This window comes from Salmo trutta, chromosome 1 (genome assembly GCF_901001165.1).
Source record: "Salmo trutta chromosome 1, fSalTru1.1, whole genome shotgun sequence".
Classification (NCBI taxonomy): Eukaryota; Metazoa; Chordata; class Actinopteri; order Salmoniformes; family Salmonidae; genus Salmo; species Salmo trutta.
This window is the reverse complement of record NC_042957.1, coordinates 76,928,063-77,054,606: the sequence shown is the minus strand read 5'-3', so window position 1 is coordinate 77,054,606 and position 126,544 is coordinate 76,928,063. Positions and strand designations below refer to the sequence as shown.

At 43.3% G+C, this 126,544-nt stretch overlaps 4 protein-coding genes, 2 long non-coding RNA genes and 1 pseudogene across 11 annotated transcripts; 3 read left to right on the top strand and 4 right to left on the bottom strand.

The window, feature by feature from the left end:
- Positions 1 to 8,978: 8,978 nt before the first annotated feature.
- LOC115205771 (uncharacterized) lies at positions 8,979 to 12,828 on the bottom strand. Its single transcript, XR_003880681.1, has 3 exons — positions 12,486 to 12,828; positions 9,783 to 9,881; positions 8,979 to 9,018 (listed from the first exon to the last, which is right to left on the bottom strand). It is a non-coding gene; the product is annotated as an uncharacterized LOC115205771 (long non-coding RNA).
- A 19,545-nt stretch (positions 12,829 to 32,373) lies between these two features.
- Positions 32,374 to 49,515, top strand: LOC115208123 (monocarboxylate transporter 6-like). 2 transcript variants are annotated; one of them, XM_029775935.1, is made up of 6 exons: positions 32,374 to 32,607; positions 34,235 to 34,937; positions 39,084 to 39,224; positions 39,437 to 40,052; positions 40,231 to 40,487; positions 44,854 to 49,515. In XM_029775935.1, the coding sequence occupies exons 1-6, from the start codon at positions 32,539 to 32,541 to the stop codon at positions 45,366 to 45,368; spliced, it is 2,301 nt and encodes a 766-aa protein (XP_029631795.1). In that variant the 5' UTR covers positions 32,374 to 32,538; the 3' UTR covers positions 45,369 to 49,515. The 2 variants fall into 2 exon arrangements, with proteins under 2 accessions (XP_029631795.1, XP_029631804.1); XM_029775944.1 differs by lacking the exon at positions 32,374 to 32,607 and adding an exon at positions 32,726 to 33,042.
- Positions 49,516 to 52,356: 2,841 nt separating this feature from the next.
- Positions 52,357 to 55,038, top strand: LOC115199054 (acyl-CoA synthetase family member 2, mitochondrial-like). The gene is made up of 2 exons (XM_029761612.1): positions 52,357 to 52,636; positions 54,813 to 55,038. Exons 1-2 carry the CDS (start codon positions 52,509 to 52,511, stop codon positions 55,036 to 55,038), a joined length of 354 nt encoding a protein of 117 aa, XP_029617472.1. The 5' UTR covers positions 52,357 to 52,508.
- A 1,904-nt stretch (positions 55,039 to 56,942) lies between these two features.
- On the top strand, positions 56,943 to 72,770 carry LOC115198987 (acyl-CoA synthetase family member 2, mitochondrial-like; annotated as a pseudogene).
- Positions 72,771 to 74,477: 1,707 nt separating this feature from the next.
- On the bottom strand, positions 74,478 to 100,406 carry LOC115208128 (acyl-CoA synthetase family member 2, mitochondrial). Of its 5 annotated transcripts, none has more exons than XM_029775994.1 (17): positions 100,248 to 100,406; positions 98,533 to 98,710; positions 96,442 to 96,637; positions 93,908 to 94,036; positions 93,757 to 93,810; positions 92,990 to 93,108; positions 85,888 to 86,050; positions 84,761 to 84,856; positions 83,918 to 84,066; positions 82,538 to 82,629; positions 78,543 to 78,619; positions 78,345 to 78,452; positions 77,991 to 78,142; positions 77,721 to 77,862; positions 76,956 to 77,066; positions 74,757 to 74,825; positions 74,478 to 74,648 (listed from the first exon to the last, which is right to left on the bottom strand). In XM_029775994.1, exons 2-17 carry the CDS (start codon positions 98,694 to 98,696, stop codon positions 74,598 to 74,600), a joined length of 1,872 nt encoding a protein of 623 aa, XP_029631854.1. In that variant the 5' UTR covers positions 98,697 to 98,710; positions 100,248 to 100,406; the 3' UTR covers positions 74,478 to 74,597. The 5 variants fall into 5 exon arrangements, with proteins under 5 accessions (XP_029631854.1, XP_029631837.1, XP_029631829.1 ...); XM_029775977.1 differs by lacking the exon at positions 100,248 to 100,406 and adding an exon at positions 99,837 to 99,939; XM_029775969.1 differs by lacking the exon at positions 100,248 to 100,406 and adding an exon at positions 99,752 to 99,840.
- On the bottom strand, positions 82,713 to 82,991 carry LOC115208184 (uncharacterized). The gene is made up of 2 exons (XR_003881107.1): positions 82,910 to 82,991; positions 82,713 to 82,813 (listed from the first exon to the last, which is right to left on the bottom strand). It is a non-coding gene; the product is annotated as an uncharacterized LOC115208184 (long non-coding RNA).
- A 1,603-nt stretch (positions 100,407 to 102,009) lies between the features above and the next one.
- Positions 102,010 to 121,461, bottom strand: LOC115208161 (nuclear distribution protein nudE-like 1-B). The gene is made up of 9 exons (XM_029776018.1): positions 121,353 to 121,461; positions 116,347 to 116,443; positions 110,754 to 110,907; positions 107,465 to 107,613; positions 107,051 to 107,187; positions 106,388 to 106,561; positions 105,994 to 106,091; positions 105,580 to 105,746; positions 102,010 to 105,325 (listed from the first exon to the last, which is right to left on the bottom strand). The coding sequence occupies exons 2-9, from the start codon at positions 116,430 to 116,432 to the stop codon at positions 105,235 to 105,237; spliced, it is 1,056 nt and encodes a 351-aa protein (XP_029631878.1). The 5' UTR covers positions 116,433 to 116,443; positions 121,353 to 121,461; the 3' UTR covers positions 102,010 to 105,234.
- Positions 121,462 to 126,544: the final 5,083 nt, after the last annotated feature.

Sequence of the window (126,544 nt, the reverse complement as noted above, 5' to 3'; positions counted from 1 at the left end):
GTTGTCCTCTGAGTCATTCAGATGTTCATTGGCAAACTTCAGACGGGCATGTATATGTGTTCTTGAGCAGGGGGACCTTGCGGGTGCTGCAGGATTTCAGTCCTTCACGGCGTAGTGTGTTACCAATTGTTTTCTTGGTGACTATGGTCCCAGCTGCCTTGAGATCATTGACAAGATCCTCCTGTGTAGCTCTGGGCCGATTCCTCACCATTGTCATGATCATTGCAACTCCACGAGGTGAGATCTTGCATGGAGCCCCAGGCCGAGGGATATTGACTGTTCTTTTGTGTTTCTTCCATTTGCGAATAATCGCACCAAATGTTGTCACCTTCTCACCAAGCTGCTTGGCGATGGTCTTGTAGCCCATTCCAGCCTTGTGTAGGTCTACAATCTTGTCCCTGACATCCTTGGAGAGCTCTTTGGTCTTGGCCATGGTGGAGAGTTTGGAATCTGATTGATTGATTGCTTCTGTGGACAGGTGTCTTTTTTACAGGTAACAAGCTGCAGTTAGGAGCACTCCCTTTAAGAGTGTGCTCCTAATCTCAGCTCGTTACCTGTATAAAAGACACCTGGGAGCCAGAAATCTTTCTGATTGAGAGGGGGTCAAATACTTATTTCCCTCATTAAAATGCAAATCAATTTATAACATTTTTTACATGCGTTTTTCTGGATTTTTTTGTTGTTATTCTGTCTCTCACTGTTCAAATAAACCTACCATTAAAATTATAGACTGATCCTTTCTTTGTCAGTGGGCAAACGTACAAAATCAGCAGGGGATCAAATACTTTTTTCCCTCACTGTATAATGTTTTACAATATAATGATGCATTCTCTTAACTACCTGTATAAATGTGTAAATGTTTTCATAATGCATTACACACTGGTGTGACTGATTTATATCATTGTTGGTATTATTGATGGTATTATTAATGTTGTCTCTCTCCTCTCTCTCTGTGTGTCTATCCTCTTTTCTCTATCTCTCTTTCTTCTCTTCTCTAAGTCTAATTTAAATCAACACAACACATCCCTTTTGCTTCTTGATGAGGTCACTGGGTGTTGTGTTAAGGCTTCTACAATATCATTGAGTTGCACAGTTACTTTATCTGTACTTTAGCTAGAGCTTTTAAACGTTTGTGTAAAACAGCATTCAACATGAGGCAGACAGCTCTTACTTTTCTCCAGTGTGTCAGCAAGCTCCTGGTTAATTTTCCTCACCGACCCTGATCTCCTCTGTTGGTTTCTGTGGACAAAACATCCAGGGATGCAACATACACAGGGAGGGAATGTTGTGTTTGTTTAAAACTTTTAAGGTATAGGGGGCAGTATTTTCATTTTCGGATGAAAAGCATGCCCAGAGTAAACTGCCTAATACTCGGGCCCAGAGTCAAATATTTGCATATTATTAGTAGATTTGGATAGAAAACACTCTGAAGTTTCTAAAACTGTTTGAATGATGTCTGTGAGTATAACAGAACTCATATGGCAGGCAAAACCCTGAGAAGATTCCAACCAGGAAGTGGGAAATCTGATGCTTGTAGTCTTTCAAGTCAAATGCCTATCTAACACACAGTGACTTAGGGTTCATTTTGCACTTCCTAAGGCTTCCACTAGATGTCAGCAGTCTTTAGAACCTTGTTTCAGGCTTTTGCAGTGAACAGAGAGCGAACAAGAAGGCCGGGAAGTTGGTGACTCAGAAAATGACATGAGTTCAGTGGCGCGCATTCACGTGATGAGGTAGCTGTGTTCCATAACATTATTCAAGACATTGGAATTGTCCGGTTGGAATATTATTGAAGTTTTATGTTAAAAAGGCCCTAAAGATTGATGCTATACAACGTTTGACATGTTTCAACGAACGTAAATATAACTTTTTTGGGACTTTTCGTTGTGAAATTTTGGGTGCGCTTCCTACATTTGGAGTAGCTTACTGAACGCGCTAACAACAAGGAGGTATTTGGACATAAATGATGGACTTTATCGAACAAAACAACATTTATTGTGGACCTGGGAATACTGGAAGTGCCTTCTGATGAAGATCATCAAAGGTAAGTGAATATTTCTAATGCTATTTATGATTTTAGATGACTCCAAAATGGCGGGTATCTGTATTGCTGGTTTGGTTTTCTGAGCGCTGTACTCAGATTATTGCTAAGTGTGCTTTCCCCGTGAAGCTTTTTTGAAATATGTCACATCGGTTGCATTAAGGAGATGTTCATCTATAATTCTTTGAATAACAGTTTAATATTTTATCAACGTTTATGATGAGTATTTTTGTAAATTGTTGTGCTCATTCACCGGCGGTTTTGGAGGCAAAATATTTTCTGAACATCACGCGCCAATGTAAAATGGGGTTTTTGGATATAAATATGAACTTTATCGAACAAAACATACATGTATTGGGTAACATTGAGTCCTAGGAGTGTCATCTGATGAAGATCGTCCAAGGCTAGTGCTTAATTTTAGCTGTATTTCTGGTTTTTGTGACGCCTCTCCTGCTTGGAAAATGGCTGTGTGGTTTTTCTTGTTGACGCTCTGTCCTAACATAATCTATCTTTATGCTTTCACCATAAAGCCTTTTTGAAATCGGACAATGTGGTTGGATTACGGAGAAGTGTATCTTTAAAATGGTGTAAAATAGTTATGTTTGAGAAATTTGAATTATGAGATTTTGTTGTTTTGAATTTGCCACCCTGATATTTCACTGGCTGTTGATAGTGTGCTAGCGTCCCACGTAGCCCATAGAAGTTAATATTGTTTTTAGGACTATGAAAATTGAAAAAAGGATTAGCCTATGGATTATGAAAACAACCTAAATAAATTACAAAATGGGAGAAGAGAAATTACTAGAGACAGTGTTGTTTAACTCTTGAAGTTGAAAGATATTGGTGTGTTTTCTCACTATCTATCACTTCATGGTTTAATTTCAGTGAGTATTCGGAAAGTATTCAGACCCCTTGACTTTTTCCACATTCTGTTACTTTACAGACTTATCCTAAAATGATTAAATTGTTTTTTTTCCCTCATCAATCTACACACAATACCACATGAAGACAAAGCAAAAACAGGTGTTTTGAAATGTTTGCAAATGTATTAAGTATTCAGACCCTTTGTTATGAGACTAGAAATTGAGCTCAGGTGCATCCTGTTTCCATTGGTCATTCTTGAGATGTTTCTACAACTTGATTGGAGTCCACCTGTGGTAAATTAAATTGATTGGACATGATTTGGAAAGACACACCTGTGTATATAAGGTCCCACAGTTGACAGTGCATTTCAGAGCAACAAAACAAGCCATGAGGTAGATGGAATTGTCCGTAGAGCTCCGAGACAGGATTGTGTCGAGGCACAGATCAGGGGAAGGGTACCAAAAAATATCTTCAGCATTGAAGCTCCCCAAGAACACAGTGACTTACATCATTCTTAAACAAAGACTCTTCCAAGAGCTGGCCGCCCGGCCAAACTGAGCAGGGCCTTGGTCAGGTAGGTAATCAAGAACCCAATGGTCACTCTGATGGAGCTCCAGAGTATGTTATATGTTTTCCATTTACTTGAAATACTTAACAAATGCAACTTATTTCTATGTGAAAACTGAAATTGTCTATTAATTCCTTTTACATGCTATATAGCTACATCGCTAGCTGCTAGAAGGATGTCATGCCATTGGGTGAGTGACTGACTTTACCCCCTTCATATCGTTTTTCGGTGGCTGTACACAGCTAGAGATGCAGGTGTCATTTGGTTAGCTAGCAAGAACTTGAACGATCGTTAGTCAGTTTGAATATCTATTGCGTTCGAAAATGTATTCTGGCTATGTACTCTGATTTCAGAGCACTCTCGTCTGAGTATGGCAGAGCGCAGGACAACTGATGAATTAACAAACGTGCAACACCCGCTGAATATGACCGGTGTCAGTAAACGTAGGCAACAAAATGTTATAGTTAGTCAAGAACGCTCTAGATAACATGTAAACAGCCTGACCAAATCTGCTATGGTGAGTAAAATGGTCAGAGTGAGGTGTTCTCTCATTTGTGTCTGGAAGTAGCTAGCTAGCAAGCTAGCCAACTTTAGCCAGTTTGCTTGGTTGGGACAAGCATGCATTGGCAGGCAAGCTGCAGAAGGATGAGGAGGCAAAAATTCCCCCTTGTTTATCAGTGCAATTTTGACGGCCAACTAGCTGAAAAAGTTTGAGAGGGTTTATCTAATGTTCCTTCGTTAGATTTGAGCTAATCTTGCTTTGGCTAGCATTGTTGTTAATATTGTTGTTGATGTACATAACTGAGGGAGAGAGAGACTCCCTTTTCAAGGTTGTTTGAACAATAGGACTGTAAATTTCCGAAATATAAGAGGACTCCTATGGTGTTTAGATATTTACAGAAATCCATTCAGGTCTATTTTGTGGCTTTTGGTGAATGCTTTCTAATGATCTAAAGTCGTTCTGTTGCAATTGCCTGTAAACACACAGTCCAGTTCAAAGTGAATGATGGCAGGCCTGTGTGGCAAATGGCGTATATGTATAAAGGCCTACCGTAGCTCTGATTGGCTATTACGTACCGGTCTGTGTAGACTCGGATTTGGTTTTATTGGCTGCATTGTCTATTAATTGTCCAAACGCACGGCCACTTTACCACTCTATATTGATGTAGAATTTTCACAAATGCCTTACTCTACGTAATTCCCAAACATTCTAAGAATTTATGAAAACCTGAAAATGACCACATCTAAGTGGTCTCTTGTCAGATATTATTATTCATTTTTTTAAAGTGTCATATTCTTCCTGGGGGTGTATATGAACAGTTGTTATTAGATTTCATGTTGCTAAAAATGCAACAATGTTTCACACACATATAAGATATTTTCAAAAAGGTGGCTAACAACTGCAAGTGCGCTGCAATAAAAAACTCCAGATGATGATCATTTGAAACTTCTTGTTTAAAGTTATTCTTGAGAATGGAGAAGCTAACAAATTAGCAACAACATCCTCTTTGATAACACCTGCTGCAGCCGCTGCAAACTAGCCAACAACAAAAGCTAGCTAGCTAGACCGTGGGAAAACTACTGCTCGCTATTGCACTATGACCTGTTGGCCTTCAAGAAGGTAGATGTTTCCATAAGTTTTTGTAAATATGGTCCCACATTAAGTCAAAATGTGATTCCACTGTCACTTCAAAATCTTGCCCTAATTCAGATGCCTTTATCTAGTTTCTGATGGCTTAGCCAATGGCTGACTTAGCTAGCTAGATTAATCTCCCCATAGACCAGCAAAGAAAAATCCTGATTGGATTTATTTTTCTCTTCAGTGTTAACCCCTTCCTTTCGAAAAAAAAAATCTGAAGAGATTAAATTAGAACATCTTTGAAAATAAAACTATAAGATTATTATAATCATTATTTAATAAATCCTTAGCCCTTCACAGAAGGCATTTAAGGCCTATTGTTCCCCACTGTGTTTGGGTTAGTGTTATTTTGTAGAGTGGCTCTATTTTCCCTCAGCATGCATTTTTTCACTTTTCTGAATGTCTAAAGAATCCATATGTTCTTTTGAATTATGAACACAGAAATACTGGACATTTTGAACTCTTATTATGGTGATGATTTGACAAAATTGCAATCATGGTCTTGAATTGGACTCGCATTCATCAATACGTGCTAACCCGCACAGCTGATTTAATTTGCAACCATTATTGGTCACCTCATTACTGCCCCCTAAAAGATGCTTGCAACCAAGAAAGTATTGCAAAATATGTTTGCCCTCTGGTTAATGTCATCACAATAACCTAGTCCTTTTTTGACAGACTAAGGGTGATTTATCTGTTTGACAAGCATTCCGCACAATAGAAATAAAGTATTTCCTTGTTACCACGATAAATGTACTGTGGCAATTTACCCAACACGTTGTATGAATGGAAACTAATGTTGGTGTAGCCAACTGACTGCTATTATTTATATCCAAAAGTGTCTGGTATGGTCAATTATTTTTACGATACGTAGAGGGTAAACTAACCTTAGGCTGTCCATTTTTTATATGTGTACCTACATCAAATCAATTAGGGGATTGACTTATTTGTGCCAGAAGAGTGTGGGCCGGAATCTGAAGGCAGCTGCTCTAACCACTAGAACACCCCAGGCCACGACTGAACTCAACTTTGAGTTTATTCGTAACCATAGGATAGACTAGACACGTGTATGTAGTAACCTAGCGGAGACCCATATCTGTCTTGTGTTATTAAGCTATATAAGACGACGGTTCTTAATGTTTATGGATGCATTTCAGATACATTTTTGTACATTTGAATGTTGCAGTTACAGGAACTAGGCCTAGTGTTTGAGTGAGTAAAAGAGAACATAATAATAATAATCCCGATGACTGGACTGCATGGAGAGAAAGAGAAGTGCTCGTTTTCCGCCACTCACAAGGCTTTTTGGAATTTCTGATGCATTTTTCCCTGACAAAAGAGTGATCAAATTAAGATCCGACATCTGTAGCTTTCACCTGGTCAGTACATGTGATGGAAAGAGCAGGTATTCCTAATGTTTTGTACACTCTGTGTACAGCGTTTCGCAAAAAAAATGTCAAACACATCTAAAATCTATTAATTAAACATCTGAGAACAGTAATATTGAAGGTACCCATAAGCAATCATTTCTGATTAAAAGCAAAACAAAAATGTGATTTTTTTTTTTTTTAGATATGGCTTTTTGGAAATAAACTTAATTAATTCTTATACAAAACTGTCATTGAATCTCTTAAATGTTATTTCTTTTTATTTCTAAATTGAACCTTTATTTAAGTAGGCAAGTCAGTTAAGAACAAATTCTTATTTACAATGATAGCCTACCCCTGCCAAACCCAACCGACACTGGGCCAATTGTGCGATGCCCTATGGGACACCCAATCACGGCCGGGTGTGATGCAGCCTGGAGCTTTGGTGTCATGTTCCCCAGAGAGACTCGTTTTAGAGGCAGGTTGCACATCCTCACTCTCCCCTGAGAAACTCATTTTAGAGCAATGACCCATAAACAGAGATCCAGCATGTTGGTTGTGGTTAACATAGTGACAACTAAACAGAGATCCAACATGTTGGTTGTGGTTAACACAGTGACAACTAAACAGAGATCCAGCATGTTGGTTGTGGTTAACATAGTGACAACTAAACAGAGATCCAACATGTTGGTTGTGGTTAACACAGTGACAACTAAACAGAGATCCAGCATGTTGGTTGTGGTTAACACAGTGACAACTAAACAGAGATCCAGCATGTTGGTTGTGGTTAACACAGTGACAACTAAACAGAGATCCAGCATGTTGGTTGTGGTTAACATAGTGACAACTAAACAGAGATCCAACATGTTGGTTGTGGTTAACACAGTGACAACTAAACAGAGATCCAGCATGTTGGTTGTGGTTAACATAGTGACAACTAAACAGAGATCCAACATGTTGGTTGTGGTTAACACAGTGACAACTAAACAGAGATCCAGCATGTTGGTTGTGGTTAACACAGTGACAACTAAACAGAGATCCAGCATGTTGGTTGTGGTTAACACAGTGACAACTAAACAGAGATCCAGCATGTTGGTTGTGGTTAACACAGTGACATCTAAACAGAGATCCAGCATGTTGGTTGTGGTTAACACAGTGACAACTAAACAGAGATCCAGCATGTTGGTTGTGGTTAACACAGTGACAACTAAACAGAGATCCAGCATGTTGGTTGTGGTTAACAAAGTGATAACTAAACAGTGATCCAGCATGTTGGTTGTGGTTAACACAGTGACCCCTAAACAGAGATCCAGCATGTTGGTTGTGGTTAACACAGTGACCCCTAAACAGAGATCCAGCATGTTGGTTGTGGTTAACACAGTGACCCCTAAACAGAGATCCAGCATGTTGGTTGTGGTTAACATAGTGACAACTAAACAGAGATCCAGCATATTGGTTGTGGTTAACAAAGTGATAACTAAACAGAGATCCAGCATGTTGGTTGTGGTTAACACAGTGACCCCTAAACAGAGATCCAGCATGTTGGTTGTGGTTAACACAGTGACCCCTAAACAGAGATCCAGCATGTTGGTTGTGGTTAACACAGTGACCCCTAAACAGAGATCCAGCATGTTGGTTGTGGTTAACATAGTGACAACTAAACAGAGATCCAACATGTTGGTTGTGGTTAACACAGTGACAACTAAACAGAGATCCAGCATGTTGGTTGTGGTTAACACAGTGACAACTAAACAGAGATCCAGCATGTTGGTTGTGGTTAACACAGTGACAACTAAACAGAGATCCAGCATGTTGGTTGTGGTTAACACAGTGACAACTAAACAGAGATCCAGCATGTTGGTTGTGGTTAACACAGTGACAACTAAACAGAGATCCAGCATGTTGGTTGTGGTTAACATAGTGACAACTAATTATTGAATGTAAGTTGTTCCATTTTATTCATTATCACTTAGAAATTAAACATTTACTAACAGACACATACAAACAGTCAGGTGATTTAATGCATCACATGAACATGTAGCCATGACTGATATTTTTCACCTCTTCTAACCCTAACCCTTCAACCCCAAACCCTAACCCTAATTGTAACCCTAACCTTAATTGTAACCCTAACCCCTAAGCCAAAAATAGTATTTTTCCTTGTGGGGACCGGCAAAATGTACACACTTATGCGAATTGTCCTTGTTTTACTATCCTTGTGAGGACTTCTGGTCCCCACAAGGATAGTAAAATCTCCCAACAATATGTTTGTCTAATATTGTTTTAGGACTATGAACATTTAAAAAGGATTAGCCTATGTATTATATGAAGACAACCAAAGGAAATGGGAAAATGGGAGAGGAGAATTGACTAGAGACAGTGTTGTTTAACTCACTGACCATGACCCATGAGTTCTTCTTACCTTTGTTCAGTAGAAAAGTCTCCCTCTCTAAACCATATAGGTTCACCCATAGACCGGTCACTCTTCATGGACACACAGCTGGGTACAGGGGAGGCTGGTCTCTCCTGCTTGATTGGGCTTCAACACAACAGAGACAAACATTACGTCTCTCATCTACTCTGAGCTCAGATGGGGAAACATACTGTAAGAAGAGTTGTATTTGAAAACGCTATATATCCATTTGCAGGAATGTTGGTCAATTAGCTTTTATTGTTTGAAGAAATTCCGAAACAGATTGCTGTGTTTTTTCACTATCTAATCATGGCATGTGGTTGTTCAATAACAGACATGTGTTTGTTTCAAATCTATCCCTTGATGGTTTCATTTCAGAGATACAAATAATAGGTTGAAGTTGAACACAGTCCAATGTAACTAATAACTACATTTGTTATGAGGAACTGTACAAATTATACATTTGTCATCAAAATGTAAAAAATGAAAAATAAAAATCTATATAGTAATATGAGCTCTGTAGTTAAATCTTTTACATTTGACATATTAGTAATTTAGCCAACGTACTTATCCAGAGCGATTTACAGTAAGTGCATTCATCTTTAGATAGCTGCAGTAAGTGCATTCATCTTAAGATAGCTACAGTAAGTGAGACAACCACATATCACAGTCAAATATTAAGGATACAAACATTCCATTCAAGCAAAAAAATTGGTATATAGCGTTTTGCCCCAAAATAAACATTTTAAATCTCTGAAATCTGAGAAGAGTAATATTTCACACAATCGAAGGTACCCATAAGCAATCATTTCTGATGAAAAAACAACGGTGAATTTAAGCGTTATCGAAATAAACTCTTCATAAATTATTTAACAAAATTGTCATCTCACCTCTTAGCTTTCGTGTCCAGTTCACCAGAGAGACACACTTTAGAGGCAGGGCCCTCCTCCTCTCTTTCCCCAGAGAGACTCATTTTATAGCACTGACCCCTAAACAGAGATACAGCATGTTGGTTGTGGTTAACATAGTGACAACTAAACAGAGATCCAGCATGTTGGTTGTGGTTAACACAGTGACAACTAAACAGAGATCCAGCATGTTGGTTGTGGTCAACACAGTGACAACTAAACAGAGATCCAGCATGTTGGTTGTGGTTAACACACTGACAACTAAACAGAGAACCACAACCAACATGTTGGATCTCTGTTTAGTTGTCAGTGTGTTAACCACAACCAACATGTTGGATAACACAGTGACAACTAAACAGAGATCCAACATGTTGGTTGTGGTTAACAGTGACAACTAAACAGAGATCCAGCATGTTGGTTGTGGTTAACACAGTGACAACTAAACAGAGATCCAACATGTTGGTTGTGGTTAACACAGTGACAACTAAACAGAGATCCAGCATGTTGGTTGTGGTTAACACAGTGACAACTAAACAGAGATCCTAAGTTTTCTCCCATCACAACCATTAAACTCCGTAAATGTTTTAAAGTCACCATTGGTCTCCTAGTGAAGTCCCTGAGCAGTTTCCTTCCTCTCTGGCAAATTAGTTAGGAAGGATGCCTGTATCTTTGTATTGGCTGGGTGTATTGATACACCATCCAAAGTGTAATTAATAACTTCACCATGCTCAAATGAATATTCAAAGTGTGGTTTATGTTTTATTTTTACCCATTTATTTCTACCAATAGGAGCCCTTCTTTGCGAGGCATTGGGAAACCTCCCTGGTATTTGTGGTTGAATCTGTGTTTGAAATTCACTGCTGGACTGAGGGACCTTACAGATAATTGTATGTGTGGGGTACAGAGATGGGGTAGTCAATCAAAAATTATGTTAAACATTAATGCACACAGAGTGAGTCCATGCAACTTATTATGCCACTTGTTAAGCAAGTTTATTGCTGAACTTTATGCTTGCCATAAAGGGCTTGAATACTTATTGACTCAAGACATGTCAGCTTTTCATTTTTTATTAATTATTATTATTTGTAAACATTTCTAAAAACATAATTCCACTTTAACATTATGGGGTATTGTGTGTAAGCCAGTGACAACAAAATCTCAATTTCATCAATTTTAAATTCAGGCTGTAACATGACAAAATGTGGAAAAAGTCAAGGGGTGTGTGAATACTTTCAGAAGGCACTGTATCTTAAGCCGTCCCTTTAAATATGGTGTCATTTTCAGTTAGAATTTTGTCTACAGACCTCTAAGCATCCTTTTTTTTAAAATATATATCATTAACTGTTACAAATTTTCCTCAGCAACAACCACATGGCCGCGACATTGTTTACAGATGAAGCAAAAGAATGTAAACGAAATCATGTAATTTAAAGGAATAATGATGTTGGCTATACCACCTAAAGGGAACTAACAGTAAATTGGCATTAAATGTGTGGTGTTATTAGGCCTACTGACGGTCGATACTGATAGTGGTTAATATTTAACATGATAGAATTTGGAAACAGAGAAAGTCGAGGTAGCTTATAATTAAGACATTTGAGAGTGCCCATCCCTGCAAGTTAAAAGGCCACACAATTTAAATTCTGCATAATGACACAGCATTTCATAAACTTTATTGTGGGAAAGTTGATATGCACCTATATTAATGGTTTCCTATTGGTATTCAGCGATTATAGGGTAAAATATATCGAAAAATGTGTAATTACATCTGTCTTATCCAAATAGATTACTAATTTAGATCTTATCAAGTTGTAAATGACAGTGCATTGAGAATGGTGTTATTTCTATTAGAGATAAATTAAGTAGATGCTTTTTTCCCTTTTTTTAATTTATTTATTTATTTCACCTTAATTTAACCAGGTAGGCCAGTTGAGAACAAGTTCTCATTTACAACTGCGACCTGACCAAGATAAAGCAAAGCAGTGCGACAAAAACAACAACACAGAGTTACACATGGAATAAACATGGAACCGGCAGGTTCGCTGCACCTTATTCATACTTTTCTCGCACATAAGTGGTGGCATTATTAGAGAATTAAGCAACACAACAAGTCAAGGTCAGAATACAGTGTATCTGTAGACACACCTCAAGCCACACCTTAATTTATTCAAGCTCCACCACAAATGATTAGGGTGAATAGCTTTTCTCATGCTTATGCTCAAGGTCAGAATACGCATAGAGAAAAGTTCATACAAAAGGAAGTACATTCCATTTACACGGCTTTACTCGGATCGGAATCAGGGCCTTGCTGAATTAAATTCATAATGGCAATGTTAAGAAAAGTATGTTCTGCGGTTTCATACCAAATTACACAGGAAGGAGAGGGGCTCATTGTAATTTTGAAAACAACAAACGTTCTGATATTCTGTTAGATGATTTAGAACTATGATACATTAACATTTTTACACATTATAAAATAACTAGATATAGAAATATATGAACAACTTTTTTTTTATTTTACTTGCCAATTTTTGCGCCATTTTGTATGATTGAACTGTCACGTACATGTCCCAGGTGAAATTAACTGTTAGGTTTGAGTGTTTTACTGTCATTCACTATACTAAAATAACACCACAAATATAATTTTCCTACACACTTTACAATAATCCCTGGGAAGATTCTTACCTTGTAGCCTGAATTCACAAGCAGAACATGTCAAGTCATTGAGATAGTGTCCGTTGTGCTGAGGGAGCAGCTTCCTGATGACAAGTGGCTCTGTATCTATGTTCTAGGTACAGTTGATCTTTAGATGCAATAATATCTGGTCAAAGTCTAGTGACACAACACCATAGTATATCATAAACATAACAGTAGGTTAACCTTTGGCCAGTAGAGGCCATGGCAGATTATAACATGTAGAATCATTAAAACACCATAGTATATCATAAACATAACAGTAGGTTAACCTTTGGCCAGTAGAGGCCATGGCAGATTATAACATGTAGAATCATTATGATGGATCCAGTTTCAACACATCTCTAATTTTGAAGTATACAGTGGGGCACCACATTATTGATAGCCTTTATAAAGATGAGCAAGATGACTGTATTAAATAAATAATTCAAATACTGAGCTATATTGTATGCAAAAAAAAATGGGAAATTAAATGACTTGATAATAATAGAATTGCTCAGAGAAAGAGGTTTTGTTTAATAACAAGTCATATTGTTTTCTAAAAAAGGTCAAAATTGGCATCCTTGTTTTTCAAACCTTTCAACACCTCACCTTGTGAGTATAATGGCACTTGCAGGAACCTAACTGCCCAACTGAAACATTTGGATTTGAAAGGACAGCAGATGCAGGTACTTAAATTACAAATGTAAAGATCTCCTCAATTTAAGGTAAGGTTTGTCCCTTGTATGATTTAAATTGATATTGTTTTATGATGTTACCATCTATCTTTTCATATTTATGCAAATTATTCTAAAACAGAAAATGGACACAATTCAATGGATATATATCAACAAAGAGATAAGAATGTGTCGGCTCTAAGAATATGTTGAAGGCTAGCTGTATTAGGTGCAGATGACTGAACTGCAAACTTTGTGTCTGTACACTCAAAAAAAATTGAACCAGGAAGTTGTTTGTATTAAAAAATATTTATTACGAAATAAACACACTTTTGACATTATAATTAAACCAGTTGCATTAGACTTAGATAATATAGTCGCATGTCAGAATTACATCCATGACCTTACTAGAATCGATGTAATTTCATTATTTAAATTGAGAAAGACAAATTAAAAGTGTCCAAGACACTTTCCGTACCTATCTTACACATGTTCAGTCTGGAGCACGGATGGTGTAAAAAAGTGTTGGACGGGAACAAGCTCTCAACAAAAGTGCAAGTGTTGAAAAACAAACTAATGCAATGAAAATTACATCATATGTGGATAAAGGTACTTTGGACTTTCATAAGTAACAAGCAATGGTGGACCTTCTTTTGCAGCACTACGTCGAACATTCATGCACCAAACAGGACTGACTGAGTTCAACTGTATATTGCATTTTTGGAATAGAGAGAAAAAATGACATATTTTTGGGGATTAGAGTGCAAGGCTTGACTTGAATTAATATAAATTACTTTATTTTCAAGACACAAATTTGAAGGAAACTAAACAGTTTTAAATTAGGTGTCAGTGCACAATGCCGTTTCACAAATTTGTTTTCATTATTGTGCATGATTAATTAACATTATTTCCGAGACAAATGTCAAGCTAAACTTTACTGTTGGTGTCAATGGACTACCTGCCATTTCAGAAGTCAATCAAACCTGTCTCTTGAGTTGAACTAACATTGATCCAAATGTTTTGCTCTTTCAACATTTTGTTGATATTGTCATAAATACATTGAATTCAGACATGTTAACTGGCCCTTTAATTTTTAAGGCAGTACATCTGTTCAATCAAAGTAAACAAGGTTTTTACAGAGTATGCAATACAACATGTCATGTTTCCAAATCTAAATGATTAGGATTTATTCACTTTGATGCCAGTGTGATTGCCACTGTTTGGTTTCATGTTTGGTTTCATGTGAAGCTGATGACTTATTTTTCATTGCCTAATAACTCGAAATTAGGTCAATAAAGTCAGCTAAACCAAAGTGACTTGTGTTGTATTTATGTGACTCAGTTCAGCTAGTAAAACACTATGGAACTGAAGTTGAATTTAATCATGCTAGTTAAATTGAACATAAGTAGAGGATTTAGAAGCGAGCTAATAAATACTACATCTACAGCATTTTATCAATACAACCGTGTTAGATGTACCTAACTCTATTTAGTAGTAATCTATATTCAATCATTAATATTTACATTTACATTTACGTCATTTAGCAGACGCTCTTTTCCAGAGCGACTTACAAATTGGTGCATTCACCTTATGATATCCAGTGGAACAACCACTTTACAATAGTGCATCTAAATCTTTTTTTTTGGGGGGGGGGGGGGGGGGGGATAGAAGGATTACTTTATCCTATCCCAGGTATTCCTTAAAGAGTTGGGGTTTCAGGTGTCTCCGGAAGGTGGTGATTGACTCCGCTGTCCTGGCGTCGTGAGGGAGCTTGTTCCACCATTGGGGTGCCAGAGCAGCGAACAGTTTTGACTGGGCTGAGCGGGAACTGTGCTTCCGCAGAGGTAGAGGGGCCAGCAGGCCAGTTTCGTGGAACCGGTTGACATAACTGGGTCAAGTAAATCCAACACTTCATTTTTTTGAGTGTAGGTATACAGACGAGGAGGCATACAAAGGTATGTCAATTGGTATTGGTATGTTATGCAGATCACATATGCCATCCTCCTCCTTTACATCTTCAGTGAATATCCCATAGGCCTCTACATGATGGAGAAGGTATGTGTATGAAAACCATTATCAAAACAGTTTTTTTCATTCACATTTACCACAAAAACCAAGGTATGAATACTGTCATGTGCATGTTTTGTTTAACATCTGTTTAATAAAAAAAATGTGGATTCACAGATGTCATCCTCCCTACACCTCTGAATATAACAGTAAATCTGTTTGATCACCATGCACTGCAAAATCATTCTGTCTATTTCTGTCTAGATATTTCGCTAGCGGAACGCCTCGCCAAATATCCAATGGAAGAACGTGGCACGAAATACAAATACCTCAAAAATGCAATAATTTCAATTTTTCAACCATACGACTATTTTACACCATTTGAAAGATAAGACTCTCGTTAATCCAACCACATTGTCCGATTTCAAAAAGGCTTTACAGCGAAAGCAAAACATTAGATTATGTTAGGAGAGTACCCTGCCAAAAATAATCACACAGCCATTTTCAAAGCAAGCATATATGTCCCAAAAAAACAAAACCACAGCTAAATGCAGCACTAACCTTTGATGATCTTCATCAGATGACACTCCTAGGACATTATGTTATACAATACATGCATGTTTTCTTCAATCAAGTTCATATTTATATAAAAAAAACTGCTTTTTACATTAGCATGTGATGTTCAGAACTAGCATTCCCACCCAAAACTTCCGGTGAATTTATCAATTATTTTAATCAATTACTTTTCGGCGAAAGCACATTTTGCAATATTCTGAGTACATAGCTCAGCCATCACAGGCTAGCTATTCAGACACCCGCCAACTTTGGGGCTCAGTAACTCAGAATTACTATTAGAAAATGTTTATTACCTTTGCTGTTCTTCGTCAGAATGCACTCCCAGGACTGCTACTTCCACAACAAATGTTGTTTTTGTTCCAAATAATCCATAGTTATGTCCAAATACCCTCGTTTTGTTTGTGCGTTCAGGTCACTATCCAAAGGGTATTTCCAGACAAAAAAATTAAAAATGTTCCATTACCGTACTTAGAAGCATGTCAAACGCATGTCAAACGCTGTTTAAAATCAATTTTTATGCTATTTTTCTCATAAAATAGCGATAATATTCCAACCGGACAATGCTGTATTCATTCAAAGAGGAAAGAAAAAATGGCGTGATCTCGTGAACGCCCCACTCCAATCTCGTTGTCACCAGGCAGTCCACTGACAAACTGAGCTGCTATTATCTGCCCAGAGACAGGAGACGCCTCAATCCAGTTTCTGAAGGCTTTAGAGAGCCAATGGAAGCCTTAGAAACTGTGATGTAAGAGCTCAGATACTGTAGTTTCGATAGAGAAGCAACAGAAGGACTACAAATTCGCAGACAGGCCACTTCCTGCTTGGAATTGTCTCAGGTTTTTGCCTGCCATATGAGTTCTGTTATACTCACAGACACCATTCAAACAGTTTTAGAAACTTTAGAGTTTTCTATCCAAATCTGGGCAAGAGTAGTAACCAGTTTAAATTGGGTACGTTTTTTATCCAGCCGTGAAAATACTGCCCCCTATCCCAGACAGGGTAACCATTTAAACAATACGGTATGAACAACTTGCAGTCTCCAGGACCAGTGATTCAAGTCTGAGCCTCCCTCCCATATGGCACCCTATTCCCTACATAGTGCACTACTTTTGACCAGGACCCATAGGGCTGTGTAGTGCACTATAGGGAATTGGGTGCCATTTGAGGATGCAGGCTGAGTGTTATCCGGTCTTCTCTCTCTATGCCAGTGATGTCACAATGATGCAGTCAAGCTTCATTCCAAAATACAACTGAACCCTACAACACATCCTCTCATGGCAGACTCAATAGACTCCTGAACACCACAGCACATCCTCTCACGGCAGACTCAATAGACTCCTGAACACCACAGCACATCCTCTCATGGCAGACTCAATAGACTCCTGAAAGACACAGGACATCAGGGTTTCTATTACGTTCGTTTTGTTACAATGAATGTAAATGACAAGCTAAGAAAACTGCGTATTAGTCGCCCTCTAGTGGTAGTTGGTGATAATGTCTCCAGTCTCTCTCTCTCTGTCTCCCCCTCTAGTCTCCACACTCCACTCTCTCTCACAAACATAGACTCTGACCTGTCCAATGAGTCAAACTGATTAAAGAATCCCACAGTACCCGAAACACACTCACTCTTTCTCTCTCTCTCATTGGAAGTGTAGGCCAGCCAGGCTGAGAGTGGACCATGGAAGCCTACTGAGAATCTGCCATACAGAATCTGCAACAAATTAACATGATTAAAATGTTTTAGTAAATATAAATAAGAACAAAATACATTAAACACATGAAATATGTTGAACACATTTCCATGTATGTTGTTCAGTCTCTGTTTGCAGGACTAGAAATAGGGTTCAATCAGGTCAATTCAACCAGAGAATGAATTATACATCCTCAAACCTTAGACTCATGTCCACCCACATGCTGGCTCAAACCTAACCCTAGCAAACTACCTGCCTTCCAGGACACCTACAGCACCTGATGTAACAGGAAGGCTTCAACCCAACTCTATCCCTAAGCCTAACCCAACCCTAACCCTAGCTCCAAGCAATAGCACTGTGGTAAGGATTTGATGAATAGTGATCTGCATGATTTTTAACAAGCTACTCCACTCTACTACAAAGTTCATATTCAATGTGATAAAAACAACTTGTTCATTACTTTATATTTTCTAGAAACCACTATTCAGGCCGTGTTTTACCTTTACCATATTTAAATATACCCCTTGCCTTCTGTTGAAACATTTAGTGTTTGTGTGTATCTTCTTGCCAAGTTTCCAGCAGAAGGGGATCCAGCTGGGTATCTGAAGTTACATTTTAACATGATTGTTTACAGGTTTGGTGCCAGGAACAACTAGTGAAGATACCGACACGCAGGAGCTTTCAGCGGTTCTATGGTTGGTTCAGCTAGATATGTATTCTGTATCTCATTATAGACCCATCTGTGGTTGGTTCAGCTAGATATGTATTCTGTATCTCATTATAGACCCATCTGTGGTTGGTTCAGATAGATATGTATTCTGTATCTCATTATAGATCCATCTGTGGTTGGTTCAGCTAGATATGTATTCTGTATCTCATTATAGATCCATCTGTGGTTGGTTCAGCTAGATATGTATTCTGTATCTCATTATAGATCCATCTGTGGTTGGTTCAGCTAGATATGTATTCTGCATCTCATTATAGATCCATCTGTGGTTGGTTCAGCTAGATATGTATTCTGTATCTCTTTATAGATCCATCTGTGGTTGGTTCAGCTAGATATGTATTCTGCACCTCTTTATAGACCCATCTGTCAGCGTTGTAAACAATGTCAAGTCTAGAGTGTAACACACACAAATGTGTAGGAATGTCACACTCACACACAGTTTGTGATACCACAACTGTCTCACAACAGTTATTCTGCATTACAGCGTCACCCTGTGGTTAAGATCAGTATTGCAGCTGTGTCAATCAGGCCAGTTTGGAGTGGATGAAGGAAATATTCTTTCAAGGATTTTATTTATGAGAATTTAGACAAAAAAAAGCTTGACGGAAAACAAACACTATTTGAACCCTGGTCGGGTATGTGGTCCTATTAGTTTCCTGATTCAGATCTGTTTAAACCAACTCTTATTTTCCTGATTCAGATCTGTGTGGTTCAAACCAACTCTTAGTGTCCTGATTCAGAGCTGTTCAAACCAACTCTTAGTGTCCTGATTCAGATCTGTTCAAACCAACTCTTAGTGTCCTGATTCAGATCTGTTTAAACCAACTCTTAGTGTCCTGATTCAGAGCTGTTCAAACCAACTCTTAGTGTCCTGATTCAGATCTGTTCAAACCAACTCTTAGTGTCCTGATTCAGATCTGTTCAAACCAACTCTTAGTGTCCTGATTCAGAGCTGTTCAAACCAACTCTTAGTGTCCTGATTCAGATCTGTTCAAACCATCTCTTAGTTTCCTGATTCAGATCTGTGTGGTTCAAACCGACTCTTAGTGTCCTGATTCAGATCTGTGTGGTTCAAACCGACTCTTAGTGTCCTGATTCAGATCTGTTCAAACCATCTCTTCTGACGGTCATTGTCATGCCATGTATATTTCAAGGAGTTGGCTAAAGCACGTACAGATCTGGGACCAGACTAATGTATCCGTGGGTTGCCAGTTAGACTTTTTGTCTGGTTTCTGGTCTGTGGTCAGCAGTGGTGGCTGGTGCAATGGAGGACAGGCTTATAATAATGGCTGTAATAAAATGAATAGAATTGTATCAAACACAGTACATACAATTCCATTCACTTCATTCCAGACCTTATTTTGAGCTGTTCATCCTCCACTTACCAGCCTCCTCTGGTGGTCAGTGGGCACAGCATGGTTGGGGTCAATTCCATTTCAATTTCAATCAATTCACAAGGTTAACCTCATTAAGAAGCAATAAAGAGAATTGGAATTTATTTTTATTTATTTATTTATTTCACCTTTATTTAACCAGGTAGGCAAGTTGAGAACAAGTTCTCATTTACAATTGCGACCTGGCCAAGATAAAGCAAAGCAGTTCGACAACATACAAAAACACAGAGTTACACATGGAGTAAAACAACATACAATCAATGATGCAGTAGAAAAAAAATAAGACTATATACAATGTGAGCAAATGATGTGAGATAATGGAGGTAAAGGCAAAAAAATGCCATGGTGGCAAAGTAAATAAAGTATGGCAAGAAAAAAACACTGGAATGGTAGATTTGTAGTTTGAAGAAAGTTAAAAGTTAAAATATAAATAATATGGTGCAAAGGAGCAAAATAAATAAAATAAATAAATACAGTAGGGGAAAAGGTAGTAGTTTGGGCTCAATTAAAGATGGGCTATGTACAGGTGCAGAGATCTGTGAGCTGCTCTGACAGCAGGTGCTTAAAGCTAGTGAGGGAGATAAGTGTTTCCAGTTTTAGAGATTTTTGTAGTTCGTTCCAATCATTGGCAGCTGAGAACTGGAAGGAGAGACGACCAAAGGAGGAGTTGGCTTTAGGGGTGACCAGAGAGATATACCTGCTGGAGCGCGTGCTACAGGTGGGTGCTGCTATGGTGACCAGTGAGCGGAGATAAGGGGGGACTTTACCTAGCAGGGTCTTGTAGATGACCTGGAGCCAATGTGTTTGGCGACGATGATGAAGTGAAGGCCAGCCAACGAGAGCATACAGGTCGCAGTGGTGGGTTGTATATGGGGCTTTGGTGACAAAACGGATGGCACTGTGATAGACTGCATCCAGCTTGTTGAGTAGGGTATTGGAGGCTATTTTGTAAATGACATCGCCGAAGTCGAGGATTGGTAGGATGGTCAGTTTTACGAGGGTATGTTTGGCAGCATGAGTGAAGGATGCTTTGTTGCGAAATAGGAAGCCAATTCTAGATTTCACTTTGGATTGGAGATGATTGATGTGAGTCTGGAAGGAGAGTTTACAGTCTAACCAGACACCTAGGTATTTGTAGTTGTCCACAAATTCTAAGTTAGAACCGTCCAGAGAAGTGATGCTGGATGGGCGGGCAGGTGCAGGCAGCGATCGGTTGAAGAGCATACATTTAGTTTTACTTGTGTTTAGGAGCAGTTGGAGACCACGGAAGGAGAGTTGAATGGCATTGAAGCTCGTCTGGAGGGTTGTTAACACAGTGTCCAAAGAAGGGCCAGAAGTATACAGAATGGTGTCGTCTGCGTAGAGGTGGATCAGAGATTCACCAGCAGCAAGAGCGACATCATTTATGTATACAGAGAAAAGAGTTGGCCCAAGAATTGAACCCTGTGGTACCCCCATAGAGACTGCCAGAGGTCCAGACAGTAGGCCCTCCGATTTGACACACTGAACTCTGTCAGAGAAGTAGTTGGTGAACCAGGCGACGCAATCGTTTGAGAAACCAAGGCTACTAAGTCTGCCGATGAGGATGTGGTGATTAACAGAGTCAAAAGCTTTGGCCAGGTCAATGAATACGGCAGCACAGTAATGTTTCTTATCGATGGCGGTTACGATGTCGTTTAGGACCTTGAGCGTGGCTGAGGTGCACCCATGACCAGCTCTGAAACCAGATTGCATAGCGGAGAGGGTGCGGTGGGATTCAAAATAGTCGGTAATCTGTTTGTTGACTTGGCTTTCGAAGACCTTAGAAAGGCAGGGTAGGATGGATATAGGTCTGTAGCAACTTGGGTCAAGAGTGTCACCTCCTTTGAAGAGGGGGATGACAGCAGCTGCTTTCCAATCTATGGGAATCTCAGACGACACGAAAGAGAGGTTGAACAGGCTAGTAATAGGGGTTGCAATAATTTCGGCAGATAATTTTAGAAAGAAAGGGTCCAGATTGTCAAGCCCAGCTGATTTGTAGGGGTCCAGATTTTGCAGCTCTTTCAGAACATCAGCTGAATGGATTTGGGAGAAGGAGAAATGGGGGAGGCTTGGGCGAGTAGCTGTGGGGGGTGCAGTGCTGTTGAATGCAGTAGGGGTAGTTAGGTGGAAAGCATGGCCAGCCGTAGAAAAATGCTTATTGAAATTCTCAATTATAGTGGGCTTATCGGTGGTGACAGAGTTTCCTATCCTCAGTGCAGTGGGCAGTTGGGAGGAGGTGTTCTTATTCTCCATGGACTTTACAATGTCCCAGAACTTTTTAGAGTTGGAGTTGCACGAAGCAAATTTCTGTTTGAAAAAGCTAGCCTTGGCGTTTCTAACTGCCTGTGTGTATTGGTTTCTAACTTCCCTAAAAAGTTGCATATCGCGGGGGCAGTTCGATGCTAATGCAGAACGCCACAGGATATTTTTGTGTTGGTTAAGGGCAGTCAGGTCTGGGGAGAACCAAGGGCTATATCTGTTCCTGGTTCTAAATTTCTTGAAAGGGGCATGCTTATTTAAGATGGAGAGGAAGGCATTTTTAAAAAATAACCAGGCATCCTCTACTGACGGGATGAGGTCAATATCCTTCCAGGATACCAGGGCCAGGTCGATTAGAAAGGCTTGCTCGTTGAAATGTTTCAGGGAGCGTTTGACAGTGATGAGTGGAGGTCGTTTGACCGCTGACCCATTACGGGTGCAGGCAATGAGGCAGTGATCGCTGAGATCTTGGTTGAAAACAGCAGAGGTGTAATTAGAGGGCACATTGGTTAGGATGATATCTATGAGGGTGCCAGTGTTTGCGGATATGGGGTTGTACCTGGTGGGTTCATTAATAATTTGTGTGAGATTGAGGGAATGTTAGTGTACTTCCTGAATTGACTGGTATTCTAATGGAATTGACTCCAACCCTGGGGCACAATGCTGTGTTCTGCTGGTGGTGGTGGTGTGAGGTCTTCAGCCTCCCTCCCCTTCTCATTCCCTCTTCCTCAGTACGATGTAGATGAGACCACTGACCAGACACAGAGGGAAGGACACCCAGGCCAGGACGTAGGCAAAGCCGAACGCAGCATCCTCTTCCCCATCCGGACTCATTACAGTGTAGATTATAGCTCCACACATCACAAACAGACCTGGAGAGAGGGGGAGAGAGAGGAGGGGAGGTAAGGAGAGAGAGAGAGAAGAGAAAACAGCATAAGTAGTTTTAGACAGCTGTTGAGGATCATTCATTTTTTCCAAGTTGACACACCTAAACTTTTGTGACAGACTTGGTTATGTTCTGTATATTTGGGAGGGGCTGAATCTGCTAGTTTCCACAAGTTAACCCCCTTTATCCAGCCTCCTCCGCCCACGGGCTCAAATTGAGTTAGCTAGCTCAGACACGGTATCTAGCATGAAATTTGGTTGGGTTCCAACTCAGAGATTATGACACACCTAACATTAAGACATTAAACCAAGGCTTGTATTAAGGGAGCTAACATTGAGGCAGTAAACCAACTGTCGTAGTAAGTGACCCCGGGGCACGTGCCCTGATTGCCTGTTTGGTAAAATATACATAAACATTACTGGGCCTGTTGTGACCTTTCTGAGAAATCGTATGAAACTTCTCTGAATCATACTAGACACCTTAATAATGCAGAATATATTACTTACAGTTGAAGGCGGAAGTTTACATACACCTTAGCCAAATACATTTAAACTCAGTTTTCACAATTCCTGACATTTAATCCAAGAAAAAATTCCCTGTCTTAGGTCAGTAAGGATCACCACTTTATTTTAAGAATGTGAAATGTCAGAATAATAGTAGAGAGAATAATTTATTTCAGCTTTTATTTCTTTCATCACATTCCCAGTGGGTCAGAAGTTTACATACACTCAATTAGTATTTGGTAGCTTTGCCTTTAAATTGTTTAAGTTGGGTCAAACATTTCAGGTAGCCTTCCACAAGCTTCCCACAATAATTTGGGTGAATTTTGGCCCATTCCTCCTGACAGAGCAGGTGTAACTGAGTCAGGTTTGTAGGCCTCCTTGCTTGCACACTCCTTCTCAGTTCTGAGGCTTGTAAGCCTCCCCTTTTTCCTCCAAACATAACGATGGTCATTATGTCCAAACAGTTCAAGTTTTGTTTCATAAGACCGGAAGACATTTCTCCAAAAAGTACGATCTTTGTCCCCATGTGCAGTTGCAAACCATAGTCTGGCTTTTTTTATGGCGGTTTTGGAGCAGTGGCTTCTTCCTTGCTGAGCAGCCTTTCAGGTTATGTCAATGTAAGACTCGTTTTACTGTGGCTATAGATACCTTTGTACCCGTTTCCTCCAGCATCTTCACAAGGTCCTTTGCTGCTGTTCTGGGATTGATTCGCACTTTTCGCACCAAAGTACGTTAATCTCTAGGAGACAGAACACGTCTCTTAAATAATTATGAATAGATCCACCATTGAGCACAAAAACAACACTTGTTACAGAATATTTTACTTCCTGAGCGGTGTGACAGCTGCATAGTCCCATGGTGTTTATACTTGCGTACTGTTTGTACAGATGAACGGTGTACCTTCAGGCGTTTGGAAATTGCTCCCAAGGATGAACCAGACTTGTGGAGGTCTACAATTTATTTTCTGAAGTCTTGGCTGAGTTCTTTTGATTTTCCCATGATGTGAAGCAGAGGCACTGAGTTTGAAGGTAGGCCTTGAAATACATCCACAGGTACACCTCCAATTGACTCAAATTATGTCAATTAGCCTATCAGAAGCTTCTAATGCCATGACATCATTTTCTGGAATTTTCCAAGCTGTTTAAAGGCACAGTCAACTTAGTGTATGTAAACTTCTGACCCACTGGAATTGTGATACAGTGAATTATAAGTGAAATAATCTGTCTGTAAACAATTGTTGGAAAAATGACTTGTGTCATGCACAAAGTAGATGTCCTAACCGACTTGCCAAAACTATAGTTTGTTAACAAGAAATTTGTGGAGTGGTTGAAAAACGAGTTTTAATGACTCCAACCTAAGTGTATGTAATCTTCTGACTTCAACTATATGTGTACAACTTTAACTTCTCTAGAGCGTGTAAAGTATAAACTTTTTTCTCTCAATATTGTGACTGGTGGGATTAAATGTGTTAAGGCTTCTACAATATCATTGAGTTACACAGTTACTTTATCTGTACTTTAGCTAGAGCTTTTAAATGTTTGTTATAAAACAACATTCAACATGAGGCAGACAGCTCTTACTTTTCTCCAGTGGGTCAGTAAGCTCCTTCTGGTTCATTTTCCTCAGGACGTGCAGTGTGATCTTCAGAGCCCCCTCTCTGGCACTGCTCTCCTGCTTCTCATCTTCAGCATCCACCACTTCCTTATCCTGTTTCTGACTCTCAAAGCCTTGTGGAGATCTGAACTCAGAATCGTCTTCAACATCTTTAGCTCGTTATTCATGTCTTAATAATTCTCTACAAGCAACTGAAATAAAGTAAATAAGTGAATGAATGATTGACATATCAACTTTACTTGAGGTAAACAAGTGGCTAAACTCCCAGATACTAAAGGCCACTAAAGTAAACACCTAAATACAGGTATATATATATATATTTGTATTGTTTATATTTTTTATTTAACCATTATTTAACTAGGCAAGTCAGTTAAGAACTAATTCTTATTTAAAATGACAGCTTACCCCAGCCAAACCCGGACGACGCTGGGCCAATTGTGCACCGCCCTATGTGACTCCCAATCACGGTCGGATGTGAAATAGCCCGGATATGGTTCCTTACATGTTTCCATAGATGAAAGGAGAATTTCTGTCGCAGTTCAAATTTATTTATTACTCACAAGTTAATTGTCCATTGTTTGTCACACAGATTCCAGGTTGGTAAAAGAAAGCATTGTAATCCAGATGAGGTTAAACAGGTTCCAAGTAATATGAATGGCAAAAGGTCAAATCCCAAAGTACAAAATGATAGTAGCAATAGGATAATTAAATCCCAAAGAAATGGTAGCAACCTGTATCTCTACTAGGTGTCTTCCATCAGGTCAATCACCTGTCCTAATGAGTTACTGACGCCATCTTTCCCCATAACCCTCCATTCTCTAGACTTACAGATGAACCATAGGTGTCCACCAGGTGACAAAATAGCATCCCTAACAGTTTTTGAATTTACATATTTAACATATCTAACACTTTACATTAATTCCTGTAAAATATCAAGCATTTTCAGTTTATCACATTTACATAAGTGTTCAGACCCTTTACTCAGTACTTTGTTGAAGCATCTTTGGCAGCGATTACAGCCTCGAGTCTACTTGGGTATGACGCTACAAGCTTGGCACACCTGTATTTGAGGCGTTTCTTCCATTCCTCTCTGCAGATCCTCTCATGCTCTGTCAGGATGGATGGGGAACGTCGCTGTACAGCTATTTTCAGGTCAAGAGAAAAATATCCTATCAACTCTAAACTGGAGAGAGGACAGTACAGTATTGTATTTCAGAAGGACCAGACATACTGAATTACTGTGTTGTTGTGTCTCTACAGCTGAACAACATGATGGAGGACCAGACATACTGAATTACTGTGTTGTTGTGTCTCTACAGCTGAACAACATGATGGAGGACCAGACATACTGAATTACTGTGTTGTTGTGTCTCTACAGCTGAACAACATGATGGAGGACCAGACATACTGAATTACTGTGTTGTTGTGTCTCTACAGCTGAACAACATGATGGAGGACCAGACATACTGAATTACTGTGTTGTTGTGTCTCTACAGCTGAACAACATGATGGAGGACCAGACATACTGAATTACTGTGTTGTTGTGTCTCTACGGCTGAACAACATGATGGAGGACCAGACATACTGAATTACTGTGTTGTTGTGTCTCTACAGCTGAACATCTAGTTCCATGATGGAGGACCAGACATACTGAATTACTGTGTTGTTGTGTCTCTACAGCTGAACAACATGATGGAGGACCAGACATACTGAATTACTGTGTTGTTGTGTCTCTACAGCTGAACAACATGATGGAGGACCAGACATACTGAATTACTGTGTTGTTGTGTCTCTACAGCTGAGCAACATGATGGAGGACCAGACATACTGAATTACTGTGTTGTTGTGTCTCTACAGCTGAACAACATGATGGAGGACCAGACATACTGAATTACTGTGTTGTTGTGTCTCTACAGCTGAACAACATGATGGAGGACCAGACATACTGAATTACTGTGTTGTTGTGTCTCTACAGCTGAACATCTCGTTTCATGATGGAGGACCAGACATACTGAATTACTGTGTTGTGTCTCTACAGCTGAACAACATGATGGAGGACCAGACATACTGAATTACTGTGTTGTTGTGTCTCTACAGCTGAACATCTCGTTCCATGATGGAGGACCAGACATACTGAATTACTGTGTTGTGTCTCTACAGCTGAACAACTCGTTTCATGATGGAGGACCAGACATACTGAATTACTGTGTTGTTGTGTCTCTACAGCTGAATAACATGATGGAGGACCAGACATACTGAATTACTGTGTTGTTGTGTCTCTACAGCTGAACAACATGATGGAGGACCAGACATACTGAATTACTGTGTTGTTGTGTCTCTACAGCTGAACAACATGATGGAGGACCAGACATACTGAATTACTGTGTTGTGTCTCTACAGCTGAACAACATGATGGAGGACCAGACATACTGAATTACTGTGTTGTTGTGTCTCTACAGCTGAACAACTCTTTCCATGATGGCCTTGTCATTGAACCATCCCAGAAGGCCAAGGCCTCTTCTGCACACAACATGATGCACAATAGCTTCAATAAAACCCTGCAATAAAACCCACTAAATATAATTCCAGTGAATCCCTTGTCCTTCCAGGTGTCACACTATTAACAGTGAGTCATAGGTGTTCTCTGAAGCTGGTCCTGGAGAGAGCTACTGTGCTGTGCCTGCTGGTGCATGCTAACATGCGCTCTTTGTCCTGATCTTGTCCACATGCTGATTGTGCCCACATTTTTAGACAGGTGTAGACGATTAAAAAACACATTGTGATCTGATTGTGATCAGATTTACGTGACCACATGTAGGTAGCCAGGCACGCTTTATGTCTGGATATTAATCAAGTGTAAACACATCTGGATGCTAATTTAAATCTTCATTATACTGGCCTCGGAAATCATTGACAGATAGCACCATTGCCTTATATAGCATAAGTAACAACTTTCGCCATCAGCTGGAAGACTGTGTTCCCTTTTCTCAGCAGAGGAAGGGAGAACGGAGGAACAATGGACATGTCTGAGTATCCATAGCGTGCTACATACTTAAACTGCCTACTCATTTTGGCGTTTGATCAAGTAGAATTCACTTTTCTTTTCTGACTCCTGTTTGACAACGGCTGATAATCGGGTCATTTAAGGCGTTGTACCAGCCAGCGCGAATGGTGGTAGTCAATGCAATCACACATTTCATGATGCATTTCGGAGGACTATTTTAAAAATGTCATATACTATAAAACATTCTTTTTTCGCATACTATTTATGGTGCTTTCAAGACAACTGGGAACTCTGAAAAAAATGGGTAAAATGATGACGTCAGTGATCTTCAAGTAGTAAAATCAGAGTTCTAGAAAGATGCCAGAGTATCCGACATGGAATTCTGAGTTGGATGACTGTTCAAAACGGTTTTCACAGTCGGAGCTCGTTTTTTTTCCGAGGCCCCAGTTGTTTTGAAAGCGGCATTAGTGGACTATTATGGGTATTCGGACAGTACGGGAGGGTTGGTTAGTCTGGTGAGAGCCAGCCTCACCGCTGCTCCCTCCCTCCACTCAGACTGACAATCAGATGCAGTCCATCAGTCCAGTAAAATAAAAATAAAACACATTATTATGCTCATTCAGCTGTGCCTCACAATACAACAAATGATTTATTACCAGTGTGATCATAAACTTCAAATGTTGAAATATAATTTCAAAATGGTCTGAGAAGAACAACATTGGCAGGGCAATTCAAACATAGCCAATATGCAGTGATAATGTATTGGGCCTATAGCCTACTGCACAAACCTCATTGCTACAGAACTGTTTTTAATTGGTTAATGTTGCATAAGCTTATGTTTTTTTAAGTCATGTTTTTAAAAAAAAATCTGAGTGTTAGACCTCGGCTTGCATTTTGACTCAAAGTGATCTTGATTCCAGAAAAGATAGGTGACCCTGATCTAAATGATCTGAGGGTTGTGATTCTCTTGATTCCTGTGTTTGTTTCAAATCTAAAAAAGTATTTATGGCGATGACAATAACAAGAGGCCACACCCAGAAGAGTCAAAAGGTGACGTTCAACTATAGTAAACCTTTTCCTTCGCTACTGCCAGTAATGTTGAGGCCAGGGTGGGACCCCACAGACTGTATCCTGAATCCTGAACAGATCAGCCAAGACAATAAGTGGTAGCTGAGTAGTTCAAGGTCTGCCAAAGGTAGTCTAGACAAAACACCCCCTCTCAGAGTCCACATGGGCCTGATGGGATGTGGTCAACGAGTTTGGGCTGATTACTTCAGGTTTGTAATCATATTAAATGACAAAGTAATTAGTAACTCAGTCATTAGTAAATTAGTAACGTAAACAGATTACTTGGGTTACTTCCTTGGTTAGCCAGCATCTGCCTCCTCAGTTTACACAGACCTGTCTGCAAAGACAAAACATGTACCTGACAGACAGGTCGACTTTAATGTAGGCCTACTCATTTCCACGGAAACTAGAGATTTAGCTGAGTAGCTGATGTCATCCCTGTGCTTGATGGGAAGTGAACAGGGTGGAGTTGTGTTGACTAATAAAAAAAAAGTCCTCTTGACAAAAATATCCTGGTGAAATGTTTGATTATCTGGTCCTCAGTATGTGGGGTTAGCCTATGAAGAGGTTTTACAATAACATGGCAGGCCTACATCACTGGCCTAGAAAGAAAAACAAGGATTTCATCATCTCTTGAAATGAACTACCGCTCCTTTATATTATAGGTCTATACATAGACTACTGGACGACACATGACGTTGTGTGAGTGGTAGCCATGACACTACAGTCACCTGAGTGTAGACTACTCTCAGCAACAAGTGAGTTAACCTTTTACTGCAGGGGCTAAATCAGGGTCACACAGTGTGTTTTCTTGGTAGTCTTAAACACATTTAGCCTACCTACCTATACCTCACACACATGGTTACGGGCTTAAAGAAGAAGACACCTGTACCTTGTCAGATATACAGTAGAGTTGAAATGTATTCAAGTTTGAGTTTGCATCCCAATAGTACACTTTGTATACATCACAGAATACAGTAATTTAACAAAACCGTTTGCCATAGAACCACCGGATTTAAAAAAATATATAAATAATTAAATATTAATTATGAAATTATGAAAAACAATAAAATTCCACCAATGAGGCCACTAGAGGGCGATTTGGTCATTTGACTGCAGGAAAGGGGTATCTCAAGGCGTCCACATTGTTTCAGAGTGGAACACTGCAGAACATTCAGGTATACTGTCTGCTTCCTGACCACTTGAGCCCCAACATGTAACATGTAAAGTGTTGGTCCCCATGTTTCAAGAGCTGAAATAAAACATCCCAGAAATGTTCCATAAGCTCAAAAAGCTAATTTCTCTAAAATGTTGTGCACACATTCATTTTCAAATCCCTGTTAGTGAGAATTTGTCCTTTGCCAAGATAATCCATCCACCTGACAGGTGTGGCATATCGAGAAGCTGATTAAACAGCATGTTCATTACACAGATGCTGGAGACAATAAAAGGCCACTCTAAAATATGCAGTTTTGTCACACAACACAATGCCACATAGTTTTGAGGGAGAGTGCAATTGGCATGTTGACTTCAGGAATGTCCACCAGAGCTGTTGTTAATTACTCTACCATAAGCTGCATCCAACGTAGTTTTAGAGAATTTGGCAGCACGTCCAACCAGCCTCACAACCGCAGACCACGTGAAGGGCATCGTGTGGGCGAGTGGTTTGCTGATGTCAACATTGTGAACAGAGTGCCCCATGGTGGCGGTGGGGTTAATTGTATGGGCCGGCATAAGCTACAGACAACGAACACAATTGCATTTTATCGATGGCACTTTGAATGCACAGAGATACCGTGACCACATCCTGAGGCCCATTGTCGTGCCAGTCAGCCACCGCCATCACCTCATGATTCAGCATGATAATACACGGCCCCATGTCGCAAGGATCTGTACACAATTCCTGGAAGCGTAAACTGTCAACGTTCTTCCATTGCCTGCATACTCACCAGGGTGACAAACCCACTGAGCATGTTTGGGATGCTCTGGATTGATGTGTAGGACAGGATCTTCCAGTTCCAACCAATATCCAGCATATTCGCACAGCCATTGAAGATGAGTGAGACAACATTTCACAGGCCACAATCAACAGCCTGATCAACTCTATTCAAAGGAGATGTGTTGCACTGCATGAGGCCAGTGGTGGTCACACCAGATACTGACCGGTTTTCTGATCCATGCCCATACTTTTTTTCTGTGACCAACAGATGCGTATCTGTCTGTATTCCCAGTCATGTAAAACCCATAGATTAAGGCCTAATTCATTTCTTTCAATTGACTGATTTCCTTATATGAACAGTAACTCAGTAAAATCTTTGAAATTGTTGCGTTTTGCATCACTGGGTTAATATATTTTTTGGTATGGCTTATTTAGGCCTAATTATTGTAAACAGTAGCGGATTTAGGTATGGGTGACATGGGCAGCCGCCCAGGGCGACATCTTGCAAAAAAATCGGAATGGTGACATTTGCGCAATCGGTTTTCCATCGCTTATTTGCACGTCACGTCAATGATATCATGTCACCGTGTGGGACTGTGGGTCAATTAACCTTGTCGGAGTGGGCGCCCTGATTCTAGTTTGTGAGCTAAGCAGGCTACTGCCTGGGAAGGTCTCCCACTCAGAAGTACGAGATTGAAAGGGCGGTGGAGGTAGGTTGGCATCAGGTCTCCCCACTGGAAGCCCGAGGTGGGGGGAGGGGGGAATCTATCAAATAGCGCACCTCTAACTTTGTACAGTACTAATGCAATTAATAAAATCAGTCATACTACGAAATGCTACCAAATAAACCACAATTCATTCATAATACTGTGAATGTATAGTTTCACAGTCATATTGTTGCATTTCCCCTGGTTTGTGCAAACTCGTTAATAATAATAATATAAAACCAGTCTGTACACCACCAAGTTGAATTGGTTTAGTCTTGACTCTTGGTTGAGAGTGTTGGGGGATGGGTAATGTATTGATGCTCGAGTGCCAAATCAACACAAATGGACAAGAAAAGGTCTAAGCCACCAGTTTAGGAAAAAGAGGAAAGAAGAGGAGAAACGCGCAAAAGATAAAGGTATGCAGCTACTTAAAAAACGTCTATAGTATGCTGATATTTTGTATATTTTGTCATATATTCAGTCTTTTGGGGTGTTTTACGCCTAGCGCGGCAGGTAGGCTAGTGGTTGGGCCAGTATCCGAAAAGTTGCTGGATCGAATCCCCGAGCTGACAAGGTAATAAATGGTGTAATAATTTTATTATATTTTGTATTTATATACTAACATTTGTTTATTTTTTATATTTATGAGGCGTATTTTTGTATATATATTTTTAATATTTATATAGTTTTAAATGTTGATTATTTGATGTTTATTTATTTGTGTTGTTCCAAATGTCGGGGGTTCGCCCAGGGAGCCATACAAGCCAGAACCGCCACAGATTGTAAATTGCATCATCGGGGACAGGCTATGACAAATGTCATCTGACAGTGTTAATATCATTATTTAGCCTAGACCTATTGCAATATATTGCGTAATAGGTTATGTTAGTTTCCAAAATGGCCAATGATTGTTACATTATTCTAGATTTATTGCGGTCAGATATCCTGTAGAGCTGCAGGTGCAAACCAGAAACCCGGGCTGTTCTGTTCCCATGGAGACAAATTCGCAAGGGACCTCTGACGAGAAACTATACGATAAACAGCCTACCGGACTTTATATGGTAAACCTAATCTTGATCATTCTGTATTTATTATGAAGTAGTTTAGATTAAGTGAACACGAGTCCTGGGGATTACAATAATGACAAAGGGGGGTTTTTGTTGACGGCTTGTCTGTAGGCAAGCTGGTTGGATAATATTGGTGCTGGGGAGATTTGTCCTATCCAGTGCTGTGACTGAGCTTGGTGGCTTTCTGCCAGGCAGACCGGCAAATGAAAGTTGAGAACAAGAGAGGCGATTGAATCCTCCGGTGTTCTCCAGGATTTGATTTGACAGTGTTTTGAAAGAACTGCGAGTTTACGCGACGCCACCTGATTGAGAGGCATATGCTTTCTGTCTGCACACACATCCTATGGTACCGCGGGCGACGTAAAGCGTTCTGTGTTGACGCCCAGACATGGACATCGGGAAAACATTGGTGATGCTGCGCGACTAAGGGTAATTGTGAAAAGTGATATAATCGTATTTATGTTAAATGAATTATGCTAACACCCACTGACTTCATCGACATGATAATGGTAAAATATCTCGCCGGGTTTTGACGGGCTGACCAGGGACACCCCAGGTAGGAAAACCAACGGGATTTGTGTAGGATAGGTTACAGCCATTATGCATTTATTTTATAATCAATGTCAGTGCCACATGACTTGTATTTAGATTGCTTATCTGTTCAAATCTATTTAAATGTACAATTGCATATGACTTTATTACAGCTATAGCAATAGACTATGCATCCATGTTATTAGCCTATTTACCATGTACATGGTAGGTAGGTAGTCTTTGAGGCTAATTGGTGATTTTTTCAAATGTATTTATATTTTTTTATTTAACCTTTATTTAACCAGGTAGGCCAGTTGAGAACAAGTTCTCATTTACAACTGCGACCTGGCCAAGATAAAGCAAAGCAGTGCGACAAAAACAACAACACAGAGTTACACATGGAGTAAACAAACGTACAGTCAATAACACAATAGAAAAGGTCTATATACAGTGTGCAAATGGAGTAAGGAGGTAAGGCAATAAATAGGCCAATAGTGGCAAAGTAATTACAATTTAGCAATTTACACTGGAGTGATAGATGTGCAGATGATGTGGAAGTAGAAATACTGTGGTGCAAAAGTGAGTGAGTTGAGAAAGATGGATTTCTTATCCACACTTTATGCATTGGTAGAACGGCTCTATCTAATAGCCTATTTTTGGGGTATTCATGGAAAACATTTACTCAAGTTAATCCATTTACAATATATATTCAGCCAGTGAGGCTGTCATGCTTTGCTTTGTCCCTCTGCATCCATTACCAGTGGCTGTTTAGACACAGAGCCAATAGCATAGCCAGCCAGGGCAGCTGCTGCCTCTGAGTTACTAACAACATCAGACCTCTCTCTCTCTCTCTCTCTCTCTCTCTCTCTCCCCCTCCTCATCCCTCTCTCTCTCTCTCTCTCTCTTTCCCTCCTCATCCCTCTCTCTCTCTCTCTTTCCCTCCTCATCCCTCTCTCTCTCTCTCTCTGTCTCTCTCTCTCCCCTTCCCTCCTCATCCCTCTCTCTCTCTCTCTTTCCCTCCTCATCCCTCTCTCCTTCCTTCCCTCCATCTCATCTATCCCTCCTTCCCTCCCTGTCAACCTCCACACAGGAAGCTGATCTAGCAGAAGGCCCGGTCCACAGCCAGCTAGGCAGGATGACAGAGGGGGTGGAGCTGGAGGCCAGACAGAACCAGACCCACAGGACCCACAGGACCAGACAGAACCAGACCCAGGGTGACACAGTCCTGCTGAGGAGGGGTAGTGGAGGAGAGGGCCCCCAGGGGCCTAAGGGACCCGAGGTTAGAGCAGAGGGGTCCAGGGGGTCTGAGGTTAGGGCAGAGGGGTCCAGGGGGTCTGAGGTTAGGGCAGAGGGGTCCAGGGGGTCCAAGGTTGGCGCAGAGGGATCCAGGGGATCAGAGGATGTGGTAGAGACACGGGCGTCTCAGGACTGGACCAGGGTGAACCACAGTACTGTGCGGAGGAGCACAGACAGTGACTCTGAGGAGCAGGAGGAAAAGGAGGAGGAAGAGGGTTCCCTCCACCACCACCACCTTACTGGGACACCACCCCACAATGGCCCAACTGGAGAACCAGGGGCTGGGCTGTCTGGGAACGGGTATGCCCAACAGGTGGCCCCAGATGGGGGCTGGGGCTGGGTAGTGCTGGTGGCTACTATCCTGGTCCTGGCTCTAACGCTGGCCTTCCCTTCCTGTATTGGTATCTTTTACACAGAGCTACAGGCTGAGTTCAGCTCCAGCAACACAGAGACGTCCTGGGTGCCTGCTATCATGACTGCTGTGCTGCACGCTGGTGGTGAGGATGCTTCTGTCATTGTACATTGAGGCATTGTTGCATGATTGAACACACACCCTCTCTCTCTGTCTCTCTATCACCCTCTCTCTCTCTCTCTCTCTCTCTCTCTCTCTCTCTCTCTCTCTCTCTCTCTCACCCTCTATCACCCTCTCTCTCTTTCTCACCCTCTATCACCCTCTCTCTCTCTCTCACCCACACACACACACTGACAACTGTCATTGTCATTGTAGGATTGTACACATCTATTGTAGTGTCTTTATTTGGCTGATTGAAGTAGGCCTACTTCCAATACATAACAGTATGTTGCAATGAAAGTACTACAGGTTAATGATTCATTTTGTGTTATCTTTCACCTCAATGTATGTTGACACAGAAATACACACACACCCACTGGACGGACACACACACACACACACACACACACGACACAAACCCACCGGACACACACGGATGAAGTGTTAGTCAGTTTTTCTGGCAGGCTGTAGATTTACAGTAAAGGTGAGGGGTTAGGCTGAAGAGTTCTGGTAACTCTGTGTCTCTTTCCGTGACCCTGCGCCTGTGGGAACGGCCCAGGTTCAGATGTACCACACACACACTGGACACACACACACTGGACACACACTGGACACACACACACTGGACACACACTGGACACACACACACACACACACACTGGACACACAGACCCTGGACACACACTGGACACACACACACTGGACACACACTGGACACACACACACTGGACACAGACCCTGGACACACACTGGACACACACACACTGGACACACACTGGACACACACACACACACACACTGGACACACAGAGGGAGTATAGGGTGTTTCCTGGCTGGCTTTGTGTTTAGAGTAAGGGTGATAACTGCGGATGCTGTCTGTTCGGGCCCGTGTGTGTGTGTGAGAGAACGGACGGCCCAGGTTCAGACGTGCCGCGGTGTGTTTGTGTGTTGCGCTGTGTGTGACTCAGCCTCTGTTTGTTATTACAGGGCGGTAGCTAAGGGCCAGACGGGACAGACAGGACCAGTAGTCCATTGTTCTGGTGGCCCAATGTTTATTTATCTATCTCCCACCCTGACACTCCCTCCCTCTCATTCCTCCTCTTTCAATCACCCTGACCCTCCCTCTCTCTCATTCCTCCTCTTTCAATCACCCTGACCCTCCCTCTCTCTAATTCCTCCTCTTTCTATCACCCTGACCCTCCCTCTCTCTAATTCCTCCTCTTTCTATCACCCTGACCCTCCCTCCCTCCCGTTCCTCCTCTTTCTATCACCCTGACCCTCCCTCCTGTTCCTCCTCTTTCTCTTCCTGCTGAGGAGGACTAAAGCCAAGAGGAACATTAAATGGTGATTCACTGAAGTAATATGATTGTGTAAATCTCCAGTTGACCCATCGATATTAGACCTCCAGTTGATCCATCGATATTAGACCTCCAGTTGATCCATCGATATTAGACCTCCAGTTGATCCATCGATATTAGACCTCCAGTTGATCCATCGATATTAGACCTCCAGTTGATCCATCGATATTAGACCTCCAATTGATCCATCGATAGACCTCCAGTTGATCCATCGATATTAGACCTCCAGTTGATCCATCGATATTAGACCTCCAGTTTATCCAATGTCATGACTGTAAATTCTGAATTCATGTAATTATTGTTGCGTAATGTCAGCGTTCTTCATTTCTAGTTGTCAAAGGTTAAATATGTGTGTGGTCTGGTGTGGCTCAGTTGGTAGAGCATGGTGCTTGCAACACCAGGGTTGTGGGTTTGATTCCCACGTGGAACCAGTATGAAAATATATGCACTCATTACTGTAAGTAAGTAAGTACTGTAGTGCTTGTGTGTCAAACTGGTGATTTTTTTTCAGTTGGACCAAAATATTATGATATTCAAGGCTGCAATGATTTTCCAGTGGACAGGGTTGGTTTTAACCTAATTAATCTGGAGGAGACGGAGGGAGAGATGAAAGGGAGGGATGGTTGTAGCGACAGAGGGAGAGATGGAGTGTGGATGGAGGGAGAAATAGATGGAGGGATAGTTTCAGATATAGTCTCGGAAGTCCCAGGGCCAAAGCATATGTCAGAACACTGTTCATGTGGGAGGCAACCCGTCTGCCTAGGGAGACTGAGAAAGAGCTGGAGGGAGGGAGGGAGGGATAGGGTTCACCCAGGACTAAGGAACATTCTTAGAGACCAGACTAGACCACATGACTGGAGCAGACATTATCATGACAGAGACCAGACTGGACCACATGACTGGAGCAGACATTATCATGACAGAGACCAGACTGGACCACATGACTGGAGCAGACATTATCATGACAGAGACCAGACTGGACCACATGACTGGAGCAGACATTATCATGACAGAGACCAGACTGGACCACATGACTGGAGCAGACATTATCATGACAGAGACCAGACTGGACCACATGACTGGAGCAGACATTATCATGACAGAGACCAGACTGGACCACATGACTGGAGCAGACATTATCATGACAGAGACCAGACTGGACCACATGACTGGAGCAGACATTATCATGACAGAGACCAGACTAGACCACATGACTGGAGCAGACATTATCATGACAGAGACCAGACTGGACCACATGACTGGAGCAGACATTATCATAACACAGAGACCAGACTGGACCACATGACTGGAGCAGACATTATCATGACAGAGACCAGACTGGACCACATGACTGGAGCAGACATTATCATGACAGAGACCAGACTGGACCACATGACTGGAGCAGACATTATCATGACAGAGACCAGACTAGACCACATGACTGGAGCAGACATTATCATGACAGAGACCAGACTAGACCACATGACTGGAGCAGACATTATCATGACAGAGACCAGACTAGACCACGTGACTGGAGCAGACATTATCATGACAGAAACCAGACCACATGACTGGAGCAGACATTATCATGACAGAGACCAGACTGGACCACATGACTGGAGCAGACATTATCATGACAGAGACCAGACTGGACCACAAGACTGGAGCAGACATTATCATGACAGAGACCAGACTAGACCACATGACTGGAGCAGACATTATCATGACACAGAGACCAGACTAGACCACATGACTGGAGCAGACATTATCATGACAGAGACCAGACTGGACCACATGACTGGAGCAGACATTATCATGACAGAGACCAGACTGGACCACATGACTGGAGCAGACATTATCATGACAGAGACCAGACTGGACCACATGACTGGAGCAGACATTATCATGACACAGAGACCAGACTAGACCACATGACTGGAGCAGACATTATCATGACAGAGACCAGACTGGACCACATGACTGGAGCAGACATTATCATGACAGAGACCAGACTAGACCACATGACTGGAGCAGACATTATCATGACAGAGACCAGACTGGACCACATGACTGGAGCAGACATTATCATGACAGAGACCAGACTAGACCACGTGACTGTAGCAGACATTATCATGACACAAGAGCACAGATGAGACGGCACAAAGAATGGACTCATTATTCCCACATCAAAGACAGTACCAAGAGTTCTCAGTTCTCAGTACTCTGAATCTCATGTTCGTTTGAATCAATTAGCCTGATAGGTACTCCTGTAAGCTTTGGTCTGTCTTGGAGAGTTGGATTGAAGAGCTGGAAGATGGTCATTCAGATCATGTGTTTCTGACCACATTATTGTAAGAGCCTGTACACATAGCCACCTGTCACAGTCTGGGTAACCTCGTGACCTTTTCCCAGGCTAATTGTGGTTAGCACATATACATAAGCCTGTAACACCAACTAACAAGTCTGGCCGACTGGGGAGTGAACTGATTTGTAGTTTTTTAGTTTGAAGCTTTGGTCCACCAGACGTTCCCAGCATTGGGAGGAAGTGTCTGCTGAACGACGTTACAGAGTGGGTTTTAGCAGCTGTGTTTTAGTGGAAATAAACAGCGTCCTGTCCTCTTTTTGCAGACTATTGTTCCATGTTCAGTGATAATGCATTGATGATGCTAATTAGGGTGATCTGATATGCTAATCAGTCCATTGTATGTTTTTGGTGAGTGTGTGGTGTGTGTGTGTGTGTATTGTGATTAAACATTGTTTTCCTGTCTCTCCAGGTCCACTATGCAGCGTGCTCGTGGAACGCTTTGGTTGCCGGGTAACGGTGATGGTGGGAGGGGTTCTGAGTGGACTAGGCATGGTGGTCAGCGCCCTGGCCAGAACCATCACAGAACTCTACATCACCAGCATCATCGCAGGTCAGAGGGCGCACACACACACACACACACACACACACACACACACACACACACACACACACACACACACACACACACACACACACACACACACACACACACACACACACACACTATAAACCCCCCAATATAAGACGTCTCTCCTTCTTTCTATGGGGCATTATGTGTCATCCTCATCAGTTCCTCTGTCCTCCTCTCTCCTCCACATACAGGGTTGGGGTTCTGCCTGTCCTTCCAGCCCTCTGTGACCATGATGGGCCACTACTTTTTGAGGCGGCGGGCGTTTGCCAACGCCCTGTCGTCCACTGGCACGGCCCTGGGCCTCAGCACCTTACCCCTGCTGGCCAACTTCCTGCTGGGCCAGTTTGGCTGGAGAGGCAGCTTCCTGGTCCTTGGAGGGCTGCTGTTGAACTGCTGCGTGTGTGGGGCTGTCATGAGGCCCCTGGGGGCCAAACACAGTGGAGCCCAGAGGACACTCACTAACAAGGCTGCCCAGGGGCTCAGCAAGCAACCAATCAAAGGTCCTCTCAAACAGGAGAAGGAGGGACTTAAGGCAAGACTTAGGACAGCGCTCAGTGACCTTGTCGTGTTCCTACGGAGACACATGGCCTTTGACCTGTTGGTCAGTAACGCTCGTTACCGTGCCTATGCCCTGGGAGTGACGTGGATGATGTTGGGATTTGTAGTTCCCCTGGTCTACCTGGTGCCCTATGCTACAGCCAATGGTATGGAACAGGACCGAGCCGCGCTACTGATGGCCATACTGGGCCTAGTTAACATTGCTGTGAGACCCGTGGCGGCTGTCTTCTTCGGCCTGCCGCGCTTCAGGTACTGTAGCCTGGATGTTAGAGGTTAGGAGTGGTTCAGCAACTGGACCGGAGGGTTGCTGGTTCGAATCCCAAGCAAGAAAACATTTCATAAAAAATAATGTGATCTGAAAACGAAAATGGATAATAAATTGGTCTTCCCTTCCTTCTCCTCCTCCTCCTCTTCCTCCTCCTCTCAGGGGCAGTGGCTGTTTTGTGTATGTGTTTGCGGTAGCCCTCCTGGTCAACGGGCTGAGTAACAGTATCTGTGGTGCGGCTGCCACCTTCCCCGTGCTCCTGATCTACGTGGTCATCTTTGGTCTGTCCATGTCTGTGATTGGCTCTCTGCTCTTCACGGTGCTGATGGAAACGGTGGAGATGAGCCGGTTCCCCTCTGCCCTGGGTCTCATCAGTATGTTAGAGAGTGGAACACTGCTGATTGGACCGCCGCTCGCAGGTACTGTGTGTATTGCACCTGTCAGGATTGTACTACTATACATTTTGCCATGGGACAAAGATAAACATTTTCAGTTTTACAGCTAATTTTCTTTAATTATGTATATTCTTTTGACATGGCTTATGACATGTTCATATGCTATCTGGGGGTGGGGGTTGTGGAGGCTATAGGGGTGTGTGGTACACCAGTGGTCAGAATTTCCCCATTGCAATATGTTTCAAATGAAATTGTATTTTTCTCAATGCGCCGGTTACAACAGTGAAATGCTTACTTACAAGCCCTTAACCAACAATGCAGTTAAGAAAAATAAGTGTTAAGTAAAAACTAGATAAGTAAAAAATCTAAGTAATAAAGTGTTTGGTACAGTATGGTCATCTAGTCTATGGCATCTGTTCAAATCCTATGTGTGGATTCTTTGTCTGTGGTACAGAATCAATGACTTCCCCTACTGCATGTTATCTACAGTCTAGTTGTATCATTGTTGGTCAGTAGGTGGTCAGCATAACAACAGGTGCTGGTGTGGTGGACACAGTGACTCATACAGATATACATGTTAAGGTTCTTGTCAAGTTATGCCCAGTATAAACCTGTTATGTTATGTGAGGACTGGGGAGGGTATGAGTTATGCCCAGTATAAACATGTTATGTTATGTGAGGACTGGGGAGGGTATGAGTTATGCCCAGTATAAACATGTTATGTTATATGAGGACTGGGGAGGGTATGAGTTATGCCCAGTATAAACATGTTATGTTATATGAGGACTGGGGAGGGTATGAGTTATGCCCAGTATAAACCTGTTATGTTATGTGAGGACTGGGGAGGGTATGAGTTATGCCCAGCATAAACATGTTATATGAGGACTGGGGAGGGTATGAGTTATGCCCAGTATAAACATGTTATGTTATATGAGGACTGGGGAGGGTATGAGTTATGCCCAGTATAAACATGTTATATGAGGACTGGGGAGGGTATGAGTTATGCCCAGTATAAACATGTTATATGAGGACTGGGGAGGGTATGAGTTATGCCCAGTATAAACCTGTTATGTTATGTGAGGACTGGGGAGGGTATGAGTTATGCCCAGTATAAACATGTTATGTTATGTGAGGACTGGGGAGGGTATGAGTTATGCCCAGTATAAACATGTTATGTTATATGAGGACTGGGGAGGGTATGAGTTATGCCCAGTATAAACATGTTATGTTATGTGAGGACTGGGGAGGGTATGAGTTATGCCCAGTATAAACATGTTATATGAGGACTGGGGAGGGTATGAGTTATGCCCAGTATAAACATGTTATATGAGGACTGGGGAGGGTATGAGTTATGCCCAGTATAAACATGTTATATGAGGACTGGGGAGGGTATGAGTTATGCCCAGTATAAACCTGTTATGTTATGTGAGGACTGGGGAGGGTATGAGTTATGCCCAGTATAAACATGTTATGTTATGTGAGGACTGGGGAGGGTATGAGTTATGCCCAGTATAAACATGTTATGTTATATGAGGACTGGGGAGGGTATGAGTTATGCCCAGTATAAACATGTTATGTTATATGAGGACTGGGGAGGGTATGAGTTATGCCCAGTATAAACATGTTATGTTATGTGAGGACTGGGGAGGGTATGAGTTATGCCCAGTATAAACATGTTATGTTATATGAGGACTGGGGAGGGTATGAGTTATGCCCAGTATAAACATGTTATGTTATGTGAGGACTGGGGAGGGTATGAGTTATGCCCAGTATAAACATGTTATATGAGGACTGGGGAGGGTATGAGTTATGCCCAGTATAAACATGTTATATGAGGACTGGGGAGGGTATGAGTTATGCCCAGTATAAACATGTTATGTTATGTGAGGACTGGGGAGGGTATGAGTTATGCCCAGTATAAACATGTTATATGAGGACTGGGGAGGGTATGAGTTATGCCCAGTATAAACATGTTATATGAGGACTGGGGAGGGTATGAGTTATGCCCAGTATAAACATGTTATATGAGGACTGGGGAGGGTATGAGTTATGCCCAGTATAAACATGTTATATGAGGACTGGGGAGGGTATGAGTTATGCCCAGTATAAACATGTTATATGAGGACTGGGGAGGGTATGAGTTATGCCCAGTATAAACATGTTATATGAGGACTGGGGAGGGTATGAGTTATGCCCAGTATAAACATGTTATATGAGGAATGGGGAGGGTATGAGTTATGCCCAGTATAAACATTTTATATGAGGACTGGGGAGGGTATGAGTTATGCCCAGTATAAACATGTTATATGAGGACTGGGGAAGGTATGAGTTATGCCCAGTATAAACATGTTATATGAGGACTGGGGAGGGTATGAGTTATGCCCAGTATAAACATGTTATATGAGGACTGGGGAGGGTATGAGTTATGCCCAGTATAAACATGTTATATGAGGACTGGGGAGGGTATGAGTTATGCCCAGTATAAACATGTTATGTTATGTGAGGACTGGGGAGGGTATGAGTTATGCCCAGAATAAACATGTTATATGAGGACTGGGGAGGTTATGAGTTATGCCCAGTATAAACATGTTATATGAGGACTGGGGAGGGTATGAGTTATGCCCAGTATAAACATGTTATGTTATGTGAGGACTGGGGAGGGTATGAGTTATGCCCAGTATAAACATGTTATATGAGGACTGGGGAGGGTATGAGTTATGCCCAGTATAAACATGTTATATGAGGACTGGGGAGGGTATGAGTTATGCCCAGTATAAACATGTTATATGAGGACTGGGGAGGGTATGAGTTATGCCCAGTATAAACATGTTATATGAGGACTGGGGAAGGTATGAGTTATGCCCAGTATAAACATGTTATATGAGGACTGGGGAGGGTATGAGTTATGCCCAGTATAAACATGTTATATGAGGACTGGAGAGGTTATGAGTTATGCCCAGTATAAACATGTTATATGAGGACTGGGGAGGGTATGAGTTATGCCCAGTATAAACATGTTATATGAGGACTGGGGAGGGTATGAGTTATGCCCAGTATAAACATGTTATATGAGGACTGGGGAGGGTATGAGTTATGCCCAGTATAAACATGTTATGTTATGTGAGGACTGGGGAGGGTATGAGTTATGCCCAGTATAAACATGTTATATGAGAACTGGGGAGGGTATGAGTTATGCCCAGTATAAACATGTTATGTTATGTGAGGACTGGGGAGGGTATGAGTTATGCCCAGTATAAACATGTTATATGAGGACTGGGGAGGGTATGAGTTATGCCCAGTATAAACATGTTATATGAGGACTGGGGAGGGTATGAGTTATGCCCAGTATAAACATGTTATATGAGGACTGGGGAGGGTATGAGTTATGCCCAGTATAAACATGTTATGTTATGTGAGGACTGGGGAGGGTATGAGTTATGCCCAGAATAAACATGTTATATGAGGACTGGGGAGGGTATGAGTTATGCCCAGTATAAACATGTTATGTTATGTGAGGACTGGGGAGGGTATGAGTTATGCCCAGTATAAACATGTTATATGAGGACTGGGGAGGGTATGAGTTATGCCCAGTATAAACATGTTATATGAGGACTGGGGAGGCTATGGGTTTTGTCATACAGGGAAATGGAATGTTCTTTCCACTGAATTTCCATGTCTAGCTGGGGATGTTAATGGGTCATGTGCTCTGGTTTCCACAATGTGCGTGTGTGTCTGTGTGTATGCTTGCGTGTGTGTCTGTGTGTATGCTTGCGTGTGTGTCTGTGTGTGCGTGCGTGCATCAGGCGGGTAGGAAGGTCTCAGGGTCGACAGGGAATGGCTCTGTTCTGTCCAGGAGTCAGCTAAATGTCTGCCCAAAGACATAACCCTAAGCGAGAGAGCGAGCGAGCGAGAGAGCGAGAGAGAGAGAGAGGGAGAGAAAGAGAGAGAGAGAGAGGGAGAGAGAGTATTTATGCATGTGTGTTCAGGGCAGAGGGTGGGGCAGGCTGACTGGAGGAGGGCGTGGCCTAGTGTACCCCTGCTGAACTCCTAAGGTGGTCTCTTGTTACCAGCGCCATGACAACTCTAATGTCAACGCCTGGTAGAAGTTGACTAGCCCTGTGCTCAGTGATTTCTCTGAACTAGGATCCAGTTCAGAGGAATGTATTATGAGGACACACACTGCCACGCTTAAATATAGCTGTTTTTTCACTGTTATAGCACCACGTGTGGTTGTTGATACAAGCCTTCTAGGAAATGCTTATGTACTGCTTATGAACTGTTTTGTGTGGTTATGAACTTGTTTTGACATGGTAATGTAGGTACCCTTCAAATGAAGTGTTACCCAAGTCTTTTCTAACGCTGTGCCTGTTGCCATGTCCCTCTCTTCCAGGCATGTTGGTGGACAGTACAGGACACTACTCTTATGTGTTCTATGCCTGCAGTGGGACTGTCTCCTCCTCTGGCCTCTTCCTCATCGGAGCGTTCTACTATCTGGACAGACAGAAGAAGAGGGAAGAGAAGAAGAGAGCAGGTCCTCCTGCTGCGTACCAACAGAAGCCTGCCATCAGCCTAGTCCCTGACTGCCGGTACAGCCATGTTCCTTCTACACAGGGAGGGAAGCCTGCCATCAGCCTAGTCCCTGACTGCCGGTACAGCCATGTTCCTTCTACACAGGGAGGGAAGCCTGCCATCAGCCTAGTCCCTGACTGCCAGTACAGCCATGTTCCTTCTACACAGGGAGGGAAGCCTGTCATCAGCCTAGTCCCTGACTGCCAGTACAGCCATGTTCCTTCTACACAGGGAGGGAAGCCTGCCATCAGCCTAGTCCCTGACTGCCAGTACAGCCATGTTCCTTCTACACAGGGAGGGAGAGCAGCGGACACTGTTCGTGTCACCAACGTGTGACGTACTAATATGCACGTGTGTAACCCAGTAAGACAAACTGTCTAGCTGCCTGCCATAGAATTACATCTAGAATCAGAATGAAGTAAGGAGGTAGCCTTCCACGAGCCTTGGCCTGTAGGAGCTGCAGCATATCACAGGAACTGCTCACTGTGTAACGCCTCACTATGATGAATCAATGAAGGATAGGATCTCTGTGGTGCCTGCTGTCTGCTGCCTTCAGAGGGAAGAACTGGGAGGTTACACATACACTACTGTTATCATCACTGTGATTCTGTGTGTGTACGTACGTACCCAGGCATTCACAACACAGAGTTTGCACACAGATTTAATCTGGATTTGAAAGTTACACTCTGTCACATGTATAACATACGGCCCACTAGTAGACGCTACAGTAGGACTGTATAACATACGGCCCACTAGTAGACGCTACAGTAGAACTGTATAACATACGGCCCACTAGTAGACCCTACAGTAGAACTGTATAACATACGGCCCACTAGTAGACGCTACAGTAGAACTGTATAACATACGGCCCACTAGTAGACGCTACAGTAGAACTGTATAACATACGGCCCACTAGTAGACGTTACAGTAGGACTGTATAACATACGGCCCACTAGTAGACGCTACAGTAGAACTGTATAACATACGGCCCACTAGTAGACCCTACAGTAGAACTGTATAACATACAGCCCACTAGTAGACGCTACAGTAGAACTGTATAACATACGGCCCACTAGTAGACGCTACAGTAGAACTGTATAACATACGGCCCACTAGTAGACGCTACAGTAGAACTGTATAACATACGGCCCACTAGTAGACGCTACAGTAGAACTGTATAACATACGGCCCACTAGTAGACACTACAGTAGAACTGTATAACATACGGCCCACTAGTAGACACTACAGTAGAACTGTATAACATACGGCCCACTAGTAGACGCTACAGTAGAACTGTCTGACATACGGCCCACTAGTAGACCCTACAGTAGAACTGTATAACATACGGCCCACTAGTAGACGCTACAGTAGAACTGTCTGACATACGGCCCACTAGTAGACGCTACAGTAGAACTGTATAACATACGGCCCACTAGTAGACGCTACAGTAGAACTGTATAACATACGGCCCACTAGTAGACGCTACAGTAGAACTGTATAACATACGGCCCACTATTAGACGCTACAGTAGAACTGTATAACATACGGCCCACTAGTAGACGCTACAGTAGAACTGTATAACATACGGCCCACTAGTAGACGCTACAGTAGAACTGTATAACATACGGCCCACTAGTAGACGCTACAGTAGGACTGTCTGACATACGGCCCACTAGTAGACGCTACAGTAGAACTGTATGACATACGGCCCACTAGTAGACGCTACAGTAGAACTGTATAACATACGGCCCACTAGTAGACGCTACAGTAGAACTGTATAACATACGGCCCACTAGTAGACGCTACAGTAGAACTGTATAACATACGGCCCACTATTAGACGCTACAGTAGAACTGTATAACATACGGCCCACTAGTAGACGCTACAGTAGAACTGTATAACATACGGCCCACTAGTAGACGCTACAGTAGAACTGTATAACATACGGCCCACTAGTAGACGCTACAGTAGGACTGTCTGACATACGGCCCACTAGTAGACGCTACAGTAGAACTGTATGACATACGGCCCACTAGTAGACGCTACAGTAGAACTGTATAACATACGGCCCACTAGTAGACGCTACAGTAGGACTGTATAACATACGGCCCACTAGTAGATGCTACAGTAGAACTGTCTGACATACGGCCCACTAGTAGACACTACAGTAGAACTGTATAGCATACGGCCCACTAGTAGACGCTACAGTAGAACTGTATAACATACGGCCCACTAGTAGACCCTACAGTAGAACTGTATAACATACGGCCCACTAGTAGACGCTACAGTAGAACTATATAACATACGGCCCACTAGTAGACGCTACAGTAGAACTGTATGACATACGGCCCACTAGTAGACGCTACAGTAGAACTGTATAACATACGGCCCACTAGTAGACGCTACAGTAGAACTGTCTGACATACGGCCCACTAGTAGACACTACAGTAGAACTGTATAACATACGGCCCACTAGTAGACGCTACAGTAGAACTGTATAACATACGGCCCACTAGTAGACGCTACAGTAGAACTGTCTGACATACGGCCCACTAGTAGACACTACAGTAGAACTGTATAACATACGGCCCACTAGTAGACGCTACAGTAGAACTGTATAACATACGGCCCACTAGTAGACGCTACAGTAGAACTGTATAACATACGGCCCACTAGTAGACGCTACAGTAGAACTGTCTGACATACGGCCCACTAGTAGACGCTACAGTAGAACTGTATAACATACGGCCCACTAGTAGACGCTACAGTAGAACTGTATAACATACGGCCCACTATTAGACGCTACAGTAGAACTGTATAACATACGGCCCACTAGTAGACGCTACAGTAGAACTGTATAACATACGGCCCACTAGTAGACGCTACAGTAGAACTGTATAACATACGGCCCACTAGTAGACGCTACAGTAGGACTGTCTGACATACGGCCCACTAGTAGACGCTACAGTAGAACTGTATGACATACGGCCCACTAGTAGACGCTACAGTAGAACTGTATAACATACGGCCCACTAGTAGACGCTACAGTAGGACTGTATAACATACGGCCCACTAGTAGATGCTACAGTAGAACTGTCTGACATACGGCCCACTAGTAGACACTACAGTAGAACTGTATAACATACGGCCCACTAGTAGACGCTACAGTAGAACTGTATAACATACGGCCCACTAGTAGACGCTACAGTAGGACTGTATAACATACGGCCCACTAGTAGACACTACAATAGGACTGTATAACATACGGCCCACTAATAGACGCTACAGTAGAACTGTATAACATACGGCCCACTAGTAGACGCTACAGTAGAACTGTCTGACATACGGCCCACTAGTAGACAAATAAATATTTGAATTTGTTACATTTTCTGACTAACAATGATCTCAATCGACATTTAAATGATTAAGACCAAATCATAACTCTTTAGAAATGATAATGGACCTAAATATAGTCTCTTCACTCTGTCTAGCTAGCTAACAGTCATCATACTGAAAGCTACATTTATAGTCTAGTCAATCTGTCCAGCTTGCTAACAGTAATCATAATGAAAGCTACATTTACAGTCTCTTCACTCTGTCCAGCAATAACAGTCATCATAATGAAAGCTACATTTATAGTCTCTTCACTCTGTCCAGCTTGCTAACAGTCATCATAATGAAAGCTACATTTATAGTCTATTCACTCTGTCCAGCAATAACAGTCATCATAATGAAAGCTGTATTTATAGTCTCTTCACTCTGTCCAGCTTGCTAACAGTCATCATAATGAAAGCTACATTTATAGTCTATTCACTCTGTCCAGCAATAACAGTCATCATAATGAAAGCTATATTTATAGTCTCTTCACTCTGTCCAGCTTGCTAACAGTAATCATAATGAAAGCTACATTTATAGTCTATTCACTCTGTCCAGCAATAACAGTCATCATAATGAAAGCTACATTTACAGTCTCTTCACTCTGTCCAGCAATAACAGTCATCAAAATGATAGCTAGACCGTCAGGGAGAATCAAACATTCGAAAACCAATGGATAGAGGTCATTTTGCATATTTTGACGCCAAGACAGTATATACACATTTAAAGTGCGGCACTCCGGACCTTGGTGAAGACTGAATGCGGCCGCAGGGCAAAGTGAGTTGGACCACCCTGTGCTAGAGCAGTGTTACTCATGAATTGCGGCAATTGTACTGCCAATAACATTTTAGTGCTTTAACTGTTTGGCTTTAGGAGGAGATTATGGTTTGTACACTGTCACCGTGACAACACTGAGTATGGCTATGAATGTATTCCTGCACCTTTTTGAATATCCTCTGTGACTTCTTAGATGCCTTGATATACCTGAGAATGAAACAATAGCCTTATGTATGAAAGGATATACAAATATTTTGTATTTTAGTCAACTTATTTCTGAAGATTTAATATTGAATGTTTACAGAATATTAAACATTTTCTATAAAAGTAAGTTGATGTGTTCAAGTGTCAGTCTTGTTTTATTATCACTGTATAATAATCTGAATTTGAGGACGGATCGGATTGAATAGGTCTTCAACTTTAATACAACAGTTCTTGTTAATACAGCTCTTATGTCATTCACTTCCTGCTACTGTCTCGTTTCCTTCCACTCACCTTTCCACTCACCTTTATCGCCACCTTGTGGAATGTGTGATGTACAGTTGTTTTAATAATCATCATGACAGCCAAATGACAGTTTGGAAAAATGACCCATGAAGCCTATTTGTCAAATTTTGTGTACTTTTTAAGATATTGTCCAGACTCTGCCACATACTGTATAAGACGTGCCTCCATTAGCGTGTCCTGTCACTCACAACCCATATTCTTGTCATGTCTTATCCTCTACGGGCTAGGGGGCAGCATTGAGAATTTTGGAAAAAATATGTGCCTATTTTTAACTGCCTCCTACACCAACTCAGAAGCTAGGATATGCATACTATTAACACATTCGGATAGAAAACACTCTGAATTTTCTAAAACAGTTTGAATGGTGTCTGTAAGTATAACAAAACTCATATTGCAGGCAAAAACCTGTGAAAAATAGATTTAAAAAAAACGTGACTGTACTATTTAGTGTCATTGTTTTATAGATACCACAGTGAGAAAGGATTCATTTCGCAACTCCTACGGCTTCCACTAGATGTCAGCGATCTTTATAAAGTTGTTTGAAGCGTCTATGATGAACAGAGAGCAAATTAGAATGCAGGGAAGTTGACATGTCGTCACTTCATTTTTTCGCGCCTGCGCATAAATCTGAGAAGAGTGAATTTGTCATAATCGTTTTTCTAGACACAGGATAGGTCGTGTGAAAATATTACTGATGTTTCACGTTAAAAATGGACCAAAAGATTGATGCTAAACAACGTTTGACATGTTTGAACGAACGTAAATAGATTATTTACTAGTTTTTTTTAGCTTTTCGGCGTGATTTTACACCCCCCCACCACGTTTTGTGGGAGCCTACTGAACGCTAACTACTTGGTGTTATTTGGACATAAATTATGAACTTTGTCAAAAGAAACCACATTTGTTCTGGACCTGGGATTCCTGTCAGTGCCTTCTGATGGAGATAATCAAAGGTAAGGGGATATTTACAATGTTATAATGATATTAGATGCTGCTAACCTGTATAGCCTAGCCTATTGTTCTTAGCATAGTACCCCGTTTATTGCAAAATGTGATTTCCCAGTAAAGTTATTTTGAGATCTGGCCATTCGGTAGCAATTACGAGATGATAATATATTATTCTTTGAATGACAATATTATAATTTACCAATGTTTTCGAATAGTAATTCCGTTATTTGTAACGCTGGATTCACTGGGAGCATTCGAGCCGAAAAAAATTCTGAATTTCACAGCGACTGTAAATGCTGTTTTTGGATATAAATATGAACTTGATGGAACTAAAAATGCATGTATTGTATAACATAATGTCCTATGAGTGTCATCTGATGCAGATTGTCAAAGGTAAGTGCATAATTCTAGCTGGTTTTCTGTCTCTGTTGATGCCCTTCTTTGAATTGGCTAAACATTACACACAGCTATTGTCAATGTACTCTCCTAACATAGCCTAACTTTATGCATTCTCCGTAAAGCCTCTTTGAAAAACGGACAACGTGGTTAGATTTAGGAGATGTGTATCTTTCAAATGGAGGAAAATAGTTGGTTATTTGAGTATTTGAAATGATTAGACTCTTGCAGTTTTGAATTCCCCGCCATGGTCACATGACAATGAATCCCAATACCGGGATAAGATCCCCAACAGTATCTGAGTCTTTTTTAACCTGACCAGTTTTTCTACTTTTATTTTTATTTTCTGGTAAACACACAATACTGAAGACTGTGTCCAGTGAAAGCCCTGATCAGTCAAATATCTGATCAGTTACCTGATCAACTGCCTGATCAATTAACTGATCAATTATCTGAAAGTTACCTGATAAATGATCAATTACCTGATATATTATCTGACCAATTACTTGGTCAATTATCTGATCAATTACCAGATCAATTACCTGATCAATTGTCATCTTTGGCCTTTCAGTGTGAGGCTCCTATGATGGTTGGTGAAGTATGTTGGTAGCTTGAGGTTTGAAAGTAAATAGACTAATTCAACTTCATTTTTCACAGTTTCCTTCCCCCAACCTGGGCCAAACAGTGAAAGCCCTGACCACTCAATCATGTTGTCAAGTATCTTCTTCAGTCTTCGGTGAAGGGCTAATATGGAGGGCCCTGTTCAGTCTTCAGTGAAGGGCTAATATGGAGGGCCCTGTTCAGTCTTCGGTGACGGGCTACCATGAAGGGCCCTGTTCAGTCTTCGGTGACGGGCTACCATGAAGGGACCTGTTCAGTCTTCGGTGACGGGCTACCATGAAGGGACCTGTTCAGTCTTCGGTGAAGGGCTACCATGAAGGGCCCTGTTCAGTCTTCGGTGAGGGGCTACCATGAAGGGCCCTGTTCAGTCTTCAGTGACGGGATACCATGGTGGTCCATTCACTTCCTTCTGTCATTGTTGTTGACAACAATTAGTGTATGTGAAACATTTTGGAAGCTTGAGGGGTTAAAAGTAAATTCACTTATTATTTTCAGTTTTTCACAGCTTGCTTCCTCTAACACACATTTCCAAACATCACTGTGTAAGCCAGAAAATATATACTTTTTAAAGATATTTAAAATTGCTAAATGAACATTTTGTGTGTGTACTGACCACCCTCCTTTTTCACAACCCACCCTGACATACCAAGCTAAAACCGTTGCCTCTACATGACTGTGCGCTATATAGCCTACATCCCATGTCATTACCTGTAACCTGTAAATACCCAATCAGACCAGTTTAGACAAGAGTTAAACATTTCACTACACACATTGTGATTCTCTCTCCTGAAGCCTTCAGTCAAAGGTCCCTCCAGTCTCCTGCTCTGTCCTGTCCTTCTGGTACCTCAGACCATGGCTACTCACCTCCTCAGACAGCTCAGTGTGTTCTCTAGAAGGGCTGTGTTACAACCTCTACAGGTGGTCTCCTCACTACAGAAGACATGGACACCTGGGAACCCAACCTGGCTCTGGTGCTGTAGGTAGGTTAACTCTCTTATCATATGCACTAGTCTCTTACTTATTTAACTAGGCAAGTCAGTTAAGAACAAATTCTTATTTTCAATGACGGCCTAGGAACAGTGGGTTAACTGCCTTGTTCAGGGGCAGAACAACAGATTTGTACCTTGTCAGCTCGGGGATTTGAACTTGCAACCTTTACGGTTTCTAGTCCAACACTCTAACCACTAGGCTACGCTGCCGCCCCGATAATACATCATCACAGCCTAGCTAATTTGGTGTTGGGTGCAAAGATTATCCACAGAGTTAGACTAGTTGGATTATTTCTCTTTATTCACCCTTATTCGGCAAACCACATGTTTTTTCTTTGATTTACCAACTGTAGAGTACAAACTAAAGGACCTGAATGTGACTGGACTTATTTAGACTGAGGGTATGTCTTTCAATGCTTCCTTGTGAGATTACCTTTTCAGAAACATGTTTTTTACAAATCAAATATGTTTTAACTTGGATTGTCCAGCCCAGTTTCTGCTTTGTCTTGGCTGTAAGGAACAGGGTTCAGCGTGGTTGTCTTGGCACTGAACATGTTTGTTTTTTCACATATCCATTAGTCCAGTTTCCCCTCTAAAAGACTTCACATGTCCTGTGACCTGATGGGAATAATATTGAGTGAGTGAGGTGGGCCATATTTGTTCTAATAGCAGCCTGCTGTTTATGTAGGCTCCCAACAGAACAGCCGAGAGAGGTCGAATATGAAACCACAGCCCACAGAACTCCACAGGAGGTCGGGTTAGGGTCCACAGGAGGTCGGGTTAGGAACCACAGGAGGTCGGGTTAGGAACCACAGGAGGTCGGGTTAGGGTCCACAGGAGGTCGGGTTAGGATCCACAGGAGGTCGGGTTAGGGTCCACAGGAGGTCGGGTTAGGAACCACAGGAGGTCAGGTTAGGGTCCACAGGAGGTCAGGTTAGGATCCACAGGAGGTCGGGTTAGGGTCCACAGGAGGTCGGGTTAGGGTCCACAGGAGGTCGGGTTAGGGTCCACAGGAGGTCGGGTTAGGGTCCACAGGAGGTCAGGTTAGGATCCACAGGAGGCCGGGTTAGGATCCACAGGAGGTCAGGTTAGGGTCCACAGGAGGTCGGGTTAGGGTCCACAGGAGGTCGGGTTAGGGTCCACAGGAGGTCAGGTTGGGGTCAGGGATGCAGGGGTTTCCTTTCTGATGTTTGACTAACTCCAGTATTATATTGACATGTCATGGATAATGTCCACCAACCCATCCTTGTCTGTTTCCACCCCCCTGTGTACCTCTCTCTATATATACTGTCTTGCTAAAGTATTCATACCCCTTGGATTTCTTCACATTTTGTGTTACAAAGTGGAATTAAAATTAACTATTATTTTTGTCAACAATCTACTCAAAATACTCTAATGTCAAAGTGGAAGAAAATATTTATTTTAAGAGTAATAAAAATTACATGACTAAAATATTGTCATTGCAGAAGTATTCAGCCCCTTTGTCCAGGCAAGTCTAAATTAGTTCAGAAGTAAAATGTGGCTTAACTGAAATAATAGGGATTGACAAGATTTTTGATTGACTAACCCTTCCTCTGTCCCCCATATATACAACATCTGGAAGGTCCCTCAGTCAAGTATTACATTTCAAGCACAGATTCAACTACAAAGACCAGGGAGCTTTTCGAAAGCATTACAAAGAAGAGCAGGGATTGATAGATGGGTAACAATAACAAATCAGACTTTAGATATCTTTAAGCATGGTCAAGTTAATCATTATGCTGTGGATGATGTATTAAACCCCCCAGACACATCAAAGCTACTGAACTGAGCTGCAGGACTGGAATGAAATCCAAGGGGTATGAATACTATTTTGCAAGGCGTAGTATCTTTCCACGTTCATAATACATTTATAACCAAGGCATAGTATCTTTCCACGTTCATAATACATTTATAACCAAGGCATAGTATCTTTCCACGTTCATAATACATTTATAACCAAGGCATAGCATCTTTCCACATTCATAATACATTTATAACCAAGGCATATCACCTTTGTAAGCAGTACACTTATGTAAGCTGTAGCTACGACCACGGGACCTCCTCAGTGACCCTGCTAGGCCTTTAGAACGTCTTCATCATAATGTCTTATGAAGGCTTATAATACGTTACGTCTCTCCCTCAACAGATCCCTCCATGTGGACAGTCCCCCCATGGTCCCAGGGCAGAGCTTCAGCTACGTCCATGGGGCCTCCTCAGTGTCCCTGCTGGGCCAGACGGGGGGTCAGAGTCTTCAGGCTGCAGCCGACCGCTGGCCCCACAGAGAGGCCCTGGTCTTTCTGCAGGATGGAGTCCGTAAGACCTTCTCCCAGTTTCAGGAGAACGTGAGTCTCCAGGGAACAGCTACTCACTAGGGAACACCCATCCTATATATTCACATCTGACACTAGGGAACACCCATCCTATATATTCACATCTGACACTAGGGAACACCCATCATATATATATATTCACATCTGACACTAGGGTACACCCATCCTATATATATATTCACATCTGACACTAGGGAACACCCATCCTATATATATATATATATATATATATATATATATTCACATCTGACACTAGGGAACACCCATCCTATATATTCACATCTGACACTAGGGAACACCCATCCTATATATTCACATCTGACACTAGGGTACACCCATCCTATATATATATTCACATCTGACACTAGGGAACACCCATCCTATATATATATATATATATATATATATATATATATATATATATATTCACATCTGACACTAGGGAACACCCATCCTATATATTCACATCTGACACTAGGGAACACCCATCATATATATATATTCACATCTGACACTAGGGTACACCCATCCTATATATATATTCACATCTGACACTAGGGAACACCCATCCTATATATATATATATATATATATATATATTCACATCTGACACTAGGGAACACCCATCCTATATATTCACATCTGACACTAGGGAACATCCATCCTATATATTCACATCTGTTACATCACATTTGGACGCCAGGAATCCATTTCCTCTTTCCCCTCTTCTCACCCAAGGCACATGCATGCATGATTTGTCAGTGCATTTCTAATGGTCGACAACCGTTCCGGTATAGGGACACCGATCCCATAGAGGTTAACTACATAGTGAAGTGTGGGATTGTAGTGTTTTAGTAGCGGTAACAAAACAATAGGACTGTAGAGGTTTAGGAGGGGTAACATAACATGACTGTAGAGGTTTAGGAGGGGTAACATAACAACATGACTGTAGAGGTTTAGGAGGGGTAACATAACAACATGATTGTAGATGTTTAGGAGGGGTAACATAACAACATGACTGTAGAGGTTTAGGAGGGGTAACATAACAGGACTGTAGAGGTGTAGGAGGGGTAACATAACAACATGACTGTAGATGTTTAGGAGGGGTAACATAACAACATGACTGTAGAGGTTTAGGAGGGGTAACATAACAACAGGACTGTAGAGGTTTAGGAGGGGTAACATAACAACATGACTGTAGAGGTTTAGGAGGGGTAACATAACAGGACTGTAGAGGTGTAGGAGGGGTAACATAACAACATGACTGTAGAGGTTTAGGAGGGGTAACATAACAACAGGATTGTAGAGGTTTAGGAGGGGTAACATAACAACATGATTGTAGAGGTTTAGGAGGGGTAACATAACAACATGATTGTAGAGGTTTAGGAGGGGTAACATAACAACATGATTGTAGAGGTTTAGGAGGGGTAACATAACAACATCATTGTAGAGGTTTAGGAGGGGTAACATAACAACATGATTGTAGAGGTTTAGGAGGAGTAACATAACAACAGGATTGTAGAGGTTTAGGAGGGGTAACATAACAACAGGTCTGTAGAGGTGTAGGAGGGGTAACATAACAACAGGACTGTAGAGGTTTAGGAGGGGTAACATAACAACATGATTGTAGAGGTTTAGGAGGGGTAACATAACAGGACTAGAGGTTTAGGAGGGGTAACATAACAGGCATTGTGTTTTGTGTCTTGTTCGAATTTGAAACCTACGTGAAGTCCAGTCAAAGTGTTGTTATTGGTTAAACATTGACGTTGAAACATAACTATGGGTTAACCTGTCAACTAGAAGATCCATTATGAAACAGAAATACAGAACAACGTTGATGTATTATTATCACAGTTCTAATCATTTGATGACTGATGCTACAGCAAAAAAAACATCTTTCTTTGTGCAGCTCTGGGCTTCTTTACATATTGGGATAATATCCTGTATATTACTACCTGGGTCATGGTCTCCCTCCTACCCAGGTTGACCAGGCCGCTGCAGGTCTCCTGGCCCTGGGTCTGAGGAGAGGGGACAGACTAGGAGTCTGGGGGCCCAACACATACCACTGGATCTTGTTTCAGTTCGCCACAGCCAAGGCTGGCATCATTCTGGTGAAGATGAGCTATTAGATTAGATTCTAAAATGAATATGTATTATCTGTTAGGATCTATTGTTCCTAATATTAAAGTATTGTTCTAATCTCTACAGGTGTCAATAAACCCAGCCTATCAGCTGAAGGAGCTGGAGTACACCCTGGGGAAGGTTTGTTCTTATCCAGTACCTGTCACGTCCTGACCAGCAGAGGGTGTAGTTGTGTAGTATTTTGGTCAGGACGTGGCAGTAGATGTCTGTGTATGTTTGTTCTGGGTGTTGTGTGTTGGTCTGTGTGGCTCCCGATCAGGGACAGCTGGTTATCGTTGTTCCTGATTGGGAGTCATATATTTAGGAGTATGTTTGTCACTTGGGTTTGTGGGTGGTTGTGTTAACACTGCTATTATTTTGTAAGTAGCCTGTTAACCTGTCTGGAGTCGTTTATTGTTTTGGTGTTCACAGTTTAATAAATATCATGATGAGCACGCAATCCGCTGCGTATTGGTCAACTTTCTCAGACGATGATTTCTCTGTTTCGTCTGACGACGACAGCCGTGACAGTACCATGTTGTTTTACACTTCCTGGTTTGACTGAATGAAAAGCTGAACTGTTCCTGACCCTGGTGCTGTCTGTGTCCTTCCCAGTTTAAGAACCAGATGTTCTGTTCTCTCTGTCTCTGTAGGTGCAGTGTAAAGCAGCTGTGTGTCCCACCCAGTTTAAGATCCAGATGTTCTGTTCTCTCTGTAGGTGCAGTGTAAAGCAGCGGTGTGTCCCACCCAGTTTAAGACCCAGATGTTCTGTTCTGTCTGTCTCTGTAGGTGCAGTGTAAAGCTGTGGTGTGTCCCACCCAGTTTAAGACCCAGAGGTTCTGTGACATGCTGAGACAGATCTGCCCAGAGATGGACACAGCAGAGTCAGGGGTCTTTAGGAGCTCCAGGTATGTTAATATTGTACTATTGGACCATAAGTGAATCAACAGACATATTGTATTACTGCACCATGAAGTAAAGTACCTAGCAGGATAGCTAACATCATAGATATAGAACCCTGAACATATATGTGGTCTGTGTCTAACATATTTATAGCCATAGTAGAGATCCGATTAAATTACTATAAGGGATATGTCATAAACCTTCAAAGTTCTTGAATGGTATGATAATGGCAGCCATTTTGGTCAGGGACAAATCCAAACCAGCCTAATTGGAAGGAATGGAAGTAGAGGCATAGGTGATGCACTTCCTGCTTTTACTGATGCAGGAACATAAAAGGCATGTGACACTGTATATCAGAAATTGTTTATTAGAATTATTGGCTAATGTGAAACACAGTAAAAGGGCTACACAGGAACTATGCTGGATTGACTCTGAATAAGAAATATTACCACTGGAGGATGTCTATTTACCTGTAACTGTAAATGGAACCTCATTATCTGTATGGTGATGGTGACAGACAGGGACAGTAGAGGACCTAATGAAGGCTGTTACTGTAATGTAACTGTCATTGTGTTACTGTAATGTAACTGTCATTGTGTTACTGTAGTGTACAGTGCATTCGGAAAGTATTCAGACCCGTTGACTTTTTCAACATTGTTACATTACAGCCTTATTCAAAAATACATCCATCTACACACAATACACCCTAATGAGAGTGAACTGGTTTTTAGAAATGTTTGCACATTTATTACAAATAAAAAAAACAGACCCTTTGCTATGAGACTCGAAATTGAGCTCAGCTGCATCCGGTTTCCATTGATCAGCCTTGATGTTTCAACAACTTGATTGGAGTCCACCTGTGGTAGATTAAATTTATTGGACATGATTTGGAAAGGCACACACCTGTCTATATAAGGTCCGACAGTTGACAATGCATGTCAGAGCAAAAACCAAGCCATGAGGTCAAAGGAATTGTCTGTAGAGCTCTGAGACAGGATTGGGTCGAGGCACAGATATAGGGAAGGGTACCAAAAAATGTCTGCAGCATTGAAGGTCCCCAAGAACACAGTGGCCTCCATCATTCTTAAATTGAAGAAGTTTGGAACCACCAAGACTCTCCCTTAAGCTGGCCGCTTGGCCAAACTGAGCAATCGGGGGAGAAGGGTCTTGGTCAGGGAGGTGACCATGAACCCAACATAGCTCTAGAGTTCCTCTGTGGAGATGGAAGAACCTCCCAGAAGGACAACCATGTCTGCAGCGTTCCACCAATCAGGCCGTTATGGTAGAGTGGCCAGACGCAAGCCACTCCTCAGTAAAAGACACATGACAGCCTGCTTGGAGTTTGCCAAAAATGCACCTAAATGACTCTGACCATGAGAAACAAGATTGATGATTGAACTCTTTGGCCTGAATGCCAAGTGTCACATCTGGAGGAAACCTAGCACCATCCCTACAGTGAAACATGGTGGTGGCAGCATCAGCCTGTGGGGATGTTTTTCAGCGGCAGGGACTTGGAGACTAGTTAGGATCGAGGGAAAGATGAACGGAGCAAAGTACAGAGAGATCCTTGATGAAACCCTTCTCCAGAGAGCTCAGGACCTCAGACTGGGGGCGAAGGTTCACCTTCTAACAGGACAACGACCCTAAGCACACAGCCAAGACAACACAGGAGTGGCTTCGGGACAAGTCTCTGAATATCCTTGAGTGGCCCAGCCAGAGCCCGGGCTTGAACCCGATCTAACATCTCTGGAGAGACCTGAAAATAGCTGTGTAGCGACGCTCCACATCCAACCTGACAGAGCTTGAGAGGATCTGCAGAGCAGAATGGGAGAAACTCCCCAAATACAGGTGTGCCAAGCTTGTAGCGTCATACCCAAGAAGACTCAAGGCTGTAATCACTGCCAAAGGGGCTTCAACAAAGTACTGAGAAAACGGTCGGAATACTTATGTAAGTGTGATATTTCCGGGGTTTTTTCTTCTAAAAACCTGTTTTTGCTTTGTCATTATGGGGTATTGTGTGTAGATTGTTGAGGGGGAAAAAAAGATTTATTACATTTTAGAATAAGGCTGTAATGTAAAATGTTTTGGAAAAAGTCAAGGGATCCGAATACTTTCCAAATGCACTGTAACTAATGTAACTGTCATTGTGTTACTGTAATGTTAACCTGTGTTCCTCCTGCCAGACTACCAGACCTGTGTATGGTGATTGTGACAGACAGCAGACAGACAGGGACTGTACATGTAGAAGATGTGGTGCAGGCTGGAAGCAGACAGAACCACCAGGAGCTGCAGGACCTTCAGACCAAACTGTCCTTCGACGACCCCATCAACATACAGTTCACATCCGTGGGTATCCTGTTGAAAAGAAGAATACTTTACAGCTGATTTCCAGGACACAGATTAAACCAAGTCTTGTACTAAGAAGCATGTCCATAGTGATCTCCAATGAACTAGGCTTAATCTGTGTCTGGGAAATCAGGCCTTACACATACCCACACACACCCCCCACACACCCGAGGTAATGGACAGCTCACACATCAGCTCACAACAGCTCACACATCATATCAATACATTATCATCAACACAGGATGTCATTACCCTCACCTACACACAAAACGCATCAATCGGTATTCATTATTTATGTCTGAGTATTAGTCTGTCTGATGTCTACTGGTCTGTAGGGAACAACAGTATTAGTCTGCCTGATGTCTACTGGTCTGTAGGGAACAACAGTTTTAGTCTGTCTGATGTCTACTGGTCTGTAGGGAACAACAGTATTAGTCTGTCTGATGTCTACTGGTCTGTAGGGAACAACAGTATTAGTCTCTCTGTGTCTGTCTGATGTCTACTGGTCTGTAGGGAACAACAGTATTAGTCTGTCTGTCTGTCTGATGTCTACTGGTCTGTAGGGAACAACAGTATTAGTCTGTCTGTCTGTCTGATGTCTACTGGTCTGTAGGGAACAACAGTATTAGTCTGTCTGTCTGTCTGATGTCTACTGGTCTGTAGGAACAACAGTATTAGTCTGTCTGTCTGATGTCTACTGGTCTGTAGGGAACAACAGTATTAGTCTGTCTGTCTGTCTGATGTCTACTGGTCTGTAGGGAACAACAGTATTAGTCTGTCTCTGATGTCTACTGGTCTCTAGGGAACAGGAAGTCCTAAAGGTGCCACCCTCTCCCACCACAACATTGTCAACAACTCCTATTTTGTGGGTCTACGTCTGGGATTTGACTGGAGGGTCAGTGGAGACAAGTAGACATTTCCTGTCACTCAGACACACCTGACACCTCTAACTGTTAACCTTCATATTACCTGCTTCCCCCTCAGCCTGTAAGAGGGTGTGTTCCTGTACCCCTGTATGGGCTCAGTGATAGGAGCGATGTGTATGGCACTGAATGGCATCACCCTGGTCTTCCCCTCTTCTGGGTACGACAGCCGTGACAACCTGGAGGCCATCCTGAATGAAAGGTAGGTCTTAAACCCTGAGACCAACCTGGAAGCCATCCAGAATGAAAGGTAGGTCTTAAACCCTGAGACCAACCTGGAGTCCATCCAGAATGATAGGTAGGTCTTAAACCCTGAGACCAACCTGGAGGCCATCCAGAATGAAAGGTAGGTCTTAAACCCCGAGACCAACCTGGAGGCCATCCAGAATGAAAGGTAGGTCTTAAACCCTGAGACCAACCTGGAGGCCATCCAGAATGAAAGGTAGGTCTTAAACCCCGAGACCAACCTGGAGGCCATCCAGAATGAAAGGTAGGTCTTAGCGTCCCACTATTCAACAGCCAGTGGAAGAGCGTGGCGCGAAATACGATTCAATATTTCAAACAAATGACTATTTTACACCATTTTAAAGATAAGACTCGCGTTAATCTAACCACATTGTCCGATTTCAAAAAGGCTTTACAGCGAAAGCGAAACATTAGATTATGTTAGGAGAGTACATAGACACAAATAACCACACAGCCATTTTTCAAGCAAGCATATATGTCACAAAAACCCAAAACACAGCTAAATGCAGCACTAACCTTTGATGATCTTCATCAGATGACACTCCTAGGACATTATATCCTACAATACATGCATGTTTTGTTCAATCGAGTTAATATTTATATCAAAAAACAGCTTTTTACATTGGCGTGTGATGTTCAGAAATTGTGATTCCCACCGAAAACTTCCGGTGAATTTACTAAATTACTCATCATAAACGTTGACAAAATACATAAATTATTTTAAGAATTATAGACACAGAACTCCTTTATGCAATCGCTCTGTCAGATTTTAAAATAGCTTTTCGGCGAAAGCACATTTTGCAATATTCTGAGTACACCCGTCAAGTTCAGGGCTCACTAAACTCAGAATTAGTATTAGAAAAATTGGATTACCTTTGCTGTTCTTTGTCAGAATGCACTCCCAGGACTGCTACTTCCACAACAAATGTTGTTTTTGTTCCAAATAATCCATAGTTATGTGCAAATACCTCCGTTTTGTTCGTGCGTTCAGGTCACTATCCAAAGGGTAACGCGCAAGTGCATTTCGAGACAATTGTTCTAAATGTTCCATTACCGTACTTAGAAGCATGTCAAACGCTGTTTAATATCAATTTATGGTATTTTTCTCGTAAAATATCGATAATATTCCAACCGGACAATGAAATAGGGTGCAGGCCAGGCACCAGCCTGCCAGCTTAGTGGAGTCTGCCACTAGCACAGTCAGTGTAGTCAGCTCAGCTATCCCCATTGAGACCGTGTCTGTGCCTCGACCTAGGTTGGGCAAAATTAAAGATGGCGGTGTTCGCCTTAGCAATGTCATTAGTATAAAGACCTCCTCCATCCCTGCCATTATTGAAAGAGATTGTGATACCTCACATCTCAAAATAGGACTACTTAATGTTAGATCCTTCACTTCAAAGGCAGTTATAGTCAATGAACTAATCACTGATCATAATCTTGATGTGATTGGCCTGACTGAAACATGGCTTAAGCCTGATGAATTTAGTGTGTTAAATGAGGCCTCACCCCCTGGTTACACTAGTGACCATATCCCCCGCGCATCCCGCGGGGGATATTTACAATAGCAAATTTCAATTTACAAAAAAACAACGTTTTCATCTTTTGAGCTTCTAGTCATGAAATCTATGCAGCCTACTCAATCACTTTTTATAGCAACTGTTTACAGGCCTCCTGGGCCATATACAGCATTCCTCACTGAGTTCCCCGAATTCCTATCGGACCTTGTAGTCATCGCAGATAATATTGTAATTTTTGGTGACTTTAATATTCACATGGAAAAGTCCACAGACCCACTCCAAAAGGCCTTCGGAGCTGTCATCAACTCAGTGGGTTTTGTCCAACATGTCTCTGGACCTACTCACTGCCACAGTCATACTCTGGACTTAGTTTTGTCCCATGGAATAAATGTTGTGGATCTAAATGTTTTTCCTCATAATCCTGGACTGTCGGACTACCATTTTATTAAGTTTGCAATCACAACAAATAATCTGCTCAGACCCCAACCAAGAAGCATTAAAAGTCGTGCTATAAATTCTCAGACAACCCAAAGATTCCTTGATGCCCTTCCAGACTCCCTCTGCCTGCCCAGGGACGTCAAAGGACAACAATCAGTTAGCCACCTAACTGAGGAACTCAATTTAACCTTGTGCAATACCATAGATGCAGTTGCACCCCTAAAAACTAAAAACATTTGTCATAAGAAACTAGCTCCCTGGTATACCTAAAATACACGAGCTCTGAAGCAAGCTTCCAGAAAATTGGAACAGAAATGGCGCCACACCAAACTGGAAGTCTTCCGACTAGCTTGGAAAGACAGTACCGTGCAGTATCGAAGAGCCCTCACTGCTGCTCGATCATCCTATTTTTCCAACTTAATTGAGGAAAATAAGAACAATCCGAAATGTCTTTTTGATACTGTCGCAAAGCTAACTAAAAAGCAGCATTCCCCAAGAGAGGATGGCTCTCACTTCAGCAGTAATGAATTCATGAACTTCTTTGAGGAAAAGATCATGATCATTAGAAAGCAAATTACGGACTCCTCTTAAAATCTGCGTATTCCTCCAAAGCTCCGTTGTCCTGAGTCTGCACAACCCTGCCAGGACCTAGGATCAAGGAAGACACTAAAGTGTTTTAGTACTATATCTCTTGACACAATGATGAAAATAATCATGGGCTCTAAACCTTCAAGCTGCATACTGGACCCTATTCCAACTAAACTACTGAAAGAGCTGCTTTCTGTGCTTGGCCCTCCTATGTTGAACATAATAAACGGCTCTCTATCCACCGGATGTGTACCAAACTCACTAAAAGTGGCAGTAATAAAGCCTCTCTTGAAAAAGCCAAATCTTGACCCAGAAATTATAAAAAACTATCGGCCTATATCGAATCTTCCAATCCTATCAAATTTTAGAAAAAGCTGTTGCGCAGCAACTCACTGCCTTCCTGAAGACAAACAATGTACACAAAACACTTCAGTCTGGTTTTAGACCCCATCATAGCACTGAGACTGCACTTGTGAAGGTGGTAAATTACCTTTTAATGACGTCAGACCGAGGCTCTGCATCTGTCCTCGTGCTCCTAGACTTTAGTGCTGCTTTTGATACCATCGATCACCACATTCTTTTGGAGAGATTGGAAACCCAAATTGGTCTACACGGACAAGTCCTGGCCTGGTTTAGATCTTATCTGTCGGAAAGAAATCAGTTTGTCTCTGTGAATGGTTTGTCCTCTGACAAATCAACTGTAAATGTTGGTGTACCTCAAGGTTCCGTTTTAGGACCACTATTGTTTTCACTATATATTTTACCTCTTGGGGATGTCATTCGAAAACATGTTAAATTTCACTGCTATGCGGATGACACACAGCTGTACATTTCAATGAAACATGGTGAAGCCCCAAAATTGCCCTCGCTAGAAGCCTGTGTCTCAGACATAAGAAAGTGGATGGCTGCAAAGTTTCTACTTTTAAACTTGGACAAAACAGAGATGCTTGTTCTAGGTCCCAAGAAACAAAGAGATCTTCTGTTGAATCTGACAATTAATCTGGATGGTTGTACAGTCATCTCAAATAAAACTGAAGGACCTCGACGTTACTCTGGACCCTGATCTCTCTTTTGAAGAACATATCAAGACCGTTTCAAGGACAGCTTTTTTCCAATCGACTTAACGTTGCAAAAAAATCAGAAACGTTCTGTCCAAAAATGACACAGAAAAATTAATCCATGCCTTTTGTTACTTCTAAGTTGGACTACTGCAATGCTCTACTTTCCGGCTACCCGGATAAAGCACTAAATAATCTTCAGTTAGTGCTAAACACGGCTGCTAGAATCCTGACTAGAACCAAAAAATGTGATCATATTACTCCAGTGCTAGCCTCCCTACGCTGGCTTCCTGTTAAGGCAAGGGCTGATTTCAAGGTTTTACTGCTAACCTACAAAGCATTACATGGGCTTGCTCCTACCTATCTTTCCGATTTGGTCCTGCCGTACATACCTACACGTACGCTACGGTCACAAGACGCAGGCCTCCTAATTGTTCCTATAATTTCTAAGCAAACAGCTGGAGGCAGGGCTTTCTCCTATAGAGCTCCATTTTTATGAAATGGTCTGCCTATCCATGTGAGAGACGCAGACTCAGTCTCAACCTTTAAGTCTTTACTGAAGACATATAATAAAGCAAAGACAATCTAGACAACCTTAACCAACCATGACAAATTGTTAAAGTAAACTAAAATACTAAAGAACAATTAACTTACGGATGAGCCCCCACCTGTCACAGGCCGGCTCATAGCCTGTGGCCAAAATGAGGGGACATGAACAGGAATAGGCCAATCAAAAGGTTCTTTATTATAAACCAAACACCATTAACTTTAAACAAAGAAAAAGTCATGAGGTGTGGAAATGTCATAATATAGGCTGTATGTAAGGTGCATGGATGCATGAATCTGTGTGCGGGAATATGACTGAGTGGAAACTAAGTAAACCTACAAAGGAACAAACAAAACAGGATCATACCTGGAGGAGCAAAGAGAGAGAGAAGAGTGGTTAGTGAAGCAGTTTAAATACCCTGAGCCCAGGTGGCTCCAATCACTAATGACCCTCCTCTGCCTGCAGGAGGAACCGCCCCTGCACTGCAGAGGGGCCGTGACAATATCACCAAAGGAACTCAGCATTAATAGTATGGGGATATCACTAAAGGAACTCAGCATCAATAGTATGGGGAAAACACTAAAGGAACTCAGCATCAATAGTATGGGGATAACACTAAAGGAACTCTGTCTCCATGGTATTTATTATGACAATGATTTCTGTTTCAGGTGTAATTTCCTCTACAGCACTCCTACCATGTACATTGACATGCTTGGACAGCCTGACCTTCACAAATATGACCTGTCATCAGTTGAAACTGGTAAGAGATTTGAAGATGAAACAATGTTAATGTTTGTTTAAAATGTTGTTGGTTGTGAATTGGTATACTGAGTTTAAGCCAGTAGGGGCTGTAACTAGAAACGCAACATGCAACCATTTCAAAGATTTTACTAACTTCTAGTTCATAGAAGGAAATCAGTCAATTGAAATCAATTCATTAGGCCCTAATCTATAGATTTCACATGACTGGGCAGGGGCACAGCCATGGGTGGGACTGGAGGGCATAGGCCCAAACAATGAGTTTTTCTCCACACAAAAGGGCTTTATTACAGAAATACTCCTCAACCCAAAACTTCAGACATCTGTGGCATTGTGTTGTGTGACAAAACTGCATATTTTAGAGTGGCCTTTTATTGTCCCCAGCACAAGGTGCACCTGTGAAATGATCATGCTGTTGTCATGACTGTCCTGATCAGGTCAGGGTACAGGAGACCACCACCCTACAGATTATCTCCCAAACCCCCAACAGAGGAGGAGAGATCTAGGGGTCTGAAGATGTGGGGGTTTTATGACACCTCATGCCCATAATAAACCTTAAGGCCACAGAGAAATTCCTTTGTCCTAACAATGGAGAACTGGCCTCAGAACGTTAAACATGCAATAAAGGGACTTTGGAACAATGGTTTCCGTCAGCCACAATGGTGGTTATGACGAAAAGTGGAATATTAAAATGTATGTAACTTTTGTATTTGTTTTTAAAGGTTAAGAGATGACGTTATTATGAAAACACTGTACCTTTAAGAGTTTTCCCCGTATGTGCCTGATGTTTATACATTATACGTTAAGTGGAAAATATCCAAATCAAACAGAATGTTTTGGTAAAGATGAAATGTGAAGTTAGTGTCTATAAGTGGAATATTAAAATGCCTTGCCCCTTTACTTGGTCCGCCCAGGGAATTGCCCTAAAGGCGGTTACACCCACTTCTGACCCGAGGGTATAAGACAGGAGAGTGAAGAATTAACATAGGAGACTATTGACCCCAAGCTGCAGCTAAGGTCTAACAAAGTCGACGAACCCCAAAACGAAACACAAGGTTGAAGACAAAGAAATATTTTTCTACACGAGCTACGGACGAGTAGCTGTGTCTAAGCGGGTGAATTCAAGCCGAACCACCCAGCCTCCACTCTCCATTGAATCGTGGTATCGACCCCGTTCGGGCCGAAGCTCTGAGCTACAGAGCTGTCTGTCCTCAGAAGACCCCTTTCAGATCAAGGGTGAGGGATCAGACCATTTAGCCAAGAAGGACACTGACATCGTGAGGACAACCAGAGAGTTGCGCCGGAAAGTGCGTCATTTAGAAGCCTAAACGACCCACGCGGAGCTTCCCACCTGAGACCTCCAACACGTAATTACATCATTATATTCTGACCCATAAGAGCGGCAGTTCGGGGCGAGGCTAGTGAAATAAGCATGGCTGACAAATGAACCCAAATGTATATTTCTCTCGTGTACTTCCTTTATTTCTCTCTCTTTAAAATCCCCATTTTGGGTAACAAGCGCCAGAGTGTGTTGGCCCGTTGTACTAAGTCCTAATCAATAGCTAGACTGTGTTTTGTGTATGTGTATTTTTATCATCATTTTAGCTTGCTAGTAAATAAATAATCAACTAAGATTGGTGTGGTAAATTCAGTGGTAAAGCCCGGGTCCGTGCAGATTCCTGGATTGTACGACGTTCAGATTATGAGACTGTAGAGGAAATTGATTAATTTAGCGACTGTTGTAATCGATATTCTGATATCCTTTGAGTTAATTTGGGAAATAGAAACTCAATCAAAACAATGTTCCCATGGTGCCCCAGGTTAATGAGTTAATAATTGCTTGATTCATTGCTTAATTCATTTAATCACGCAATTATAAACCGTTAATCATTCGATGAGCAGCAGTCGTCACATTAACTAATACAACGTCACGACACTGTCGAATCAGCTTCTTGATATGCCACACCTGCCAGGTGGATGGATTATCTTGACAAAGGATAAAATGCTAATTAACTGGGATGTTAACAATTTTGTGCGCACAATTTGAAAGAAATAAGCTTTTTGTGCATCTGGAACTTTTATGGGACCTTTTTTTCAGCGCATGAAAGATGGGACCAACACTTTACATGCTGCATTTATACACTGCTCAAAAAAATAAAGGGAACACTTAAACAACACAATGTAACTCCAAGTCAATCACACTTCTGTGAAATCAAACTGTCCACTTAGGAAGCAACACTGATTGACAATACATTTCACATGCTGTTGTGCAAATGGAAGAGACAACAGGTGAAAATTATAGGCAATTAGCAAGACACCCCCAATAAAGAAGTGGTTCTGCAGGTGGGGACCACAGACCACTTCTCAGTTCCTATGCTTCCTGGCTGATGTTTTGGTCACTTTTGAATGCTGGCGGTGCTTTCACTCTAGTGGTAGCATGAGACGGAGTCTACAACCCACACAAGTGGCTCAGGTAGTGCAGCTCATCCAGGATGGCACATCAATGCGAGCTGTGGCAAGAAGGTTTGCTGTGTCTGTCAGCGTAGGGTCCAGAGCATGGAGGCGCTACCAGGAGACAGGCCAGTACATCAGGAGACGTGGAGGAGGCCGTAGGAGGGCAAAAACCCAGCAGCAGGACCGCTACCTCCGCCTTTGTGCAAGGAGGAGCAGGAGGAGCACTGCCAGAGCCCTGCAAAATGACCTCCAGCAGGCCACAAATGTGCATGTGTCTGCTCAAACGGTCAGAAACAGACTCCATGAGGGTGGTATGAGGGCCCGACGTCCACAGGTGGGGGTTGTGCTTACAGCCCAACGCCGTGCAGGACGTTTGGCATTTGCCAGAGAACACCAAGATTGGCAAATTCGCCACTGGCGCCCTGTGCTCTTCACAGATGAAAGCAGGTTCACACTGAGCACGTGACAGACGTGACAGAGTCTGGAGATGCCGTGGAGAACGTTCTGCTGCCTGCGACATCCTCCAGCATGACCGGTTTGGCGGTGGGTCAGTCATGGTGTGGGGTGGCATTTCTTTGAGGGGCCGCACAGCCCTCCATGTGCTCGCCAGAGGTAGCCTGACTGCCATTAGGTACCGAGATGAGATCCTCAGACCCCTTGTGAGACCATATGCTGGTGCAGTTGGCCCTGGGTTCCTCCTAATGCAAGACAATGATAGACCTCATGTGGCTGGAGTGTGTCAGCAGTTCCTGCAAGAGGAAGGCATTGATGCTATGGACTGGCCTGCCCGTTCCCCAGACCTGAATCCAATTGAGCACATCTGGGACATCATGTCTCGCTCCATCCACCAACGCCACATTGCACCACAGACTGTCCAGGAGTTGGCGGATGCTTTAGTCCAGGTCTGGGAGGAGATCCCTCAGGAGACCAGCCGCCACCTCATCAGGAGCATGCCCAGGCGTTGTAGGGAGGTCATACAGGCACGTGGAGGCCACACACACTACTGTGCCTCATTTTGACTTGTTTTAATGACATTACATCAAAGTTGGATCAGCCTGTAGTGTGGTTTTCCACTTTAATTTTGAGTGTGACTCCAAATCCAGACCTCCATGGGTTGATAAATTGGATTTCCATTGATTATTTTTGTGTGATTTTGTTGTCAGCACATTCAACTATGTAAAGAAAAAAGTATTTAATAAGATTATTTCTTTCATTCAGATCTAGGATGTGTTGTTTAAGTGTTCCCTTTATTTTTTTGAGCAGTATATTTTATTTCAGTATAATAGAATCATAGTACATGTTCACATCCATGTCAGTCATTTAGCAGACACTCTTATCCAGAAGGACAAAAGTGGTGCTCAAGGAAGGGTGGATATTTCTGTTGTTGTGCTCCAGGGTATACGGGTGGATCTCCTTGTCCCCCTGAAGTCATGAGGAAACTCAAAACTCACATGAATGTCAAGAATATCATAGTAAGTTAACTGACTTCAGCAATTTCTTACCATCTCCTGTGTGTGTACAATGTACTGTATATGTTAATACACTGTTGACTTGTGACCGTCAGACAAGTTATGGAACCACAGAGAACAGCCCTATAACATTCCTTGGTTTCCCGCGAGACAACGAGGAACTGATGACACAGACAGTCGGATGTATCCTGAACCACACTGAGGTATCAAAACTTTAACTGATACCAGACATGTATACTATATGTGTGTGTTAATGACTAGACTGAGAGAGCGAGAGAGAGAGAGAGACAGACAGAGAGACTGCCATGTGTCTGTGAGGTTAGGGACTTCATTCCTTCACCATATACATACTGTATGAGTGTGTTTGTGAGAGAAAAGGGCAAGTGAGAGGAGAAAGACAGAGAGAGAGAGATAGTATTGTGTCTGATGTTAGGGACCTAATTTATCAATATATGAATAACATTTATATGAATTCTTATTCAAAACACATGAAACCATACCCCTGTGTTCTCTTGGCCAGGCGAAGGTGGTGGATGTGTCCTCTGGAGAGGTGGTTCCTCTGGGGGATCCAGGAGAGCTGCTGATCAGAGCTTACTCTGTTATGCTGAAGTACTGGGACGACCCAGACAAGACCAGTGAGGCTATCACCAAAGAGCGCTGGTACAGGACCGGGTAAGAGATGAGATGTAGAGAGAGAAAGAGATGGAGGGAGCGAGCCAGAGAGAGATAAAGACACATAGAGAAACAAACAGAGACCCAGACAATAACAGATGAAAAGTAAGAGAGAGCGTCAACTGTGACTGTCTCTCCACAGTGACATAGCCAGTCTGGACAGGTTTGGGTACTGCCGTAAAGTGGGACGTATAAAGGACATGATCATTCGTGGAGGAGAGAACATCTACCCTGCTGAGATAGAGCAGTTCCTTCACACCCATCCCAACGTACAGGAGGCCCAGGTGAGAACCACACCCATCCCAAAGTACAGGAGGCCCAGGTGAGAACCACACCCATCCCAAAGTACAGGAGGCCCAGGTGAGAACCACACCCATCCCAACGTACAGGAGGCCCAGGTGAGAACCACACCCATCCCAACGTACAGGAGGCCCAGGTGAGAACCACACCCATACCAATGTACAGGAGGCCCAGGTGAGAACCACACCCATCCCAAAGTACAGGAGGCCCAGGTGAGAACCACACCCATCCCAAAGTACAGGAGGCCCAGGTGAGAACCACACCCATCCCAATGTACAGGAGGCCCAGGTGAGAACCACACCCATCCCAAAGTAAAGGAGGCCCAGGTGAGAACCACACCCATCCCAAAGTACAGGAGGCCCAGGTGAGAACCACACCCATCCCAAAGTAAAGGAGGCCCAGGTGAGAACCACACCCATCCCAAAGTACAGGAGGCCCAGGTGAGAACCACACCCATCCCAAAGTACAGGAGGCCCAGGACTCAGCACCACTAGAGGGCATCAGAGAATAGAACACCACCACATTAACGCCATACAACCAAGTTATACAAATCTATCCGGGAAATGTTAGTACCAAACCCTTAGAGCCAGAACCTTTCATTTGCTGTTTTCATTTCTCAATACTCCTATCACCATATGATATCTATACACAGATGTCAACAGTAGGTATGATTGGATCAGTTTTCTGATTCCAGTATATCCAGGAGTTTATTTTCTCTCCCTGTCCTGTCCACCTCTCTTTCTCCCCAGGTGATAGGCGTGAGAGATGAGAGAATGAGGGAACAGGTGTGTGCCTGTATCAGACTGAAGGAGGGACAGGACTGTAGCAGAGAGGTGATCAGAGACTTCTGCAAGGGACAGGTGACACAGAGACAGGAAATGACATGACCTGTGAATCGATCATTGTCAGGCTTAGAACTTCTGTTATATACTATGTTATATTGTGTTTATAGCTGCATGCATCTGCTTCTACTGTTCCAGATTTCTCACTTCAAGATTACCCACTATGTGGTGTTTGTGGACATCTTTCCACTGACTGGCTCTGGAAAGGTAGGATGGCTTCATGACAGCGTGTTTTCTCTGTCTTCATTCAGATCAGCAGTTGACCAATGTTCTGTGTCATGAAATTCATAATCAGAGTAATCATACCAGCACAGACTACTGTGGTGATCACCTGTGTGTTTCTCCTTTCCTAGATCCAGAAGATCAAACCGAGGGAGGAGATGGAGAAGAAACTGTGTCTGTGATGGACAGAGGGACCTAGACAGACTGGGCTAATAGCAACCCACATTGAGCACCGTTTCAACACGAGGTGATCGCTTGTTAAACCATCAATACGCACAAAGATCACCCGCACAGTGAATCTGAATTGCAACCACTAACGTTTAGTCCTGGTTGCTGCCAACATTTTTTTTTTACTGTTTTGTCCTCTGGTGGGTATTATCTTCTGTATTAAATTAAACTGCTATTTCAGCAGACTAAGCACACTTAACTATTTGACAATCATTTTGTTCAAATAAAATGAGGTATTTCCTTGTTTACCATAGAGAATCTATTGTGGCAATTGACCCTCCACATGTTATGAATGGAAAGGTCATGTTGGTGTACCTACTTGTATTTCCAATGTATGTAATCCATTAATGAGTAATCATTCATTAACATAATCCTTTAACTTGTCTTTATACAGGCTGGTCCTTTCTATCAAAAGGGGAACATAAAATATCCCTGAACTGTCCACATCTAACATTGGTAACTAAATCAAGCCAATCATGATTTGAGTTAATGTAAAATGGCCGACTATGTCTTCTTTAGAACCACTAATGTTTTCTGTTCATTGCTTGTAGTCCTTCACCAACACACGATTCAACATAATCAATAGATCCCTATACTTTTCAGTCTCAGCCATGTTTGGCTGAATCAGGTTAAAGAAGCTAGCCGGGATCTTAAAAACTGCCTGCATTTTTCAATGTTCCGATTTGAACTCACACATGGATAATACACCATCTGTAATGTTCTTCTGGCGGAGAAAGCCACGGTATCCTGACGTTCATCGCTTGACCTAGGCTTAATCTGTGTCCAGGAAACTGGCCTTAATACTATTCCACCTCTTCCAGAATTCTAGAACTATCATTTGGAGTGCTTGCTTACTCCCATGGTCTATGATGTGTCACGACCCGGCTCGAAGTTCTTAAAAGGGAGACAACGTGGAGACAAGGAATAACAAAATATATTTATTAAATGAAGTAAACTGAATACAATTAACAATGGTGTGTGTGTAATCAGCAGTGTAAGTGAGTGTTTTGTGTAACAGTATAGCTTCCGTCCCTCTCCTCGACCCAACCTGGGCTTGAACCAGGGACCCTCTGCACACATCAACCACTGACATCCCACGAAGCATCGTTAACCATCGCGCCACAAAAACCACGGCACTTGCAGCGCAAGGGGAAGAACTACTTAAGGTCGCAGAGCGAGTGACGTCACCGATTGAAACGCTACTAGCGCGCACCACCGCTAACTAGCTAGCCATTTCACATCGGTTACATTTGCATGCATAAATGTGATAATGCGGGGTGTTGAAAGGTGCCAAATCAAACAACCAAAAGGCCACAAAAATACCACAACAAAAATCTATAAAGGTGTCTGTATGGAGTCTCCTCCATGAATGGGGAAGTGGTGTATTTATCCTGGGATACACCCGGGCCCAGGTGTGTCCCATGTCGCTGGTGATCCTCCCGGCTCCGCCCACCGGCATCCTAATAAGGAAAACGAAAGAATACGGCAGACAGGGTGGGAAGGTCATCACAGATGTCACCCACCTTTACCACATCACTCTGTGCTCTGTCAGCCTGTTGCTATGTCCCCATGTATACAGGTTTGGAACTAAGCATGGTATGTCTAACACATTTGTACATTCCAACGTTTGGCATTATTACAGTTCTATTTATTTCAGATGTCTTTATGGCATGTTTAAAATGAAGAACCTGAGTTTTACTATTGTACATCAGTCCAAGATCACATATCATGATGTACAATTAGTTGTCCAGTCTGTTCGATAAAATGAAATAAAGATATTGAAAAATAAGTACTGAAAGAGTTTCTGTTGCACATCACTCATGAACCGTAACATAACAGAGCTTAGACTTTATTTTTGCTCTTGGTTTTATTGAAATACAAAATGTATTGCTGTTACAGACAGAGACCCTTTGTAACCAAACTCTCTCCAACTGGAACCAACACAGTCTGTCTAGGTCCCTCTGTCCATCACAGACCCAGTTTCTTCTCCATCTCCTCCCGTAGTTTGATCTTCTGGATCTAGGAAAGGAGAAACACACAGGTGATCACCACAGTAGTCTGTGCTGGTATTAATATTATTAACCTGGATAACCTGATTTGTTTAATGTTGTCATAAAGCCATCCTACCTTTCCAGAGCCAGTCAGTGGAAAGATGTCCACAAACACCACATAGTGGGGGATCTTGAAGTGAGAAATCTGGAACAAGTATAAACAGTTACTGTTCTCGTTCACATAAGACATGTTGCAACTCAGTGGGATAACCATCTGGTTATAATGACTTCAACTCAGTGGGATAACCATCTAGTTATAATGACTTCAACTCAGTGGGATAACCATCTAGTTATAATGACTTCAACTCAGTGGGATAACCATCTGGTTATAATGACTTCAACTCAGTGGGATAACCATCTAGTTATAATGACTTCAACTCAGTGGGATAACCATCTGGTTATAATGACTTCAACTCAGTGGGATAACCATCTAGTTATAATGACTTCAACTCAGTGGGATAACCATCTAGTTATAATGACTTCAACTCAGTGGGATAACCATCTAGTTATAATGACTTCAACTCAGTGGGATAACCATCTAGTTATAATGACTTCAACTCAGTGGGATAACCATCTAGTTATAATGACTTCAACTCAGTGGGATAACCATCTAGTTATAATGACTTCAACTCAGTGGGATAACCATCCGGTTATAATGACTTCAACTCAGTGGGATAACCATCTAGTTATAATGACTTCAACTCAGTGGGATAACCATCTAGTTATAATGACTTCAACTCAGTGGGATAACCATCTGGTTAAAATGACTTCAACTCAGTGGGATAACCATCTAGTTATAATGACTTCAACTCAGTGGGATAACCATCTGGTTATAATGACTTCAACTCAGTGGGATAACCATCTGGTTATAATGACTTCAACTCAGTGGGATAACCATCTAGTTAAAATGACTTCAACTCAGTGGGATAACCATCTGGTTATAATGACTTCAACTCAGTGGGATAACCATCTGGTTATAATGACTTCAACTCAGTGGGATAACCATCTAGTTATAATGACTTCAACTCAGTGGGATAACCATCTGGTTATAATGACTTCAACTCAGTGGGATAACCATCTAGTTATAATGACTTCAACTCAGTGGGATAACTATCTAGTTATAATGACTTCAACTCAGTGGGATAACCATCTGGTTATAATGACTTCAACTCAGTGGGATAACCATCTAGTTATAATGACTTCAACTCAGTGGGATAACCATCTGGTTATAATGACTTCAACTCAGTGGGATAACCATCTAGTTATAATGACTTCAACTCAGTGGGATAACCATCTAGTTATAATGACTTCAACTCAGTGGGATAACCATCTAGTTATAATGACTTCAACTCAGTGGGATAACCATCTAGTTATAATGACTTCAACTCAGTGGGATAACCATCTGGTTATAATGACTTCAACTCAGTGGGATAACCATCTGGTTATAATGACTTCAACTCAGTAGGATAACCATCTGGTTATGACTTCAACTCAGTGGGATAACCATCTAGTTATAATGACTTCAACTCAGTGGGATAACCATCTAGTTATAATGACTTCAACTCAGTGGGATAACCATCTAGTTATGACTTCAACTCAGTGGGATAACCATCTAGTTATAATGACTTCAACTCAGTGGGATAACCATCTAGTTATAATGACTTCAACTCAGTAGGATAACCATCTAGTTATAATGACTTCAACTCAGTGGGATAACCATCTGGTTATAATGACTTCAACTCAGTGGGATAACCATCTAGTTATAATGACTTCAACTCAGTAGGATAACCATCTAGTTATAATGACTTCAACTCAGTGGGATAACCATCTGGTTATAATGACTTCAACTCAGTGGGATAACCATCTAGTTATAATGACTTCAACTCAGTAGGATAACCATCTTGTTATGACTTCAACTCAGTGGGATAACCATCTAGTTATAATGACTTCAACTCAGTGGGATAACCATCTAGTTATGACTTCAAATCAGTGGGATAACCATCTAGTTATAATGACTTCAACTCAGTGGGATAACCATCTAGTTATAATGACTTCAACTCAGTAGGATAACCATCTAGTTATAATGACTTCAACTCAGTGGGATAACCATCTAGTTATAATGACTTCAACTCAGTAGGATAACCATCTAGTTATAATGACTTCAACTCAGTAGGATAACCATCCGGTTATAATGACTTCAACTCAGTAGGATAACCATCTTGTGTCTTGCAGGAGCCCGTGTTCAATTCCCAGGTGACCTGTTCGTTTGTCTCACCTGTCCCTTGCAGAAGTCTCTGATCTCCTCTCTGCTACAGTCCTGTCCCTCCTTCAGTCTGATACAGGCACACACCTGTTCCCCCATCCTCTCATCTCTCACGCCTATCACCTGGGGAGAAAGAGAGGTGGACAGGACAGGGAGAGAAAATAAACACCTGGGCCTCCTGTACGTTGGGATGGGTGTGGTTCTCACCTGGGCCTCCTGTACGTTGGGATGGGTGTGGTTCTCACCTGGGCCTCCTGTACTTTGGGATGGGTGTGGTTCTCACCTGGGCCTCCTGTACGTTGGGATGGGTGTGGTTCTCACCTGGGCCTCCTGTACTTTGGGATGGGTGTGGTTCTCACCTGGGCCTCCTGTACTTTGGGATGGGTGTGGTTCTCACCTGGGCCTCCTGTACATTGGGATGGGTGTGGTTCTCACCTGGGCCTCCTGTACGTTGGGATGGGTGTGGTTCTCACCTGGGCCTCCTGTACGTTGGGATGGGTGTGGTTCTCACCTGGGCCTCCTGCACTTTGGGATGGGTGTGGTTCTCACTTGGGCCTCCTGTACTTTGGGATGGGTGTGGTTCTCACCTGGGCCTCCTGTACGTTGGGATGGGTGTGGTTCTCACCTGGGCCTCCTGTACGTTGGGATGGGTGTGGTTCTCACCTGGGCCTCCTGTACTTTGGGATGGGTGTGGTTCTCACCTGGGCCTCCTGTACGTTGGGATGGGTGTGGTTCTCACCTGGGCCTCCTGTACTTTGGGATGGGTGTGGTTCTCACCTGGGCCTCCTGTACTTTGGGATGGGTGTGAAGGAACTGCTCTATCTCAGCAGGGTAGATGTTCTCTCCTCCACGAATGATCATGTCCTTTATACGTCCCACTATACGGCAGTACCCAAACCTGTCCAGACTGGCTATGTCACTGTGGAGAGACAGTCACAGTTAACGTTCGGTCTCACTTTTAATCTGTTGTCATCCCTGTCTGGGGTCTCTGTCTGGGGTCCCTGTCTGGGGTCCCTGTCTGGGGTCTCTGAATCTCTCATCTCTTACCCGGTCCTGTACCAGCGGTCTTTGGTGATAGCCTCACTGGTCTTGTCTGGGTCGTCCCAGTACGCCAGCATAACAGAGTAAGCTCTGATCAGCAGCTCTCCTGGATCCCCCAGAGGAACCACCTCTCCAGAGGACACATCCACCACCTTCGCCTGGCCAAGAGAACAGGTATGGTTTCATATGCGTTTTAAAGAAGGAGGAATAGAAACGTTACACATAGAGCATGTAGATGAATTAGGACCCTGACATTAGACACATGACTATCTCTTCTCTGTCTCTCTACTCTCACTTGCTCGCTCACACACTAACACACATATAGTAGGTACACGTCTGGTGTCAGTTAAGGTTTGATACCTCAGTGTGGTTCAGGATACGTCCCACTGTCTCTGTCTTCAGTTCCTCGTTGTCTCGCGGGAAACCAAGGAATGTTACAGGGCTGTTCTCTGTGGTCCCATAGCCTATCTGATGTTAACAAGGGAACATTATGTTATCCCATACAGATTATAAAGTATATTATACACACACAGAGAGAAAAAGATGGGAAGAACTTACTATCATATCATTGACATTCATATCAGTTTTGAGTTTCCTCATGACTTCAGGAGGACAAAGAGACCCACTCATAAACCCTGGAACACAACAACAGAAATCACAACAGCCATTCCTTCCTGGGCACAAATACTATACTACTGCTTTATACAGCATATTAATCAACCACCACCCTTCCTGGGCACAAATACTATTACTGTATTACTAATACAGTATATTACTATTAAAGGGGCAACCTGCAGTTGGAAAATAAAACAATTGACACCCCGCCACTGTTTTGGTAAAAAGCTGAGGGATGGGGGCGGAGACATGTAACCACTCTCAAATTCATAGAAAGAGCTATGGATGCAAGGACTGACAATCCATTATATACAAACTATTGTTTTAGGAGGGCATCAGACCAAGACCATTTAGTCGCATTTTGCGACCCTTTGACTTGGCTGTGAATGTAGAAAAACTGGCAGCTGCAAATTCTAGCTGGTGACCTCACTCAAAACGTCTTATTTTTTTTGGCCGGCTAAAATCATGATTTGGTCAAGCAGTACGCCTAAAGTAAAGTGAATTGATTCCTGCCTTGAAAGTGCCCGCAACTGACAGTGCCCGTTTCGCCGGGGCCACCTGCTGTGATGAGCCAGCCACGCCCTCTCCTTCCAATTATCTATTTAGTGGGAGAGAAAAATGCTTTCTTTCAAAATGCAGTTGCGGGAAAAACATAGTTTTGAAAACATGTTAGTTGAAGAGGGGAAGGGTCTCAGCTTTCTGGGGGTATGATCACTATTTCTCAACTCTCAATATTTAATCAACAGGCACTGTTTTAAAAAACTACATTTCTGTTATGTCTTTGAGATGCAGAGCGTGTGAGGTACACGTTGTCGCTGAGTCCTAGGAGACCACCACTGGAATGTTTTTAGTGCATTCAATTTACTGCGATTAATCAATTACACGGCTAACCATCAGCAATATTCACAGTTAGTGATCTAGCTAATGTGTTTTCATTTAGTGGTGAATTAGTCACAAATGAATTAGCCTATTAGCTGGCACACAAACATGTAGGCCTCCCTACTGAGGATCTCTATTGAGCAAAACAAATCTGACATTTCCAGAGTCCTAGTTTGACAAGCAAATAAAAATATAGCAACAATAAGCTAATTGACGCTTCGCTAAGCCTCGCCCCAGAATTCTGGGCAACCAATCGCAGCGTTCCAATGCTTGCTACTGTGATTCCTGAAATGCAGAGCCTTTGAGGGTTTTTCAAAATTATTATTTTGTTACATTGTTTGCTAGCTCAGCTGGTTCGTTAGCTCTGTCTCATTGACCACCAAACATTGCTAATGCTAGCTAGTTAGCTAGCCACTTAATATAACTTGTTTTCTCTAAATATATGTAAGTTAGCCATATTATGAATACAACTCATTTCTGCTGTCGACATAAGGAAACGATTTGAGAACACTAGTTAGCTCCAAACGTGGTTAGTAGCTTTGACTGCACACTGACAGTGAATTCAGAGCCATTCAGTGGCTAGCCACACTACAAACATAATTTGACCAGGTTCCTGTGAAGCATTTATAATGACAGTCCATCACAACATATCAGTCACAACATATCAGAGAGCTTCCTAATTAGCATGGGTCATCTGTGTTTAATTTACAGTGAGGGAAAAAAGTATTTGATCCCCTGCTGATTTTGTACGTTTGCCCACTGACAAACAAATGATCAGTCTATAATTTTAATGGTAGGTTTATTTGAACAGTGAGAGACAGAATAACAAAAAAATCCAGAAAAACGCATGTCAAAAATGTTATAAATTGATTTTCATTTTAATGAGGGAAATAAGTATTTGACCCCCTCTCAATCAGAAAGATTTCTGGCTCCCAGGTGTCTTTATACAGGTAACGAGCTGAGATTAGGAGCACACTCTTAAAGGGAGTGCTCCTAATCTCAGTTTGTTACCTGTATAAAAGACACCTGTCCACAGAAGCAATTAATCAATCAGATTCCAAACTCTCCACCATGGCCAAGACCAAAAAGCTCTCCAAGGATGTCAGGGACAAGATTGTAGACCTACACAAGGCTGGAATGGGCTACAAGACCATCGCCAAGCAGCTTGGTGAGAAGGTGACAACAGTTGGTGAGATTGTTCGCAAATGGAAGAAACACAAAAGAACTGTCAATCTCCCTCGGCCTGGGGCTCCATGCAAGATCTCACCTCGTGGAGTTGCAATGATCATGAGAACGGTGAGGAATCAGCCCAGAACTACACGGGAGGATCTTGTCAATAATCTCAAGGCAGCTGGGACCATAGTCACCAAGAAAACAAGAAAACAATTGGTAACACACTACGCCGTGAAGGACTGAAATCCTGCAGCGCCCGCAAGGTCCCCCTGCTCAAGAAAGCACATATACATGCCCGTCTGAAGTTTGCCAATGAACATCTGAATGATTCAGAGGACAACTGGGTGAAAATGTTGTGGTCAGATGAGACCAAAATGGAGCTCTTTGGCATCAACTCAACTCGCCGTGTTTTGAGGTGGAGGAATGCAGCCTATGACACCAAGAACACCATCCCCACCGTCAAACATGGAGGTGGAAACATTATGCTTTGGGGGTGTTTTTCTGCTAAGGGGACAGGACAACTTCACCGCATCAAAGGGACGATGGACGGGGCCATGTGCCGTCAAATCTTGGGTGAGAACCTCCTTCCCTCAGCCAGGGCATTGAAAATGGGTCGTGGATGGGTATTCCAGCATGACAATGACCCAAAACACACGGCCAAGGCAACAAAGGAGTGGCTCAAGAAGAAGCACATTAAGGTCCTGGAGTGGCCTAGCCAGTCTCCAGACCTTAATCCCATAGAAAATCTGTGGAGGGAGCTGAAGGTTCGAGTTGCCAAACGTCAGCCTCGAAACCTTAATGACTTGGAGAAGATCTGCAAAGAGGAGTGGGACAAAATCCCTCCTGAGATGTGTGCAAACCTGTTGGCCAACTACAAGAAACGTCTGACCTCTGTGATTGCCAACAAGGGTTTTGTCACCAAGTACTAAGTCATGTTTTGCAGAGGGGTCAAATACTTATTTCCCTAATTAAAATGTATATCAATTTATACAATTTTGACATGCGTTTTTCTGGATTTTTTTGTTGTTATTCTGTCTCTCACTGTTCAAATAAACCTACCATTAACATTATAGACTGATCATTTTTTTGTCAGTGGGCAAACATACAAAATCAGCAGGGGATCAAATACTTTTTTCCCTCACTGTAATTGTGTATTATTTAGAAACCATTATCAGAGGATTTTGCCAGTGGATTCATTGGGAATTGGGCTTCTCTGGAAAATGTTGTCCAAAGTTACAACAGTACTTAGCGAATGGTTTAGGTTGCAGATGAAAATGACCTGACTCATGCATTACTGCTTGGACATGTTTGATGATAAAATGTTATTCTTTAATCATACCATCTCTGTAAACCACAGTGAATGACTTTATAAGACCATTATAAAATGTTTCTATTGAGTGACAAGATATTGGTGCAACCAAATCATGAACTGGTGCCACCAACTGAAAATGTTAGCGGCACCGGAAACACCTACTGAAAATGTTAGCCTTACCAGAGACACCGACTGAAAATGATAGCGGCACCAGAGACACCGACTGAAAATGTTAGCCTTACCAGAGACACCGACTGAAAATGATAGTCAAGAGCCTCAAAACATGGTTAAAACAGGGCTCCAGACTATCGTTTACATTGTTTACAAACATTGGAGTAAAACAGACTTGTATTTTTGGTTATGGTGGGGTACGACAGCTGAACTAAGCTGGCATTTGTATGTTATATTCTTCAAGAATCAATGGGTACATGAATTTAATATATAAGTCCAAAAAATGTATGTAGCAGATTGCCCCTTTAAGCTTAAACTTTACCACAACAATTAAGTTTATTTGTATTTATTTCCAGCCAGACAACAAACAACATTCTACACAAACAAACTTTAAATCTCTCACCAGATTCAACTGATGACAGGTCATACTTGTGAAGGTCAGGCTGTCCAAGCATGTCAATGTACATGGTAGGAGTGCCGTAGAGGAAATTACACCTGAAACAGAGAACATATGAAGAGGTATTTAGTGTACTATAGAGGTTCATTCTCAATGTGCTCAGTGGCAGCTATCTCTATTATTCTTATTACAACAGACTGACATGAAATATCTCTATTGTAAGTCTCCAGGATGTATAAATCACTTAAGGAAGAGGTGCCTAAACTTTCTTACACCCCCCACCTTTCATTCTGGATGGCCTCCAGGTTGGTCTCAGGGTTTAAGACCTACCTTTCATTCTGGATGGCCTCCAGGTTGGTCTCAGGGTTTAAGACCTACCTTTCATTCTGGATGGCCTCCAGGTTGGTCTCAGGGTTTAAGACCTACCTTTCATTCTGGATGGCCTCCAGGTTGGTCTCAGGGTTAAAGACCTACCTTTCATTCTGGATGGCCTCCAGGTTGGTCTCAGGGTTTAAGACCTACCTTTCATTCTGGATGGCCTCCAGGTTGGTCTCAGGGTTTAAGACCTACCTTTCATTCTGGATGGCCTCCAGGTTGGTCTCAGGGTTTAAGACCTACCTTTCATTCTGGATGGCCTCCAGGTTGGTCTCGGGGTTTAAGACCTACCTTTCATTCTGGATGGCCTCCAGGTTGGTCTCAGGGTTTAAGACCTACCTTTCATTCTGGATGGCCTCCAGGTTGGTCTCGGGGTTTAAGACCTACCTTTCATTCTGGATGGCCTCCAGGTTGGTCTCGGGGTTTAAGACCTACCTTTCATTCTGGATGGCCTCCAGGTTGGTCTCAGGGTTTAAGACCTACCTTTCATTCTGGATGGCCTCCAGGTTGGTCTCGGGGTTTAAGACCTACCTTTCATTCTGGATGGCCTCCAGGTTGGTCTCAGGGTTTAAGACCTACCTTTCATTCTGGATGGCCTCCAGGTTGGTCTCAGGGTTTAAGACCTACCTTTCATTCTGGATGGCCTCCAGGTTGGTCTCAGGGTTTAAGACCTACCTTTCATTCTGGATGGCCTCCAGGTTGGTCTCAGGGTTAAAGACCTACCTTTCATTCTGGATGGCCTCCAGGTTGGTCTCAGGGTTTAAGACCTACCTTTCATTCTGGATGGCCTCCAGGTTGGTCTCAGGGTTTAAGACCTACCTTTCATTCTGGATGGCCTCCAGGTTGGTCTCAGGGTTAAAGACCTACCTTTCATTCTGGATGGCCTCCAGGTTGGTCTCAGGGTTTAAGACCTACCTTTCATTCTGGATGGCCTCCAGGTTGGTCTCAGGGTTTAAGACCTACCTTTCATTCTGGATGGCTTCCAGGTTGGTCTCAGGGTTTAAGACCTACCTTTCATTCTGGATGGCCTCCAGGTTAGCACGGCTGTCGTACCCAGCAGAGGGGAAGACCAGGGTGATGCCATGCAGTGCCATACACATCGCTCCTACCACTGAGCCCATACAGTGGTACAGGGGAACAGGAACACATGCTCTTATAGGCTGAGGGGGAAGCAAAAAGAGCAGAGGTTGCATGAGAAAGAGAGAGAGAAAGAGGAAGAGAGAGAGAGCCACAGAGCCAGAGAGAGAGCCACAGAGACAGAAAGAGCCACAGAGACAGAGAGAGAGCCACAGAGACAGAAAGAGCCACAGAGACAGAAAGAGCCACAGAGACAGAGAGAGCCACAGAGCCAGAGAGAGAGCCACAGAGCCAGAGAGAGTGAAAGAGCCAGAGAGAGAGCCACAGAGACAGAGAGAGAGCCACAGAGACAGAGAGAGAGCCACAGAGCCAGAGAGAGTGAAAGAGCCAGAGAGAGAGCCACAGAGACAGAGAGAGAGCCACAGAGACAGAAAGAGCCACAGAGACAGAGAGAGCCACAGAGACAGAGAGAGAGCCACAGAGCCAGAGAGAGTGAAAGAGCCAGAGAGAGAGCCACAGAGACAGAGAGAGAGCCACAGAGACAGAAAGAGCCACAGAGACAGAGAGAGCCACAGAGACAGAGGGAGAGCCACAGAGAGAGAGAGAGAGAGCCACAGAGGCAGAGAGAGTGAAAGAGCCACAGAGAGAGAGCCACAGAGACAGAGAGAGCCACAGAGACAGAAAGAGCCACAGAGACAGAGAGAGCCACAGAGACAGAGAGAGCCACAGAGACAGACACAGAGAGAGACAGATAATAATAGTCTTGTCTCCACTGACCCTCCAGTTGAATCCCAGACGTAGACCCACAAAATAAGAGTTGTTGACGATGTTGTGGTGGGAGAGGGTGGCACCTTTAGGACGTCCTGTTGTTCCCTAGAGACCAGTAGACATCAGACAGACTAATACTGTTGTTCCTACAGACCAGTAGACATCAGACAGACAGACTAATACTGTTGTTCGCTATAGACCAGTAGACATCAGACAGACAGACTAATACTGTTGTTCCCTACAGACCAGTAGACATCAGACAGACAGACTAATACTGTTGTTCCTACAGACCAGTAGACATCAGACAGACAGACTAATACTGTTGTTCCCTATAGACCAGTAGACATCAGACAGACAGACTAATACTGTTGTTCCCTACAGACCAGTAGACATCAGACAGACAGACTAATACTGTTGTTCCCTACAGACCAGTAGACATCAGACAGACTAATACTGTTGTTCCCTACAGACCAGTAGACATCAGCCAGACAGACTAATACTGTTGTTCCTACAGACCAGTAGACATCAGCCAGACAGACTAATACTGTTGTTCCCTACAGACCAGTAGACATCAGACAGACAGACAGACTAATACTGTTGTTCCTACAGACCAGTAGACATCAGACAGACAGACTAATACTGTTGTTCCCTACAGACCAGTAGACATCAGACAGACAGACTAATACTGTTGTTCCCTACAGACCAGTAGACATCAGACAGACAGACTAATACTGTTGTTCCCTACAGACCAGTAGACATCAGACAGACAGACTAATATTGTTGTTCCCTAGAGACAAAAAGACATCAGTGAGACCAGGAAGAAACAATGAGTAGCTGTTGATGGTTTCTCTGTGTAGGTCAGTCTGTGGTCTGTCTACGTAGGTGGTTTATCTGTGTAGGTCAGTCTGTGGTCTGTCTACGTTGGTGGTTTGTCTGTGTAGGCCAGTCTGTGGTCTGTCTACGTAGGTGGTTTATCTGTGTAGGTCAGTCTGTGGTCTGTCTACGTAGAGCTACAGGGGTGCTGTACTGCAACCAATCACTCGGGGGGTATGTGTTTCTGTGTTGGGTTCCAAGACAAAAGACACAATTCCATTCCAAATGGACAGTATTCTTCTTGTTTTCAACAGGATACCCACGGATGTGAACTGTATGTTGATGGGGTCGTCGAAGGACAGTTTGGTCTGAAGGTCCTGCAGCTCCTGCTGGTTCTGTCTGCTTCCAGCCTGCACCACATCTTCTACATGTACAGTCCCTGTCTGTCTGCTGTCTGTCACAATCACCATACACAGGTCTGGTAGTCTGGCAGGAGGAACACAGGTTAACATTACAGTAACACAATGACTGTTACATTACAGTAAAATTATAGTAACACAATGACTGTTACATTACAGTAACATTATAGTAACACAATGACAGTTACATTACAGTAACAGCCTTCATTAGGTCCTCTACTGTCCCTGTCTGTCACCATCACCATACAGATAATGAGGTTCCATTTACAGTTACAGGTAAATAGACATCCTCCAGTGGTAATATTTCTTATTCAGAGTCAATCCAGCATAGTTCCTGTGTAGCCCTTTTACTGTGTTTGCTTGGTCACGGGAACATCGTTAGATTTTTCACCTTGTTGGCTCAGGTATTCAAACGTGACCTTTCAGTGACTGACCCACCACTCTAACCACTAGTCTACCTGACCATACCAGTTACTGACCCACCACTAGTCTATCTGACCATACCAGTTACTGACCCACCACTCTAACCACTAGTCTACCTGACCATACCAGTTACTGACCCACCACTCTAACCACTAGTCTACCTGACCATACCAGTTACTGACCCACCACTCTAACCACTAGTCTACCTGACCATACCAGTTACTGACACACCACTCTAACCACTAGTCTGACCATACCAGTTACTGACCCACCACTCTACCCACTAGTCTGACCATACCAGTTACTGACCCACCACTCTAACCACTAGTCTACCTGACCATACCAGTTACTGACACACCACTCTAACCACTAGTCTGACCATACCAGTTACTGACCCACCACTCTAACCACTAGTCTGACCATACCAGTTACTGACCCACCACTCTAACCACTAGTCTACCTGACCATACCAGTTACTGACCCACCACTCTAACCACTAGTCTACCTGACCATACCAGTTACTGACCCACCACTCTAACCACTAGTCTACCTGACCATACCAGTTACTGACCCACCACTCTAACCACTAGTCCATCTGACCATACCAGTTACTGACCCACCACTCTAACCACTAGTCTACCTGACCATACCAGTTACTGACCCACCACTCTAACCACTAGTCTGACCGTACCAGTTACAGACCCACCACTCTAACCACTAGTCTATCTGACCATACCAGTTACTGACCCACCACTCTAACCACTAGTCTGACCATACCAGTTACTGACCCACCACTCTAACCACTAGTCTACCTGACCATACCAGTTACTGACCCAACACTCTAACCACTAGTCTACCTGACCATACCAGTTACAGACCCACCACTGTAACCACTAGTCTACCTGACCATACCAGTTACAGACCCACCACTCTAACCACTAGTCTGACCATACCAGTTACTGACCCAACACTCTAACCGCTAGTCTACCTGACCATACCAGTTACTGACCCACCACTCTAACCACTAGTCTATATGACCATACCAGTTACTGACCCAACACTCTAACCACTAGTCTACCTGACCATACCAGTTACAGACCCACCACTCTAACCACTAGTCTATCTGACCATACCATACCAGTTACTGACCCACCACTCTAACCACTAGTCTACCTGACCATACCAGTTACTGACCCATCACTCTAACCCCTAGTCTATCTGACCATACCAGTTACTGACCCACCACTCTAACCACTAGTCTACCTGACCATACCAGTTACTGACCCACCACTCTAACCACTAGTCTGACCGTACCAGTTACTGACCCACCACTCTAACCACTAGTCTACCTGACCATACCAGTTACTGACCCACCACTCTAACCACTAGTCTACCTGACCATACCAGTTACTGACCCACCACTCTAACCACTAGTCTACCTGACCATACCAGTTACTGACCCACCACTCTAACCACTAGTCTACCTGACCATACCAGTTACAGACCCAACACTCTAACCACTAGTCTATCTGACCATACCATACCAGTTACTGACCCACCACTCTAACCACTAGTCTACCTGACCATACCAGTTACTGACCCATCACTCTAACCACTAGTCTATCTGACCATACCAGTTACTGACCCACCACTCTAACCACTAGTCTATCTGACCATACCAGTTACAGACCCACCACTCTAACCACTAGTCTACCTGACCATACCAGTTACTGACCCACCACTCTAACCACTAGTCTACCTGACCATACCAGTTACTGACCCACTACTAGTCTATCTGACCATACCAGTTACTGACCCACCACTCTAACCACTAGTCTATCTGACCATACCAGTTACTGACCCACCACTCTAACCACTAGTCTACCTGACCATACCAGTTACTGACCCACCACTCTAACCACTAGTCTACCTGACCATACCAGTTACTGACCCACCACTCTAACCACTAGTCTATCTGACCATACCAGTTACAGACCCACCACTCTAACCACTAGTCTACCTGACCATACCAGTTACTGACCCACCACTCTAACCACTAGTCTACCTGACCATACCAGTTACTGACCCACTACTAGTCTATCTGACCATACCAGTTACTGACCCACCACTCTAACCACTAGTCTGACCATACCAGTTACTGACCCACCACTAGTCTATCTGACCATACCAGTTACTGACCCACCACTCTAACCACTAGTCTGACCATACCAGTTACTGACCCACCACTTTAACCACTAGTCCATCTGACCATACCAGTTACTGACCCAACACTCTAACCGCTAGTCTACCTGACCATACCAGTTACTGACCCACCACTCTAACCACTAGTCTATATGACCATACCAGTTACTGACCCAACACTCTAACCACTAGTCTACCTGACCATACCAGTTACAGACCCACCACTCTAACCACTAGTCTATCTGACCATACCATACCAGTTACTGACCCACCACTCTAACCACTAGTCTACCTGACCATACCAGTTACTGACCCATCACTCTAACCCCTAGTCTATCTGACCATACCAGTTACTGACCCACCTCTCTAACCACTAGTCTACCTGACCATACCAGTTACTGACCCACCACTCTAACCACTAGTCTGACCGTACCAGTTACTGACCCACCACTCTAACCACTAGTCTACCTGACCATACCAGTTACTGACCCACCACTCTAACCACTAGTCTACCTGACCATACCAGTTACTGACCCACCACTCTAACCACTAGTCTACCTGACCATACCAGTTACTGACCCACCACTCTAACCACTAGTCTACCTGACCATACCAGTTACAGACCCAACACTCTAACCACTAGTCTATCTGACCATACCATACCAGTTACTGACCCACCACTCTAACCACTAGTCTACCTGACCATACCAGTTACTGACCCATCACTCTAACCACTAGTCTATCTGACCATACCAGTTACTGACCCACCACTCTAACCACTAGTCTATCTGACCATACCAGTTACAGACCCACCACTCTAACCACTAGTCTACCTGACCATACCAGTTACTGACCCACCACTCTAACCACTAGTCTACCTGACCATACCAGTTATTGACCCACTACTAGTCTATCTGACCATACCAGTTACTGACCCACCACTCTAACCACTAGTCTATCTGACCATACCAGTTACTGACCCACCACTCTAACCACTAGTCTACCTGACCATACCAGTTACTGACCCACCACTCTAACCACTAGTCTACCTGACCATACCAGTTACTGACCCACCACTCTAACCACTAGTCTATCTGACCATACCAGTTACAGACCCACCACTCTAACCACTAGTCTACCTGACCATACCAGTTACTGACCCACCACTCTAACCACTAGTCTACCTGACCATACCAGTTACTGACCCACTACTAGTCTATCTGACCATACCAGTTACTGACCCACCACTCTAACCACTAGTCTGACCATACCAGTTACTGACCCACCACTAGTCTATCTGACCATACCAGTTACTGACCCACCACTCTAACCACTAGTCTGACCATACCAGTTACTGACCCACCACTTTAACCACTAGTCCATCTGACCATACCAGTTACTGACCCACCACTCTAACCAGTAGTCTACCTGACCATACCAGTTACTGACCCAACACTCTAACCACTAGTCTACCTGACCATACCAGTTACTGACCCAACACTCTAACCACTAGTCTGACCATACCAGTTACAGACCCACCACTCTAACCACTAGTCTACCTGACCATACCAGTTACTGACCCACCACTCTAACCACTAGTCTACCTGACCATACCAGTTACTGACCCAACACTCTAACCACTAGTCTACCTGACCATACCAGTTACAGACCCAACACTCTAACCACTAGTCTATCTGACCATACCATACCAGTTACTGACCCAACACTCTAACCACTAGTCTATCTGACCATACCATACCAGTTACTGACCCACCACTCTAACCACTAGTCTACCTGACCATACCAGTTACTGACCCACCACTCTAACCACTAGTCTGACCGTACCAGTTACTGACCCAACACTCTAACCACTAGTCTACCTGACCATACCAGTTACTGACCCAACACTCTAACCACTAGTCTACCTGACCATACCAGTTACTGACCCACCACTCTAACCACTAGTCTGACCATACCAGATACTGACCCACCACTCTAACCACTAGTCTATCTGACCATACCAGTTACAGACCAACCACTCTAACCACTAGTCTACCTGACCATACCAGTTACTGACCCAACACTCTAACCACTAGTCTGACCATACCAGTTACAGACCCACCACTCTAACCACTAGTCTACCTGACCATACCAGTTACTGACCCACCACTCTAACCACTAGTCTGACCATACCAGTTACAGACCCACCACTCTAACCACTAGTCTACCTGACCATACCAGTTACTGACCCACCACTCTAACCACTAGTCTACCTGACCATACCAGTTACTGACCCAACACTCTAACCACTAGTCTACCTGACCATACCAGTTACAGACCCAACACTCTAACCACTAGTCTATCTGACCATACCATACCAGTTACTGACCCAACACTCTAACCACTAGTCTATCTGACCATACCATACCAGTTACTGACCCACCACTCTAACCACTAGTCTACCTGACCATACCAGTTACTGACCCACCACTCTAACCACTAGTCTGACCGTACCAGTTACTGACCCAACACTCTAACCACTAGTCTACCTGACCATACCAGTTACTGACCCAACACTCTAACCACTAGTCTACCTGACCATACCAGTTACTGACCCACCACTCTAACCACTAGTCTACCTGACCATACCAGTTACTGACCCACTACTAGTCTATCTGACCATACCAGTTACTGACCCACCACTCTAACCACTAGTCTATCTGACCATACCAGTTACTGACCCGCCACTCTAACCACTAGTCTACCTGACCATACCAGTTACTGACCCACCACTCTAACCACTAGTCTACCTGACCATACCAGTTACTGACCCACCACTCTAACCACTAGTCTATCTGACCATACCAGTTACAGACCCACCACTCTAACCACTAGTCTACCTGACCATACCAGTTACTGACCCACCACTCTAACCACTAGTCTACCTGACCATACCAGTTACTGACCCACTACTAGTCTATCTGACCATACCAGTTACTGACCCACCACTCTAACCACTAGTCTGACCATACCAGTTACTGACCCACCACTAGTCTATCTGACCATACCAGTTACTGACCCACCACTCTAACCACTAGTCTGACCATACCAGTTACTGACCCACCACTTTAACCACTAGTCCATCTGACCATACCAGTTACTGACCCACCACTCTAACCAGTAGTCTACCTGACCATACCAGTTACTGACCCACCACTCTAACCACTAGTCTACCTGACCATACCAGTTACTGACCCAACACTCTAACCACTAGTCTACCTGACCATACCAGTTACAGACCCAACACTCTAACCACTAGTCTATCTGACCATACCATACCAGTTACTGACCCAACACTCTAACCACTAGTCTATCTGACCATACCATACCAGTTACTGACCCACCACTCTAACCACTAGTCTACCTGACCATACCAGTTACTGACCCACCACTCTAACCACTAGTCTGACCGTACCAGTTACTGACCCAACACTCTAACCACTAGTCTACCTGACCATACCAGTTACTGACCCAACACTCTAACCACTAGTCTACCTGACCATACCAGTTACTGACCCACCACTCTAACCACTAGTCTGACCATACCAGATACTGACCCACCACTCTAACCACTAGTCTATCTGACCATAACAGTTACAGACCAACCACTCTAACCACTAGTCTACCTGACCATACCAGTTACTGACCCAACACTCTAACCACTAGTCTGACCATACCAGTTACAGACCCACCACTCTAACCACTAGTCTACCTGACCATACCAGTTACTGACCCACCACTCTAACCACTAGTCTGACCATACCAGTTACAGACCCACCACTCTAACCACTAGTCTACCTGACCATACCAGTTACTGACCCACCACTCTAACCACTAGTCTACCTGACCATACCAGTTACTGACCCAACACTCTAACCACTAGTCTACCTGACCATACCAGTTACAGACCCAACACTCTAACCACTAGTCTATCTGACCATACCATACCAGTTACTGACCCACCACTCTAACCACTAGTCTACCTGACCATACCAGTTACTGACCCACCACTCTAACCACTAGTCTGACCGTACCAGTTACTGACCCAACACTCTAACCACTAGTCTACCTGACCATACCAGTTACTGACCCAACACTCTAACCACTAGTCTACCTGCTGCCCTTATACAGTAACTATTTGTAGTAACTATCTGTAGTAACTATCTGCAGTAACTGTCTGCAGTAAGTAACTATCTGTAGACCTATGCTATATCTTAGTATATTACTGGTTTATCCTGCTAGTTACTGGTTTACTTCCTGGTGCAGTAATACAATATGTCTGTTGATTCACTTATGGTCCAATAGTACAATATTAACATACCTGGAGCTCCTAAAGACCCCTGACTCTGCTGTGTCCATCTCTGGGCAGATCTGTCTCAGCATGTCACAGAACCTCTGGGTCTTAAACTGGGTGGGACACACCACAGCTTTACACTGCACCTACAGAGACAGACAGAACAGAACATCTGGGTCTTAAACTGGGTGGGACACACCGCTGCTTTACACTCCACCTACAGAGAGAACAGAACATCTGGATCTTAAACTGGGTGGGACACACAGCTGCTTTACACTGCACCTACAGAGACAGAGAGAACAGAACATCTGGTTCTTAAACTGGGAAGGACACAGACAGCACCAGGGTCAGGAACAGTTCAGCTTTTCATTCAGTCAAACCAGGAAGTGTAAAACAACATGGTACTGTCACGGCTGTCGTCGTCAGACGAAACAGAGAAATCATCGTCTGAGAAAGTTGACCAATACGCAGCGGATTGCGTGCTCATCATGATATTTATTAAACTGTGAACACCAAAACAATAAACGACTCCAGACAGGTTAACAGGCTACTTACAAAATAATAGCAGTGTTAACACAACCACCCACAAACCCAAGTGACAAACATACTCCTAAATATATGACTCCCAATCAGGAACAACGATAACCAGCTGTCCCTGATCGGGAGCCACACAGACCAACACACAACACCCAGAACAAACATACACAGACATCTACTGCCACGTCCTGACCAAAATACTACACAACTACACCCTCTGCTGGTCAGGACGTGACAGGTACTGGATAAGAACAAACCTTCCCCAGGGTGTACTCCAGCTCCTTCAGCTGATAGGCTGGGTTTATTGACACCTGTAGAGATTAGAACAATACTTTAATATTAGGAACAATAGATCCTAACAGATAATACATATTCATTTTAGAATCTAATCTTATAGCTCATCTTCACCAGTATGATGCCAGCCTTGGCTGTGGCGAACTGAAACAAGATCCAGTGGTATGTGTTGGGCCCCCAGACTCCTAGTCTGTCCCCTCTCCTCAGACCCAGGGCCAGGAGACCTGCAGCGGCCTGGTCAACCTGGGGAGGAGGGAGACCATGACCCAGGTAATAATAGATAGGATGATATCCCTACATGCAAAGGCGTTCTGCAGTTTGTGTTTATGAGTATGTGTATAAATGTAATGGAATATATTATTACAAAGCTGTTTGTGTTTCTGTTGTTTCACCATGGATGACCTAGTTAGCATTACTCAGGGTGTTTCCCCATGGATGACCTAGTTAGCATTACTCAGGGTGTTTCACCATGGATGACCTAGTTAGCATTACTCAGGGTGTTTCACCATGGATGACCTAGTTAGCATTACTCAGGGTGTTTCACCATGGATGACCTAGTTAGCAGGCCTCAGGGTGTTTCACCATGGATGACCTAGTTAGCAGGCCTCAGGGTGTTTCACCATGGATGACCTAGTTAGCAGGCCTCAGGGTGTTTCACCATGGATGACCTAGTTAGCATTACTCAGGGTGTTTCACCATGGATGACCTAGTTAGCATTACTCAGGGTGTTCCACCATGGATGACCTAGTTAGCATTACTCAGGGTGTTTCACCATGGATGACCTAGTTAGCATTACTCAGGGTGTTTCACCATGGATGACCTAGTTAGCATTACTCAGGGTGTTTCACCATGGATGACCTAGTTAGCATTACTCAGGGTGTTTCACCATGGATGACCTAGTTAGCATTACTCAGGGTGTTTCACCATGGATGACCTAGTTAGCATTACTCAGGGTGTTTCACCATGGATGACCTAGTTAGCATTACTCAGGGTGTTTCACCATGGATGACCTAGTTAGCAGGCCTCAGGGTGTTTCACCATGGATGACCTAGTTAGCAGGACTCAGGGTGTTTCACCATGGATGACCTAGTTAGCAGGCCTCAGGGTGTTTCACCATGGATGACCTAGTTAGCAGGCCTCAGGGTGTTCCACCATGGATGACCTAGTTAGCAGGACTCAGGGTGTTTCACCATGGATGACCTAGTTAGCAGGACTCAGGGTGTTTCACCATGGATGACCTAGTTAGCAGGCCTCAGGGTGTTTCACCATGGATAACCTAGTTAGCAGGCCTCAGGGTGTTCCACCATGGATGACCTAGTTAGCAGGACTCAGGGTGTTCCACCATGGATGACCTAGTTAGCAGGCCTCAGGGTGTTTCACCATGGATGACCTAGTTAGCAGGCCTCAGGGTGTTTCACCATGGATGACCTAGTTAGCAGGCCTCAGGGTGTTCCACCATGGATGACCTAGTTAGCAGGCCTCAGGGTGTTTCACCATGGATAACCTAGTTAGCAGGCCTCAGGGTGTTTCACCATGGATGACCTAGTTAGCAGGCCTCAGGGTGTTCCACCATGGATGACCTAGTTAGCAGGCCTCAGGGTGTTCCACCATGGATGACCTAGTTAGCAGGCCTCAGGGTGTTCCACCATGGATGACCTAGTTAGCAGGACTCAGGGTGTTCCACCATGGATGACCTAGTTAGCAGGCCTCAGGGTGTTCCACCATGGATGACCTAGTTAGCAGGCCTCAGGGTGTTTCACCATGGATGACCTAGTTGCCTCAGGGACAGATTTTCCCTATTTCCTCCATGTTACTATCTGTCTGCTTTGATGTTTAATTAGTGGTAATCAATAGTTTCCCAACCATATACTGACTTTGATGTTTAACTAGTAGTAATCAATAGTTTCCCAACCATATACTGACTTTGATGTTTAACTAGTAGTAATCAATAGTTTCCCAACCATATACTGACTTTGATGTTTAACTAGTAGTAATCAATAGTTTCCCAACCATATACTGACTTTGATGTTTAACTAGTAGTAATCAATAGTTTCCCAACCATATACTGACTTTGATGTTTAACCAGTGGTAATGAATAGTTTTCCAACCATATACTGACTTTGATGTTTAACTAGTAGTAATCAATAGTTTCCCAACCATATACTGACTTTGATGTTTAACCAGTGGTAATCAATAGTTTCCCAACCATATACTGACTTTGATGTTTAACTAGTGGTAATCAATAGTTTCCCAACCATATACTGACTTTGATGTTTAACTAGTAGTAATCAATAGTTTCCCAACCATATACTGACTTTGATGTTTAACTAGTGGTAATCAATAGTTTCCCAACCATATACTGACTTTGATGTTTAACTAGTAGTAATCAATAGTTTCCCAACCATATACTGACTTTGATGTTTAACTAGTGGTAATCAATAGTTTCCCAACCATATACTGACTTTGATGTTTAACTAGTGGTAATCAATAGTTTCCCAACCATATACTGACACATAATAGTTGTTATGTTACTATTTGGTAAACCACCAATCAAATGCACTGACAGATAGGCCTGCTGTATGTGCTTTGAGTGGGAACCTCTAGATATGATGAAATAGATTAGAAGAGAGGGTGGATTAAAGACCTACGTCCTCCTGAAACTGGGAGAAGGTCTTACGGACTCCATCCTGAAGGAAGACCAGGGCCTCTCTGTGGGGCCAGCGGTCGGCTGCAGCCTGAAGACTCTGACCCACCGTCTGGCCCAGCAGGGACACTGAGGAGGCCCCATGGACGTAGCTGAAGCTCTGCCCTGGGACCATGGGGGGACTGTCCACATGGAGGGATCTGTTGAGGGAGAGACGTAAACAGTATACAGAGTAGACCTGGGTCAAATACATGTGGGAAATACTTGGAAGTTGTTTTTAGGTGCACTTCATAACACTTTGGAGTTTGGACTTAGGGGACTATTTAATTGGTTCCATTGTACCAGGCAAACTACAATAGACACAACCAAATCAATTCAGCTCATGTATTTGACATATGTACTGTAGTTGCCCAAAGTCTGATACAGAGAGAGATAAACAGAGAGTAAACACAGAGAGATGGGTTGGTACAGAAAGAGATGGGTTGGTACAGAGAGAGGGAGTTAAAAGAGAGGTACAGGTTTGGTTCACAGACAGTAGAGTTGACTGTGAGGGTGTTCTTTATCCATGACAGTAGTCTCTTCTGAAACATCTCAGACCCAACCTCCTGTAGTGTTCCCTGACTGTGGTTTCATAGTGAACCCCTCTCCACTGTTCTCTCCCCTCTCCACTGTTCTCTTAGGAGCCGTTGGGAAAACAGCACAGATACGGCCCACCTCACTCACTCACTATTCTCCCATCAGGTCACAGGACACGTGAAGTCTTCAGAGGGGAAACTGGACTTATTAGCTACGTGAAAAAAAAATGTTCACAGCCAAGACAACCACGCTGAGCCCCGTTCCTTACAGCCAAGACAACCACGCTGAACCCTGTTCCTTACAGCCAAGACAACCACACTGAGCCCCGTTCCTTACAGCCAAGACAACCACGCTGAGCCCCGTTCCTTACAGCCAAGACAACCACGCTGAACCCTGTTCCTTACAGCCAAGACAACCACGCTGAACCCCGTTCCTTACAGCCAAGACAACCACGCTGAACCCCGTTCCTACAGCCAAGACAACCATGCTGATCCCTGTTCCTTACAGCCAAGACAACCACGCTGAGCCCTGTTCCTTACAGCCAAGACAACCACGCTGAGCCCCGTTCCTTACAGCCAAGACAACCACGCTGAACCCTGTTCCTTACAGCCAAGACAACCACGCTGAACCCTGTTCCTTACAGCCAAGACAACCACGCTGAACCCCGTTCCTTACAGCCAAGACAACCACACTGAACTGTTCCTTACAGCCAAGACAACCACGCTGAACCCTGTTCCTTACAGTCAAGACAACCACGCTGAGCCCTGTTCCTTACAGCCAAGACAACCACGCTGAGCCCCGTTCCTTACAGCCAAGACAACCACACTGAACCCTGTTCCTTACAGCCAAGACAACCACACTGAACTGTTCCTTACAGCCAAGACAACCACACTGAGCCCCGTTCCTTACAGCCAAGACAACCACGCTGAGCCCCGTTCCTTACAGCCAAGACAACCACGCTGATCCCTGTTCCTTACAGCCAAGACAACCACGCTGAACCCTGTTCCTTACAGCCAAGACAACCACACTGAGCCCCGTTCCTTACAGCCAAGACAACCACGCTGAGCCCCGTTCCTTACAGCCAAGACAACCACGCTGAACCCTGTTCCTTACAGCCAAGACAAAGCAGAAGCTTGGCTGGACAATCCAAGTAAAAACATATTTTAAAAACATGTTTCTGAAAAGGATTGTTTCTATAGTATGCAGTGACTTGAGCATGGCTCAGCAGACATTGAAAGACATTACCCTCAGTCTGAATACTAGTCAAGACACATACAGGCCATCAGGTCCATACTCTACAGTTGACAGATCATAGCGATCAATGCAACAGTAATTGACTACATTGAAATGGGATTGACCCCAACTGCTGGTGTGCTCTATAGGTCTGAATGATGAAATGTCATCTACAATCTATGTCAGAGGTGGGCTTTAGAAAGGAAACAAAACTTGCAAAATGACAGACAGAGAAATAATCCAGCTAGTCTGTTTATGTATGACAATGTCAAGAGAGTTAACCTACCTACAGCACCAGAGCCTGGTTGGGTTCCCAGGTGTCCATGTCTTCTGTAGTGAGGAGACCACCTGTAGAGGTTGTAACACAGCCCTTCTAGAGAACACACTGAGCTGTCTGAGGTGAGCTGCCCTGGACCTCAGTAGCGAGGAGCTGATCCACACCGCTGACATGGCCTCAGTCAGCTCTGAAAATAAGACCCAATTTATTATGTTCTGCATCCATTTAGACCCTTGTTAAAAAATGATGGCTTAACATCTTCCTAGAAGTCAGAAAAACACGAGAAGGGTCATGTACAAATGCAGATTTTTGGCATTTTATAAAGTCTTTATTCATATTATAAATCTGATTTATTAAATGTTTCCATGTGGTTTCTATTAAAAGAGCCACTTTATTTAATAGGTTTTTAAAAATTCAATATTGGTGCACAATTCCTATGTAAAATATCAAAGGAAAGCAAAAGGCACTCAATTCGTGGAATGACCCATCTAGAATCTAGAAAGTCGATGGCCATTGAAATGCATTGGGCTTGAAGCTAATATTGTTGCAGTACAAAAAGTATGAATAGTATCAAACAGGAACCTGCACATTCTAAAGTTGGATAACTTTTGATAACTTATGTGCTTTCAGCATGCACATGACAAATACGTCAGATTTCCCGCAGCAACATTAATAAGAAGTATGTCGGGTTTCTAAAGCCGTTCTTGCTTGGGTAGGCTATAGCTAGGTCGTTACACATAACTTCCATGCTGATTTGAAAACTCTTGTTAGACTGCAGAACAGACAACAAACTAAAACTTTTCACCAGGCCCAATTAAGGTGTCCCTGGGGAATAATCATCAGATAATCATCATTTTGTGTTTGTTATTTTAGCCATCTGGCTGCAGGCCTGATTGTTGGCTCGACATCTTACTGTAACATGAGGAGTTATTACACAGTACTGGCACGGGTTTATATTATTACTCCATTAACGCTCTCAAAACGTTTCTGTTACATCAAATCTCTGTTAGGCTTCATCATCATGTCCCATCACGAACGATAAACAAAAAATGAAACAAAGGATTGATAATCTCTGACCGACGCGAATTACAGGCCTCAAGAAATCAATCACTCTGGAATTCTAGATATTTTAATAATACCACTGTCTGCGCCTTGGCATCTTTGCATGATAAACTATTGTAACTTTTCTGAACACATCTTTACAGTAAATTACAAAATGTGCTCTAACTTCAGAAAACTTTTCTCCGATCTTTTCAAGGCCCAGTGAGTTTCAGAAAACACGCGATACCGTAAAGTGTTGTGTATTCACGCACAGAAATTCAGGAGGAAACTGAAGAACGGATGGCTGAACAATGTTTTCGGCTTGACCGCGTTTTGTAAGTGTCCGCTCACTTGCCCGCAGTGACTTTCCTGGTACAACCTGTTACGAAACACGACGTGCGCAACGTCCAACATAAAAGCCCAGCTGTCATGGCGGCGGGTAAATCTAAATGTCTTTATTTTCTGGCTAGTTAGCAAGCTATTTTCTTCTTTGGAATACGTTTTTGGAAGATATTGTCCAAATCACTGTTATTAAGAGTTTCCTCCAACTCTAACTTTTTAGTCTGATGCTATTTACAGAAATCGACTACGCTAAGTTATTTTGCAAGCTATTTTTAAGTTAACTCGATTCTTCTGTATAGCCATAGCTAGCTGGCATAATCATTAGACAAGGAATCATTCACCTGCTAAGACCTAGCAACTGACATAAATCCCATGATTTATTGATCACCCAGTTATATCTGTAGTTTTTGCAGAAGCACGACTGAAGTAGAAAACAATTTGTTTAGCTTTTACATTTCCGGCATTCTGTGAATCTGAACTGCACTTTGATTAAAGTAAAGCCCCGTCTAAACCATTTAGAATTGTCTGTCCCCACCGCCAGTTAGACGGCGTCCCGACGAGCGTCATTCAGCTTCACAATGCCCCGGGGGACGTAAAGTAGTGATTTTACCTCACGCTGTAACACATACATACACACACATACACTCACTTTGTTTGACACTTTTGTATGAATTGTTTTTAATAAAATATATTTGTATTTCATTGTCATGTATTCGTTATCTTTAACTGGTTAAATGTTTGTAGTTTGCTTGTTTCAGCAATGATTAACATGGTTAATTAGTCATAAATCTCTGCTTGATTTGGCTTTCGGTATATTTGCCATTTTTATACATTCTATTTTTCCACGGAAGAAAGCAATAATGAATTAACACAATTACTATAAATAAATGGACACTACCTGTTATTAAATGGAAAATGCTCTCCGTAAATATAATTGGTGAGAAGTGCTCAGTCTGAAGCCATTCGGCTATGGGTTTCTGCTCCCTACCATAACAATACAAGTCAGACCAACCTTTAAAGGTTTTATTTACAACCTCTGGGGTATAACATGTTGGGAATAGTGGTATAGGAGAGGCTGCCATGAAATATAACCTCTAACCCCTAACTTGAGTGGAGTCTTCACCAATGCCAAGAAGGGCCTATCTTCTGCCTGCCTCCACTGAGTGAGAACAGCTGCAATTTGTACCACTAGGCCCCCTGCACCACGTCCTTCCCCGATACAGTAGTGGTCGGCAGTGAGCTGCACAGCTGCAGCTTTCTGTCCTTCATTACTGGGGAAAGGCCTAGATTCTAGGTTGGAGAAGATCCTACATCCATCTCATTAGATCAGAACAGGATGGATGCAAAATATATATAGTTGTTTTGCTGCATACCACACATTTTTCTACCCATATGATGTGGATCATTATCAGGTTAATTGACTTATAAGCTTCTGTAAAAACAATAACACCATGGTTGCAATAACACTTTAAACAAGTAGTTTGTAAATGTGTGTGTTTTGGGTCAACACTGGTAAGTTAACCAACCTTATGTAAATTAGACTCTGTCCCCTAGGATTTTCTTCTGAATAACTTGTCAGGGCATAGCATTTTCCAATCAGCTTCAGGCAACTTTGACGTAAGGCTTGATCACACCTGTAGTGACTACTTCTATCCGTCACGCCCATTGTTGTTGATCACTTGTTCACTAGATCATGAATATGCATAGCCATCTCACGACAACTCCAATAGTGTTTTTTCTCAAATTTGCCGGATGTCACATTTCCTAATTATATCCGTACACTTAACCTAAGCATTACGAAACAAGTATTTGATAAAAATAAACCTCATGTAGCAAATAATCAATTCAAATGTATGTTTACCAAATTCGACACATTGACCTTTATACAAAATCTCCTCACTTAGTGAGCTAAAGAAAGGCAACAACGCCACCTGCTGGAGAAGACTGATCCCTCTCGCTTCCTCTGGTTATGCATCAATCTTAACTGCGTCTCTCCTCGGCTTGTAAAAAAACCCCCAGTAATTTCACCAAAGACAGTACAAATTTCAACATGACAGCAAGAGGAGCCTACAGCAACCAGAGAGACTGCACGCAAACACAGAATGCCTATAGCCTGTTTACAAGGACATTTTATTTGATAACTGTGACAACAGTATTCTGGACATTTCCCTTTATATTTTTGGGCTACAATTGTCCCACTGTGTTTAGCAGATCTGTACAGTATGTGTGTTGGGGGTGTGTCCATCTGGAAAGAGACAGCATTGTGTGTTTGTAGCCAATAACAGTGGGAGGGTAACTCCTATAATACAGGTCTTTCTATCCTCTCAAACCAAGTCAGGAAAACATTACCTTTAGGGTCACTTTTCATCAGACTTATAAGCTGCATCATGAGTGATGTACAACAAAGTTTCAGTACTTACTTTTCAATATCTTTATTTCATTTTATCGAACGGACTGGACAACCAATTGTACATCATGATATGTGATCTTGGACTGATGTACAATAGTAAAACTCAGGTTCTTCATTTTAAACATGCCATAAAGACATCTGAAATAAATAGAACTGTAATAATGCCAAACGTTGGTATGTACAAATTTGTTAGACAGAGTTACCATGCTTAGTTCCAAACCTGTATACATGGGGACATAGCAACAGGCTGACAGAGCACAGAGTGATGTGGTAAAGGTGGGTGACATCATAGACCATGGGAGTAAGCAAGCACTCCAAATGATAGTCCTGGAATAGTTTTAGGACCAGTTTCCTGGACACAGATTAAGCCTAGTGCTGGATTCTAAATCATTCTGAATGGAGAATCTCCATTGAAAGTGTTTAGTCCAAGACTAGGCTTAAAGATGCACTATGCAGAAATCCCACCGCCATTTCCTGGTTGCTAGAATTCGAATTTCAACTTGTGAGAAAACAAGCAAGTATAGTGTAGAGAATCATTGTAGCATCTAAACCGCAGTGAAATATATTTTCCATAACCAAAAACATTGTATTTTCAGCAGATTTGAAGCTGGTGTACAAAACAGAAAGTAAAAAGACCCAAAAACAAAACTATAAAACAGGAAGCATAGAAAAATAACAGATCTACCACTTTCTTAGACTTGCTTTCAATGAAAATAACAGATCTATAACATTTCTATGTAAATTTGGTCAGGTCACCCAAAAAGCTATATATTGCAGCTTTAATCTGTGTCCAGGAAACTGGCCTTAAGGCTTTTCATTTAAGGCTGTGATAGGAGGGAGCACTATTAACCCCAGATGAAGATACAGGCAGAATGGGGGATGTAAAATAAATCATAAGTGAATATCAACGACAGAGACCAGGAAGAGGCATGTCATTCTGAGATGAGGTTCTCTATTACAAACGTTTCATCGACAGGACAGGAGCCAACGTGACAAAATGGTCACCAATAGCAATTTGCATATTAGTCAAAGATGAGCATTTTTAGCCTGATTAAAACTAGACTGAGCAGTCCCCTCATGGTGAACACAGCATTCAGTCTGGTTTAACCAGGATAGGATCTAGTCTAGAAAAAGGGATGAGCGTGACCCACTGTTAGATAGCTCTAGGGTGAGGTTTCCCCTAGGTACAGATCTAGGATCAGCTTCCCCTCCCCAATCCTAACCTTAACCATTAGTGGGGTAAAGGGAAAAACTGACCCACGGTCAGCATCTAAGGCAACTTCACCCTATACCTGTTAGATGGTTGGACTGCTGGGTTATTGTTGCTGGATATTCTGTTCTGCAGGTTATGGTAGACAGGATGTTAGCTGGATAAGATTCGACCATCAACAGGTGCACAGTACAGGACAGTGTAATATATATCTCAATGTGAATAAGTAAGTTTTGTCTGACGCTCTGCTGTGCTCAGGGTTGACTTGTTTGTCTCTATAAGCAACAGTTTTGTCTGATACTAGTTACGCATCAGAATAGGGAAAGGGGATTATTTTAACATGGTGCCAACCTCATGTAAAAACACAGCCATCCATCCAAGGCTTGTATAAAGTAGTAAGGACTTAGTCTTTCCCTGAACATCACCGGTCATCCATCCCAGGCTTATATAAAGAAGGACTGAGTCCAAAATGACACTATTCCTATGTAGTGCATTAATTTACACCAGAGCCCCATGGTCCCTGGTCAAAAGGAGTGCACTACATAGGGAATATGCCCCATGGTCATAAGGAGTGCACTAGATAGTGAGGGTGCCATTAGGACAGTACAGTCTGTGGTGAAGCGGACCTAACTTCATTAATGAAGAGGACAGCAGCTGATGTTTCCAGGCTATTTAACATGGAGGTCCATCCCTCCCTACCAGACTACAGATGGTCCACCAGCTGACCGGTCTGTTCTGTCTGGTCAGCCCACATCCACGACAATAGGGACTTGAGGGTGCATCTCAATAGTATGAAGTGGTTTCCTCATCTTCTCTCCTTTCCCTCCTCTGCACTGATGGGAAGGAAATTACAGGTGAAAGCTCATTTCTGGTAGAGATAGATCATCCACATTGCTTTTACCAGTCCTGTTTTCTCATTCTCTCCAAGACTAACTGGACTATTGAGAGGAAGGAGAGGAGATGAGGCTATTAACTGGGCTATTGAGATGCAGCCCAATAAGAGAACATGGTTCTGATCACAGGCTGAACACAGTAAACATTAATTCAGTCATTCTTCTGAACATGGGGGTTAAGGGTCATCAACTCCATCTGACCCCATAACATAAACATTGCATCTTAAAGCATACATACAGTAATGATGAAATCATCTAACTTTGCAAAAAGTCCCTTTTCATTTTTAAATACAACATTGTAAATATAAATTATTTGTAATTGTGCAATTCATTCAGAGAAGAAAATAAAAGGTTAAGAGGAAGGAAGCTGCAGTCCGTTGGGGACATTTGTCAGGTACAGTTGCTGTTATATAGCTGTTATAGAGTGAAACTGATAAACTGATGGAGACAAAATGGAGACACTCCAGAGCACAGAGGTCACCAACACATCATCCACATGAGCAAAGCTCAGGCAGAGGCATGTGCCTGTATGTTAAATACACACAAACACACTCAGCATCCAACCCCACCCCACTCATAGGTGAGTGAGGCCTTTTCAATCATTCAGTCAAGTGTCTCTCCCACACACACACACACACACACACACAGTAACGGTTCTTCAAGTGTTCTCTCCTCTCAGTGTTCTGCGGGGCATACAGGAGTTGTACAGAGATTTGGTGTGGGGGGGGTTTGGGGTGACGGAGGATGTGAGGTTGGGGTGAAGGATGAGGGGTACCCTTGTTCTGCGGGGAGCTTGTACAGAGGTTGGGGCCATGCTAAACGGTGAGAGGCAGCATGCCAGGAGGGGAGACAGTCCGGGGTGACGCCAGGGCAGTCAGGGTGCTGGGGTCCAGTCCATTCACAGCCCTGTGGGGGACAACACCAGACAGAGACAAACCAAGAAGACAGAAGTTAGTTCATTCACAATATCAAATAGAAAGCTGTTTGGGTATTCTCTACATACTCTGGTTAGACCAACTCTGATTAAACATGGGAGAGTCCATTCAGCCTGTCACTTCTTCTACTGTCTCGGAGCGAGTCACACGAACACTGCAGACAGGAAGTCAAGCAGAGAGATGGATCAGTAGGAATACTCCTGCGAGAGAGACAGAGCAACTCACGTTTTGTCGTAGTAGGTGGTGTGTAGTGAGTGGGAGAACTTGGTGGCGTTGCTGTTGATGAGGTTTCTGTTCCCAGTGATCATGTTGGTGGATGACGTGGAGTAGGTTTTCCTCACTGCCTGGTCCTTGGCAAAGTTCCTACATGCAGCCAGCTTGGACTCCAGCGCCTAAGGACAGACACACATGGCCTACATTAGACTAATCACAAGCTGTGGATTCTGTTGTAACCTTTAATTCAGGTCAGACACCTTTCCAATATACTCTGCTGTCAAGAGAGGAGACGGAAGCCAAACTGTTGGGTTCACTCAAGAAGAGTGTTCATAATGTTTTGTCGTCAACATTAGCTTCATAGAGGATGGATACATAGCAATGGCAATGGAAAACATTGCTACAAGAAACAAGTCTGATATTTACCCCCACTTTTCTAAGAAGGTCCCCAACAATATTAAGAGCAGAGATTCTTGCTGATGGGGTCAGAGGTGAGCCACCAGGCCCACAGCCATTTGTTAACACTGTAGAGAGAGAGAGAGGAGAGGAGATAAAGAGGAGCACATGACAGATACCTAGAAACTGTTTAACATGGAGGTACAGCTCCAAAAGTGAAGGAACTAAATAACAGACCTGGGTTCAAATAGTATTTATATACTTTCAAAACACTTTGAGCATTTAATTGAGTGCATGGAGGGACTTTTGAGACTCTTCCATGGATTCCATTGTTCCCGGCAAGCTCAATAAAGCACATGTAAAGTATTAGAGAGAAAACACTATTTCCACCCAGGTCTGTTAGAAGACACGGCTGTTGACCTACCTGATGATTTAGGGTTGATGAACGGGTGTTCCATACCCTTCCCTACAGGGGTGACAGGCAGGGACAGGGAGGCCTGGACAGCAGAGTCCATCTTGTCCATGTCCAGGGTAGGAGAGCTGGGGGCTGACATCCTGTCTGCAGTCCTCTCCCTCACCACCATCTCCTGTCTCAGGTCTGGGGGGGGGGGGGGGGGGGGGCAGATAGACAGACATGAGATAAGCACCAATACAGACATGATAACAGACATGACATTCTGTCTGCAGTCTTCTCCCTCACCGCCAGCTCTTGTCTCAGGTCTGAGGCATCAGTCACACCAATACAGATTCTACCTAATGGATAGAGCAGTGTTTCACAACCCTCTCCTCAAGTACCAGCCAGACAACTATTTCATATACTCCAGTACTATCACTACATCTGATTACACTGGTCTACTATCATCAAGCCCATGATTAGTGGGGGACAGGGAGTTTAGGGGGACAGGGAGCTTAGGGGGACAGGGAGTTTGGTGTTATCCCCATCCATACCGCTGGCTTCATCCTTCAGTCTCTGTACTGAGATCACTAGACTCCTTCTCATCCAGCTGACTTTAATACAGCCGTATTAGACATAACAGAAAGGGTAGGTCTGAGATAGAGGTAGGCTAGGTGTTTCATGTCTTCATACCTCTGGCTTCATCCTTCAGTCTCTGTACTGAGACCAGTAGAGACTCCTTCTCATCCAGCTCACTCTCCAGGAAGGCATTCCTCTCTATGGCCTGGTTCAGACGACCCTCAAAGTCCTCCAGAGATACGATGGTCGCCCTGAGGGAGGGAGGAGGAGAGGAGTTGGGGTGGACAACGGTTAGTAGCAGAAGCAGTATCTGTGTGGGTTGGATAACTGGGTTAACACCTTTACAAGTATTTCACTACACCCACAATGACATCTGCTAAATATGTGTATGTGACCACTACATGTGATACTGAGGCACAGCTACCAGCCAGCATCCACTTAGCCTACAACCTAGGCCTGAACTCAACTAAAACATTTGAATGGCTGCGTTAGTAACGTTAGTTTAGTTCTACTGTGGTATATAGTGACCTCTTGGCTCTCTCCAGGTCATCGTTGGCCTGCTCCAGTTCTCTGACGTATTTATGAAGCTGTTCCTTGATTCCTCTGGTCTGTCCCAGGTCATCCTCTAACATGGAGACCTGCTTATAGCTCTGAGCATACTGCTGCTCCAACTTCTCCTACAGGGGGAGAGGAGGGAGAGAGAACAACGTTCAGACAACATGGAGAGCGAATGAGTGTGTGGAGATGGTTGCATTGATGACTGAGGTGAGCGGTGGAAGGGAGTGTTGACATGCCAACTTTCTTAATGTTAACATTCTCAGTGTTCATAGACTCTAGAACTCCTTCGTTCTCTGGCGAGGGGTGAAGAATGGCTCATAGGTGTCAGAATCAAGTAAGCCTAAGGTCTGGGTCAACAGCAAGGATAGCCCCAGCTCTACGGCCCCAAGCTCTACGGCCTCACATGAATCATAGTCCTCCATGGCCCGATCATAGAACTTTAGCTTCTCTAGTCTACTGCACACTCACATGTTGCGGCCATATGTAGTCTAACAGACTAACACACATCAACATGGTTATCCCACGGACAGAAGGAAATGGTCATGAAAGACAGCACCTCATCATAAAGAAGCATGTGTTATTTTATCTCAGTGCTCTACATCCTGATTAGCATCATGTTCTATTATCCCATTGATCTACATCCTGATTAGCATCATGTTCTATTATCTCAGTGCTCTACATCCTGATTAGCATCATGTTCTATTATCCCAGTGATCTACATCCTGATTAGCATCATGTTCTATTATCTCAGTGCTCTACATCCTGATTAGCATCATGTTCTATTATCTCAGTGCTCTACATCCTGATTAGCATCATGTTCTATTATCTCAGTGCTCTACATCCTGATTAGCATCATGTTCGATTATCCCAGTGATCTACATCCTGATTAGCATCATGTTCTATTATCCCAGTGCTCTACATCCTGATTAGCATCATGTTCTATTATCTCAGTGCTCTACATCCTGATTAGCATCATGTTCTATTATCTCAGTGCTCTACATCCTGATTAGCATCATGTTCTATTATCTCAGTGCTCTACATCCTGATTAGCATCATGTTCTATTATCTCAGTGCTCTACATCCTGATTAGCATCATGTTCTATTATCTCAGTGCTCTACATCCTGATTAGCATCATGTTCTATTATCTCAGTGCTCTACATCCTGATTAGCATCATGTTCTATTATCCCATTGATCTACATCCTGATTAGCATCATGTTCTATTATCTCAGTGCTCTACATCCTGATTAGCATCATGTTCTATTATCTCAGTGCTCTACATCCTGATTAGCATCATGTTCTATTATCTCAGTGCTCTACATCCTGATTAGCATCATGTTCTATTATCTCAGTGCTCTACATCCTGATTAGCATCATGTTCTATTATCCCATTGATCTACATCCTGATTAGCATCATGTTCTATTATCTCAGTGCTCTACATCCTGATTAGCATCATGTTCTATTATCTCAGTGCTCTACATCCTGATTAGCATCATGTTCTATTATCTCAGTGCTCTACATCCTGATTAGCATCATGTTCTATTATCCCAGTGATCTACATCCTGGTTAGCATCATGTTCTTTTATCCCAGTGCTCTACATCCTGGTTAGCATCATGTTCTATTATCCCAGTGATCGACATCCTAGTTAGCATCATGTTCTATTATCTCAGTGATCTACATCCTGGTCAGTGATAAAGCTGGCCAGCACTAGTGATCTAACCAGTGATGTGCTGGTCAGCCAGCCAACACATGCAGCTCTCTCTCTCTCTGGCAGGCAGCAGGGGCATCCAGGAGTGTGGCTTTACTCTGACATCCAGATGTAGTTGTTGAGCCCTGTTTCCAGTCCCTGGTGAATGGGTGATGTTAACTGATGTTCTGGAACTGTAATCCAGTGTTTGCCGGAACCGAATCCTCAGGAACAGCGTTTGCCGAAACCGAATCCTCAGGAACAGCGTTTGCCGAAACCGAATCCTCAGGAACAGCGTTTGCCGAAACCGAATCCTCAGGAACAGCGTTTGCCGAAACCGAATCCTCAGGAACAGCGTTTGCCGAAACCGAATCCTCAGGAACAGCGTTTGCCGAAACCGAATCCTCAGGAACAGCGTTTGCCGAAACCGAATCCTCAGGAACAGCGTTTGCCGAAACCGAATCCTCAGGAACAGCGTTTGCCGAAACCGAATCCTCAGGAACAGCGTTTGCCGAAACCGAATCCTCAGGAACAGCGTTTGCCGAAACCGAATCCTCAGGAACAGCGTTTGCCGAAACCGAATCCTCAGGAACAGCGTTTGCCGAAACCGAATCCTCAGGAACAGCGTTTGCCGAAACCGAATCCTCAGGAACAGCGTTTGCCGAAACCGAATCCTCAGGAACAGCGTTTGCCGAAACCGAATCCTCAGGAACAGCGTTTGCCGAAACCGAATCCTCAGGAACAGCGTTTGCCGAAACCGAATCCTCAGGAACAGCGTTTGCCGAAACCGAATCCTCAGGAACAGCGTTTGCCGAAACCGAATCCTCAGGAACAGCGTTTGCCGAAACCGAATCCTCAGGAACAGCGTTTGCCGAAACCGAATCCTCAGGAACAGCGTTTGCCGAAACCGAATCCTCAGGAACAGCGTTTGCCGAAACCGAATCCTCAGGAACAGCGTTTGCCGAAACCGAATCCTCAGGAACAGCGTTTGCCAAAACCGAATCCTCAGGAACAGCGTTTGCCAAAACCGAATCCTCAGGAACAGCGTTTGCCAAAACCGAATCCTCAGGAACAGCGTTTGCCAAAACCGAATCCTCAGGAACAGCGTTTGCCAAAACCGAATCCTCAGGAACAGCGTTTGCCAAAACCGAATCCTCAGGAACAGCGTTTGCCAAAACCGAATCCTCAGGAACAGCGTTTGCCAAAACCGAATCCTCAGGAACAGCGTTTGCCAAAACCGAATCCTCAGGAACAGCGTTTGCCAAAACCGAATCCTCAGGAACAGCGTTTGCCAAAACCGAATCCTCAGGAACAGCTTTGCCAAACCGAATCCTCAGGAACAGCGTTTGCCAAACCGAATCCTCAGGAACAGCGTTTGCCAAAACCGAATCCCCAACCATTTCACATATTTGTTTAATTCTAACACGAAGAGGCACAACATTTACCTTGAGGTTATCCAGCTCACACTTCAGTGTTTGGTTCTAACCCCTCTGTCTGTGGGTCTATGTGTGTGTGTGTGTGTGTGTGTGTGTGTGTGTGTGTGTGTATGTGTCCGTTCCTGCGTATGTTACCTTGAGGTTGTCCAACTCGCTCTTCAGTCTTTGGTTCTCTGTGTGCAGGTCTCTGATGCGGTGTTCAGCCTGTCCTAGCTGGGCCTCTAACTCCGCCTCCAGCTCTCTGCTCCCTTCCTGGAACTCCAACAACTCCTCCTGGGCCTCATGGTAACTGAGGAAGACACGGGAGAAAACGGACTGTTACACACAGTCACACACATCCACTACCATACCGTCTCTCCTGCAACTCCACCAGCTCCTCCTTGGCCTCATGGTAGCTGGAGGACACATGGGAGGGACTGTTATTTAATGATCAATTGTGGTACTAATGAGTGGTAGTCACATCCCCTGGACAGTCAGACCTAGGCCTATCCTGTGGTCAGTGGAACATGTCTGAACACACCCGGTCTCTTAACTCATAATATCCTGTCTCCAGACCCCTTGACCCCTCGCCCCTCTAAGAACACACTGAACAGCAGCAGGCATATAGGAGCCATCTGTATCCTCTAATGACAAACCCCTGCTGAGGTCTCAAAGCTCCATCAGACCCGAGGTACTGTCTGTCTCAAAGCTCCATCAGACCCGAGGTACTGTCTGTCTCAAAGCTCCATCAGACCCGAGGTACTGTCTGTCTCAAAGCTCCATCAGACCCGAGGTACTGTCTGTCTCAAAGCTCCATCAGACCCGAGGTACTGTCTGTCTCAAAGCTCCATCAGACCCGAGGTACTGTCTGTCTCAAAGCTCCATCAGACCCGAGGTACTGTCTGTCTCAAAGCTCCATCAGACCCGAGGTACTGTCTGTCTCAAAGCTCCATCAGACCCGAGGTACTGTCTCAAAGCTCCATCAGACCCGAGGTACTGTCTCAAAGCTCCATCAGACCCGAGGTACTGTCTCAAAGCTCCATCAGACCCGAGGTACTGTCTCTGGACTGAGGTCTGATAGAGCTTTGAGACAGTCTGTATTCAGTCTATATTCAGACTCACTGGACTGTGTCCAGACTTACTGACCCACACAGTATGTGCTAGATACAACCTAGTAATACAGTCCAGTAATATCTACAGATAGACCTAGCTGAAAGGTCTGGACTCCTGGATTGTAGCATAGCACCTTCTCTTGTCCCATGTGGCTGTATATCAGTCTATCATCCGTCTGTCCATAGACATAAAACACCTAGAACTTAACGTCTGTCTGGTCATAGATGTAATGGAACTAGAATGGTTCTGCATGGCCCCTGACTCATCTGTCATGACAAAGGCCAATGCCATGCTAGAGCTGAATGAATGCAGACTTTCCATGCCCTTCATTCAGTCAGGTGACTCCATTGAATTGAATTAGAAGGGTTGGTTCATGTGTGAGAACCTAAGGCATGGTATACTAACCTGGTAGCCAGATATGTTAGCCTGGACCAGGATCTGTTTGTGCTGTAAAATAATAACATGCCATTTAGCAGACACTTATCTTAAAGTGACTTACAGTCATGCGTTCATATATTTTACACATGGGTGGTCCCAGGAATCGAACCCACTACTCTGGCATTACAACTGAGATACAAAGGACCACTGTTTTTGCATGACAAGGAGTTGAGATGATCGTACAAACAGATCTGGGACCAGGCTACAGATACATAGTTCCACTGACCAGGGATGACCCTTGGAACAGAAAAGGTCTGAGTGACACACACATTAACAGGGTTCGACAGCTCTGGGGTCAGTTTAACTGGCAGCCACTGCTCCATCCTTGGCCTTACTGGGTTTCCCTGCTCATTCCACACACAGTTACCGTACCAGAAGCACACACACACACACACGGTTACCGTACCAGAAGCACACACACGGTTACCGTACCAGAAGCACACACACACACACACACGGTTACCGTACCAGAAGCACACACACACACACACACACACGGTTACCGTACCAGAAACACACACGGTTACCGTACCAGAAGCACACACACACACGGTTACCGTACCAGAAGTACACACACACACACACACACACACACGGTTACCGTACCAGAAGCACACACACACACACACGGTTACCGTACCAGAAGCACACACACACACACACACACACACACACACACACACACACACACACACACACACACACGGTTACCGTACCAGAAGCACACACACACACACGGTTACCGTACCAGAAGCACACACACACACACGGTTACCGTACCAGAAGCACACACACACGGTTACCGTACCAGAAGCACACACACACACACACACGGTTACCGTACCAGAAGCACACACACACGGTTACCGTACCAGAAGCACACACACACACACACGGTTACCGTACCAGAAGCACACACACACAGTTACCGTACCAGAAGCACACACACACACACACACACACACGGTTACCGTACCAGAAGCACACACACACGGTTACCGTACCAGAAGCACACACACACACACGGTTACCGTACCAGAAGCACACACACACACACACACACGGTTACCGTACCAGAAGCACACACACACACGGTTACCGTACCAGAAGCACACACACACGGTTACTGGAATGACTTCGGTTACCTTCCCTCTGACAACATCACTGTTTTCAGACATTTTTACATTTACATTTTAGTCATTTAGCAGACACTCTTATCCAGAGCGACTTACAGTAGTGAATGCATACAATTCATACATTTTTTTCTCCGTACTGGTCCCCCGTGGGAATCGAACCCACAACCCTGGCATTGCAAACACCATGCTCTACCAACTGAGCCACACGGGACCAATATACATCATAACATATCAGACAATATGACCAAAATACCACTGTGTACAAACAAGTATTTGTATTTATTATGGATCCCCATTAGTTCCTGCCAAGGTAGCAGCTACTCTTCCTGGGGTTTATTATGGATCCCCATTAATTCCTGCCAAGGCAGCAGCTACTCTTCCTGGGGTTTATTATGGATCCCCATTAATTCCTGCCAAGGCAGCAGCTACTCTTCCTGGGGTTTATTATGGATCCCCATTAGTTCCTGCCAAGGCAGCAGCTACTCTTCCTGGGGTTTATTATGGATCCCCATTTGTTCCTGCCAAGGCAGCAGCTACTCTTCCTGGGGTTTATTATGGATCCCCATTTGTTCCTGCCAAGGCAGCAGCTACTCTTCCTGGGGTCCAGCAACATTATGGCGGTTATATACAATAAAAAACATCACATTACACACCAGATTTCGCAACACATTAAGTGTTCACACTCAGGTCACTACTCTACAATACAAAATCCATGTATACGTGTGTGTGCATAGTGCACATGTTGTGTGTGTGTGTGTGTGTGTGTGTGTGTGTGTTAAATAGGCGTAAGTTAGAATATCAAATTTTTTGTGTGTGTGTGTAGCGCAGCCATCTGGGACCTCCTCATGAACACACACTAGGCCTATACTCTAGAATGTGTTGTGTCAACACTGACAGGGTCTGGCTCTACAGAGCCTGGGAAAACAGAACCACTTGAACATGTGCAGGACTGTAGGACTACATCATTCTGAACTAGTAACATAGTTAATAGTGTAGACCTGTATCATTCTGAACTAGTAACATAGTTAATAGTGTAGACCTGTATCATTCTGAACTAGTAACATAGTTAATACTGTAGACCTGTATCATTCTGAACTAGTAACATAGTTAATACTGTAGACCTGTATCATGTTGATCTAGTAACATAGTTAATACTGTAGACCTGTAGCATTCTGAACTAGTAGCATAGTTAATACTGTAGACCTGTATCATTCTGAACTAGTAACAGTTAATACTGTAGACCTGTATCATTCTGAACTAGTAACATAGTTAATACTGTAGACCTGTATCATGTTGATCTAGTAACATGCTGGATATAGGCTATATCTGTTCTAGAACACCCTGCTGGATATAGGCTATATCTGTTCTAGAACACCCTGCTGGATATAGGCTATATCTGTTCTAGTACACCCTGCTGGATATAGGCTATATCTGTTCTAGAACACCCTGCTGGATATAGGCTATATCTGTTCTAGAACACCCTGCTGGATATAGGCTATATCTGTTCTAGAACACCCTGCTGGATATAGGCTATATATGTTCTAGAACACCCTGCTGGATATAGGCTATATATGTTCTAGAACACCCTGCTGGATATAGGCTATATCTGTTCTAGTACACCCTGCTGGATATAGGCTATATCTGTTCTAGTACACCCTGCTGGATATAGGCTATATCTGTTCTAGTACACCCTGCTGGATATAGGCTATATCTGTTCTAGTACACCCTGCTGGATATAGGCTATATCTGTTCTAGTACACCCTGCTGGATATAGGCTATATCTGTTCTAGAACACCCTGCTGGATATAGGCTATATCTGTTCTAGAACACCCTGCTGGATATAGGCTATATCTGTTCTAGAACACCCTGCTGGATATAGGCTATATCTGTTCTAGAACACCCTGCTGGATATAGGCTATATCTGTTCTAGAACACCCTGCTGGATATAGGCTATATCTGTTCTAGAACACCCTGCTGGATATAGGCTATATCTGTTCTAGAACACCCTGCTGGATATAGGCTATATCTGTTCTAGAACACCCTGCTGGATATAGGCTATATCTGTTCTAGAACACCCTGCTGGATATAGGCTATATCTGTTCTAGAACACCCTGCTGGATATAGGCTATATCTGTTCTAGAACACCCTGCTGGATATAGGCTATATCTGTTCTAGAACACCCTGCTGGATATAGGACATATCTGTTCTAGTACACCCTGCTGGATATAGGACATATCTGTTCTAGTACACCCTGCTGGATATAGGCTATATCTGTTCTAGTACACCCTGCTGGATATAGGCTATATCTGTTCTAGTACACCCTGCTGGATATAGGACATATCTGTTCTAGTACACCCTGCTGGATATAGGACATATCTGTTCTAGTACACCCTGCTGGATATAGGACATCTGTTCTAGAACACCCTGCTGGATATAGGATATCTGTAAAAGTGACACCAGAGTCATATTCAATAGAAACCAAACGGAAGAAAAGGGACTGAAACGGGGAGGTAGGCTACTACCTGAACCAGTACAATAAGAAATGCTAATTTTCCTTCCAAGTGTTTTCCATTACAAGACATTTTGCTACGGTGTGCACTAATGATGACTCCCCAGCACTAAGAACAACTAGACCTAAACTTACTCGGCCTAATTTGAGCCAATGAGTCCATTGCTTCCTGTGTCGATGGTAACTTTAACAAAGGCCTATAGAGGAACAGGCCATGTGCCAGATGATCACATGACTGTTACAACATAACCTTGTTATTCATCTTCCAGTGTTATGAGCAAACATAAAAGCTTTGCATTATGTAACAGAGCCGAGAGCAAGCCATGTGGTTTTCTGGTCATGTATAATTATATTACTGAGAAGATGTCAAAGTGAAAGATTGTGCCTAGCTTGAGTTTCAATTTGGAACCTAGAGAGAGAGAGAGTAGTTCAACAGATACAATGACAAACTTCTGAGTCTAATCTTCTGAAACTCAATGTTTGACCATGTATAAATCAATGAATGATTTTGTTAAATGAGCTGAGTAGCCTAGATCAGTTGACATGAACATACCTGTTGTTATACTTGAGGGATAAGGCCTTCCAGTAGTCAATCTCTTGGTCCTTTGAAGTGAATGTTGGTATCATGTCTGTGTCCATGGTAGAACAACCTGAAGAGGAGAACATCATGATCACCTGAAGCTAGTTAAAGACAGACGTATCCTGAATGTAGGCCGAAACATTTGAATGGCAGAAAACCAAACAGGGTTTATTCTTACCTAAGAAAAGTAGCAGACTAATTCATTGCAAAAATATAAAAAAAAGTACTTAATCTTATGCTCAGGCTGTCTGTCAGGAGTCTGGCTGGCCTGTCAGGAGTCTGGCTGGCATCACAGTTATTCAAGACCCACTGACTTCAATTCAGCCTCCCTCCACCTCTCTTCTAAAAACAAGGGCCTGCCACACTGACCCAGCAGCAACACCTGGGTGACAACCAGCCATTTGGTAGGCCAACTCCTCAGTAAGGAGATGTAGGATTCCCCCAGTAGGCCCCACAGAGCCCCTTCATACAGACCAGGGCCTCCTCATTAAAACTTCTAACCCTGTTTTTTTGACATGGGCCACAGCAGACTGGACATGTTTTCAAAAAGCTTCATTCACTTCTATTCATGGCCATTTTGTGTGTTGAATGCCAATCACAAACACATGGAACAGAAGTAGTGTGGAAACCCTGAGCAGCAGTGTTATGAATGAAGCTGTGGTTGGGCCAAAGCCACCTCAGAGGGAGGATGTCTACCCTGCGATTAAACGCGCACACGTCCGTTTGGTCCAGTGTGTGTGTGCTGTGTGAGGTTGAACAGCAGGGAGTCCCCAGCCCTCCCAGTAGCTCCAGGAATAGGCAAGGCTACTAGTGATCATCTCTGGTTAAGAGGGATTTCCAGCATGCATGGGTCAGTCGCTTCAAACTGTCCCAACACAAGCACTCTAAAGTTACACTGTGCAGAAATCGCTCCTCCACTTCCTGGTTGCTAAAATTCTAATAGATTGCCTAATTTCAGTTTGTGACAAAACAAGCAGTCATTGTGTAGAGAATCATTGTACCATCTAAACCGCTGTGAAATATATTTTCTGTAAGCAAAAATATAGTATATTCGGCTGTTTGAAACTGGTGTACAAAACCGAAAGTAGAAGACGCAGAAACGAAAATTCAGAACGGGAAGCACAGAAATAGAACAGACCTACCGCTTCTTAGACTTGCTTTCAACGGGAATGACGTATCTATAACTCACATTTCTATGTGAATTTGGTCAGGTCGCCCAAAAAAGTGTTGTAGCTTTGTGACATGTTGTAGCTTTAACAGACGGATGGGTCAGCAGCCTGGTCAGCCACCCCAACACCAACAGCAGGCCAGCACTCTAACAGACGGATGGGTCAGCAGCCTGGTCAGCCACCAACACCAGCACCATCCTCTATACTGCACTCTGCTTAACAGAATGTCAAATGGCTTTTAATTCAGTTAACAAGGGAGAGTCATCTGTCAGTTAGACAGGTCCCAGGGGTCATGGGGTCAAAGGGAGAATAGCTGTTCTCTCTCACATTACTCTAGGTGTATGTATGGTATGCAGAGCGTGCGTGTGTGTTATGCAGCTCAAGAAACTGTGTCGTTACACCACTACTACTAGGACTCGCTCAGGAAACTGTGTCGTCACACAACTACTACTGGGACTCGCTCAGGAAACTGTGTCGTCACACCACTACTACTGGGACTCATTCAGGAAACTGTCGTTACACCACTACTACTGGGACTCACTCAGGAAACTGTGGCGTTACACCACTACTACTGGGACTCACTCAGGAAACTGTCGTTACACCACTACTACTGGGACTCACTCAGGAAACTGTCGTTACACCACTACTACTGGGACTCACTCAGGAAACTGTCGTTACACCACTACTACTGGGACTCACTCAGGAAACTGTGGCGTTACACCACTACCACTGGGACTCACTCAGGAAACTGTCGTCACACCACTACTACTGGGACTCATTCAGGAAACTGTGTCGTTACACCACTACTACTGGGACTCATTCAGGAAACTGTGTCGTTACACCACTACTACTGGGACTCATTCAGGAAACTGTCGTCACACCACTACTACTGGGACTCATTCAGGAAACTGTGGCGTTACACCACTACTACTGGGACTCACTCAGGAAACTGTGGCGTTACACCACTACCACTGGGACTCACTCAGGAAACTGTGGCGTTACACCACTACTACTGGGACTCACTCAGGAAACTGTGGCGTTACACCACTACTACTGGGACTCACTCAGGAAACTGTCGTCACACCACTACTACTGGGACTCACTCAGGAAACTGTCGTTACACCACTACTACTGGGACTCACTCAGGAAACTGTCGTTACACCACTACTACTGGGACTCACTCAGGAAACTGTCGTTACACCACTACTACTGGGACTCACTCAGGAAACTGTGGCGTTACACCACTACCACTGGGACTCACTCAGGAAACTGTCGTCACACCACTACTACTGGGACTCATTCAGGAAACTGTGTCGTTACACCACTACTACTGGGACTCATTCAGGAAACTGTGTCGTTACACCACTACTACTGGGACTCATTCAGGAAACTGTCGTCACACCACTACTACTGGGACTCACTCAGGAAACTGTGGCGTTACACCACTACTACTGGGACTCATTCAGGAAACTGTGGCGTTACACCACTACTACTGGGACTCACTCAGGAAACTGTGGCGTTACACCACTACTACTGGGACTCACTCAGGAAACTGTGGCGTTACACCACTACTACTGGGACTCACTCAGGAAACTGTCGTCACACCACTACTACTGGGACTCACTCAGGAAACTGTCGTTACACCACTACTACTGGGACTCACTCAGGAAACTGTGCAGTACACCACTACTACTGGGACTCACTCAGGAAACTGTCGTTACACCACTACTACTGGGACTCACTCAGGAAACTGAGTGGGCCTGAGGAGAGTGTCAACAACACCAAGGTGGAGACTGAAGCATGGGGATGCAATAACTGGGATTGTTTACTGAAGACTGGTTTTGATACTGTCAACATAGCATAGTCTAAGATACTAGCTGAACTAGGCTAATGATAGTATAGCTAACATGATGACCTTAGCTGAACTGGGCTAATGATAGATCATCATGTTAGCTATACAATCATTAGCATGGTTCGTCAAAGATCATCATGTTAGATATACTTAGCTGAACTGGGCTAATGATAAATCATGTTAGCTATACTTAGCTGAACTGGGCTAAAGATCGTATAGCCAACATGATGTAATGTTATTAGGCTATCACGTGAACAACACGTCCATTGAGGTGAAATCACAGTCAGAGCTATGAGAGAAGAAGGTTCGAAAACTTACGTCTCTCCATTCATCCCTTTATCACAGAGAAGCAAAAGACTTGAATGTGAGTCTCAATAACAGACTAGCTGTTGTTTCCTTGGTGATAAATAAGACCAATCTTTAGGTTACACTCAGCTGACAGTAGTGTGTTGTGTTCCTTTACAAACAGCAAACCAGGATATGAAAGACAGCACCAGGTTCACTCACTGACAGTGATTTTCAGCACAGAAGACTCAGCTTCAGGAAAACGTAGACAGATGTTTTTCTCTGTTTTTGTACCCATTCCAGTGCAGGCATGTTGGGTGGCATCCTGGTGTGCAGAACACATGGGCTCGTTTCCCAAATGGCAACCTACTCACTATTAAGTGCACTACTTTAGACCAGAGCAGTGAGCCCTGGTCAAAAGAAGCACACTATATAGGGAATATGGTACAATTTGGTTCACAGAATGTAGATTCTACTACCAAGCCAACAGCAGAGGAACCATCTGGTTATATTTACCCATGGCTTAGAGCAGGGCAGGCTAACTAGCCAACAGAGGAAGGTAGTGGAGTCTGTGGTTTTCCTGTCCACTCTCCTTTTGGCTTCCTCTTTTCCTCTGATGCAGATGACATCTCTCTGTCTGGCTGTTTAATAAAGAGTGAGTGGGTGACGCACTACGCGGGCTCACACCAAATTCTCTGTGAGTTACGTTATTTCCAGGAAACTAAAATCCTCCCACTTCCACCAGAGGTCTGGGATAGGCTATTTGAGGGTGTAGGGCTCCGCTGTGTGTAGCAGTGTGTATAGGTAGGATGTGCAGCCGACCAGGCATACTCCCTGTTGTGACGTCCAGTCTCAGAGGAACAGTGGTGGTGAGACCCTGGAGAATGCCCTATTTGGTAGAGATCTTAGACCGTTTTTATACTAGCTAACTGCATGTGGCTACCGGCTAGCACCATTACATTGGCTTTCAGAGCAGCAGGTTAGACTCCAAGGAACAAAGCTGTAGCTACAGTTTAGGTGAAATTCTTACTGTATGTAGAATTAAGACATCCACCCCTATGATGATAAGCAACATTTACATTCCCTGAATATTTGGTGGCAAGAAACATTCTAGGCTAAATGCCACATTATTACATTAGCTAAGATCAACTGTATTTAGTTTACAGTAGTCGGCTGACCATGTACGGTCAGTGAAGGACAAGGTGAGGCAGAATAAATAGGACGTGGTATACACAGGCAACGAGACCGGTAATCACTCAGTCCTAACGTTAATCACCTCTAACTGGTTCAAGGGCTGAGACCGGCTAGTAACGTTAGTAGTAACCGGCGTTTTGCTTGTCATACGAAACCACCACCAGACAACACAAAATGTCAACACTGTCTGATACTGACTGTTTGTTTCCACACAGTAAAACATGTGTAACTAGTAAGCCAGAAAAGGAAACAATTAGCTCGTCAATATCACAGTGTCGCCAAATCAAATATAATTATTAGCTAGCAAGACTAGCATGGCACCAAACGGCAAGTTCAACAACCTATTTTCAACTGTCACTGGTTTGGTGAGCCGCTGGCTGCTCGTCGTTCAAAGCTCGCGAAAGTCGAAAACACAGGTTAACCAGCTAGCTAGCTTTTGGTAAAGTAACCAACGTAAATATGTAAATCAATGTCCTTACCTGGGCATGTCCAATCCGTGTATCTGTCTCCAGATTCAGTTACAGTCGCCACATCTTCTGACCTGGACTGTCTTCATCGAAATGACTGTCTGTTTAGAAAACGCCAACGCGACTCTCGGAAGTAACGTAGCTTCCGAGGCGGTGGCACGTAATGAAATCATACGTACGTCAAATGTGACGCTCCAGGGTTGGACCTCTAATTTGCCTCGTCCTGACCACAAGGCGGCGCTATTATGCTAAGAAATTAGTAATGCAGTGCAGTCAGATGATGTGTCGGCAGTAGCCTCCATAGAGCCGCATAGGGCCTATCAAATCCTCATTCACAGGCAGCCTAGAAATGAATTTAATAAGCTAATAGTTGTAGCAATACTGCACTTCCCATAGTAGCCTGTTGCGAGTATTTCGTATTTGAGTGGATATAGCCAAAATGTTGTTGTATTCAGTGGGCCAGTATTTATTCTATGTTTAGCTTATAGGCTATGACCTTACAAAAAAAGGGTTGCAGTTTTGAAGCTGCAGTAAACATGTATTTGTCTCTGGTATTTTGGACGCAGTAATTGCAGAATAACTGCAGTGAGTTATACTGCACTGTAACTAACTGCAGTTGCACTGGAAAAATTACTGCAGTAGAAGAACTGTGTTATTTTGTACACAGTATTTGCAGCATACTGCAATTATACTCACTCTAACGGCAGTTATACTGCAGACTGACTGCAATCTTTTTCGCAAGGGTGTGCACCAATATCAAATGAATTACAAGGCATTTCTATGAAGTCAACCTCAATAACACATAGCTTATCTGTTCTGTGGGTCAGACTTCATGGTTTGGAGAATGGTGGGACATGACTGTCACTGGAATTACATCTGCAGTGTTCTTTCTCAAACATTCCAAATCCTGTTTGGCTGATTTTGTCGCTCAGGGGAAACTGAACGCACTAGAAGAGCAGCGAGTCACACAGGTGTAGCCTATGGGTATAGATGACAGCCCTCCCTGAGAGGGAGACACTGCCCTGTATGGGAGGAGTGGCATGTGTTTTGGTTTCACTCAGCCAGTGCAACAGACCTTCAGGCAGGTAGGTTCGGGATCCTAGCCTATTGAAATCAGCTTTATTCTCGCTGTTGGAACTATAGTCAAATTTCGAGGCGCCAACAGCTGTTATTAGGATTATTGGTGATTCCATGGTGCACCACCGGTGTAGATAGCACTGCCAGGCAGCGAGTAAAGGCTCCAGGATGACACCATTCGACGGACATCAAGCGGAGGAACGGGACTCGCAGAGCCAGGAGGACTCAGAGTGTCCCGTGTGTTATGATAGTCTCTCCGGCACGGAGAGGACCCTGAGCTGCGGACACGTTTTCTGCCACGACTGTCTGGTCAAAACCTTAGTCAGTATCATCAGGGACGGCGTCATCAGAGACACCATCATCTGTCCCGTCTGCCGACACCTGACTTTCATCAAGAAGCAACAGGAGGTTGGGGTTCCTCTCGCCCCGGGGAAAGAGGCCGAGGAAGGAGGCAGGCAGACCTTGAAGGTCCCTGTCCCTCCACCAGCACCTGGTAACCCACAGCATCACCATGAAGCACGACGCGCGTCAGGGCATAGTAGCTCACCGTCTGATTCAAGTGGACTGAGCTGGATTGGGAGATGCTTTAGGTGGATTTCAGAGAGATGCAGGAGTCGACGGATACTATCACTGATCAGTCCCGACCACAGAAACTCTCAGATTTTCATCATCAGTGCCCAGGGCCGACCCATGGCTGATGAAGATGCGGTTAGCCTGGACACTATGTCTGTTGTTCCCCAACCCAACCGCAGGAGACGGCGAATCAGGATTTGCACAACGGCACGTTGCTTGGTCGTTCTGCTTGTGATATTCACACTGATGGCAATGGTAGCTGCCACACTTCCTTGGATTATATTGGCATAGCCCACAAAGCCAGAGCATATGGCTCTAGCATATGCATGGTGCGTCATTACGCACTACTTGATAGATGACCCATTTCTTGTTATTGTATGGTCTAATTTTCTCTTCTTCACTCATGCTCTCATGAAGACAATTTATTGCACTTAATTAATTGAAACATGTCATTTTGTCCATTCTGTCAATATATATTGTAGTGCCATATAGTTTGAACTTGCACAGTGTGTTTCTTGTATGCCTGTTTGTCCTCAATGACCTGGACAGGATCTAATTAAGTCACTGAATGAAACAGCGCTGGTTCAGTCACTCTGGTTTCTGCAATAAAGTTATATTTTATGGAATGACTTAGAGGAAAATGCATTGTCTTATTTCCTAAATGTATACACTTAATGATGGTGATTTGGTTAATAATGGTTGAAATATTGGTCCTAAGATCAAAAGAAAAGGAGGCCCCTGTGAACATGCCTCCATATTCACCCATTACCATAGGTCTATAACTACCCCTGCTCACCATATAACTGCCCCATATGTTGTTGGAAACAAGTCCTGAATAAAGAACGGTGAGGGTTGCAATCCCAGCACCTCTCATGGAGACCATTGTTGTGCGTTTCTGGTTGTAAGTTGTTTTACCTGTTTAATGAGAACTTCAGTGACATTTAAAAGTACAGGCTACAGTTACTTTATTAGACGGACTAGATAACCAACACATCATGTGCCAAAGTATCTTTATGTCCTACCGGCACATGGTGTATTCTGACAATGTGAACAGAGAAAGGGAGACAGACACAGAGACACATGAGAGGCACCGAGACAGAACGAGACACCGAGACACAGAGAGAAAGTGCGCTCTCAAATGCCTTCAGTATCCTCAGCAAATAATTCATGTGAGTCCCTGGCAGGTTGAAGGAGCAAGACCGACTTGCAGGTAAAGATGAGCATGGGTCGGGGATTGATTGCTGTAAAGAGAGACTTGGGGCAGGGGAACACTGAGGTGTTGTCTTACCACTGACGCTACTTAGAGGCCCTGCTATACCAACACCAGGGAGAGTTAGCTCTGCTTTCTCTATTGTGAAGGGAACAATGTGTACAGTTTATAATGGACAAGGAATGTACAGTATTGGAGGATCTGATACAGGGCCTACATAGTTGTGTAGGCTACATGGTGAACATAAGAGGTGTTGCATAGTCATATAACCTGTATATATATATGTGTGTGTGTGTTGTGTTTCTAGAGTTATAGTGTGTATATTGGGTCACTAAGTGAATGTACGTGAGTACATGAGTTGTAGTTATTACTAGTTTACTACCACTGTATGAGAACAACTTACCGTAAAGTGTTACATAGCAACTTACCGTAAAGTGTTACAGAGCAACTTAATGGAAAGTGTTACAGAGCAACTTAATGGAACATGTTACAGAGCAACTTAATGGAACATGTTACAGAGCAACTTAATGGAAAGTGTTACAGAGCAACTTAATGGAAAGTGTTACAGAGCAACTTAATGGAACATGTTACAGAGCAACTTAATGGAAAGTGTTACAGAGCAACTTAATGGAACATGTTACAGAGCAACTTAATGGAAAGTGTTACAGAGCAACTTACTGTAAAGTGTTACAGAGCAACTTAATGGAACATGTTACAGAGCAACTTACTGTAAAGGATTACAGAGAAACTTACAGTAAAATGTTAACTAGTTTATTATGTAAGGAGCAAGGTTTCTGAAATGTGCTTTATCAACGTCTCCATCCTCCATGTGTACTCTCTTTCCTCTGCTTGTCTAGTTGTTCCTGTTTTACTGGTTAGTTAGCAACCAGTAAAGAAGTGGGTAGAGAAGTGTAATAATGAATTTCAGTTAGTGACTCAGCATAATTGAGTAATAAAACCTACTCTTACTGTGAGAGTGGATTGTGACATTCTATTACAGAGACTTAATGTTCTTGTGTGAGAAATTAAATGATGTGGCATATCAAAATCAACTCTTAAAGTAAAGTTCTACCATAAATCCACAATGAATTAATGAGCATAAAACTAGAAAACATATTTTGAAACATTTTGAACATGGAAAACAAGTTATATTAAATATACGTTGTTGGTTTTTTGCGTTGTTGGTGAAATCAACAGTGTTCCTAGAATGATAACATCAGATAGGGATCTGCCTATTACCTTTGAATGACTACTCAAGGTCATTACCGAAGACCGATTTGGGGATTAAATACTGTAATAAACAATGCCTCTGTCTGGCACTTTTTATGTGCAGTCAAACGTTCCAGTGACGTATAAACTTTAGGAACAGCATGACACCGATACCACTGGTTATACTGGTGGAAAGTCTCTCGCTGATACCACTGGTTATACTGGTGGAAAGTCTCTCTCAGATACCACTGGTTATACTGGTGGAAAGTCTCTCTCTGATACCACTGGTTATACTGGTGGAAAGTCTCTCTCAGATACCACTGGTTATACTGGTGGAAAGTCTCTCTCAGATACCACTGGTTATACTGATGGAAAGTCTCTCTCAGATACCACTGGTTATACTGGTGGAAAGTCTCTCTCAGATACCACTGGTTATACTGGTGGAAAGTCTCTCTCAGATACCACTGGTTATACTGGTGGAAAGTCTCTCTCAGATACCACTGGTTATACTGGTGGAAAGTCTCTCTCTGATACCACTAGTTATACTGGTGGAAAGTCTCTCTCAGATACCACTGGTTATACTGGTGGAAAGTCTCTATCTGATACCACTGGTTATACTGGTGGAAAGTCTCTCTCAGATACCACTGGTTATACTGGTGGAAAGTCTCTATCTGATACCACTGGTTATACTGGTGGAAAGTCTCTATCTGATACCACTGGTTATACTGGTGGAAAGTCTCTCTCAGATACCACTGGTTATACTGGTGGAAAGTCTCTCTCAGATACCACTGGTTATACTGATGGAAAGTCTCTCTCAGATACCACTGGTTATACTGGTGGAAAGTCTCTCTCAGATACCACTGGTTATACTGATGGAAAGTCTCTCTCAGATACCACTGGTTATACTGGTGGAAAGTCTCTCTCAGATACCACTGGTTATACTGGTGGAAAGTCTCTCTCAGATACCACTGGTTATACTGGTGGAAAGTCTCTCTCAGATACCACTGGTTATACTGATGGAAAGTCTCTCTCAGATACCACTGGTTATACTGGTGGAAAGTCTCTCTCAGATACCACTGGTTATACTGGTGGAAAGTCTCTCTCAGATACCACTGGTTATACTGGTGGAAAGTCT

Coding starts and splice junctions, on each gene's coding strand:
- LOC115208128 (XM_029775959.1), bottom strand. CDS start 99,690: ATGCAAAGATGCCAAGGCGCAGACAGTG. Junction 96,638..98,532: donor ACCAGGCTCTGGTGCTGTAG/GTAGGTTAACTC, acceptor CTCCCTCAACAG/ATCCCTCCATGTGGACAGTC. Junction 77,863..77,990: donor GACCGCTGGTACAGGACCGG/GTAAGAGATGAG, acceptor GTCTCTCCACAG/TGACATAGCCAGTCTGGACA.
- LOC115208161 (XM_029776018.1), bottom strand. CDS start 116,432: ATGGACACAGACATGATACCAACATTCACTTCAAAGGACCAAGAGATT. Junction 107,614..110,753: donor GCGAGTTGGACAACCTCAAG/GTAACATACGCA, acceptor CTCCCCCTGTAG/GAGAAGTTGGAGCAGCAGTA. Junction 105,747..105,993: donor ACCTTCTTAGAAAAGTGGGG/GTAAATATCAGA, acceptor GTCTGTCCTTAG/GCGCTGGAGTCCAAGCTGGC.
- LOC115208123 (XM_029775935.1), top strand. CDS start 32,539: ATGGAGACAAATTCGCAAGGGACCTCTGACGAGAAACTATACGATAAA. Junction 40,053..40,230: donor TTCGGCCTGCCGCGCTTCAG/GTACTGTAGCCT, acceptor TCCTCCTCTCAG/GGGCAGTGGCTGTTTTGTGT. Junction 40,488..44,853: donor GATTGGACCGCCGCTCGCAG/GTACTGTGTGTA, acceptor CCTCTCTTCCAG/GCATGTTGGTGGACAGTACA.
- LOC115199054 (XM_029761612.1), top strand. CDS start 52,509: ATGGCTACTCACCTCCTCAGACAGCTCAGTGTGTTCTCTAGAAGGGCT. Junction 52,637..54,812: donor ACCTGGCTCTGGTGCTGTAG/GTAGGTTAACTC, acceptor CTCCCTCAACAG/ATCCCTCCATGTGGACAGTC.